The sequence below is a fragment of the Puntigrus tetrazona genome, chromosome 3 (assembly GCF_018831695.1).
Source record: "Puntigrus tetrazona isolate hp1 chromosome 3, ASM1883169v1, whole genome shotgun sequence".
Lineage (NCBI taxonomy): Eukaryota > Metazoa > Chordata > Actinopteri > Cypriniformes > Cyprinidae > Puntigrus > Puntigrus tetrazona.
The window spans coordinates 855,278-999,456 of record NC_056701.1 but is presented as its reverse complement, the minus strand read 5'-3'; the positions used below and the strand labels follow the sequence as shown (position 1 = coordinate 999,456).

Genomic DNA, 144,179 nt, shown 5'->3' with positions numbered 1-144,179 from the left:
TATGTGTAACTGAGATAGAATAGAAAAAACTGAATTAGAATTAGAATAGAATTAGAATAGAATAGAATAGAATAGAATAGAATAGAATAGAATAGAATAAGTGGCTAGTATCAGCTGTTCAGGTGTTAACGAAAAAGATGTCTTTATAGATGTTTTGTCTGTTCAAGTCCACTATAATAAACTCATGGAGTGAATGAGGTTGTAAAGTGTGATTCGGTGACAGTTTCTGAGTGTTGACTCTCAACATTAATAATTTACTGTATTATGCAATAGTAGGAAAACAACAGATACACCCAGAATGCATTGTATCATCGCTATATATTATGGTGTTAACAGAAAACAGTATGCTACTGTTAGAATTCATTTTTACATTGTGCATTTATTTGCTTGCTTGAATTACTGTTTAATTTATGTGAATAACAATAATGTGAATAAAAGAGTTGATCTTTAACATCTTCAAGACCGAGCACCAATCAGGAGCCTCCTCTCACAGTAACAAAGTGCAGCATTAACTGAAGTGAAAGTAAATCTAAACCTGGCAGCTGCTGCTCTCTCAATTTTTTTCTTTTTTGCGTGTGATTTATTACTATTTTAAGGTTTTGTTTTCTGTGAAATATCATCCTTGTCTGGAGTCACTTTCGACTATCGATTAAAGATCTTCAGTCTTCCACACCTACAGGTAAGACACATTTCTCCACACAGACTCAAAGACTTTATTTTTTGTTGCCAAACTGACTTCTCTTCCTCAAAGTATCTTCCTCATGTTTTTCTGACTTATCTTTCATTACCGAATTTCTTTTTCTTTCTCTTGCATTTCCTCCGTTTTCTTCTTAATGGATATTTCCACCTCCCAAAAAAGTGTAGTTTGATTATTTAATATAATCCATTCCTGTAGTGCACTTTAATCACTGTGCTCTGAAAAAATATTTGTAAAAATTAAAGCTTTTGGCTTTAGTCGATCTTAAAATCAAGTTGTAAAATGTAGAATAATGAAGAGAGGACTTAAGGTCATAATTTTTATGACCTCAAATTTTTTGTTGAAATTATTATTGATTACTCTACTTTGCTCTTTAATTGTATTTAATCTCATAAATCGTATTCCTATAACACATTGAGTCTCACACCAGCCGGTATACAGACTGAATAATATCCTAGACGTAATATCCTCATTCTAGAATAATTGTATTAGTTCCCATAGATCTATACACACTTAAGATAAGACTATATCTAACCAGAGGTCATGATCTTTACTATAGAACCAAGTTGATCAACTTAAAGCTGCAGTCCAGAAAACTTGTGTATGCCACAAGCGAGTACATTTTCCAAACCACGTTTTTGGCTTGTCCTGAATCAGTGCAGTACACCTTTAAAAAGTGTTTACAGACTATCCAGACTGGTTCGTGTAGCCCAGTACCTGAGAGATTTGTCACAGACATAAATAGAGAAGTAGCTCCGGCTGCAGTGTTCACAAGACACACATTTCTGTTTATTAACCGCTAGAGCAGCAAAAGTTACGCAATGGAGCTTTAACTTCTTCTAAGTTACTTTAAATAATGCTGTGATTTCTCACATATGCTTAGTTAGACTGTAGAAGTAAAGACACCATTATATTTTAAGTAAACATTAGAACTGTCTGTAAAATGAACCCAGGATTTGCGCTACTCAAAAACTAGCCAAAAATTATTTTAAATAAACAAATTTAAGAGCCAGTAAAATAACCTAGTTGGCTAAAAATAACTTGTTAAATAACCTTTATATTTTGTTTGGGTTTTTTTTTAAAGTCTGTGTTGTGTACGCATGGCCTGCATTGACCTGTGCTAATTTTGATCTTATTCCATCCATACGTCACTTTCAGAGATGTCAGCGATTAGTCCAGTTGATCCGGTGATCCGGATTCTTCTGATGGGCAGATATGGTTCTGGGCAAAGCTCATCAGGAAACACCATACTGGGAGAAAAAGTGTTTCAAGTGAAGAAACACGAGACTGAAGTGTGTGAGGGTACGAGCGCAGATCGTGAAAGCATATACAAGTAATTAATTCTCCAGATCTGAATACAGAGCAACTGATGGTGATGAAGGAGAAGCTGGTCTCTCGATGTTCAGCGGGTCTCAGTGCAGTTCTGCTTACCGTTTCTCTAGAGGAACCTTTGGAAAATGAGGAAGAGACCCTGGATTATACCCCTGAGTTTATTTGGTCCTGACGTTCAGAAATACATCATGATTCTGTTCACACATGTAGATGAACTGGAGGAGCTGGATCAGACCATTGATGGATATCTACGGAAGGAAAGCAATGCAGATGTCCAGAAACTGGTGGATGAATGCGGAGGAAACTTTCACTGTTTTAATAATAAGAGTAAATCAAACTATCAAGTAGAAGAACTAATGCAGAAGATCGAAACGAAGATGAAGAAAAATGGGGGGATTTTTTTATTGAACGAATGAGGAGGAGTGATACAGCAAAACGAGATCCCCCTGTCATGTGTAAGTTGTGTTTTATTATTATAAATAACACGTATGATGATTTGTTCATAACTAATATTTCATTGCATTTCTCATGTGAGAAGATCCCTGAAGTATGTACTGACTTGATTTGATCTGTAGTTTCAGGAGAGTCTTCATCAACAGATCTAGATGATATTGGTGTGATTCCGTTAAAAAAAGACCAGATCAGACTGGTTCTTCTGGGAAAAACCGGATGTGGGAAAAGTGCTACTGCAAACACTATCATCGGAAGAAACATGTTTACATTTTCAGCTAGCTCAAAATCTCAGACCAAACAGTGTCAGTCAGAGACTAGAGTGAGGTTTGGTAAAAAGATCACAGTGATCGACACGCCTGGATTTTATGATACTGAACTCAGTAAAGAACAGGTTCAAAGAGAAATAGTGAAATGTGTAGCATTATCCTCTCCTGGACCACATGCTTTATTATCATCATTAGAGTGGGTCGATTCACAGAGGAGGAAAGAAGTGTTTGGAGAACAGATGCTAAAATACACCATGATCATCTTCACCCCACAAAGATCAGTTAAAAGAGGAGAAAACCATTGAGCAGTATCTGCAGGATTGCGATCCAAATCTCGGAAAACTCGTAAGGAGTTGTGGAAGTCGATTCTTCTGTCTGGACAACAAGTCTGCCAGTTTCCCACAGTTCAAAGATCTGATCAGTAGAGTCGAGAGGATGGTGGCAGAAAACGGAGGACTCACTTCACCAATGAACCCGTTGAGAGAACAGAGAGATGCATTCAGGAGATTCAGAAACAGAAGCAGCGCGAGAAGGAAAAGCAGTATAAACAGACTCACAGACGGCTCCATAAAGCAGAATGGAAGAAAATATGCTTTAGTTTGGCTGAGAGTCATGGTGGGAAGCGCAGCGATCATTTTCTGATATAAACTTGCACCTCCTGGGAAAGGGTGTAAACTGACGGGCGAGGAGGGAGGCGCGAACGCCACCGAGAGGCGAGACCTCGAGGAGTCCATCACTTCAGAGCAGTTATACATGCACTCCAGAAAGATGTCGCAATTCAGTGAAAAAAACACAATTATCAGACGCTTAAAGAGTCAATCCATCTCAAGTTGTGCAGTGAAAGGTGCATTGACAGTGTAAGCCAGTTGTTTTCGTGTTTCCTTGTGAAATGAATTCTTTCAAGGCAAGAACTTAGGAACTCGCAAAGACAGATGCCACACAATAATGCCGTGAAGTTAATCTGGGGAAGGTATCTCCAAAAACAGAAAAAAACACATCTCCTCGCTCATTTATGGCCACCTTCTCCTCTGCATCCTCTTTCCCCAAGAAGCTTACTCAAAGTTCATTAAGAGTCATGTAATCTTGTGAACCTGTTATTTCACTTAGAATGCAGTTTTAAAGGGTCTCTGTGTGATTGGTGTCAATTTCAGAGTAGTGAAAAACTGTCATGTCTTTGGATTCTTTGTTATGGTTTTGATTGTCCCACATGCTCTGTGCGCCCTACTTTTCGTTGCTCCTCATTGTATTATTGTGTTCAGGTGTGTTTGAGTTTTGTCCAATTACGTTGTGTATTTAATTCAGTTTGTCCGACTTAGTCTTTAATTCGTGTAGTTTTTGTTCTGTCTGCTTGCCTCTATAATATTATTTTGTTCACTTGAAGAGGATTAAATACTGTTTACGTTTATTGACTCGTTAGGTGCTCCTTCTCTCTCAAACACTTTACCGTGACAAACACATTAAAAGCATAAAAAATATTAAAAAGCTCTTGTAGAAGAGTTCCGCTGCGGGGCGTGTCCCAATCAAACCAAACCAAAAAAGGCCTTTTATGTTTTTAATCTCTGATCTTAAGATTTCTTTGCTGTCTGTTCTGAGTATATAACGGGCACGTGACAAAACACTGCTTAGCGATTCTGTAGCCAGAATAAACCCGTAGTATTTATTAAGTATTTTCAAAATTCACATTTAATCATTTAGCATTCTCAGGTATGCATTTGTTTTTATTCAAAAATGTAATTGGAGTCAAACACATTGTGCCCAAAAGAGCACACTGTAGTTGTTTGTGCTACATGTACACTTAAGACTAGTTGAGTTTATTCTTTAAACACACCGACTGCTTTAAGTGTATGTAAAATGTTATTGATGCCCCCTGCATTTTAGACCATGTGTTCTATTAGGATAACTGTTACTCTACATGTGGCTACTCACTTGGCTGTTGGCTACAGTATCTATTCAATTCAATTCAATTCAAGTTTATTTGTATAGCGCTTTTTACAATGGCTATTGTTCCAAAGCAGCTTCACAAAACAAATTATTACATAACAAAGCAAATCATTCCCACAGACATAAGCAAGTCACCACACAACAGGATGCGTTACAAAACAGCTGGATGAATTACAATGTAGAAAGTCCAAGATAGATTTAGTCCAGACAGAAGGTTGAGTTTTCCTCGGCGTCGTCGCCAGGAAGGTCATCTCCTCACTGGGTCCACTGGAGAAGACTCGGTAACTAGATGCCTCGGGATGTACATCCCGAGGTGAGACTAAAAGGATAATTAGAGTAGCGGCCATTCATACTATTGGGAATCACGATGTACTGTAGCATAGGTTTATGTTAATCTTCACGGTATGCTTTGCTAAAAGATATGTCTTTAGCCTAGACTTAAACTGAGAGAAGTGTGTCTGATCCCGAACATTTGCAGGAAGGTTATTCCAGAGTTTGGGTGCCAAATGTGAAAGCCTTTCGACCACCTTTAGTAGACTTTGCTATGCGAGGAACTACCAGGAGCCCTGAGTTTTGAGATCTTAAAGGCGTGACGGGTTGTAGCGAGACAGAAGGCTGAGTCAGATAAATGGGGGCTAAACCATTTAGAGCCTTGTAGGTCAGTAGCAGTACTTTATAATCAATTCGGAGATTAACAGGCAGCCAGTGCAGGAGGATAAAACTGGGGTTATATGATCATATTTCCTTGTCCTGGTAAGAACTCGGCGAGCTCGTTCTGCACTAACTGAAGCATTTGTTGAAGATGCTGGACAACCAGCAGGCAGGGCATTACAGTAATCCAGTCTAGATGTCATGAGCGCATGAACTGGCTTTTCTGCATCTGAGGAGAGAGAGAGCATGTGTCTGAGGTTTGTAATATCTACATTTTACATTTAATTTTACATTTAGTCATTTTGCAGGCGCTTTTATCAAAGCGACTTACAATTGAAGTACAACAAGCGATTGATTTTTTGAAGACAAACAGACAGAGTAAGTGCTTGTAACACCAAGTCACAGGCAGTATTCAAATTAGTACAAGCCAGAAAGGAAAGGAATAAACAAGGGGAAGTGGGAATGATTTTTATTTATTTTTTTATTTTTTTTTTTAAGATGAGTCAAGTATTGCTGAAAGATGGGAGTTTTCAGCTGTTTCTTGAAAGATTGACAGAGATCAGCATTTCCGGATAGGAAATCTGGGGGAAGATCGTTCCACCAGCCAGGAACAGAAGACGAAAGTTCTGGAGAGTGATTTACGAGCCTCTTTGAGATGGTACCACGAGCGTCGCTCGCTAGCAGATCTCTCAGACTTCTAGAGGGTGTGTAGATTTGTAATAGTGAGTGGAAATGAGACCGGTGCCGAGTCTGTGGTTATTCTATATGCAAGCATCAGTGCCTTGAACTTGATGCGAGCTGCAATCGATAGCCAATGTAAGGAGATAAAGAGAGGTGTAACATGGAGTTCTCTTGCAGGCTCATTGAATACCAGCCTTGCTGCTGCATTCTGGGAATCAGTTGTAGGAGGATTTTATTGTGTTTGATGGAAGTCCAGCCAAAGAAGCATTGCAGTGGTCCAGTCTAGGAAATGACAAGGGCCTGGACAAGTGGCTTCCTTGCAGCTTGCTCTGTTAGAAGGAGCCACAATCTGCAGTGATGTTGTGTAGTGCAAACCTGCAGGATCAGGCAGTCTTTGCAATGTGATCTTTAAGGTGAGTTGGTCATCAAAGGATTACACCAAGATTTCTGACCCAGGTGTGGGGTGGTGTGAAACCTAGCTGGATGGTAGATCTATGTACAGAAGCTTCTAATAATCAGCATGCACAACTTTACCTGACTAATAATAAGTGATTGAATATTTGGAAATAATTTCCTCTATTAGATAACTGTGTAGTGAGTACGCCGCAAATCTGCATTCAGGACAGATCATTATGAGCACAGATGGAGGAACCATGGGGAAGCACATGATGGCGTCTAATTTTGATTGTCACTTGCTTAACACGCTGAAAATAAATGTTTTGTGCCAAGATATTAAGTGCAGCTCACAGTTATTATAACCACTCTGAAACATTTGGGATATTTCTTCAGCTGTTAATGAATGGCAACACTTTACAATAAGGTGTCTTTAGTTAACATTAGATGCACTGCATCCATAATGCATTAGTAAATGCTGAAATTAGCCTTATGAGATTAATAAATGCTGTAGACATATTATTCCAGTTAATCTTAGTTAATATGATCTAATGTTACTAACTAATGTTAACTGATGAATCTTATTGTACATCCTGGAGAACTTTTAAGAACTACAGGTTCATAATTAATGTAGATGATGCATAATGAACGTTCATTTCTAAAAATTAGGATAATAGTAACCCACATAGTAATAACAAGTATCACGAATCCTTCTAAGACCACTAATTACTTGGATCAGTATTCTGGAGTGGACTCATAGCTAATGGCATCAGGCGACGTCATTGAAAGCTTTTTGAGATTTAAGGTTTTGGATAGTAATAGCGTTACTATATCCTTCTGAAGAAACTACTAGTTGGTATTTGGATCCATATTCTAAAGTGAAGATCATGGTAAGTAATTCAAATCCTGACTAAATTAATTACTCATGAGAACCTCAACAATGACTTCAGAAGTAGTTACAAGGGAGGGATATCATGCTTTTCACGGTGTTAAATTCTAATATCAAATAATTAGTCAAAATGATTTGATAAGATTAGAAAGATGCTTAAGTAACACCTGACTAAGTAATACTTTACAAAGAAACTCTCAAAAACACAATGATTTCGATGCGTTACTAGGATATTATCATAATCTTCACTAAATAATTTGGAATCTAAATAATTAATAATGCCCTTTAGAGTTTTGGTAATACTTTTAAGTCACTTATGAGTTACCATAGTATTCACTTATGTGTTCATATTTATTTGCAAACCTGTATACAGTTGTTCTTAGTAGTTCTTAGGAGGTATTAAAAAATATAATAGTTATTCTTATATTCAACTAAGCACTGTACTTGTACCTGATTAATCAGAATGTCTGATAGTAATAGATACTGAGTGCTTATGTTGAGTTACTACTTATGTTCTTATGTAGTTATTAGAATTAATAATGTTACTCCTCTGCACCTCTGAGTAAAGTTCAGGTATGAATCAATCTAGATAACATGTACCATCATTGCATCCCCTCTTTGGAGGTAAAATCGCTCATTTATTATCGAGTAAAAATGTCATGTACATTTCCACAAACATGCCATCAACAGAGTGGTCAAGTAACAGAAAAGTACAACAAAGGCTGGGAAGGAAACACAGCTTTGGATGATCAAATAAAAGCGGTGTGCAGATACTCGCTCCTTCACACCTGCAGCTTATAACTTATCTACCCAGCTGTGTGTTTCTGTGACCTCTTCACTCAGTCTTTCTGCCAAACAGTAGTGAAACCGCAGTGACTCCGCCCTGTGACACATCATGATGAACAAATTGTTTGTTAAAAAAGCACAGTCATAGTTGACTGAAGAAAAGCTGCATGCAGCGAAGAAGAAGATAGGCAGGAGCTAGATCGTGAGAATTCACAGCATCTTGAGAGATGATCTCAGCTCTACTAGTCAAACGTCTCAAAGATCAGCAGTGACTTCATCTTTAAAATTACACAAGGTTCACATGGATTTATTTATTGAAGAAACACCCCGCACATCATATATATATGTAGTAGTGGGAGGAGCCAACGAAACAGACACAGTGGGCGTGGCGTCAGGCCTGGAAAGACTTTTATGGTGAAGCCAAAATAATAAAGTGTCAGGAAAGTGGCCAGGTCAGGCAGTGCTCGGGAAGGGTCAAGTAAGGGGCGAGTCTGGCGGCAGCACGCGCTCCCCTCTCTACTGGTCAGGGCTGCGCAGGCGCGGCAGCTTCTTCTTCTTCCTTCTTCCTCCGGTCGGCAGTCAGAAGGATAAACGGCTCAGCATCCTGGCCCGTCAGCGGTACACGGGTCGCGGTCTTAGCCAGGACTACGAGTCCGACGGCGCGCTTCTCTGGCGGCGGGCAGGTCCTTCCTCCTTCCTGGACCCACACGGACGCAGCGCGGCATTGCATTCACGGGAGAGAGACCGGTCTCCGTATTTAGCCATGCCCTCCTCTTAGACGCCCACTCCGTCAGGAGCCTGGTGAAGGACGGGTATTATTGATAATAAAGGGAAGGGCAGCCGACTCGTCTATAGTATATATATATATATATATATATATATATATATATATATATATATATATATATATATATATATATATATACACACACACATACAAACACACACACACACACACACACATTACAACACCTCTACAAAGAAATAGGTTTCACTTTATTAACAATTAAACAAAAACATTTTTGCTGTGATGTCTTAATGTAAAATGTGGAACATAAAAGAAGACTGATTTGAGAATGTCTATTTTCATTTAAGTACTTGACACATACAAAGTGGATCAATTTATAACGAAAACAGTCTTCTTACATGTTTTTATGCGTGGGTGATATAGGTTTAAACACTCCAGAGATCAGAGGGAAGTGAGCAGACACTGGGGAAGAGCTGCAGGAGTATTTAAAGAAAGAGTTGAAGACCCAGCCAGAAAGGAGAAGATGTCACAGTAAGTGTAGTCTATGTCTGCTGGGACTCATCTTTCTCTCTTCCTTCTCTGATACGACATCTTCTGTTTCTTATTCTTTTATATTCTCATTTATTATTATATAATATAAATAGTAGGTCAGATGTTGTGTTTCAGGTATCAGTAAGTAGATGATCATGTGTTCATGGTTCTGGAGAAAATCATCAGTCTGTCCTGTAATAATGCTCTTCATGACTGTACATCAACTGTATGGATATATAATAACAGACATTCAGCATCAGTTGAGCTAGTTGCTGGAGAGATAAAGAAGAAGACACAGAGAGACAGGGGCTGAGTCTGAGGTCTGGCTATCTCTAGACATCAAGGGTATCACAGAAGAAGATTCTGGACTTTACACACTGCAGACAATATGTGAATGGACAGCAACATGGAGCTGATGCTTGTGTTTTATCTGCATGTTCTTCAGAGTAAGTTTATGATTATATAATTACTTTAATGTAAATTCTTTTATTTATTCTCCTATAATTACTGAAGAGTGTGTGTGATGTGGCTGTATCATTTGTCTTTCAGTGTCTTCATCATCTTCATCATCCTCACAGACTGAGATCAGTGCAGACTCTGTGACTCTCTTCACCATCAGCTGTATTTATATTCATATACTAGAGACTCTTGTGATTGGATCAGTTCTAGAGGGTGAAGTGTTCTGGGTGAATCAGGCTGGTGTTAAACTGAAGAGATCAGACTCAGAGATCAGATGTTATTCTCATCAGATAGTGTATCATCAGACCCCTGACTACAAGCACTCCTGAATGAAGATCTCAGCAGAGTGGAGATGTGAGGTTACTCCCAGAGATCAAGTCAAGACCTCAGTCATACCTACACTGTCAGGAATCAGGTGAGAAAACAAGCTCATGATATTAGTAACACTGAGGAATATTAATGTGAAATATTATGTATCCTTCAAGTCAGACAAAGACTCAGATGCCTCAGATGAAATCCATTTGAATCTTTACAGAAGTGTGTCTTAAAGGACCCATAATTAGCGCTCAGCTCAGCATTATCTCAGTGTGTCATGGGTCTCTGTGGGAGAAGATGTTTCAGATCATCATGGGATTACACTATCATTGTCTCCATGACGTGTCTCTGTATTTGTAGTTAAATTATAAAGTCTGGTCTCAAGACTTGGGGTTAGATTGTTTGAAGATGACCTGCTCATCTCTAACCACAGCTTCTCTCTCAGTCTGACAGAAGAGAACTCAAAGACCTGCTGAAAGCCTGTAGACCACAGTGGAGTTGCTGGAGACAGAAAGTGCTGCTGTAACTAATGAGGGCTTTAACTTTATAAATTAGCAACATATGTAATATAATGATCAAGGTTTATATGATTGTCATATTCTACTGTCTGATTCATCTTTACAGCCTCTGGAGCTGAAACAACTGACAGCAGAAACTTCACAGAATTATAAAACAAACCACTGTCTTGAGTTTTGCTCCCTCTTGTTCTTCTTATTTAACAGATGCGTATCATCACCTGATTTTAAGGTAATTTTAATCAAATAGGGATTGAAATTGGCTTTTAAATTATGAATTCTTGAGCAAAAGAAGATGTTAGTTCAGTTATTTTGGGCTTTAAAGGAGTTTTATGTTTTTGTGCAGTTTTCATGGTGTACAGTGCATTTGATTAGCAATTTTAGTTTTTCACATATTATCTCAGACTTCATGAGTCAATTGTTAGTTACCACTCTTTATACAAAGATTATTTCATCACCAGCAGATCCTGCTTTTCTTCACGTATGATGGCTGTTTTTCAAATAATGAATTTTGACAGGAAGGCATACAAGCCATTAGAAGATAACTAAGATAACACCAAGATGTTGAATATGTTACAGTGTATTTCTGGCCTTTCTTTTAAGTCTTAAAGAAAGTTAACAAACTCCTGAAAAATTTCACAGATGATAGACATTCATCTTTTATAGCTCCAGATTCAGTGACACAGATTCCAATCCAGCAGCTCAAACTCTGAGAAGAAATCAGGAGAAACTCCAGCAGGTTCATCAAACTCACTAACAGCAGTCTCTAACAGACAGGTTTAACAGAGTCATCTACAGAAAGTAGTTCTTCAGTTAGATCTGTGTCAGTGAAACTTTAGCATATCCATATGAGACAGTATTTTACCTCTCTGATTCATAAATATAGAGACTGTTAGTATAATTGCACATAACTGTAACACTCAACATCCTAAATACAGCGTACAGATGAGGAAGGGAACAAACTTCATTTCAATAATATTCCAGTAATTGTACAAAGTCAGGTACAGAGCATTCCTCACATCTAAAATCTAATGTAAACATATTCTTTCATTGTATGACAATAATAAAATTCAGAAGTTAAATCTTAAATATGAAAATATTGTTTATTCGAAAGTCTTAGTAGACAGTTCTCCAGCATCCAGCAGTATAAACAGTAGCCCAGATAGCAGTTTGTAGAAAATGATGTCATGTGTTCACTGACAGATTATTTTTCTATTTACATTTGTTTCAGTTGTAACATTCAGTTTCAGAAACAGCACCAGTTTTGGACACTGAATCAGATCTCTGCATCGAGTGAGTTTGTACATCATCGTGGTATGGTGAATATGTGTCTGTATTGTCAAAGTGCGATAGTTCATTAATACTGAAACAGTCTGCAGTGCTTTGTGAAGAATTGTGATGTAATTGTGTCTATCATCCTATCATCTTCTCTGCAGTGATTGTGATTGTGCCAGGGAGTTTTGCAGTGTTTATTTTGCTCCTGCTGATTCTTGCCAGATCATCTGTATGGGAAGAACTGGTGAGGTTTGAGTTGATTCACATTGATCTGGAACGATCTGTGCCCGAGCTCCCAGGAAATGATATATTTTTAATTATTTTCCAGAGAAGAAGAAATCACAGCACGAGAAATAGTGATGAATACAGGATAAGAATGAAATACTCTTCTCATGTATCCTCGTGCATGATCCCTCAGTGCCCATGCACAGTTTAGAAAGATCTTTATAAGCGCTCCAAACTGTAAATCTAGAATATTAAATACAGAATGAGGCTAGACTAGCATCTGATTACATATAACCTGAATTACATGATCAGATTAAAAAATAAGTGCTGTAACACTAGCCCTCATGAGTACTAGCTGGAGGCTTACCCTCTGTATACTGCTGTTCATTTCCTGTTTAGAATTATTTATAACCAGAGGCTTTCAGTATTCCAAGTATTACCTGCCTTACAGAGAGTTCTCTGTCTTCCCCTCTTACTGATCTTGTGTTTGATTGTACCTTTTACCTGTTTTAAGACCTTTGGATTTTCCCTTCTGTATTTATTTGCTGGATTGGATTAGTGACCTTCTGACCTTCTGCCTGCCTTCATGTTACTGATTGTTGTCTCAGCCTAAATAAACTTCTGCAAATGGATTTCCAAACACAGCCTCAAATGTCTCGTCACATACTTTGTAATTAGAGTAAGTTACATTTAAAATATTTGTAATCAGACTACAGTTACTTTTTGTTATAATTAAATGATTATAAAGGATTCACACTAGAAATAAATTATTAATCATCTATGATTCGCTCTCATTTTCCTTTTTCATCTTTTAAAATTTTCCTTTCTAAAATATATTTTGTAAACATATTCAGAAAGTCTTATAGTTTTGAGGCGTTCCTTGGTGAAGTTCTACTGCCATCAGACCACTGGATTTATCCATTTAAATTAATTTATTGGCTTTTGTTAAACACGACCCCTGCAGTTCATGCAAACACCTTGATTTAATGTAATATTTAATATAGCAATGTTGTTCATTGTGCATTTTAATATATTTTCTTACTTGTATTTTTACATCTCTAGGTATCCTTTTTAGAATCAAGTAGTTAGAATAAAAGTAATCGCGTAATCTAATTATATATTACCACAAAATGTATACTGATCATATTTTTCTTGTAACAATTTGGAAATCAGTAACAGATTATTAAATGTGAACAAATACATGAAGTAAGTGCTGACTCTAGACAACATATTTAATAACCATAAATCTTTGCTTACAGAAACAATGATGTAAATACATTTTGTTTGCTTGGCTATCCTCAGTCTTTCTGCAATCAGTAGAGTAAAGCCCGCATTGACTCCATTCACAGTGACATCATGATGAACAAAATTAGGCTGCATAGCCACACATTTTTTTGTTTGTTTGTTTCTTTGAGTGTTCTGTTTAAAATGCCCAGCAGACTGATCTAGTAAGAGATAAGCTATAATAACTTATTTAGCTGTACTACAGGATGATGATCCCTCCTCACTGTGATTGGTTGGTTGTCTGAAAGTGACAGTGATGTGGAATGAGTGCAGCGTTTTGTTTCTGAGCGTTAGATCATTCTTCAACTGACAACTGAAAAGTGAGGAAAACGTTTTGAGTGGACACTAGGTATTCTGGTAAAGATGCTCAAATTATGTCGGGCTGCGTCTCAATCTTGTTCAGTCGTACGGTCACTGATGATCAGAAGTCGACCATTTAAAGACCATCCTCAACCCGTGATGTACACTGGAACGTTTGCTTCCCTGAAAAATCCCACAATGCATTGCAAGAAACTACAGACATACGGCTCTCATCATGCTTCCTTACCAGAAATGATGTCACATTTCTGAAGCGTGAAACATAAACCACAAGAGAATCTTGATAAATATAACGACACGATGAAGATTCGAAAAGAGGACAGTTTTTAATAAATCCAACATAGCGATGTGTTTTTTAAAGAATAAAAGTAATATGAAAATTAGATTGGTCCCTGTGTGTTTATTTTATAATTCTAGTATTGGCGTTCACTATATTTGTTGGGTGTGCAAGTAATCACCTCACTGGACTTGGTGATATCTGTCCCAGCATGCATTGGGCCAGTGAACTACCAGGACACAGTCTCGTGTTCACATCGACACAGTTCAGGCTGGGAGATAGCAGTTGAGGAAGAGCAACTAGTTAGCAGAAAAGCCCATGCAACAGTTCATGAAAGAAAGTACCAAGAAACTGAATGTGAGAATTCCTGCAGCATCTTGGAAGTTAATCTAGCGTTTCAAGATGATCCTCAGCTCTATACGGAAAACAGCAGTGACATCATCTTATCTTTGATAAGAAAACATGTATACATTTATACAATACATTATAAAGTGGCTCAGAGCCTCATGTCTCCAGGGCTGTAATTTATTCATGTCATATAATGTAAATGGACTCAAGTAGTAGGCTGTTAGCCTGAATGCTGAAAGATGACCTGCACGGGTCTGGGCAGTGTGTCACATCTGATCATTTTAGACATGTTAATTGTTTCATAGAATTTGCCGATTAAAACATGTTAAGATATGCCAAATAACAGATTCTTGATTAAATATAAAGGTTTTACCTGGATTTAAAATCAATCAGCCAATGAATAATAGTAAAACTGTTAATTATTTGATGAAGTTCAGATAAAGGTTTAACCAGTTTATTAAGGTCTGAACTAATGTCATATTAACTGAAAACATGCAGCAGAATCAAGAGTGTCCTTCACAGCATCTTCCAGTCTAATCTGAGTTCAGAGATGATCACGAGTCAAGCACACATCTCTGAACATCAACACTGAGATCACTCTGAAACACTGCTATAATTAATCACTCTATTTTAAGTTAGAAGTATACAGAACTGCTGTCAATCATCTCCACTCTGAAATGAATGGAAAACATGGTGGAAGGACTTTATAAATACAAAGTTTGATTTTATAATCTGCTGCAGTGTGGCTGATCAGACAGAAATTTCCTGAATATGATGTTAATTCCAACACTCATCCATCATGCAGTGAAGTATAGAGACAGTCAGAAACCAGATGGTATCCAGGAACGGAAACACTCAGTGTAGATCAGAGGAAGTGAGCGAACACCAGGAGAGAGCTGAAGTATTTAAAGAAAGAGTTGGAGGAAGGCGGTCAGAAAGAGAGGTGTCACAGTAAGTGTATGATCTGTATCTGCTGGGACTCATCTTTCTCTCTTCACTTCTCACAGGTAGACATCTTCTATTTCTTATTCTTTGTATTCCTCATTAATTAATACAATATATTAGTGAGTCCGATGTTGTGTTTCAGGTATCCCAGTGGGTGGATGATCCTTATGTTCATCAGTTCTGGAAAATGTCCGTCTGTCCTGTAATAATACTCTTCATGACTGTAGATCAACTACACTTGGAACTATTATAGACATTCAGCGGCAGTTAGACCCCAGTGGTTTAGGGATGAAGAAGACACAAAGAAGCATGAGAGACTGAGTCACAGGAGTCTGACTGCTCTGAACATCAGAACATCACAGAAGATGATTATGGTTTACAGCTGCAGGCAATATGTGAATGAACAACATGAGGCTGATGCTCTGTTTATCTGTATATTTCTTAGGTAAGTTTATGATTATATAATTAATTTAAAAGTAACAAATTCTTTGTTTATTCTCCTATAATTGCACTAGAGAGTGTGTGATGTGTGTCATTTTGTGTTTCTAGTTTCTTCATCATCTTCATCATCTCACAGACCCATTATCAGTGGGAACTCCACGACTCTCTTCTGTCAGCTGTATTCATATACCTAGAGTCTCTTGTGATGATTGGATCAGATCTGAGAGGAATTGAGGTGTTCTGGGTGGAATCAGGCTGGTGTTAAACTGAAGAGATCAGACTCCAGAGATCAGATATATTCTCATCAAAATCAGTGTATCATCAGTCCTAGATACAACACTCCTGAATGAGAATCTCAACAGAGAGTGGAGATGTAAGTTACTCCACAGAGAATCAAGTCAAGACCTCAGTCACATACACTGTCAGGAGATCAGGTGAGAAAAACAAGCTCATGATAATATTAACACTGAGGAGAATATTAATATTGAAATATGTGTGTACTTAAGTCAGACAAAGTTGTGACTGTGCCTCCAGATGAAATCCATTGAATCTTTACAGAAGTGTCTCAAGAGGACCATAATTAAGCGCTCCAGCTCAGCATTATCTCAGTGTGTCATGGGTCTCTGTAGGAGAAGAGATGTTTTCAGATCATCATGAGGTTACCACTATCATTTGATCTCATGGTGTGTCTCTGTGTTGTTTGTAGAGGTATAAAAGTCTGGTCAGAGACTTGGGAGTTAAGATTGTTTGAAGGACATTACTCGCATCTCTAACCACCAAAGCTTCTCTCAGTCTGACAGAAGAGAAACTCAAAGACCTGCTGAAAACCTGTGAACCACAGTCAGTTCAACAGAACAGAAAGTGCTGCTGTAACTAATGGGGACTTTAACTTTATAAGTGCAACATATGTGTAATATAATGATCAGAGTTCTGTAACAGTTATCATATTCTACTGTCTGATTCATCTTTACAGCTCAGAGCTGAAACAGCAGCAAGAGCTTCGAGTACAAACAAACCTTGCTGTCACTTAGGTTTTACCATCCCTCTTGTTCTTCTTATTTTAACAGATTGCATGCTCATCACCTGATTTTAAAATCGTTTAATCAAATAAAAGGATGGGAAATTATATTTAAATTATGAATTCTTGAGCAAAGAAAGATATTAGTTCAGTTGAGTCTGTCATTATGTGTTTAGATTATTATTATTTTTGTTTCTTTTCTTATATGAATTTATGACAGAAGAAGGCTGAACTGTAAAACCATTAGAGATAAATCATAAATCATCTTTAAAACAAAACAATGACATTTAGATTAGCTCAGATAGACTATTTCTGATTTGTTAATATAAGCCTGAAAGTGTATTTCTGGCGTTTGTGAGTCGTGAAGAAAATTAACATCACACAGAAAAGGTTTCTACGAGATGATGAACGTTCATCTTTTATAGCTCAGATTCAGTCACAGATTCAGTCAGCTCAAACTCTGAGAATCAGGAGAAACTCCAGCCCCGACTTCTACAAGACTCACTGACTCTGAGAAGAAATCAGGAGAACTCCATGAGTTCATCAAACTCCTCACTAACAGCAGTCTCTAACAGGGCCAGGTTTATATAGCACGATATAGATTCTTTATGAGCAATAAGCAAGACATCAGATAAGATGGATATTGTACTTTAATGCTTTATATATATATGTATGTGTGTGTGTGTGTGTGTTAGTGTTTGGCTCGTTTCTATGCTCTGAACTGCTAGCAGTTTTTTTTTATTCTATGTGTACAGAAGTTTGCAGAATATTTCTTAGTGATCTGTTTAAATGCACATTTACTTTGATTTTATTTCTATTCTATTTTAAGTTATAGCATCAACAGAAATAGCACCAGTTTCAGACACTGCAGCAGATCTCTGCATCAAAGGTGTATTTCACCACAGGATCCTCATCAACCCCCAGAGATCTTCTTCATGATAAATGAGGATAGTTTTGTCATGTTCTGTCATTCATCATTTTTAACTGTAGATTGTGATTTATCCTATATTACATTAATCAGAGTAATGCTGAATTTATTGTATTGTCTGTCTCTCAAGGATTCCATGATTGGGATTATTATCAGCGCTTCACTTTCAACTCTTCTTTTCTTCCAGCTCTGATTCTTTGTGTGATTTTGTAAAAAAGGGAGTGGAGTTTTAGACTTTCTCATCACTCCGTTACAAGAAAGTCTGGAACATCTGCCTAGCATTTATAGATATTAATGAAATGTATTTGTTCTGCTGCACTAGAAATCTTCTGGACTCTTTTCAGAAATCAATTGGTTTGTGTTTGAGTCTTAACTGTTCTCATGCCGTTGTGTTCAGGTGTCAAGAAAAATGACCTGAAGACTCTATCATGAGTTTTGTAGATTGATCTGAGTTATTTATAATCATAGCTCATGTTACTCATCCTGCTCCTTCTGAACAATGTGGTGCATTTATTTGCCTCTTCACTGGAGTTTAGAGACAGACGGATGATGTGACTTATGCTGATTACTGTGTACAATGGCTTTAGAGCCAAGAAGAAGAAGGTGACAAACACTTCCTCAACACACTCTGTGTCAGTTTTATTATGTGCAGTTCTTCAGTTCAGACATCATTCTGTAATAATTTGTATTTAAAACACTGGCTGTGATGTTGATTCAGGTTAAGCTGTGATGATAAAGTGACTTACGCTTCCATCGGAAGTTCAGGAAAACTGCAATGAGCTTTAAGCATTGGTGAACAAGAGCCATCTCGATCAGACCAAATAATTATTCATAAAACACATATTATATAATTGACAAATACTTTTAGATGTCTTTTTACATCTTTTTAGTCATTCAAGTCAGTTGCATATCATATGTCTTTGTGTGTAATTCAGTGTTTTGTGTTTGTAGTATATTTTGTTTGTCAATTATAAAACAGTTTTTATAAACATGTATGTATAGTGAAATACATTTTTCTAGCATATCGAGATAAAATCTTTTTATTACTGGATCTGTAGGTTCCTCTGAGTATCCAGTTGATTTAATAAGCGTTAGTTAGTGGACTAGTGGAGTTTAAATGTGCTAGCTTTGATTTGTTTCCTGTGATCTCAGTTTGAAACTGTATAAATACAACAGATGGAAATTAATGTTTACATTTATTTTTTACCGTTTGTAATTACGATATAGAACCAAATGATAATCAAACATATGTTAAATAGCATTGCATAATCCATTTACTATATAAAATGTATAATGAATTAATTCTTGTTAAGCAATTCAGCTTAGATAACAGCTGGGAAGTCACTTTAAAGAGATGAATTCACCCAATGTAATGATCACAAACGAATTTTCAAAAACAGTTTTCTTTTTCTAATAAATACACAGTGCCTGTTACATATGATACACCTTTACTGTACAGTTGTGTCCTCTTTTTGAGTAGCCTTAAAATATTGTGGAACACAGTGATTACAGTTAGAAAAATATATATATTTTTATTACAGTTCAACATTACTACAAATAATGCAAAGAAAAAGATATAAATGTGTACTGTGCTTTGCTTAATCTTTTTCTTTAACAGAAACATTTCATTCCCAACTCTGTGTGTGTGTGTGTGTGTGTGTGTGTGTGTGTGTGTGTGTATGTGTTGGGTTAAATGCAGAGTATAAATTCTGAGGAATGTTCACCCACGTCTCATCATGCAACTATTTGAGGCACTGATCTCACTGTGATGTTTAGAAACATGTTGTTGGCTTATTAGGCTCAGTTTATTTGACACTTAAGAAATTACTAAAGAAACTCTGAACACAGTTTAGACTGGGCGTGGGAATTCTTACATTTCAGGAGGCTTGGCTTATAGCTTCATTTTCAACTAAAATCTATACTCAATGATACACTTTTTTATGTATACTCCTAGGCAGTGAGAGAAACAGGTTTCAAAGTGCAAGTTTTGAAAACATTGTACAATGATAAAAAAATAAACAGATGAAGAATAAATAACTAATACAGAAGCTGGGTGGTAACTCTCCTTCAGCATGGAAGAAGCATCACTTGAACAAATTAGAAATTTTCCTGGCTCTTTCGACGCCGTGAGGCTAGGCAGGAGCTTACACCTCTGTAAGCTGCAGCTCAACAAGCTCCATTGAGTGGTACCTGTAGATGTCTGGAAACGACTCCCAGAGGTCTGGAGAATTCCTAGCTCCACCTGGGCCTATCCTCCATCTCTGCTGCTCAATTGTTACGGCTGAATCAGCACCATGTCCAGCCCATGCCCAAGCTGCTGAACTAGCGTCTGGCTCCCAGCTTGCTCATCCTGCTTCCTAGCGGCCGGGGTGCCCTTGAGCATCGGGATGGACGTTGTGGGCCGTTGTCAAAGTCTGCCTGCATTATGCTGGTGAGTAGTTGAGTATGCCACCGCATCCAGAGCCAAGTCCCCTAAGCTACTCTGAAAGCCATGCAGAGACTGTTCCTTCTGTTTTAGCTAAAGTCAGCTCCAGCCGGATACAATAATCGGTACACTTCATGTCTCAGCCAATGGCTGACCTCTGCTAGCTGCAGGTGAGCAGTTGATTACTGATATACCTTCCCAAAACTGATGGACTTGTGGAGGCAGTTTCCAACCCCTCAAGCAAATGCCAGTAGTGAATTTGCAGAAAGAAGAAAGACTGGGATCTGATGCTGCCCTCACATTACTCTTGGGATGAGCCTCAACTGGCTTCCACGCCTAAGCTCCTATTTGACTGGCAGCCCTCACGACTCTGTATGATATCCAGATGGCCTTTGGATTGTGCACGGCAGCTGGCCTACCACGTTCCTGAGGCTCATGGCAAATTGTGAGGACAAAGTCCGGCAAATGCTGGTGGGAGTAAACAAACCATCCTACAGCCCATGGTCCAGCCCGATTGCCGATGGTCCCAAAACCGGATAGCACCTCTGCTTCTGCAGTGGCTATTCATGCCTGGACCAAATGTCAGAATTAAGACTACCCATGCCTTCGTTGGACAAACTGCACTGAATCAGCTGGGGGCTCGTTAAATTTCCACCTGGACCTGGTATAGGCAGGTACACTCTTTCAGAATCAGCGAAACCTGAAACCTGCGTTTCTATACCCCTAGTGGCTACTGGGAATATAAGACCATGCCCTTCCCAGCCTCCATAGAGGCACTGGCTGACGTTTCTTGGATGATGGACATCATCTTTTGACCCCATCAGGCGTGCGGGGGCATCTATCTGGTGCGCTGTAATCCATTCGAGAATAGGAAGAATATCTGGAGATTTGTGGAGGGTGCACTGTGCAAGCAAGTACGCCCAGTCGGGGTTGGGGCAGGGGGCTCGGTATTTGGGAAGGGTGAGGTGATCTGGGAGTTCCAGTGCTGACCCAAGATCCAGATGCGAGCTTTCTTGGGGTTGGCAGATTATTATCTTTCTTTATCCCAATTTCTCCCTTCGCCTTACTGACAGACCGGACAGACCGCCTGTTGCAAATGGATGCTTTCCAACAGAGGAGTCAGAGCCATCCTGTCCACAGATCAGGAGGAGAGGGCATCTGGTACTGTACATCTGAAAGCTGGCTGACCAAGAGAAATTCTGCAGCGTTAAAAAAAGGCCCTAGTCAAATCAGTGGGCGATCCTGGAGTCATGGACCACCTCTTAGGTCAAAGAATCGCCTAGTCACTCATCCCATGAATACAATCACACTCCATCCCTGTCTTTCATTTCGGTACTTTGCATTGCTCTCAGAATACTTTCCTCTCTAATCAGTCGCCGATCCTCTTTTAACCAATAAGAAACCAGACAGATAGCGTCATCCATAAGTTATGATATATGATACTCATCAAAAATTGTGTATGTAATTATTTAGAGACATTAAAATTAATCTGTAGCACTAATTTATATGAGAGCAATTAATAAAAAAGTAGTATTATATTAGAAAGTGCTCAATTTTTATTTGTTTCATATTGTTTTAGTTCTTCCTAGTTTTAAAAAGTAAAATCTAGCAAACATGGACATATATAAATATGACAAATGGACAGAAGATTTATGAAATGAGATTTGTGTTTTATATGATATTGATTAAGCAGGAAATCTCATCAGATGGATGTAAGCAGGCTGTGATTGGCTGTCATATACAGGAGAATTGCATTGGATAAACAATAGGGAGAATATTCTTTTAATAATATAATTAAACAGACCAGTTTCAAGATCTTACTAAATCTACAAATGTTTCAATCTGTTTGAAATCAAAATGCAAAACAGCCTTCTTAAGCTTATGTCAGCAGATGCTAAATACTGTTATCTTACTAGATCTAACCTCGGCTGATTTGGTCAATCCTGATATATTACTCTCTTATAAAAATGGTTACTTAATGAACGAAACTATATATGTAATCAAAGGTCAATATATTTCTTGCAGTGCAAATTTGCAATTTGCTGCACTCATTCAGTGCTGCACCATATAGCTGTCTAGGCTTTGTTGCTTGCCGTCTTTAGTGATATGCATGTTTTCTTTAAGAACTAGGACTATCAACTGACAGAAGGTACTCTCTTAGAGAAACATAAGTGCAGGAGCTTTGTGCCATATCCCCACAAGCATTTCCTCAGCTGTAGCCACTGTACACACCTACAGTACATCCTGTGCTATCTGTAGAAAGCATGTTTGAAAATGACTCTCATAGATGTAGGATCATCTCATCTACATCTGTGAGTAGTGTGAATGAGAATTGCCTTTCTGCTACTAAACACCAACTGCTCTAGTTGATTCATTTTTAGACTATATTTTATGCAATTAAACAAATTAAATTCACCTGCAAAAAAAAAAATCACTGCACATGACGCATTTGTTTGCGGACAGAGTGTACACCCAAAGTACACTCTACTCCAGTGTAATCAACCACCAGCCGAGGCAGCATCCACCTGGATGGTGAGCAATCGTGATCGCTCACCACACACAGCTACATTTGGAGCCACATAGAGCGTTTTCAGAGTTAATCACAATATTAGGTAAGTTTGGCTGGAAAAGTCTGTATTAAAATACAGTGAAAGAATATGCATATTCTTTCGCCTCCACATATCACATGTACACCTTTATTCACAGCCTTTTAGAAACAGGCTCTAGGTGAGCTCAGGTATTCTGTTTCCATTGATCATTCTTGAGATGTTTCAGCAGCTTAATTGGAATTCAACTGTAGTAAATTCAGTTGATTGGACATGATTTATGAGCATACCTGTATATAAGGTCCAGGGTTGACAGTGCATGTCAAAGCATAAACCAAGCATGAAGACAAAGGTGTCTGTAGACCTCCGGACAAGTTGTCTCGAGGCACAAGAGCTGGGAAGGTGCAGAAAAATTTCTGCTCTAGAAAGTTCCAATGAGCACAGTGGCCTCTATCCAAGTAAGTGAAGATATTTGGAACCAGGACTCTTCCTAGAGCTGAGTCGGCCATCTAAGCTGAGTGAGCGGGAAGGGCCTTAGTCAGGAGGTGATCAATAGCAATGGCCTCTGTCTGAGCTCCAGCATTTCTGTGAAGAGAGAACCTTACAGAAGGACAGCCATCTGTGCAGCAATCCACCAATCAGGCCTGCTTATGGTAAGTGGCCAGGCTGGAAGCCACTCCTTAGTAAAGGGCACATAGCAGCCCGCCTGCGAATTTGCAAAGGCATCTGAAGGGAGCCCGCAAGAAACAAAATTCTCTGCTCTGATGAGACTAAAATTGGAACTCTTTGGGTGAATGCCAGGCGTTACGTTTGGAAAGACAGCACCGCTCATCACCAGGCTAATACCATCCCTACAGTGAAGCATGGTGTTCATCCTTCTGCTGTGGGATGTTTTCAGCAGCAGAGACTGGAGAGATAGTCAGGATAGAGGGAAGATGAATGCAGCAATGTACAGAGACACCCTAGATAGAAAACCTGCTTCAGCGTGCTCTTTCTGACCTCAGACTGGGACCAGTTCATCTTCCAGCAGGACAATGACCCAAAGCACACCCTTAAATATCAATGAGGTGGCTTCACAACAACTCATTGAATGTCCTTGGTAGCAGTGAGAGCCAACCTTCAAAACTGTGAAGAAAGTTGAGACAGTTCTCCTCTAGCAGAACAAACCAAGGATAGTTCAAAATATTCATGCGTTCCTTTTGCTTACAAATCACTAAAGTAAAGACAAGAGTTATTATTAAGATAATCACAGATTTATATTATATCCTTTAGTATTTCTTCTTTATAAATCCTCTATTAGTCTATGACAGAAAAACCACAGGAAAATGAGATTTGCCTTTGAATGAGACAATAATATTAAAGTATTATATTAAGTAAATCTAAGTCTCTGAGTCTATACCATGAAATACACACATAAAGTCCTCTTTGGATACTTCCACATGGCTCCCAGCCCTCTATCAGTTCACATGATTCAATCAATCAATCAATCAATCAATCAATCATTTTTTTTTTTATATATAGCCTTTTAACAGCACAAGTTATATTAAAGAACTAGAACAGTATAAAGCAGAAAGAATACAATGATAGGGATGTATATTAATGAGATTGAACAATTTATTTATTAAATGCAGAGACTGTCCTCTGTAATCAATTTGACAGTGTCGCTAGGATGCATGTCCCCAACAAAGCCAAGTCAGAGGAACCCAAAACCTCATTCCTTTAGAATGGAGGAAAAAACAAACCTTGAAATGGAACTCATTTGGGGCCAGTTCTCCTCTGTTGGGCCTTGGCACTTACTTCCAGTTCAATTTTAAACTCAGCTGTGTCAGGTAGTATAAATGACTTGAGTGGCAGTGTGTGTGTGTGTGTGTGTGTGTGTGTGTGTGTGTGTGTGTGTGTGTGTGTGTGTGTGTGTGTGTGTGTGTGTGTGTGTGTATGCATCAGAATCTGTGATCTATCCCACGACCATCTAGGTGTTCTGGTCTCTGATAGACACCAATCTCTGGGTGCTGAGTCCACCATGGTCTGGATACAAACTGAAAACAGGTCAGAAGAAACAGGACTAATGTCGCGTAGATGCCATTCTTTTCGATGCTCCACCAGTACACGTGTTTTGGTCGTATTCCCAGTTCCAGCTGATCCTGAATTCATTGCAGCCTAAAATCCTTTAACGGATTTGAATAATAAAAGTTTATTAGTGTTATGTGTAGGCTAGGTTAAAAGATGTCTTTAATCTAGATTTAAGAGTTTAGGTGCTAGATAGGAAAGGATCTGTCATCTGGCTGCGAATGAGGGAGCTCGGCAAGGGAGGTCACCTGCTGTATGGACACTCTGGAGCAGTTTAACAAGCCGACCTGCTAACCGGGCCTCTCAGTGCTTTACCTGTTTGAGGTGAGAACACAGGATACTGGATTTCCACACCAAGGCTGGGAATCCTAGCGAACAGGTTGGGTGCTGGCCTGCAGCTCTGCAGATATGTACCAGCCCAGCGCCACGAGCCAGCGCCCAGGACGATGCAAAACTTCTTGTTCAGTGTGCTCTGTTGAGGCTGGTCTGAAGTCGTGAAGCAGGAAGTGTCCAGTCAGTGTAGCATCTTGAGTGCTCGGATGGGACAGAGCAAAGCTAGGGCTGAGTCTGCCTTCTCCAGGGCAGCGCTTGGTTACCACCTGAATGGAATGGTAGGAACGCTTGGGCGCATCAGCCAGACCATGGCCTCAGTGTTACATAGGAATCCGTGTTGCTGCCCCAAACTCCTAAGCAAATTCATTGACCAAAAGCCTGCAGGTCCTCTACCCTCTTGATGGAGGCCAATGTGACGGGCAAGTCTTCCATTAATAAAATTTCAGGCAAGGCTCAAATGGAGCCCTGCTGCAGCACTCTCAGCACCTACAGACCCAGGTCCCAAAGGGTACAGTGGGGGGCTGCTCAGAGTTGTTCTCCAGGCCTCAGAACCTGATGACCAGGTCATGCCCTTCCACAGACTTCTCATCTATGAGACATGATTTGCAGATCACAGCCATTAGAAATTATGAGTGGAGACAGCCTTCCTCCAGCAATTCGAGGTCTTCTCCCAGGAAGAACACGAATGATTGACAGTGAGCTCCACTTCAAGGCATAAGGCATGGTTTTTGGATGGCGCCCTTGCCAAGAAGTTAGTGTCGATTACCCTTGTGGTAGGACCTTGCAGAACCTCCATATTCTGCTTTTTCCTGTTGGGACCAGGCATGGAGTTTCCAGAGGAATCTGGACACGGAGTACCAAATCAGTTCCTTCCTTATTGGAATCGGCCAAGGAGGGCTGTCATGAGGAGCATGAGTTCTGGGAACCAGGTCACGTGTGGGCCAGTGAAAGTGTTCTATCAGCAGGATCTGCTCCCTCATCTTCCTGACTTTTGCACCAGTGTCCACGGTCTGCGGTCAAAATAAAGCTGAGCTCCCACGGCCAGCAATAACATGTTTAAACATCAACAGCCAGATCAGCACTCTGAAAACATTAAAGTGATATGAAGCTTGTAAGACATACTCCAAAAAATTATACTATGCATTTTACCAACTAGACACACACACAGACACACACACACACCTTAGTATGAGTATCAAGGATTAGATGAGTTTAATTTCCATTAATAAACAGATACAACACAGTACCTTATATCTTCTTTTGCCTTGGAAACTATTTCTTGTGGTTTCTTGTAGTAGATTTAAACTTTTATTTATATACACTTTTTATATATTTTTAAAAACATGTTTAAAAATAATTCCCGATTCTTCAGATTAGGCTCTCAAAAGCTGCTGTAAGCTGAATAACAAATGAAGCCAGTGGCAGTAATATTTGTCAGAATAAGTAAGGTTTGTTTTTGTGTGATTGACTTTTGTACATACAATTCTTTTTAAGTAAAAAACTGTGTATATCTTAAGTAGAAAGTAAACAGTACAATTAGAGAGAAATTATTTGTGTATCATTATATTGGGTGAATTACCTCTTAAAATGGCTAAATCTTATTTACAAGCTGCTCTATGTGTCTAATGTACTCAAACTGAATCACTAAACAAGAATGAATCTATTTATTTTTAGTAAGATTATGCAATGCTCTTTAACATTTGATTGTCGGTTTATACCTGGCAGCAATTTCTAAACATGGAGACAAACTGGAAGCAGTTATTACTAAACTCCATCAGTCCACTCAACTAGCGTTTTATTAAATCAACTGATACTCAGAAACCCACAGATCAGTAATGAAAGATTTATCTTGACATGCTGAAAATGTACTTCACCATACATACATGTTTATAAAACAATGTTATAATTGACTAATATTATGCTACAAACACAAAACACTGAATTAATAATAAAGACATGGCAAGACCTTATGCTCTATAAAAAAAAAAAAAAACATAGGATACAGAGCGGCAGATGACTAAAAGATGTAAAAGACACTGAAAGTATTTAGTCAATTATATAATATGTATATTTTATGAATAATTATTTGTCTGATTTGAGATGGCTCTTGTTCACACGATGCCAAAGCTCATTGCAGTTTTCCTGAACTTCTCCGATGGAGCGTAAGTCACTTTATCATCACAGCGAACCCTGAATCAACATCACAGTCAGTGTTTTAGCACAATTGTACAGCATGATGTCTGAGCTGAAAGAACTACAGATAATAAAACCTTTGAAATTGTGTTGAGAGTGTTTGCTCCTTCTTCTTCTTGGCTCTGTGTTTGTGTGCACAGTAACTTCAGTATAAGTCACATGTCTGTCTGCTCTAAACACCAGTGAAGAGACAACAAATGCACCACATTGTTCAGGAGGGCAGGATGAGTAAACATGAGCTTATGATTATGAATAACTCATAGATCAATCTACAAAACTCACAATAGGAGTCTTCCAGTCATTTTTCTGACACCTGAAACATATGGCATGGAACAGTTAAGATCAAACACAAACCAATTGATTTCTGAGAAAATTCAGAAGATTTCTATAGTGCAAGAATAAATACATTTCTATTAAATATCTATAAATGCTAGGGCAGATGTTCTGGACTCTTTATGTAGTATGAGAGAAAGTCAAAAACTCACACTCTCCCCTTTTTACAAATCAGCCCAAAGAGAATCAAATGGGAAGAAGAAGAAGCGAGTGGCGTAGTAATAATCCCAATCCCACAATCCCTAGAGACAGACAATACAATGTCAACGTACCTCTGATTATCAAAATATAGATAAATCACAATCTACAGTTAAAATGATGAACCAGCATTGCAATTAAAACAAAACTATCCTCATTTATCACTTGAAGAAGATCTCTGAGGTTGATGGGATCCTGTAAAACACACCTTGATGCAGAGATCTTGCTGCAGTGTCACAAACTGATGCTGTTTCTGTTGATGTATAACTTAAATAGAATAGAAATAAAATCATAAAGTAATGCATGAACAGATCAACAGGACATCTTCTATGAAGCTTCTAGCAGATCCAGAATAAATCTGTTAGCAGTTTATAATAGAAATAGAGGCTGAAACACTACTTACACACACACACACACACACATATATAACATATATATATATATAAAGCATTAGTAATATTGTTATATATAGATCTTTGTTTTATTGCTCATAAAAGAATTCATATAAACTATAAACCTGTCTGTTAGAGACTGCTGTTAGTGAGGAGTTGCAGTGAACCTGCTGGGTTTCTCCTGATTTCTTCTCAGAGTTTGAAAGTCTTGTGTAGAAATGGGGCTGGAGTTTCTCTGATTTCTTCTCAAGTTTAGGCTACTGACTGGAATCTGTGTCACTGAATCTAGATATAAAGATGTTTATTCATCATCTGCCAGAAACCTTTCTGGAGCTCTGCTTTCTTCGACTCAAGAAATGCCAGGAAATACACTGTAACACATTCCTAGAATCAGAGATAGTCTATCTGAAGTCAATCCAAATGTCATTGTTTGTTTTTAAAGATGATTTGCTGATTTATCTTCTAATGGCTTTTACAGTTTCAATATGCTGTCATAACTACATAAGAAAAGAACAAAAAATAATAATCTAAAACACATAATGACAGACTCAGCTGAACTAACATCTTTCTTTTGCTCAAGAATTCATAATTTAACATAATTTCCCATCGCTATTTGATTAAAACTACTCTTAAATCAGGTAGTGGCCATCTGTTAAATAAAGAATAAGAGGATGCAGTAAAAAACTCATGACAGTGAAGGTTTTGTTTTGTACCTCGTGAAGTTTCTGCTATCGTTGTTTCAAACTCGAGCTGTAAAGATGAGATCAGACAGTAGAATATGAGCAATCATGTATAAACTCTGAGTCATTATATTACATATATGTTGCACTTATAAGTTAAGATCCCTCATTGATGCAGCAGCACTTTTCTGTTCTGTCCCAAGCTCGACCTGTGGTTCACAGGTTTTCCTTGAGTCTTTGGGTTTCTCTTCTGTCAGACTGAGAGAAGCTTTTGTGGTTAGAGATGTTGCTTGGAGTCATCCTTCAAACAATCTTAACCCAGGTCTGACAGGACCAGACCTTTATACCTCTACAAACAACACAGAGACACGTCATGGAGGGCCAATGATAGTGTAACCTCATGATGATCTGAAAACTATCTCACAGAGACCCATGACACACTGAGATAATGCTAGGCTGGGCGCAATTATAGGTCCTTTGAGACACACTTCTGTAAGATTCATTGGATTTGCATCAGGCACAGTCACAACTTTTGTCTGACTTGGAGGACATAATATTTCAATAATATTCCTCAGGTATTTAATATCATGAGCTTGTTTTCTCACCTGATCTCCTGACAGTGTATGTATTTGAGTCTTGGCTTGATCTCTGAGTAACTTCACATCTCCACTCTCTGTTGAGATCTTCATTCCAAGTGTTGTATTCAGACATTTGATGATACACTGATTTGATGGGAATAATATCCCAGTCTCTCTGAGTCACAGTCTCTTCAGTTTTAACACCAGCCTGATTCACCCAGAACCTCAATTCTCAGAAGTGATCAATCACAAGAGTCTAGTATATGAATATAAATGCAGCTGACAGAGAGTCACAGAGTCTGCACCAGTCTCAGTCTGTGAGGATGATGAAGATGATGAAGACACTGAAAGACAAATGACACACACATCACACACTCTTAGTAATTATAGGAGAATAAACAAGGAATTTGTTACTTTTAAATTCTGGACTATAAGCACTTCTGCACTCTCATAGGTTTTGAATCATCAGCTCATACAAAGTGCAGCTATTCTGCAGATTTTTCCACCGTCAAACTCTAACGAATTAAGTCAAAACTAAGACAAAATAAATGCAAGAAAGAATACGTAGTTCAAGAAGAATCACGCTAGTTCCTCTTTAGCAGATATAAGTCAGTGAAGCAGATGGAAGGACGACAGGCGCCAATCCTGTCAAACTCTATCTTTCAAATCCTCACCCTTCATCATGGAACTACGAAGTTTGTATGATGCAAGTTTTAGAATTTGAGAAGGCCATCGATCTCGGTAAGAAGGAAGTAGGTCTGTGGTGAGGCTGGAGGCAGCGGAAGAGGCGTTTTAATCAAGCAAAGTTGCTGCCGTGTTAAAATACAGGTTAGGAAAGGATCTATTTGGGTACATACATATACATTTTACAACTCAAAACGTTCTGTTCCTGTAGTAAATATATAATCTAAAAGCCTACATATCTGTGGCTTACAAAACTTTTTTAAATAGGCGGATCACAAACCTTGTATCTAGTGTGCTTTATAGTCAGAAATTCTGGTAATCATAAACCTCTGAAGAACATGCGAGATAAACACAAGCATCAGCTCCATGTTATTTTATTCACACATATTGTCTGCAGGTATGAGTCCATAATCTTCTTCTATGATGTTCTTGATGTTCAGAGCAGTGGACCCCAGACTCAGTCTCTCATGTCTCTCTGTGTGTCTTTCTTCTTTATCCTAAAGTGATCAGTTCAACTGCTGCTAGATATCTGTTGTATAGATCCATATGGTTGATGTACAGTCATGTCAGAAGAAACATTATTACAGGACAGATGACATTTTTCACCAGAACTAGTAGACACATGATCATCACTTCACTGATACCTGAAACACAACATCTGACTCATCATTGCATGTTATTTATTAATAAATGAGAGCATAAGAATAATAAACAGAATCTTTACCTGTAGTGAAGAGAAAGATGAAGTCCCAGCAGACACAGATCACTTATAGGAACATCTTCTCTTTCCTGTCGATCTTCCTCTTCAACTCTTTCTTTCATGCTCAGCTCACCTGTATTAGTTCAAAAAGCTGCTCAGTCTACACACTGAGTGTTGTTCACAACCACGATCTGTCTGGCTAACTCTATATCCCTTGCACTTGATGGACGAAATTATTTGAATTAACGTATATTCAGAAATTTCTGTCTGACGTACGTCCAACTGCAATTGCAGATTAGCAAATCAAACTCTGTATTTATAAAGTCTTTCCATCATGTTTCCATCTATTTCCAGAGTGGAGATGATTGACAAAGCAGTTCTACACTTTCATAACCCAAAACAGAGTATTAATTATAGCAGTGTTTCAGAGTGATCTCAGTGTTGATGTTCAGAGATGTGCTGTGTTTTGACCGCCCCGTGATCATCTCTGAACCCAGATTAAGATTGAAGATGCTGTGAAGGACACTTCCTCTTGTGATTCTGCTGCATGTTTTCAGTTAACAGTGACATTAGTTCAGACCCTTTAATAAACTGAAATTACAGCTTACTTTATCTGAACTCATCAAATAATTAACAGTTTTACCACATTCATTAATTGACTTAAATCCAGTAAAACCTTTGTTTAATCAGAATCTTGTTATTTGTGTATATTTTATGTTTTAACTATAAATTTATGAACAATTAACATGTTCAAATGATCGGACGTGACACACTGCTCAGACCTGTGCAGGTCATCTTTCATGATTCAGGTCAACAGCTCACTACTTGAGTCCATTTACATTATATTACATGATAAATTACCATAAATTCCTGGACTATAAAACACACCTGCATATAAAGCGCACATCCATCTATTTAAAAAAGTTTTGCAAGCCACAGATATGCATGTTTTTAGATTATATATTACTACAGGAACAGAACAGTTTTGAGTTGTAAATGTACATGTATGTACCTAAATAGATCCTTTCCTAACCTGTATTTTTTATACGGCGTAGCTTAACTTTGCTGGTTAAGCGCTCTTCACTGCCTCCTCCAGCGTCACCATAGACTCATTTCCTTCTTGTATATCGAGATCAGTAGCCTTCAACTTAAAACTTGCATCATCGAACTTCTTAGTGTGGGTTTCATGATGAAGGTAAGGATTTAGGAATAGAGGATTGTGTAGGATTAGTCATTTATGCGTCCTTCTATCGCTTCTCCCCATTATATCTACAAAGAGGAATTAAGCGTATTCTGCTTGAACTAAGCGACATTATGCTTCTTTGCATTTATTTATCTTGGATTTTGATTCTAATTCCAGTTAGCGCTAGCAGTGGGAAAAATCTGCAAGAATAGCACCTTATATGAGCCGCATGTTTCAAAACCTATGATAGCGACATAGTCAGGAATTTATAGTAGTTGGTTTCTGCTGTCACTTTTGGCAGCAGTTTGGGCAACAGTATTTGCCAACATTATTGACGGCTATCTGAGCCTCTTTGAACTGAATTCATCTGAATGTGGCTGCTTACTTGCGACACTTTCAAGAGTTGGTCTGTGTTCCACGTCACTGAGTCATAATTTCCTGATGCCGTCCTGGTACTCTAAGCCATAGACTTTTCTTTCTTTGGATTCACAGACCGATCAGCACTTTAGATTCCAGACCTCTAATTTTGGTGAGCCGACTCTTCACTTGCGGATAGACTGAATACAGCACCTTAGCCAATGCTCTGAGACCAGAGTGTAAAAGCTCTAGTCTACCCAGCTAACAAAGTGGAGTATCTTGACTTCCAGTCTGATCAGTTTGTTTTTGTTTATCGATCAGTCTATATGCTTGTGTTCCCAGCCCCATTGTCATCAGTTAATCACTTTAAGCTGCCTTCTCACCTGTGGCTCATTGGCTCATAGCTGTTCCCCCTCGCCCAGCTCCTTTGTTGCAGTCTTGTGTCACAGCCGTTGTAGTGTGTGGATGCTGTATTTGTGTCAGTCAGTCCAGTCAGTCAGTCAGTCCAGTCCAGTCCAGTCAGTCAGTCAGTCAGTCCAGTCAGTCCAGTCCAGTCCAGTCTCCAAGTGTGGCTTGTATTTTTAGTTTGCTCTTTGCTCGCTCTGCCATCTGTTTTCCTCAGACCTCTGTTCACGGCTCCAGTCCTCTACAGTTCCTCCAGTGCCGTGTTTGTGTCATCCTCTGCCTTTGGATCTTATGCTGGGATCAAGCAGCGGGACTGTGTTAAGACTCTTTGGGAGGGATTTCCTTATGCTTATTGTTCCCTGCCTAAAAGAGGAGTGACTAGAGCTTGTTTATTGACTTGATCTTGTTAAATTTACTTTTGATGTTAAGCCTTTTGTTCCTCTGCCTCAGTCAACACATTCAGACTATAGAAAATAAATTTAAGTTCATAACCTGCAATTGAATCTTAGATTTCATTCTGACAGGAAGTGTTCAGCGAGCATGCGATGGAGCAATCACTGTCTTGGAATTGACAGAGTCATGACACTGAAATGAGTGAACACCAGGTGCCAGAAGCTGCCAGCCTAAGACAGCCCTGTCAGATTTTAGGTGCGCACAGTCAGCTGGCTGGATTATTTATTTCCATCTTCAACAGAGTCTTGCTCAATCCTGTTGTCCCTGCATATTTAAAATCGATTATTGTTCCTGTACTGAAGAACAATAAGCCCTCTTGCCTGAATGACTCTCAGACCTGGCACTTACATTTACTGAGTGTAGAAGGTCTTTGAGAGCTCAACATTTGCTATTCCATCCTGAGCAACTTGGATTTAGACAACATACTCTCACCCATGTCAATAACCCTGAAACTACATCCAGGCTGTTGTTTATAGACTATAAGCTCAGCCTTGAACACAATTGACCCTCAGAGACTGGCATCCAAACTCAAGACCTTGGTCTAGATTCCTCCCTCTGTGACTGGGTTTGAACTTTCTCTCGGACAGACCCCAGGTTGTGAAGAATCAGGCAGACAATGTCAGCATCATCACCACAGTACAGGTGCTCGCAGGGATGTGTCCTAAGCCCCCTACTGTACTCTTTATACCATGACTGTCTTCTCTCACAGTTTCCACACTCCATAGTCAAGTTTGCGAGACTGATGCAGTTGTACTGGGCCTCATATCCAACAATGGTAGCTTATCTTGATATAGTGGAAGGTGACAAGTTGTAAGATCAAACTGTCTCTTTCTGAATGTCAGAAAATCCATAGAATGGTGGTTGATTTTAGGAGGACAGCGAGCTATACTCACTAGTGATCAGAGACACCAGTGGAAAGTAAGTAGTGTCAAGTACCTAGAAGTACTCAAAGAACCCCTTCCTCCAGGCCATCAGACTCCTCTATACGACAATTTGCTACACTCCCCTAAGAACCCCAGCAGTATAATGCATCACTCTCATTGCATCTGCACTTTAAATCGATAACATCCATACTTCTACATTTACACATAATCCCTGTCTACCTCTACATAGCTACTTTTAATCTATTTTACATTGTGCATATATATATACACATATATTTTGTAAAGTCCCCTTTTCTTGCAAACGGAATACGAGCCCTAGTGAAGAGTAAATTAAATCTTTGCGTCGTTAAAATCACTAATATTTATTAATTGTTTATTTCAATTATAGTACTGACATATATAATTTGTAGCTCAATCTTTCGTGATTTTATTTATTAAAATGTAACTTTGCACAAAATCCCTCTAGTTGTGATTAAATTTGGATCATTAATTAACTATAATACTTCTAGTTTAGACTTTGAGTCTGGGTGACAGAGACCTTGTTGTACAGAACAGACTCACGACACATCTGGGCTAGTCAGGTCTTAGTCAGAGACTACCCGTGATCTTACCTTAATGCAGCCATCTCCTCGATAACACAAACAAAATAAAACAAACTTAAAAGATCAGTATACCTGGTCTTTAAAAAGTACATGAGTGTAGTGTATCAGGACACACACACCACACCTCACAGGCCGATCTGGCTACAGAATCACCCTTGTTGTGTTTTGTCACTTTCCATATATACTCAGACCAGACAAGAGATCCCAAATGTAGTTATAAAAACCTTTTGAGTGTTTAGGTTCCCATAATAACTCCAGTGTCACACCTGCTATGTAAATACCTGCCAAGGATAAAGTAGGCGAGCAAATAAGTATGCTCAAAACCTTAAGGATTCCCAGATATCCCTGTTGCTCAGATTCTTGAGTGCTCGTCATTGGATACTTTTCTATCCCAGAAGGCCACGGGAGGCGATCGTTCAAATGTGAGATTATACATCGAAACATTGCAGTTGAGCTATTGTTTCCAGTAAACTGTTGATTTGCTTGAGCTGTAAAGGCAATAACCATACACGTCTTAAAGGTGATTTACTAAATGTCTATTTAAAATGTTCACAAAATGTTGAGTAGGCACATCCGACAGAGTAGCCCAGTTGTGATATTATAGTTGATTAGAAATAATGTGCATAAAAAAGTTTTGTCTAAGGCATTGTCAAAATTAAGGATAAAAGGTGAGTTAATATAAATGCTTACTGGTATTGAAGTCAGATAAAAGGTAGGCTCTGTCTGGATGTTTCAGGACAGATGAAATACTGAGTGTTTATCAGGTGAAGGTCATGATGAAGGAATGCTGCCATCAAAGACACTCAGTGAGTATACTACAGAGATGATTAAAACATCGTAGTTCATTAACTATTATTACTCTTTAGATTCTTGATTGATGTTGTGGGAGCAGGTGACAATGACTGCATTTGTGAAGTAGGAACAAAAATATAAAATCGATTATTTTGTTCCTAATAGAGCTGTGAGGATGGAGGATTCACAGCATCCTCCTGGAAATGGTCAGCACATAGTTAATAAAGTCCTGCTGGTGTCTGTTCATCAGTCAATGAATGAGTGTCAGAGCTTGACATTTTTAAACCATTTCTGAGAATCTGAGAAAGTAAGGGCTCTATTGATTGTCATGAATTTACTTTTTATTTAGTTCACTCATTTTCATATTCCCTGTTGTTATTCTGTCACATGTGTTGTGGTTATGTAGTCGGCTAAATGAAGGATTTCACTAAATTATTCTTTTAAATGGAACTTAGCGTCAACACAATATCTACCATCAACAATGAGGACTGGCTGAGTATTTAAGCACAAAGGAGACATAATTTGGAGGGCAAACAGAATTGCACCAACAGGGAGGGAGACTAGGTAACTAATTATCACAGCAACGGACTAGAACAGGAAAAACCAAATACAGGGCAATGAGAGAGAGTAAAACATTAAACAGGACATCCCTGTAACAGATGCATTAACATATGCATTCATTCATTCATTACTTGACTGAAAATTGAGATCTGTTTCTTTGGCTGCATTTGTCTAGTAGTGTCTGGTCATGTGGCTTTGACATATAAGACAGCTTGTTTTACTGCAAAATATAATTCATTATTATTTCAGCATTTATAGTTATCGTTCATAATTGTTGGAGCTATCAATACTTTCTTAGTAAACAAAAATACAGTGTTTGAGCAATTAAAGGTGTTTGTGCACCTCTCACTCTTTCCTCCTTTCTTCTTCTTCTTCTTCTAACTTTTTCTTCTTCTTACTGCAGAACATACTCGTGAAAAGATGGTAGTGTCTATAACAATGAACAGTCATAATAACAAAAAATAATGTGTTTGCTTACATCATACATCATAAAAAAAGATTACATATCTTTGAATAACCATAAAACTCATGTAATCTTAATGCATTAAAATAGCATTCGTTATTTATTTTGTAATTAGCTCGAGGATGAAACAAAAGGAGTCCTTTAACAAAAAAGGAGAAAACAAATAAGATTTAAAGCCAGTTTTGTGTGTGGATGAACAACTTTGCACATACAATTAAGAAATTATTGACATACGATATGTAATAAATACTAACTTTATGGGTGGTTATTAGTACAGTTAAAAATATAAAAACATAAATAAACCCAAAATGCTCAAAATCAAAAGGGCAGCTGTCTCTTTAACAAGACAAAATTAGCAAATGTGATTAGCAACAATATAATAATTATAGATAGATACATTAAGCCTGTCACTAATAGTTAGTTTTGCACTTGTATAACGCGTTACTGATCCACGATAAGCTTAAGCGTGGCGGATAGCATACATAGCATTCATACTCAGAGATTGGGCTTTATTAGTACCTACTCTTTTCAGTACTAGGCCTCTGTATTTACACCATGTCATCTGATTGGCTGACGTCATAGTAATGGTAGGTTTAGGGGCGGGGTTAGGTCAGGCGATCGTTATGATTGCTTGATTGAGAAACACCAAGCTTTCGGTCCGCAAAGACCTCAGTCTCACTCTTTCACCATTCGGAAATTAAGTTTCAGATTCAGCCTGAGACTAGCATTACAGAGATATTCAAAAAAAAAAGACTGTGTTCAGTCTGAAGGAAGAAAGTCATATACACCTAGGATGTGCGTAAAGAAAAAGAAAGAAAAGAATAAAATAAGTACAAGTACAAGTTGGATGACAGTACCCCAAAGCTATACTTTAATTTCAATCATTTCAGAAGTGGACAACTCTGCAGTAGATTAATTAGAGCTCAACGCTAAGAATGACCAAACATGCATCCAGCGGACATTCAGCAGCCATCTGCTTTATCTTGAGACATCACAAGACCAAATAAGAAAAGCTTGCTCACACTTTTCAAACACACCCCCACTCTTTTATTTCTCCTGAAAGTCATGTGATTTACTGACAAGGAGAGGACATATAGTGAACACAGGTCCTTTCTGATTGGCCGACGCACATATTACGTAACGTCATATATTTATTGAAGCCCACAGTACAGTGGCAAGAGAAAACAGCTAAAGATCTCTCGAAAACAGGGACTCAGGTTGCTGTACGGATTTCCTTAGGTTTGACTCATTTACATTTATTTAATACTTAATATTTGATTCATGAAATCAATCTGTAAATGGATTTAATTTAATTAAATATTTTAATTGTTTGTTTCTCAGTTGGTTATTCAGAATGTAGCCTATGATGTTGTGTATGTATTTAGGTAAATTAGTGATCGATGCTAAAGCACTTAACACATTTTAACACATTAGACTGTTATGTTGTAGGATACAGTCAGGTTTGTGATTTATTAGCACCATTTTTTCTATACCACTTTATTTAATGCAAACAGTGCAATATTGTTTTTGTTCTTTTGCTGTTCTTTTGTTCATTTGCAAAAGTTTTTCATTTTAAGTTCATTCTAAATGCATTTTGGTAAAAACTGAAACTGCTGGCCTTCCTCCAAACATCGTCCCACCCCAAAGAAACTCAGGAAATGTTTGCTTGCTCTTTTCCAGGAAATACAGAGAGGGGAGAAACCATGACTGGAACGTTTGAGAGGGTGGACAGTGATAGGAAGAAGATTATTATTAGTGTTATTATCAAAGCCCTGCAGTATCAAGACATAAACAATGAAACAAACTAAATCTGATCAAATTAAACCAGAATATGGGTGATATAGAGCATTATCGCAGAATTTGGAATATTTAGCAAATAGCAGATGGAGTAGTCCGAACAAAGGCAACAGAAATACTGCATACCAGATGCCAAATCTGCAATCGGACAAAGGCTTGCACGATGTATTACTTGTTATTATTCACAACTCCAAAGGAAAACACGAATGAAACAGATTTACCATCAGACAGGGTGACACCAGATGATCCAGAAGAGTAGGTGTAGATTCTTTTGGACCATTTATAGTAACGTGGAAGAAGCCTTGTCAAGAAATGTGAATTATGCAGTGCGTTGAGGTTGCTTGTTCGTTGGTGTAACATGGAGAGGCAGAGTTGGAATCCATGTGCGGTGGTTATAAAGTACTGATGCAACAGACAGATAGTCAACAGGCAGCGGGTCAGAAACCAAAAGTAGCAGTCCGATCCGTCAGCGTACAAAGGGCATATCCAAAAAGGCAAAGTAAGTAAACAGGCAAAGGGTCCAAACCAGAATCTTAATCCAAACAGGCGAACAGAGCAATCGGGTAATCCAAGAAATCAATAAACAGAGAAACAAGCAGTGACAACAAGAGAAAACACTGAGAGCATGAAGGGCCCTTGGTTATGAAGCCCACAGGAAATGGGTGTAGAAGAAGCAGAGGGTTGAGCAGCGCTAGTATTCCCTCTGCTGGTTGGGCGTTACAGGTGGACACTGATTCCTGTCTATAATAAATGCTATATGCTGGTTTTGTAGCAAGAAGAGGACAAGTGAAAGTTCTCAGGCAGTGGGACCGATTTTATAGCTGCTGAGCATGAGTTAAGACAATTAATTGAACAATGAAACAACCAGAAGATTCTGGACCACCTCAGTCAGCAGCAGCATCTGGAAGACTCACTTGTTGGTACTCAAAGAAAAAACCTTCATTGCCTCCAGGACTGTTTGACAAACAACTTATATTCTAGAGTTTCTGATTTCTTCTGGAAATAGTTGCCAAAAACACAAGGTGAAATAACTTTTCCTTTTGGTGACATTGTTCTAGTACCCTAGTGACCCTAGGAATTAATGGATGTTAGCAAGAGTCATTGAAACAAGCCCGTATTAAGTCAAAAACTAACATTTTGGAAAGACCTATAACAAAACTTGACTGTTGCAGGAGGCAGAATAATTATAGTGAAGGCAATACATATTTAGGAAGCTGAATTGGTGTTGCTTTGGACCAACAATTAAAATAATAAGTCTCATTTTTAAATTTAATAGTTTCAAAGAGTTTGAGAACCATTAGGGGGTGGTAATGTAGGAGCATATTTTGTTGCCTTTGTTATATTGGTTGCAACTTGCATTATTAATTTATGAACTTACATATGCCATTTGGATAAAACATTCTGCAAATGTTACATGTTATGTAGTGTGTTAAAATTGTGTACTGGCTCTTTAAGAATCGCGTCTGTTCAGTCAGTGCGTTCATCGGAATACATTCATTGGAATTCTCTACCGCATCCGTGATATGTAGTAGGATTATAATTTTTGTCTCTTATTTATCTCCATGTCAAGATTAAAGGAAGACATCTGAAAGAAAACAGAGTACGTTTATTTCTTTATTAGACACAGAGCAGAGTAAGACTGAAACTGAAACTGAAACTAAGATGCGCACAGGGTTGCATAAGTAATATACATGCTTTTTTTGTCCTGACGTTGATAATATGAACGTTTTTCAACCTCCCTTTACTTATCATTTGTTTTAAGCCTCACAGCTGTATGTACAAATATAAGCTTAATTATTTACTCACAGCTCTTAAGATTATCTAAATCTAATTTAGTTTTTATTATATTGGTAACTGGGTCAAAGTCCAGATCTCAATTACATGTTGTGTGAGACGCACATGATGGAAAAAGGTTCGTAAAGGATAAGGTTAATTTTTAGGAGATGGATTCCTCTGGTGGTACAGGAGCCTCTTCTGTAATATGTTTTAAATAACTTTTGTGAAAACAAAAATGTCAAAATGTAGGTCAAATAATGTTCCATTCATCAAAAATTAAGCAACATGGTTATCCTGACCTTTACTTATTAAAACGTGAAAAAGAACAGTGACAATATAATTATAATTTATTAAATGATTAAAAACTTCTTGCTAAGCATTGGTAAAACCTAGTTGTGTGAAGGACAGAGGCAAAGTACAACGTTTTAAAATTACAATTAATTAATATTTACTTAAAATTAATATATATATATATATATATTTATGACCCATACATATATATATATATATATATATATATATATATATATATATATATATATATATATATATATATATATATATATATATATATATAGTCTTCAATTTGTCATTTATTCTTGTTGTTTGTGTCCTAAGCACAACAAAAAGAGAGGTTTGCTTTCACAACGAAACACAGCATCAGCGACAGTTTACAGACTCGGGCTACTTCAAACTTCAAACATAGTTACACTTTTCTCTCTATAGCTTCTTTTCCTCTCTATAGCTTACTTTTTCCTTCTTTTCCAGATTTTCAGAATCTGTTTTTTTCCCCACAATTCCAGTTCCTCCATTTTCCTCTTCCGCTATGGCGTGGCAGATGAACTGTGCGATGAGCTGTTCCGTTGGATTCATCAGCAGGAGAAATGTGCAGGTCATCTCAGGGCTTTGGCCTCCGAGCTGGAGTCGATAAGGAGGTGATGACTGCAGGCCAGTTGGTGGAAACACAGCTACTGTGCTTGGGTCGGCGCTCTGGTTGGAACAGGCATTGTGACATTTCTGACTGGAGGCCTGGCTGCACCCTTGCTGGCAGCGGCGGCTGGTATCACGATCGGAGTGGGTACTGCGACTAGTCTTGCGCTTCGCTTGTGGAAAAATGGAAATCCAGTCAAACAATGAAAAAGGCAGAAGACCGTTGATAAAATCAAACAGATTCAGAGGAATATTGAAAGGCTCCAGGAGAAACTTCAAAGGAGTGTGAGAGTGAGGGCTTTCAAACTTCATCCTCCAATGACGTGCAGTGTGAAATCACAGCGAGAATCCTGAGAGCAATGGCCAAGCGGGCGGTAGAGATCTGCCCCTCAGTCGCATAAGGGTCCTCTTAAGAAGCGATGGCATCTATATGCTTCACAGATATTCACCGTTTCGTCTAAAACCTGCATTCTTCTACACATTGACTTCTGTCCTAGTATTCCTTGGATATTCTGCCGTTCTTCTGAAAGCGGCAGCAATAAAAAAGGACAAAAATATTATACTCCACTTGTTGTAGAAAGGAATGATTGATCTTTCAGTTAAATCTACGTTAAAGGAACATGCCAGGTATGTTACAGTGCATGTACAAGTACAGTGTTTTTCATCATTAAGGTCTAAACAACTGTTGTTTGGTCATAACCAACTTTTACAAATTAAAACAGTTCAATACGGTTTTTGCAAAAATAAACCAACATTCAGAAATGAGGTGGGAAGAAATAAGTCACTTTCATTAAAAGTGTGATCTGGGAAACTTGCAGTCATCGGAACTAAGATAAACTTTATGTAGGAATATTCTAAAGAGAAATGTGAGGCCTTCTGTCCGATCCCAAGCAGAGCAGCAAATCAACATCTGAATGACTGAAGAAACAAAAAAAAAGTCAGGCCTCAATCCCATTGAGATGCTGTGATGTTTTTTGGTGCACAGATAATAGTCTAAAACATCAATGTATTGAAGCAACGACATTAAGAAGAGAGGGTTAGAATTTCTCCACAATGATGTGCGAGACTGAAAACATCTGCTTCAATAAAGAGGTGTTCTACTTACCAATAGAGTGTACTATTTCTTCCCACACATGGTTTCTTAATGTTGGTTTACTTTTTGGGAAAATGCAACATAGTGAAAAATCACAAAGTTTGTGATACCCGGCACACACATCATTTTTCAGGGCGCAGGAGGAATCTTTGGGCTGATATTGAGCGGTTCCTGATCTGATTGATAACTGTGAAGAACTGATTAAAAACAAACATCAGACTGAAGCTAGCTCATTTCTGAAGACAAAAGCTAATGAAATCTGTGAGACTGTGAAAGAAATTAACAGAGCCACTGAATGAATTGCAGTAAGTGCTTCTCTGAACATTTTATATAAATGATATATTGAGTGAGCAACATGAGTGAGACTAACTATAATACAGTAATAATACAATAGATCTTGTATTTATGTCTTACTGGTTTCATCATCTCTAAATTTATCTTTCAGAGAGATGCTCAATCAAATCCCTGAAATGGTGTGTCACATTGATTTGGCTCAGGAGATGTTTGGATCTCAAATATACACACAGGGCACCATTTGTCTGGAGTATACACAGAACCAAAAGCAAGACACAAATACACAGAACTTCATTCTCCTATGCACAAAAAACCTAGGATTAGCTAGGTGTGGTTCCACAGGTAAAGCCAAATCAGCTGACAACAAGAACAAAAGACAGAAGAAGTCTACTTCAACCGAACTCAGATGCCTCAACCAGCAGAAGGAACCTGCTTTTCAGAGAAACCACCATACAAGTCTAAAACACAAGTAAAGGAATTTCAATTCCGCTTTCCTAAAATAATGATGTCTAATGTGCGCTCTCTTCCAAACAAAACCAAAGAGCTTAAAGAAATGATGGAAAATGTGGAAACCGTTGATTCCGATATGATGTGTTTCACAGAGACATGGTTGAACAGCAACTCACCCAGCATTAGCTTTGATGGATATCAGACTTACCGTGTTGATCGTGATGCACAGCGTACTGGAAAAGGTAGAGGAGGTGGACTGATGCTGCTTGTGAATGAGGCCTGGGCGAGAAATGTGGGAGTGGAAAACATCCAGAATACTCCAAATTATGAGTTAATGGTTGTGTCCATTATACCAAATGAACACCCTAAGGATCGCCACCCCCTTACCTTTATCCATGTGTATATCCCTCCTGGAACTAATGCTAATCAGCGGCTACGGCATTGCTGGAGCTTACTATGATGCTCTGGAGCAGTACGGTGGTCCTGTTTTCTTGTTGGGTGACTTCAACCGTTGTGATATCACTCATCTCTTGGACCTGGAGCAATATGTCACATGCCCAACTAGATACGGTATCACGCTGGATCACTGCTATGGGAGGAATGTGCCAGGGGCTTATAGATCTGTATGTAGACCCCGCTTGGCGGTCAGACCACAACGTCATTTATTTGATTCCTAAAAGTCCAAAGTCCAAAGATGAGAAGTGTACGCATAAACATACCCAACCCAGAAAACAATGAAAAGCAGGACAACAGTTGTAGTTCTGTATTTGTTTTATGTAGCACTATGGTATTGGAGGAACACTGATTGGTTTTACTGCGTGCTCTACTAGTATATCATAGCTTGTTTTGTCCCAGTCATTGGCCATGTTTCCATCCACCTTTTTTATGAACATTTTGGGTTATCGCACAAAAACTCTGGATGAAACTTTACAATTCTGGATGACTTTACATTCTGAAAACGAGCATTAAAAAATGTGCATTACTGAGCTGGATATTCTTTTTATCCCATATGAAAAACATTTTCATAAAGTACACTAGAAACACATTGCCACAAATAAATGCATGAGAAACAGCTTTGGCCTCTTAGTTGCAATGCACTATTCAACAAGCTAATCATGCCTAGAGTTTAGGCGGGTGGATTCCCAGGAAACTCAGAGACCCCAGGCCGGCTACGTGCCCAAGGTTCCCACTACTCCTTTCAGAGATCAGGTGGTGAGTCTGCAAGCGCTGCCCCCGGAGAAGGCCCCCTGGCTTTTCTCTGTCCCGTCTGAGCACTAAGATGCTACGTTGATCGGACAAAATTAGCTAAATACATACTAAATAGCCACATAGCACACGTGCTAATGAGCAAGTTTTAGTGATATCAAAAAATTATTATTTAAGTAACAGGGCAGTATGTTGAGATTAGCCCTCTCAGACATGATTGAAATATCAACAAACATATTGAAAAGAAAATAAGGCTAATATTTTCCAGTAAGTTCCAGAAGATCTGGATAATGCAACTTCCTGTGAAAAAAAAAAAAAGTGGGCAATTTTCCATGTTTATCAGAGGAGGAATGTGTTAGGATAACAGGAATGAGTGAAAACCTGGACCTAATGTGTATTTTATCAAAAATGTTATTTTCTTCTGAAAAAATAAAATCATTGGCCAAAAAAAGGATTTTAATCACAATATCTCATGGTAAATTACAGCAGCAGAGAGTGGGGACATGCAACAACTGCTATGTTTTTAGTTTTCCACATAGGTTTTATATATGATTTAATCATAGTCATAGTCTGGCTCAGTTCAGATAGTGTCTGTGTAATTATCAAGAGGCAGAGTTTTGAAAACGTAGCAGACTAAAAGCTCACTCAAGGTGCTAAACCATTCAAGGCTTTATAAGTCATTAGCAAGATTTTAAAATCTACCCGATGTCTGAAAACATGCAATTTTTTTTTCTACCTCTGACTTATGTTAGATGTTGAATAGTATGATTTACGCACTCATACTGTGGTTCAGTACTTACTACTTATAGCATGCATGTTGACAGTGTGTGTCTTTGCTCTGTGAGAGTAAGAAGGACAAAAACAATACTTACCATTCATATATGGAATATATAAGAACCACTGCAAAAGTTAATAAAAAAATAATACAAATAGCACTTTTATAACTGTCTGGTTCAGCTCAGCTGCCAATTCTGACCTCAGAAGACTACAGAGGGAGGTCAGGACTGCTGAGAGAATCGCTGGTACATCCTTCACCGCTCTCCAGGAACTCTACTCATCCAGAATGAGCAAAAGGGCTAAGAAAATCACTCCGGACCCCTCACATCCAGCACACTCTGTTCGACAGAGCGCCAGACACAGGAACAGTCAACACTATTATACATTATGTATTTAACATACAGGCTTATTTACACTTAAAATGTGCACATAACAATTCCTGCTTAGACTTGAATGTCTATAGTATAGATGGTATTTTTTCTACTTTGCACATTTTATATTTTTGTATATTATTCGTTTTATTATCTGTCTTGCCATCCACTAAAACAAATTCCTCTTATGTGTAAACATACCTGGCAATAAAGTTGATTCTGTTTTACTCAGTCGCTTATAGACTGGGGCTGTACAGCCCCAGCTGGACAGCTTCCAGGAACAACAGGGGCGTAAAACTAGTAAAACTTGTAAACTACCCCACTGCGGTTCTTCTCGACCTCTCTTGTCGTTCAGAGCACAATGAGCGATCCGGAGATTATTCCGCTCGGAGAGAGAGACTCTACGGTCCGCGGACAGAGAGCCGAACAGAGCCAGCGGCAGCGGGACGGTGTAGAGGAGCAGGCCGATCTGAACAAGCTCCAGAGCCGCGAACGCAAGCCGCTGATGCGCGAGATTTCAGCGGCGCTTCTGCTGCTCGGCTTCGGGTTTCTGCTCTGGATCCTGGTCCTGATCTCAAACCAGCAGCTCATGATCAGCAGCAGCCCGAAACACTTCAGCTCCGTCCGCGCCAGGTACACTTTACCATAGTTCACGGCTCCGCGAAGTTTACTGTGGTATTGCGTAATCACCATACGACATGCTTCCTATGTAATACTGATGAAATATTTAGCAACCTTTAAGCGTTAATAATATCTGTTTTGACTTGAAAACACTTTTAAAAAGCTTAAAAAAATAATACGAATGGATATATTTGCTATTAATTTTATACAATTCATTGTAATGAATAGAATATGATAGATGGATTTCAATAGAATATAACTGTGAATTAGGCCACGTCCTGATTTTTTTCTGGTTCAAGAGATTTAATTATAAGTGAATGATACCGATGTATTGAACACTGATTGTATGTCTAAACTTCACATAAAAACCATAAACGGTTTCTTCAAATCTAATGGGTTAATAACAATGTTGTTGTAGGGTCAGCAAAGATGTTGATCGTCGAATTCAGCAAAATCAGGTTCTGCATAAATTCGGATAGAATAGAATAGTCTTTATTGTCATTATACCAGTTTTTTTTTTTGACTTCCGCCGGTTCTGTAACTCGACAGGAACAAAACCCACGTAGATGAATATAATAAGAGCAGAATGAAAAGTGTGAAGTTGTGCTTTCGTGAATCAGGAAGCATCTGGAACAGATCACCAGCATTGGGCCGAGGACGGTCGGGAGCCCCGAGAACGAGATCAGCACAGTCAAATACCTGCAGGATCAGATCGAGCAGATCCGCTCCGAGACTGACAGAGGACCTCACTCCATCCTCGTGGACATCCAGCGGCCCAGGGGCTGCTTCTACATCAGCTGCTACGACCGTGTGACCAACATCGCCGTCAAACTCCAGCCGAAGACCGGCGCTCAGCACTTCATGCTGGCTAACTGCCACTTTGACTCGGTGCCCGACAGCCCCGGTACGTTTCCACAGCTTCATCGCTTCTTCAGAGACCCTGCTGAAGTCTCTCAGGAGACGCCGAGGTTATACGCTTTAATGCAGTTATGCCCCTTAATTCCTTCAGAGCTCATTTAAGATCAGTGATGCTGCTCAGCTCTTGTGGGTTATGGAGGTAATAAAATGTCCCTGCTCAGAAGTTGCTCTTTTAAAGACTTGAATGAGACTTTTAGAGACTTGAATGAGACTTTTAGAGACTTGAATGAGATGTAACTGAGAATCGAATTAAGTATTTAACTTTGTCTAAGATGTTTCACCTTAAATGGGAAAATATTTTTTTTAGATTCTCTCATCATCATTGAGAGATGATTCAGAGTCTAGAGTGTGGAGATCATTAGATGATTAGATTCATGACCTTTTTCTCAGTTTTGTTTGTTGTGGTTTGAAGTGACATCGATCAGATTTAAGTGCTTGCTGTCAGTCGTCAGTTTGTTTGTATCTAACTTTTTTTTTATTTGACCCTCTGTCAGGATACAGTTGATTATTACACACTGATCAGGAGGGGAAACAGCAGTAGCATTGATTAGTGTGTGTGTGTGGCATTTATCGCGTTATGGGACCAAATGTTCCCACAAGGATAGGACTCCCAGTAAATGTTGACCTTGTGGGGACATTTTTTTTGTCTCCACGAGGAAACAAACTTATAAAACATACAGGATTTCATTATTTGAAAATCTAAAAATGCCAGTAGTTTCCTGTAAGGGGTAGGTTTAGGTGTAGAACAATAACACATACAGTCTGTACAGTATAAAAACACTTATGGAGAGTCCCCATAAAACATGGAAACAGAATGTGTGTGTGTGTGTTTCAGGAGCCAGTGATGATGCCATCGGCTGTTCAGTGATGCTGGAGGTTTTACATTCTCTAGCGAATCTCTCCTCTCCTCTCAAACACGGCGTCATCTTCCTGTTCAACGGAGCCGAGGAGAACGGCCTGCAGGTGAGAGGTCACAGCGCAGCTGACCTTTGACCTCAGTGAGCATGTGTTGCGGCAGTTTGATGTGAACTCACACCACTTTCATTCTTCATGGTCTCACACACACACACACACTCATGCATGTAGAGGTCATTCTGATCTCCGTCTCTCTCTAAGGGCAGTCACGGCTTCATTACCCAGCATCCCTGGGCTCAGCAGGTGCGAGCGTTTGTGAACCTGGAGGCGGCAGGAGTCGGAGGGAAGGAGCTGGTGTTTCAGACAGGTGTGTATCTGAGCTCAACACCTGCAATCTCTTACCGGTAGAGTAACTATATACTTCACAGTCAGCTGAAACAATCAAAATCAAGATATATCTTGCATCCATTCATCCCAGAATTCACATCGCCTTGAAAAACTGGGAGCAGTGCTTTGATCTGATCTGTATTATTAAAACACACACACACACACACACACACACACACACACACACACACACACTACAGCAGATGAACCAGCAGAAAGATTTCAAGAGAGGAAAGTCAAAAGGTTGAGGATGTCTGATATGAAATGCTTGCTGTGTTTTGTTTTTCTGTGCAACACAAGTTTTTTTGTCTGTTCATGTTAACTCTATCATTCTGAATTAACATCAGTGTGTGTGTGTGTGTGTGTGTGAATGGTCGAGAACCGTGGCTGATCCAGGCTTACGCCCGAGCCGCCGTACACCCATTCGCTACAGTGATTGGTCAGGAGATTTTCCAGAGCGGACTCATTCCTTCAGACACAGACTTCAGCATCTTCAGCCACTTGGGAATATTCCTGGTATGAGATACAAAGTAGTAGTAAAAAAACATGGTTGCTAGAACTTTACCGTACAGTACAGATACAAACTGAAAGTATATTTACAGTAATAGCACATATTTATTGTTTTCATGTATTGCTGATGTAAGAAGAAAAGTTGAGTGAGAATCTTCCTCCGTCTCATTCTGCAGGAATTGATCTTGCGTTCATAAAGAACGGTTTCCTCTATCACACTAAATATGACACTCCGGGGAGAATCCACAACGACTCCATCCAGAGAGCAGGTGAGACGTCTGATCTACAGCATCGCATGAAGATATTAGGAGATAAAACGTCTGCTTCAGAGAGGAGGAAGTTTGGTGTGAAGGAATTCAGATCACCAGGGCTTAGGCAGAGACAGGTCTGGAGGACCAATCTCATTGACAAGAGTCAGTCCAGAGATGAGACATGAGGAGATGAGGGAAGACAGGAGGAGAAAGAGTAAAGTAACTAGTGCTTGCTGTCACACGGTCAAAATGTAGGTTAAATGTTATGAAGAAATGGTGTGTAGAGGTTTTATCAAAATGCTGTCTGCTATAGAATCGCGTGTGTGATTGAAGTCAAGTTTGTTACTTGATTTGTGTGCGCATGTGGTGGTGTTTGAGATCTAATGACCCTTCAGCACAAAGTTTCTCCAGTCCTTTAAGACTAAGAGTGGACCGCTGTCTTCTGGGTTGAGGACAGAAGCCCATCCAGATCCTCCAGTAAAGTACTACAAGATGAAAATTTATAGGAGCCTTTACAGTAATATCATGAGATTCAAATGAGTTATTATACAGGAAGAACTACAAAAAGCAAAAGCTTCTTCTATTATTCCTCTGTTATTCTATTTCTAGAAGTATTCTACCATTATGAATAATTATAATGATAGAATAAAGTATAAATAAATAGACAAACATCATATTCTCTCCTAGCAGCAAGTTCAAATCTAAACAACAGCAACATTATGTATGTGTGTGTGTGTGTGTGTGTGTGTGTGTCTATGTATCTGTCTTTCTGTCTATGTATGTGTGTGTGTGTGTGTTCATGAGATCTGCTCTCTTGTACTGTATTTCTTGACTTCGACTGTTGTATTGTTTTGTAAAGCTGCAGAAGAGCAATATAATGAAAGCAGCCAATATTCCGTAAGTAACAAAACTTATTAATAAAACACTAATCAAAATGAACGAGGCATTAGCCAAACAAAGTCTTGTATTCAGTTCATGTGTGACACTCTTGTAGACGCGGCTCGTCCAATCAGTGCTGTGTGTTTTATGATGTCATCAGTAATTCTCTGTATCTCTCTGAGTCATCCGTCCTTCAGCTGTGATGACTTCCTGTTTATCTCTGTCGCCAGGCGACAACATCCTGTCTGTGCTCAAGCACCTGGTGATGTCAGACGAGCTGGCGGATCCCTCTGAGTATCGTCATGGTAACATGGTGTTCTTTGACCTGCTGGGATTGATGATGGTGGTGTATCCCGCTCACATCGGCACCATCATCAACTACGTAGTGGCCGTCGCCACGGTGATCTACCTGGGCGGGAAATGCTTGTTAACTAGAAGTGCTGGTATGTAACGGATAACACGAGCAGATATAGATCTGTCACTTTCGTTCTGGTTGTTTGTTTTTATTCTATCACTGAATGCCTTTTATTAAGAACATTCATTATTGGGCATAAAAAAAATGCCCAAATATCATTATGTAAATGATGTATTTTATAATACAGATACTTTTAAAATCACTTAATTTTTGTTTTTATTTATAATACTATGAGTATGTATTGATTCATTCATTTATGTATTCATCCATTTATTCATCCATGTATTTACCCATCCATCCATCTATTCGTTCATTCATTCATCCATCCATGTTATTCACTCATTCATTCATGTATTAGTACATTCATTTGTTTATTTCATGCATTCATACGTCCATTCATCCATCCATCTATTGCTTCATTCATTCATTCATTTATAAATCCATTCGTTTGTTTGTTTGGTTATTCGTCCATTTGTTCATCTGTCCATCCATTCTTCTATCCATCCATCTTCTATTGATTAATGTATTCATAAATTTTTTCATTCCTTCTTTATTCATGTATCCATTTGGTAATTGGTTTGTTCATCTGTCCGTCCATCTATCCATCCATTCATTGATGTATTCATTCATGTATTGAATCATTCCTTCATTTCTTCTTGTATAGCTGTAAGAAGGTCTCTCTCTGTGTCAGGGTGTATTGGGGGGCGTCACATGATCTGCGCAGTGGGCCGGTTCATGCGTGATCTGGTGTGTGGGGTGTTTGTGTTGGTCTTCAGCTGGTTCATCTCTCTGCTGGTGGCTCTGCTGGTGGCTTGGCTCAAATCACGCTGATGGGCCGCTCCATGTTCTGGTACAGTCACTCGTACGCCGCGGTCTTCCTGTACGGACCCGTCACCGTCATCGTTCTCCTGCTGGTCCACGCCCTGCTGAAGAGCCGCTGCTGCAGGGTGAGTGAACTCATCTGACGTCACAGATCTGAAGCAGACAGACGGGGCTGTAGCTGAAACATGAACTGCTTCAACAGCAGCTGCTTTTCCTCCGTTGGGAAGAACACATGACACGGTTCCAAACTGTTCTCTGGGTTCACGGGTGTTGAGTACACTCACTCGGCGTCACGCTGTGAGTGTAGAGGACTGTTGTCTGGCTGTAGGGGAAGTGGTTGGACATGAAAGCATTCTGTCCACGTCAAAAGTGAACAGTGCTACTGAGATAATGTTCTGTCTCTATCAAGACTAGATAGATTGCACACTTTTGAACATCAGTGTGGTATTTTCAGTAAGTGTTTTATTGTGCCTGTAGTTTTTTCTGATCATAGCATGGTGTGTTGTTCACTTGTTTTGAATTTTATCAAACCAAAGCGTGCCTACTGGCATTTTAATTCTTCCCTGCTGTGTGATAAAAAAATTGTGGATTCTTTTGAATATTTTTGACTTACTTTTAGAGCCACAAAGAATTATTTTCAGTCTTTGAGACAGTGGTGGGATTTCGGTAAAGCGTCACTGTTCAGACGTCAAGAGATATAAAATCTATAGTAAAGGCATCTATAGTAAAGCTTCAATGACAATGCGAGTCCCAATGATGCGGATCCTTTCCCAAACATCCTTTTTAGCCCTGATCTTAAGGGATTTTCTGGTCATTTTCTGAATGTAAAGAAATTAGAAGATCTTAGCTTGCATGATGTTAAAAGCAAAACTATATACCAATGTTTTGTAAAGGCTTTTAATGAGGCAAATATAAAAGAATGAAACGATACAGTGTGGAGAGAGAAACTGGCACTAGACGATGAAGTTAAACCTGACTGGAAGGATTGAAAAACGAACAGGTGATATTCAACGGAGAATTCTGAACGAAGTTGCTGTAAATGCATTTGTGAATGTCATTAATTGTAATGTATTGGATCAGCAGTTACATTTAAATATAATATAACTAAAATCACGAAAGATTGGAGTCGGATAAAATTATGTGAAGGGTCAGAATTAAAATAGCAAACGCAAAAGATTAACAAATATAATTGATTTTTAAAGAAACGCAAGGAACGCACATTAACCTTCAACCAGGGCCTCTGGGTTCCATTCTTTAGGAAAGGGGGGACCCTTACAATTAAGTGGGTGTCCTTTTTGTAAGATGAGAAAGACGTTTACTGTTTTTTGGAATGTTCAAGGCTGCATGATTATTTTTTCTTGATGCTCTTTTTGTAAATTTTGGGGAGACGTTTTGCAATGAGTACTTTATTCTGGGCCCAAAATATAGGGTGGCACAAGAAATGAAGAGCCAGTTATTGAATTTTATGATTGGTCAAGGCAAACTGGCAATATATATGACACGGAAAAATAAACTAGAGGGTAGACAAGAGCAACATTTGGAGCAAGTCAAGCGGCATGCTAGTTTTATAAATGAATGAATGATCTAGAATGTTTTTTGACTACGGGGTGTTTTAAGGAAGCTGTTTGTGCAGTGGTGAAGGAAATGTTGGTTTTCACTACCATGCTGCAATAGGGTCTGGATCTGTTTTGCAAACCTGTTTTTTAGTAACGCTGTTTGGTCGTTTTTAATGTTTTTGCAATGATCGAATCGAGTGTGTTGAGTTCTCTCTCTCTCTCAGTGTGTGGATCTGGCCGAGCTCTTCTTTGACAGCAGTCTGCTCGTGTGGGGTTTTGTGCTGCTCTTCTTCACTCACCGCGGCTGGTGTTCGGCGTATGTGCCCATGATGATGGTGCTGTTCCCGCTCATCACCAAACTGCTGCTCGCTAAGCTCTTCAGAGCCAGAGGTCAGAGGTCACGCCGCACACATTTAATAAGTGCCTTGTGTATGAATGTACGTGCATCATAAATAAAGTTATTTTCTCTCAAACGAAAGAGTTGATTCTGAGCCGCTGAATGAGTTTAATTAATTTCGCGTTTAATTTAACATGTCTTGGTTCAAAAGCGCATTAAATCATATTCATATTACTAATTTGATGTTAATTTAATGCTCCTTTAATAGCCACATGTTAACTGGATCCATTACCAACTCACTTGGTTAAAGTTGGCTTACCTTTCCTTTTGTCTTTAATCACAGACAAAGTTAATCAAAGATAACTCATGTTAGAATCATATCACTGAGAAATGAACGAAAGTGCTCTTTAATATTATAACTAAATAATGTGTATTATATCTAGGACTTGTGATCTACTGCCACATGGTTTGTGCTGGTGGTCATTTGTGTGTGTGTGTGTGTGTGTGTGTGTGTGTGTAGGAGCGTCTCTGCAGTACTCTGTTCTGTACCTGGTGGGTCTTTTTTTGCCGTATATCTACATCTTTTCCCTCATTTGGGTGATTTTTGACGTCTTTACACCCATCCTGGGCCGCAGCAAAGACGTAATCCCACCAGACTTCATCATGGCCTCACTTGTTACCGTGGCGACTGTAATAATGTCTTCCTATTTTGTGAGTCAAAGTGCCACAGTACACACTGTGTTTATGCACTGTTAAGACAATTGAGTGCATGTAGTGTTCAAAATATCACATTTTTTTTTGCTATTTAAGTACATCATCCGGGTATTAACAGTGCCATTTTTATTTGGGGTGAAACAAATATAAGTATGCCCCTTGAGACGCACTTACAGTGAATTAAAATTTAAACATTTAAAACTGAAACTTTTAAATTGAAACATTCAAATGAAAACACTCAGGTTTAATGCTTTAATAAAACCAGATTAATTCAGGAGTGTCTCTGACACACAACAATAGAGAGAACTGACCACCGACATCCCATCCTGGATTAAATCATCTCGCTCCTCTCTCTCCAGATTCATTTCATCTATCTGTCTCACAGCACGAAGCGGGTCTTGGCTGTTCTGGGGTCAGAGTTCACGCTGATGTTTGTTCTGGTCGGCTGTGGTCTGTTCTTCCCGTATTCTGGCGACCCGTCCGGTCCACGACCCAAACGAGTCTTCATCCAGGTACAGCGCCGCCGAGCCGCCTTTACACTTCAGTGCGACTAGAAAATATTATCCCTCATTTTGAAAAAAACATTGCATTTTTACAGAATTTATTAATCTTTTCTAATGTTAATAAACATGTTTGTTTTTGTGCTTTTGATTAAGAAATACTTTTTTAAATTTTAGTTTGCGTTAACTAATTTTTACAAATTAAATATTTTTGCTAGTACACTAGTACACACATTAAAAAATGATACATGACTACAAAAATAAATTAAAAATTCTAAATAATAAAAATATTGTCAAATGTCTGAATTATAAAACATTATAATAATAGTAAAATACCTGTCTTAGAGGCATAATCAATCAGATTCTTTAAGAACCATAAATAGGAAGCTTGTATTTTTTCATAAAGCACAGGTAAAATGTGTGTATCATCTCTGATGTGTGTGTTTTCAGCACGTCACCGTGTGTCAGCACACACTGAACGGATCTCTGCAGAGCTCTGACTCGGGGTTCTGTATCAGTGATCTGGATTACACCGGCATGCAGCACATCTCTCCACACATCCCTCAGATCAACGACAGCCTCTACACACGCTGTCTGGACCTGCTGCCCTACTACGGCTTCCCAAGGTCCCTCAGCTCCCCTCAGATGAGTGTTTCATGAAGTTCACGTTCAGAGCTGAGCCTCCTGACGTCTTTCTCTCGTGCTTTCAGGAAGAGCTGGTATCTTCCGGCTCCTGAAGTCTCTCCGAAAGCTCCGCTGGAGATCCAGCTCTTATCCAGGCAGCAGACTGAAAGAGGAACCGTTAACATGACCTTTGAGGTCAAAGGTAAGGTTCCCGTCTCATATTAGCATGATTAAAAAAACAACAACATATATTTGATAAAAATTATAAATCAATATGAATTCATAAACTTTATGTATATGTCTAAAATATATATTTATAATATGAAATACATTTATATATATATAAACTCCACATGAAAACTGTCACGGTCTGTCTACACTGTAGTGTTGAGTTCAGTGTTTATCGTGTTGTTGTCGCTCAGGTCCGAGTCACATGACTCTGCATCTGAATCCTCACGCCGGAGTGTCTTTCAGGAGCTGGTCGCTCGACTATTATATGTTCAATTACATCTTTTACTCTCACGGTCTCGACGCTCCGGTCTTGAGCTTCTGGATTGAGGTCAAGGTGAGTTTGCGCTCCACAGATTTACCCTGAGGAGCATCACAGTGTTTATTGTGTTTATTTGTGTTTTCAGCCTCTCGAGTCCTCGGACGTGTCTCCTGAAGAGGGCTTGATCTCTCTGACCATCTCCGCTCATTATATCTCTGGTTCAGACGGACGCCGGGCCGCTCGAGTCCTTCCTGAAGAGATTCCCAGACTGGGTCTTCTCGTCCTCATGGATCAGCACTAAACACAAATACAGATACTGAGGGACGGACACACCGATTTCCTTTTTTATTGGGACATTTCATCTTTATTCTGTTGTAAAAAGTGTATTTTCTATCCCCTTATAACCCTAAAATGACCCCTTATGGGCCGCTTTCATGTCATTCTATGACATTCTAGTATTTATTACATTTTTTGCTTATCTTTAACTTGTTTTTGTATTATCCTTACTTTTACCAGGAATAATCACACTGAGATATAAATGTGTCACGGCCTGGTGAGGTTTCAATGAGCAAAGGCACAAGGGATAAACAAAAGACCTTTAAAGATTCAGGGGAAACACTAAGGCAAACTAGACAGACTTAGTAGCATAGACGAGAATGGGACGAAGGCTAATGAGCAAAGGGCAACTTATATATGGCTAGCAATAAAGTGTAACTGACAAGATACACCTGACCAGAATAAGTAAACAATCAGCACAAACTAGGCCACATGGGAAACACCAGGAACATGGGGAATAAAAACTGTAAACAAGAGTTTAATTCAAGTGAATTAAAAATAACGTGTGGCTGTGAAGAATGTGTGGTCCTATGATATAAGCATGAAATGATTTCTGACTCTTATTATTGACATTCCATGATTTTATCAGCATTTCTTTTAAAAATGACATGTACTTGTTTAATAGTGATGCAAAACATTAAGGTTTTGCTTTTGCTGTGAAATGTGAGTGTCATGTGATCCAGGGTTCCTCAAATCTTACCCTGGAGGTCCAATGCACTGCAGAGTTTAGTTCCTGTGGTTTTCTAATGATCCTGAAGACACTGATTAGCATGCTCAGGTGTGTTTGGTTAGGGTTAAAGCAAAACTCTGCAGGAAAATGGATCCAGATTTGAGGATCACTGATCCAGAGCATGACGCAGTCGGTCTAAAGTGGTCATTGTTTAAGGAATGTATGTTAATCTCATGTTATTTAACTATATATGGTAATACTAAATATAAAAGCAAGAAGCATGCTCACTTATTTTTTTCACACATATGACCTGATGGCCTGATTGGTCTGACCTCCAATTTAAGAAAAAAAAACACCATCTTGTGTTTAGTTTTTCTCCCGCCAGTTCAAGAGATTAATTTGTTCCAACAGGATAAAAACACTATGAAATATGGTGTTTAGGTCTGTTGCAATAACCACAATATCGTAATCGCAGAGGAAGGAAAGTGGGTCGAGAGGATTCATATGTAGTACTTTATTTAAAACAGGCAGGATTGAGAACCAGCAATCAGGTGTGACAAAGGCAAAAACACAAGAATAATCCAGGGTACAAGTGAGGGTCAAAACACGGAAAACAATACATGGGAAAACAAGGCTAGACTAGACACAAGGAAATGCTTCGTAAGGAGGTGAACTCGATACTCGACCGGGACAGAATGATAATCAGTTGTCAAGGGAACAAACAAGGGCAAGGAACAGGAACAATGTCAGACACACACGCTACAAAATAAGAGTCTTTGAACCAGGACAAAGAAACATAGACAGAAGTAGCACAAACAGTCTGGGGTGGAGTGCCCTCTAGCATTGTTCATGGGCACTCCAGCTTCCGATTTATTTATTTGTTTAGTTTATGAGGCTGTGTCCTTCTTGTTTTACAATTCATCATTGTTAAATTTTGACACACTCTCCTCTGGGAGATCCTCATGTCATTGTCCTCTCTACAACTCTGGTTCTTTATTGCGTTCCCACATGGATGCTTTCCTATTCTGTGGACGTGCAATTTTGTCTTTCCTTACTGTTCTGTAACATCTCTCATAGACACATGTGTCCGGATGTTATAAGGGTTCACTGATGTGTGCGCTTCCCCCGAGCCGTGGGGTGAATGGGTTTACGCTACACTTTTGATACTTGACAAGAAGAAGTGTTTTTCTGTGTCCTAAAGTATTCCTTATATGTTCTTAACTTCCTTTTGATATCTTATATAAGTACATATCTTTTGGCATGTATACAACATGTGCCCTCTTTTGTTTCATTGGCTAGAGGGGTAAAACTCCCCACTGAAGATGTCTATATAAACCATTATATTTGGGAATAAACTTTGGAGTAAGGATATATACATCTCTGTTTGTTTTCTTGCGCCCCGGCCGTAACACCCTATGAGATCGAGAATTCATCTAGTTATTCTACGACAACAGCGGGACCGTAAGTGATGTTAATTATTTAACAATCATTGTGCATTAAATGTTAAATAAATTAATAATGATACAACAGTGTAATTTTCTTGAAAACTATTTATATCCAGTGTTACATTAATTTGCAGGTGCTCGCATTCCAAAACCTAATGTCCCAATGAAAAGAGAGAAATCGAACATTTAAATGAACTGTGCAAAATATACAATATTTGCAGCAAAAAGGTCCCTGTGACAAACTGTCATGGATTTGCCAGGTTTTGCCACCATCCAATCCCAACGAACACCCCCCTCGCTTTCTCCTAAGAAATATTGGGAAACATCACCTCCTGGTTTGGAAACAGCACCATGCAGGACAGGCGAGCTCTCCAGAAGGTGGTGCGGTCAGCTGAGCTCCCTGTGCTGCAGCACATCTACAACAAGCGGTGCTGTACCAGGGCCAGGAAGATCGTGGAAGACCTCAGCCATCCCAACAATGGACTCTTTTCTCTGCTGCGTTCAGGAAAGCGCTTTCGTTCCCTGAAGGCAAACACAGAGAGAATGAGGAGGAGCTTCTTCCCGCAGGCCATTCGGAGTCTGAACCAGAGAACACCCAGCACCTAATCACCGGGATTCCCATGTTCACCCCTCTTTCCCAGATACTCGCCACTTACATTTGGACAATTGCACTAGCCACTTTGCACTGGACATTGCACAGCCACTTTACACTTACACTTTACACTTTATATCTTATACTTTATATTTATATTCTATTTTACTCCTCTTTATTTTTTTATATTCTACTTTGCACACTTCTTTTTATATATATTTCTTATATTTTATATTTATATATACATTTAAATTTTGTTTCTATTTTGATGCTGGATGATTTGTAAAGAACATTTCACTGCATGTCATTGTCATGTATGTATGTGTATGTGACAAATAAAATTTGAATTTGAATTTGAATTTGAATTTGAATTTGAATTTGAATTGGTGAATGACTTGCCATGCTACTTACCTCTTGTGTTTCTCCTTAAGTCCCAGTTGTCTCTAGTATCTCTGTCAGTGTCTTCTGTGGTTGACACTGATAAATACTTTGTTGTCATTTTACCTACCTCCTGCGTGAGTTTGCTTCCAACACATTTAAAGGTGTCATCTTGTTAACTGTCATCCAACCATTGAAGCAGGCTCCAGGCTCCAGCAGTCGGAGTGGGTGGGGCAGGGATTCCTCTCCGAGCAACTCCCCTCTCGCACCGGGACAGAGAAACCGGGAATCAGTCGACAAGCTCAACAAGGCACCGGCTAAATGGCAGCAAAAGCAAACATCACGTACCCCTTCTGGTGGCTGGGAGCGAGTCTCAGTCATTCCTCCATCCAACTCTGCTCTCTAAGCTCCGCCTTGCCCGCATTCTCCACCAGTGTAACGGGAGGAGCTAATGACAGACACATTGGGTGTAGCGTCAGGCCTCAGAGAGGCCTTTTTTAATAAAATAAAATTACAAAATATATTGTCCTGGGAAAAGAGAGAGTCCAAAATAAACGGGGGAACTGGTGTCCTTGTCGTGCCACAGGGGGAATGCAGGTATGGCAGTGTTCCAGGGGGGAGGGTCCAGGTAAGGGGCGGAGACTGGCGTCTTCCTCGCAGTTTCTCCTCCGCTTCTTCCGAACGGCAGTCAGAAGGGATAAATTCTACTACTTTCCAAAGTAGCACGTAAATACATGTGTATTTGTGCAATGAGCACATGGTCGGAAAGAGTTTTTAGTGCCCCTAGGAATATTGTTAAACCCCTGCAATCCTCCCTGAAATCACATAAGGTTAATATAGATTAGATAGATTCCTCCACAGCTGGAATGTGCGTGTATGCACGGGAGTGAAAAAAGCAACAGAAACATTATAAATGTTTTAAGAGATGCTCATGTAGTGTGTGTGAAGATCAAGCTGGTACTGATGTTAATCTTTTCAAAAATTATGATGTTAATCTTTTCTAAGTCTTTCTTTTCTAGTGGAAAACTTGTCAGTGTTTAAACTTTTTTATTAATAATAATTTTATATTAATTTAACAACATGCTGGAAACTGAAAAAGAGGTGAAACGGTAACGTAAAGATAGCTTATAGATTGTGGTCAAAGCGAATGTGTGTCAGATCAGAGGAAGTGAAAAAACACAGGAAGAGCTGAGAGTATTTAAAGAAAGAGTTGAAGAGGAAGACTGACAGAAAGAGAAGATGTCTGATAAGTGTGATCTGTGTCTGCTGGGACTCATCTTTCTCTCTTCACTTCTCACAGGTAAAGAAATCTTCTGTTTCTTATCCTTTATGTTCTCATTTATTAATATATAATATAATGATGAGTCCGATGTTGTGTTTCAGGTATCAGTAAAGTAGATGATCATGTGTTCATCAGTTCTGGTGAAAATGTCCGTCTGACCTGTAATAATGCTCTTCATGACTGTACATCAGCTACATGGATCTATGATAACAGATATTCAGCAGCAGTTGAACTAATCGCTGGAGGAATAAAGAAGAAAGACACAGAGAGACATGAGAGACTGAGTCTGGGGTCTGACTGCTCTCTGAACATCAAGAACATCACAGAAGAAGATTATGGACTTTACACCTGCAGACAATATGTGAATGGAATAAAACAAGGACCTGATGTTCATGTTTATCTGCATGTTCTTCAGGGTAGGTTTTATGATTCTGTGATCAATTTAAAAAAGGCAAATTATTTATTTAAACTTTCACAATGACTGAAGAGTGTGTTATTTTGTGTTTTAGTTTATTCTTCATCTTCATCATCCTCACAGACTGAGATCAGTGCAGACTCTGTGACTCTCTTCTGTCAGCTGTATTTATATTCATATACTAGAGTCTCTTGTGATGATTGGATCAGTTCTAAGAGAATTGAGGTGTTCTGGGTCAATCAGACTGGTGTTAAACTGAAGAGATCAGACTCCAGAGATCAGATATTATTCTCATCAGATCACTGTATCATCAGACTGACTACAACACTCCTGAATGAAGATCTCAACAGAGATTGGAGATGTGAAGTTACTCACAGAGATCAAGTCAAGACCTCAGTCACATACACTGTCAGGAGATCAGGTGAGAAAACAAGCTCATGATCAGTTACTGAAGAGTCGCTGTTAGATTCACTAATATAATGATAGATAATGCTAGTTTTCTTGTGTGTTAACTTATTAACATATGATATGTGATATTCCACAGTGTAATTCATCTGAACTAACATTCATCTTTACAGCTCGAGCTGATTCAGCGACAGCAGTGACTCCAGTCCACATCACAACCTCTCAGGATCCACCAACTACAAACACATACACAACTAAAGGTACAGCATCAATGTGTTTCTCAAAGATTGTGCTTTGCAGTGGCTGTGAGAGACTAGCTTCTTAATGGTGGGAACCTTAGACACGTATCGAGGCCAAGGTCTCAGGACAACATGAGAGTAGGCCAACCCGAACACAAGGCATTCTTCACTTAAAGAAAATGCTTGGAGGTCCCCGACCCTTTTAATGGAAGTGAACGTGGTCAGGAGCGCTGCCTTGGCAGACAGGAACTTAGACATTTTCCTGCTGTCTTGCCTATAAAATGTGTGATAAAGCCACACTGTCTTGCTGTCTTGTCAAGCGTTACCAGAGAAGACGCTATATTTGCTCCTAAAGTGCCACCTTAAATTTGCTTTTGTAAGCCCTGAACCTCCAAGAGTATCACTAACTGCAAGGAGAGAAAAATCTGTAAATGGCATGTTATAGGAGAGTTTTAATTATTTGAAATGTCACCACACAGAGTGACATGTTGAGGAGAGGTTTTGAGGGATAGTGAAATACTCGGGTCAGCGTTCAGGGCCTGCACTTTGAATTCCTGTGAGAATTTTGAGACTAGATGGTATTAAGCATGGGGTGGTTCCAGAGTGGTGTTCATTTGGGCTGCTGTGAAAAGAGTGTACTGAGTTTTAGATTGGAGGGAAAGGTTAAACAGATAGGGTGGGGCCATAACCATTTGTGGAGGCAGCCTCACGCATGGATTAGCCTCTGGTCATTGATGGAGAAAAGGAGTTGCAGTAGGGTGATCTTGAGTGGCTGATCTCAAGCAGCTAGTGGAGGCAGCCTGATTGTGGCGTTTGCCGCTGGAGCTAGAAGAAAGAGTGTGGGAAGGATAGGAAGCCATGCCAGTGGGCAATGTTCTGTGTGGCTCGATAGCTGAAAGCACTGTAGTGATTTGTTGAGAAGAGAAGGAAGGCAGTGCAGTGTAAGGATCAGCCAAGTTTGTGCCCAGGCTTGCTGGCGGCCTGCTATCTGGATGTTTGAGGGGAGCGGAACTTGATCTGCAAGACAACAATATTTTAAATGCAGTAAAGAGCTGTGAGAGAGAGGAACATAGGCCACACATGTCAGCAAATGCACTCTCACGCTTAAATCCTCCTAGTGTCTACTATGGGAGCTGGAGGCCACTAAAAAGAAAATGAAAAAAAAAAGTTAGTAATATTAGGAAAAACCTGAGATGTGTGGACCTGTGTTGCAAAGAGACATCCTTGTGCTTCCTTTAGCTGCTCAAGGCCAAGGGAAGGAAATGGGGCTTGTAGTCCCAGTCTCAGATGTCACGCCCAAGGATTATCAGCTGAACATCCGATACATGTGGTAGACTTATCTGGTAATACTTCAGGACTTGGATTGGATAAATGCAATATTTCCAGGAGATGTGTGTCACGTTCTTTAACGCACTGCCTGGAAACAAAGCTGCTGTGACCCCTCACGAAAGAAGAAAGACATCGTATTTACAACAGTAATGACTGAAAATGGAAAGAAATGCTTTTCCTTTTAACCACAAAAAAAGAAAGGATGTTGAAAAGCGCATGGATGGCTGAGTGGCTGTAATAAAGCCTGTGCCTCGGTGGCAGTAGCTGGCAGAAGAGGAGTGAAACTAGGGCCTGCAGATTATGATGGAAGATTCGAAAAAGCCTATGTACAGGTCTTGTTGTTTACAGGAAAAGTTGAGTCTGTGATATAATGCCCGAGATCAAATGCAAGAAAACTGTTGTAGTACAGGGATAAGTCAGTTGTGACCTTTTATACACACATAATTAATAAGCTCGTTAGGATGATAGGCCTATTTCACAGTATGGCGGCTGACAGTGGAAGTAGGAATTACATGAATTACATGACAGGTGCTCACTCACTCTCAGTGATGGTTTGAGTTTGTGGCAAGAGGACATGCCACAACCTGAACTCGTTACCACCTGATAGCAATGCAAATGTTGGCAAGCAGCACAAATGCTATGCAAAGGTGGTAATTCTCCCATTGCCCCAGAGCAATTTGCTGACCTTGGTGTCCCCAGGAACCAGAGGTGAGTACATGACTCCTGAAGAAGCCAACCTGCTGTTCGTGAAGTAGAAAACTTCTACCAGAAGGACTGCCTTCAACCTTTGTGAGCTCTTACGGGACACAGCAACACCAGGGCTGGATCTGTTTCCTCTGGGGGCAGTGCTTGCAGGTTCACTACCTGATCACAGAATGGTGTGGTGGGAACCTTGTGCATGTATCCAGGCCAGGGTCTCAGGACAACGTGAGTGTTGACCGGCCCAAACACAAAGCACTCTTCATTATTTTGCACTCTTCCCCAACCCTCTTGATGGAAGTGAGCGCAGTCAGGAGCGCTGTCTTAGAAGACAGGAACTTAAGCTCAGCTGAATGGACCTGCGATCAAACCAATCCTGGGGCTGCACGCATCTGACTGAGAATTTTAAATGGGAGCTAATACAGAGCCCAATTTAAAACACAAATGTCCAGGATTGATCAAAGGCCACCATCTTTCTTGGGCAACTCGGCTGGAGGGAGCGGCTCAAATGCACCCTTTTTTTCAGGAGAACGGCAATCTCCTCATGCAAGAGAGGGGCGTTTCGGACTGCCACCAAAGTCTCAAGAAAGCCAGTGAACCTGGAAGGCCGCCGGGCAAACTGAATCACATAGCCAAGCCATGGTGCTCTTAGGCCAACAAGGTGGACATCGCCTTCCTGAAGTAATGTGCATGACCTTTGTTGCGGTCACTGTCCAGTCGGTCACTGTGCGCAGCTCCTGCATCAACTCTGGGTCAGAGCCAATGCCTTGGACCTGCAGGATCGCCATGGCATAAAGGGTAGAGGTAGCTTGCCCTGTGGCTCTGTAGGCCTTAGCAGCGAGGGCTGCCGTGATCCTACAGGTTTTGGATGAGAGCCTGGCATGATTCTGCCAGGTGGCGGTGTTTTATGGGCACAGGTGCACCGTAACCACCACAGTGTGGAAACCTCCAACCCGATACTCACAACGGCCCTGGCAAGCATGGCCAGCAGCTCTGGATCTGACTCGCCAGAAGCTGCAGCTCCTGTGGTTCTGCGTCATCATCCTCCTAGGCTGATGATAGCCCGTCCCCCGAAGCAGCGATCGTCATCTGATCCTCTCTCACCGCACCTAAGGAAAGGAGTGAGTGGTCCGTGTGGCTCGACTGGCAGAGCAGCACTTACCGTAACCCTCAAGTCCCCAAAGTGCTAGCTTGTGATCCTCAGCTTGCTGCTCAACCCCTTTAACGCCAACTCGCTTCTGTCTTAGATTCACCTTGTTGATTTTGTAGTAGCACTTTAAAGCAGGCAGTCATGAGACTCGCAGCTCCAATGCAAAATCTGTTAAGTGATTGCACCTGTCCCCTCTTTATACCTACATGAATGGGAGTGGCTTAGAATTGTTTAACCACTTGCCAAATTTCATTGCCGTTTTCTCTTAAGCAGAGCGAATCAGGGCTCCGAGCAAGTCTGTCATCACAACTCATCTGTTTGGCTGTGCATTTATTGAATGATCACTTGGCTAGGTCTGAACTGATTGCACTGTATTTCATATGCAATCATTTTTTATTCTATTAACTGTTTTTAAATACATTTTAAATCATTTTATATATAGTTCTATTAGTATTTTTAATCATATTAATATTTCCCAGTTTTTATAGTTGTGAATGACTGTTTTGCTTCCTTTTTACGTAAAGCACTTTGAATTACCACTGTGTATTATTTCAGTAATTGAACTACAGTTGTGAAATTAGTGTATTAAATAAATTAGATGCAGACAAACTGAAGTAGTTTAAGTCTTTAGTTCTTTTCATTTAAATCTCAAAAAATTTGAATACTTCATAAGACCAATAAAATTTTGTGAATTTAGTGAATTGTTGACCTTCTGGAAAGTATGTTTATTCACACTCAATACTTGGTAGGGGCTCCTTTAATTACTACCTCAATTCAGCATTTGCATGTAGATCAGTTTGTGGCACTGCTGAGGTTGTATGGAAGCCCAGGTTTCTTTGACAGTGGCCTTCAGCTTGTCTGCATTTTTTGGTCTCTTGTTTCTCCTTTTCCTCTTGATGATACCCATAATTTCTTTATGGGGTTCAGGTCTGGTGAGTCTGCTAGCCAGACAAGCACACCAACACCATGGTCATTTAACCAACTTTTGGTGCTTTTGGCGGTGTGGGCAGGTGCCAAATCCTGCTGGAAAAATTAAATCAGCATCTTCAAAAAGCTGGTCAGTAGAAGGAATCACAAAGTTCTCCAAAATTTCTTGGTAAATGGGTGCAGTGATGTTGGTTTTCAAAAAACACAATGGACCAACACCAGCAGATGACATTGCACCCCAAATCCTGGACAGTGTGTGGACTGGACCTCATGTATATGTCCTTTCTGTTCATGCAGACACTTCTGGGCTATCTGCTCTCGTGCAGGTTTTACTGCCAACTCTTTATTATATGTACACCTCCTTCTCTTTATGGTGGGATTCTTCCCATGCTGGTGCCCTCTGGAGAGATCTAGAAACACTCACTGAGACATTTCTCAGTCATTCATTTGAGGAGATTTATGTTTACTGAAGGCATTATGATATGCTGTTTTCAGAGCATCAGCAACACAAAGTGAAGTGAACCTATGAACGGGAACCTCTCAGTAATGAACTCAGTAATGAAACCTCCACAAGAGCTTTGATCAAGCTTCTTTATTTTATGTATTAGAGAAATCTAGTACATTGATGAGACACTCAAACCACTGGTCAGCCAGATATAACAGAACCTAATAAACTAATCATCTCACACAGCATCTCGTTCCTTATTCAGGGAACTAATGTTATATTTAATAATATGATGCACACAGGTCTGGTATATTCATTATTTATGTGGTGTAAAGCTGAAATATTAATGTGTTTTGTTTCTATGTTCATTATTATTTGAATAGAACTGACCGACATGATCACTTTAGATTCAGGACCGCCTAGGAGGACTGCCGGACCATTATTAAGAGGTACAATGGTTCATGAACACTGAAGCAGATCTGCAGTGCTTTGTGAAGAATTGTGATTTAATTGTGTCTATCATCTATCATCTTTTCTGCAGTGATTGTGATTATTGTAGAGTTGGCAGTGTTTGTTGCTCCTACTGTGATTCTTCTTCAGATCATCTGTATGAGGAGAGCTGGTGAGTTTTGAGATGATTCACATTGATCTGGAACAATCTGTAAAACGAGAGTAAATGGTTTGTTTTTAATTATTTTGCAGAGAAGAAGAAATCACAGCACTGAGAGGAAATAGTGATGAATACAAGATTAGAATAAAAGATCAACAAAAGCAGAAGTGAAGAGTAACTGAATACATGTCATCTGGATTACATAATCAGATTCCAAAAATTAAGTACATGTAATTAGAGTAAGTTACATTTTTAAATACTTTTAAAGACTACAATTACTTTTTTTTTTTTTTAGAAACAGTTAAACAAAACAGGAACAGGAATCTGAATGTGTGAGAATTCACAGCGTCATCAGTTTAACCCTTTACAGAGTAGTGTTTTTTTATGCCTGATGTTCAGTACATGTTTTTTTATAATTGAAACCAATTAAAATGTTCTAAAAGTATCAAAGAATAGTCCAATAAGGTGTGTGAGTCACTATCAAGCACCATTTGAAGGCGGGACGTCCTTTGTGTGAGAAGAAAGCAAAATTATTGGATTTAGTAATCTTTTGGATTTAGTGATGTGCAAAAAGTGTAAGATGCACCAGAGAAGAAGGGCCTCTTGAAGTTTAACTAGAGTAAAATCTCATTCCATGAAGTACATGATGTGACAAAGGAAGGAGTTAAAATGATAACAAGGTTTATTTGCACCGATGAGAATAGAAAGTCTATGGCAGAGGAATCAGGTGAGTATATTGTCCTTAAAAAGTCATTGACCTGAATCACAGCGATACTGTGCACAGTTCTTATCTTTTCCAGGAATCAGGAGTATGGAGAAGACGATGGAGATCCTTGGAGCACACACACCACAACCACAGAGGACGCTGACTGAGACACTGGAGATGACTGGAACATGGAGAGAAAGCAAGAGGTAAGTAGCGAGGCAAGTCTTTTTTTCATCAGTACTTCGTAGGAGTGAGGGAGAGATCACTGGCTGATGAACCCTGGTCAGGGAGATTGCTGTGATTGGGTGGTGGCAGAACCTGGCAGATTCGTGACAGAGAGGTGGTAAAAAAAAATTATCCATATTATGTTCCCAAATAAGTAAAAGAATTATGTGAAATATTTTTTTTCATGTGCCATCAAAATGCATGCAGTTGAAGGTTAATCTTGGGTCAGAGATGATCTCAGCTCTGCTGTGGTCAAGCATGTTTCCAAACAACAACAGTGAGATCATCTTTGGTGTTAAATGAGAAAACATAAATAGATTCATACAAAAATACACAGAGGCAATGTTTTATTTGCTTCAACATAGAATTTAAGGAAATAAAATAGTCTCATTAGCCATTTTATTTATTTATTTATGTATTTATTTTTAATACAATGTGAATCAATTGTAATGAAAATCATTTATTCTTCCTTATATTTATTCTTCTACCTTATACTGTACAGTGCTTTGATGCAACCTGTGTTGATAAAATAAAAAAGATTGATTGATTGATTGATTGAAAACAGTTTGGTTAAACAACATTCTTCCCTCATATTTTGCCATGAAAGTAAGTGATACAGGTTTGAAACAACATAAATGATAAATGAGTGAGTAAATGATAAGATGATGAATTCTTATTTCTTAGTGAATTATCCATTTAATATGTTTTTTTTATATGTTTTTCGACTTTTTGAATGACATGATACTCTAAATAAGTAGGTGCAGGTAAATGTGTTAATGAGCGGGTCATTTAATCATACATTAATTTGATTCATTCAGTCTATGTGAATAGAACATTGAATCATTGGTTCATCTGATTCTTTCAAATGGGAATGCATTCAGAAATTAATCACTGTGTTTTGAGGAAATGTTGATCTGAATCATGTTCGTTGTCTGAAAAATGAAAGATGACCTGCAAAGGTCTGGAGAAGGTGTGTCATGTCTGATCAATTCAATTCAATTCAAGTTTATTTGTATAGCGCTTTTTACAATGGCTATTGTTCCAAAGCAGCTTCACAAAAGCAAATTATTACATAACAAAAGCAAATCATTCCACAGACAAAAGCAAATCACTACACAGCAGGATGCGTTACAAAACAGCAGGATGAATTACAATGCAGAAAGTTCAAGATAGAATTAGTCTGATCATTTAGAACACATTAATTGTTTGTTTGTTTGTTTGTTCGTTCATTAGTTCATTCATTCATTTTTATTTATATAGCGCTTTTAACAACACAGGTTGCATCAAAGCACTGTACAGTATAATGACAGGGATGTATAATGACGAGAGTGACCAATTTGTTATTAAATGCAGAGACGGTCTCTGGAATCAATTCAATGATAATCGCTAGAAGTTAAGTGTCCTCAACAAAGAAGACAGAGGAACCAAAACCCCATCCATACAGAATGGAGAAAAAAAACCTTGGGAGAAACCAGACTCAGTTGAGACCAGTTCTCCTCTGACCGGACGCCCAGCACTTAACATTTAGTTCAATTTTAAACACGGCTGTGTCAGATAGTGTAAATGACTTAGAGTGTGAGTGAGTGAGTGTGTGTGTGTGTGTGTGTGTGTGTGTGTGTGTGTGTGTGTGTGTGTGTGTGTGTGTGTGTGTGTGTGTGTGTGTGTGTGTGTGTGTGTGTGTGTGTGTGTGTGTGTGTGTGTGTGTGTGTGTGTGTGTGTGTGTGTGTGTGTGTGTGTGTATCAGTGTATCAGGATCTAGTGATTGGTCCACGGGGCTCATCTAGGTGTTCTGGTCTCTGATGAAAATAATCTCTGTGTGCTGATCCACCATCTAGTCTGGATACAAACTGTATCCAGAAAGAAACAAGACTAATATTAGCGTAGATGCCATTCTTTTTACGATGTCACAAGTACATTGTGTTTTAGGAGTAGTGTTCCCGGTTCCAGTAAATCTAATTAATGCAGCCTAAAAATTCTTTAACGGATTTGAATAATAAAAGTGTATTAGTGTGTTATGTGTAGGCTAAGTTAAAAAGATGTGTCTTTAATCTAGATTTAAACTGGCAGAGTGTGTTCATAAATCATAGTTAAAACATGTTAAAACATGTTACCAAATAACAAGATTCTTGATGAAATTTTAAGGTTTTACCTGGTTTTAAATCAATTGATGTATTTGGTAAAAACTGTTGAGTTTAGATAAAGGTTTAACTTCAGTTTATTAAAGGGTCTGAACTAATGTCACTGTTAACTGAAAACATGCAGCAGAATCAAGAGGAAGTGTCCTTCACAGCATCTTCAGTCTAATCTGGGTTCAGAGATGATCACGGCGGTCAAACACACATCTCTGAACATCAACACTGAGATCACTCTGAAACACTGCTATAATTAATATTCTGTTTTAAGTTATGAAAGTGTAGAACTGCTGTCAATCATCTAGACAAATTATCTTTACAAGATCACTCATAATGATTAATTGCAGCCTGACGATCAGACAGAAATCAGAAATATTGATATATAAAAGTGTCAGTTCATAAACAAATAGCAAATATCCTAAGTCTGATAGAAGAAATGACTGTCCATCATCACATGTATGTATGTATGTAGCACATCCATGTAATGTAATTCTTTAGTTTTTAATATTTGCCATGTGTGCTGCTGCGCATCCCTGTGTGTAATAAGCAAAGTCAAAGTGGACCCACCTAGAGGTGCATTTTCTACAAACACGCTCTTTTTTTTTTTATAACAAAAAATTACTATGAAGGCCTTGAGCAAGGGCTGACTGGCCATCGAGAGGCCCAGGAAGTCCGGGAGGCGTGGAAGCCGATGTGGCCCGCTGCACTTTGTGAGACTAGTTGCACAGTCGCCAGAGGAGAGGTGTCACAATAAGCTGACAAAACATTTTTTTAACCGTTTAACACGTCAAGTTAATTGTGAAGCACCTCGATAGCTGAAAAGTCGCAGTATAGTCATTGGTTAGCCTGTAACATATTAGAATGCTGAGCTAATTAGCCTCATTCAAAAAACATGGGCATGGTCTACTTTGAAGATCTATTTCTCGAAAATGGTAGCGAATATAAAAATAATAATAATAAAAAAACAAGCAAAAAGTAGCACAAAAACTTTTTTTTTCATTTAATTCAATATGGCTGACCGGTACATCCATAGAAAATGACAAATAAGGCATTAAATCAGCATAACCAAAGGAAAGAAATTATATTAAAAAAGTATCCTTTGAAAAGTGTTTTCAAAAAATCTTGTTCCCAGCTTTGCCATGGGCCTCAGTTCGTGGTGTTGGTAAAGTGTACCAACAATTAATATATAATATAATCTTATATAATTATATAATTATAATAATTTCATATATAATTTCAATTGAGCAAAATCTGACCAAGATAAGCCTCTAATCCAATTTTTGGTGACCTTGTTAAGTTTACAACCTCATAACCTTTCAACAAAAATCTGCTGGGTCACTTCTGTGGAGCTTGGTCAAAAGATCATATGATGATTGTAGCACCCAGCCAGCAGAGGGAGCCCTACTTCTTCTGTGAGGATTTCCAATCAGGTTTTAGACCGTACCATAGTACTGAGACTGCTCTCATTAGAGTTACTAATGACCTGCTTCTATCATCTGATAAACTCTGGCCATCTGATAATACCTAGAATATCAAAATCAACTGCGGGCGGCAGATCATTTTCCTATTTAGCACCTAAACTCTGGAACAATCTCCCTAACTCTGTTCGGGAAGCAGACACACTCTGCCAGTTTAAATCTAGATTAAAGACACATCTTTTTAACTTGGCCTACACATATAACACACCAACACGTTTTTAAAGGATTTTTACCTTTTATTATTCAAATCCGTTAAAGGATTTTAGGCTAGGTTCCTAAATTAGGCATGGTTTGTCCATTCTGATAAAGTACCAAGTTTCTTTTCTTGCATTACTTAGATTTGCTGGAACCGGGAACATTATCTACAATATCCCGACTGTACTTGTGACATCGTAAAAGAATGGCATCTACGCTAATATTAGTCCTGCCTTTTTCTTTCTCAATCTGTTTTCACAGTTTGTATCCAGACTAGATGGTGGATCAGCACCCACATGAGATTATGTTCATCAGAGACCAGAACACCTAGATGCGCATAACTCACAGAATAAAATAATATTAAAACAAACTCGACAGATCACCAGATCCTGGGTAGGTTTTTTATAATTGTATGGTAAATGTAAAAAGGGCAAATTCTTAATTTAAACTCTTATGATGACTGAAGAGTGTATTATTTGTGTTTTAGTCTCTTTATCATCCTCACAGACTGAGATCTGTCACTCTGTGACTGCTGTCAGCTGTATTCATATTCATATACTAGAGACTCTTGTGACTGGATCAGTTCTGAGAGAATTGAGGTGTTCTGGGTGAATCAGGCTGGTGTTAAACTGAAGAGATCAGACTCCAGAGATCAGATATTATTCTCATCAGATCACTGTATCATCAGACTGACTACATCTCAACAGAGAGTGGAGATGTGAAGTTACTCACAGAGATCAAGTCAAGACCTCAGTCACATACACTGTCAGGAGATCAGGTGAGAAAACAAGCTCATGATCAGTTTTAGATCCTCATTATATCAGTAACACTTAAGAATGCTGACTTCTTTTATGCATTAGAGAAATCTAGTACTCAAAACTACTGCTCAGCCAAAAACAACAAAATTAAACAATATAATTAAAGTAGAACAAACTGAGAAACAAAAGCTTCTCTCAGTCTCAGAGAAACTTAAAGACCTGCTGAAAACAAATGGACTACAGTCGAGTTTAACAGAACTGATGTAGTGCTGTTGTAAAGTACTGACTAATGAAGGGATTTAAACTTTATCATTTTTGTTTGCATTGTAACTCATGCAAAATAAAGATCAGTGTCACAAACACACCCGCCAGATCACCGTCTCCCACGCCAATCACCCCCTCATCATCTCCTGAATTCTAGCCACCTGTTCACCACACCTGTTCGTAATTAACTCACCCCATATATACACCGAAAGCCCAGTCGTTCTTCGGCTGGGATTGAAGTTACTACCACAAGCTTCAGTCTGCGCTCTCACAAACGATCTTCCTGAGGAATACCCCTTCTAATACGGACTTCCTGCACTTGAGTATTCATGTTGTGTTTACTTAGTTTTGAGCTGATGTTTGCTCGGCGTTACGCCACTCCTAAGTTTAATTAAACAGTTCAAGTGTTCTCCTGTCTGCCTGCCTCATCTCTCCTCAAACCTCTGTATTCTGCCGGGGTTTACAGCCGACGCTTCGCCAACAAATGGCGATTCATGACGATACTGTGGGACTAGAAACCTTCATTAACAAAACGATTTGTCTTTCCCAACACCTCAATGCCTGTATTGAGGCCCGTCAACCACCAGAGCTACCTACTTCACCATCACAGAATCCATCCGACGAACCCATGATCACGGACACCTACCATCTCACTCCCTCCGAACGCACCCGCCGACTTGCTGCCAACCTGTGCCTGTACTGTGGACGACCGAATCACCGCCTCAACACCTGTCCTGTCTGGCCCCCGCGCCCGGCGGTGAGTACGATTCGCTTTACTCCCCAAGTAACCAATCTGCCACATATATCTGGTCAATTGATCCATGCCATCCGCCTCTTCCCTGTATATATCCTCGTGGACTCCGGCGCTGCCGGAAACTTCATCTCCTCCAAGACCCTCCGCAGATACCAGATTCCCTCTCGCTCTAATGACACTACCTACCGCATCAGCACCATCCAGGGAACCCCGCTGGGCCGGGGCCGCATACACCACACCACACCACCGCTCACCCTTCAGATCGGTCTGCTTCACTTGGAGGAACTCCAACTCCTCGTCCTGGAGGACGCAGTGGTGGATGTCGTGCTCGGGAGACCCTGGTTGGAGCAACACCAGCCTGACATCCTATGGAGATCCGGTGAAATCCTAAAATGGAGTGCTTCCTGTTTCCAACACTGTTTGAGAAATCTACCCCTACCTGTTTCTAATTCTTCTTCCATGCCTGTAGGATCCACTTCAGTGGAAAGTCCGGAGCCCGAGCACGACACCCCAATTCCCGAACCGTACCAGAATTTCCAGGATGTGTTCAGCAAGTCGGCGGCCACTCACCTTCCTCCACACCGGCCATGGGATTGCGCCATCGACCTGCTGCCAGGTGCCAAGATTCCCAAAGGTCACGTATACCCCTTATCGGTTCCGGAGAGGGCGGCGATGGAGGAGGCCCTCCAGCAAGGTTTCATTCGCCCATCTACCTCGCCAGCCGCATCCAGCTTCTTCTTCGTGGCGAAGAAAGACGGTGGTCTCCGACCCTGCATCGACTACCGAGCCCTCAATTCCCAAACCCAAAAATTCGCCTATCCACTTCCTCTCATCCCTGCCGCTTTGGAGAACCTTCGTGGGGCCACCGTCTTCACGAAACTCGACCTCCGAAGCGCCTACAATCTTATTCGTATCCGCAGGGGTGACGAGTGGAAAACCGCATTCATCACTCCCTCCGGACACTACGAGTATCTTGTTATGCCGTATGGCCTCGCTAACAGTCCCTCAGTGTTCCAGGACTTCATGAATGAGATCTTCCGAGACATGCTCAACCGATTCCTCATCATCTATATTGACGACATCCTCATTTACTCCCCCAATCTGCCAACTCATCACTCACACGTACGTCAAGTCCTAACTCGCCTGAGATATCACCACCTATACCTCAAACTGGAGAAATGCCGCTTCCACCAATCTTCCGTTCACTTCCTGGGCTACATCGTCACCCCTGCGGGCCTCAAGATGGATCACCAGAAGATCCGGGCAGTGCAGGAGTGGCCAAAACCTAATTCTATAAAGGAAGTACAACGACGTGGGCAACAGGGAACTCCTCGCCATCAAGCTCGCCCTGGAGGAATGGCGGCACTGGCTGGAAGGATCCCAGTTCCCTTTCGAAGTTATCACGGATCACAAGAACCTGCAATACCTCAGAAAAGCTAAACGCCTGAACCCCCGACAAGCCCGTTGGTCGTTATTCTTCACACAATTCAATTTCACCATCTCCTACCAACCTGGTTCCAAGAACGGCAAAGCCGACGCACTATCCCGTATCCACCAACCTGATCAGGTACCCGACTCACCCAAACCCATTCTTCCTCCTCATGTCTTTGCCGCTCCTATAGTGTGGGAACTGGAGGACCAGATCCGTGCCGCCAGCCGCGAGGAGCCCGCTCCGCCGGGAGGTCCGGAGGGCCGCCAATATGTTCCATCTTGCTTTCGCCTCGCCCTCCTGGACTCCGCACACACCTCTCCGGGAACCGGGCATCCTGGCAGGTACCGAACCCTCTCCATTCTCTCCCAAAGGTTCTGGTGGCCGCGGATGGCACAAGACGTTACTCGGTATGTTCGCTCCTGCCCAGTTTGTGCTGTGACCTCCACACCTCGTCGGCTCCCGGAGGGCAAGCTCCAACCTCTCCCCATACCCGAGCGGCCCTGGTCCCACATCGGAATTGACTTCGCCACCGACCTGCCTCCCTCTGACGGTCATACCGCAGTATTAATAATAGTAGACCGTTTTTCTAAGATGTGTAAATTTGTACCTTTACCTGGTATTCCCACAGCTCTGGACACCGCTCTGGCCCTTTTCAACCATGTCTTCCGAAACTTCGGACTACCCGAAGACATTGTGTCGGACCGAGGCCCGCAATTCACATCCACGGGTATGGCGAGAGTTCTTCCGTCTACTGGGGGTGACGGTCAGCCTCACCTCCGGGTACCATCCCCAGACCAACGGCCAGACGGAACGCAAGGTCCAGGAGCTTGCCCGCTACCTACGCGCTTACTGCCACCAGAATCAGAACAGCTGGAACCAGTACCTGCCCTGGGCCGAGTATGCCCAGAACTCGCTCCGCCAGACCACCACCGGGCTCACCTCATTCCAATGCGTGCTGGGCTACCAACCTCCTCTGTTCCCCTGGTCGGGTGAGCCCTCTTCGGTTCCGGCGGTGGACTACTGGTTCCGGGAGAGCGAGAGGGTATGGGACTCAGCCCATGTCCAACTCCAACAGGCAGTGCGACATCATCAACACCAAGCGGATCATCTAGTGGATCATCTACCCCCATCTACCAGCCGGGAGAATTGGTCTGGCTCTCCACCCGGGACATCCGCCTTCGCCTGCCCTGTAAAAAGCTGAGTCCCCAGTACATCGGTCCTTTTCCCGTGGTCCGGCAAATCACTTCTGTCACCTACCAGCTCCAACTACCTTCCTTCAATACTCCTGCATACTCTAATCCTGTTCTTCCTTCCATGCCTTTCACTCCTGAAGTAAATACACTAATCCTGTTCTTCCGCCCCTCCTAGTTGACTGGGAATTTCGGTCCAAAGCCCCATCTTGGAACACAGGTGTGCCCACAAACACACCCGCCAGATCACCGAGGGGGTCTCCCACGCCGCCAATCACCGTCCCGCCAATCACCCGCTCATCATCTCCTGAATTCTAGCCACCTGTTCACCACACCTGTTTGTAATCAACTCACCCCATATATACACCGAAAGCCCAGTCGTTCTTCGGCTGGGATTGAAGTTACTACCACAAGCTTCTGTCTGCGCTCTCACAAACAATCTTCCTGAGGAATACCCCTTCTAATACGGACTTCCCGCACTTGAGTATTCATGTTGTGTTTACTTTGTTTTGAGCTGATGTTTGCTCGGCGTTACACCACTCCTAAGTTTAATTAAACAGTTCAAGTGTTCTCCTGTCTGCCTGCCTCATCTCTCCTCAAACCGTGACAATCAGTTTAAATATGATTGTCATATTCTACAGTTTGATTCATCTGAACTAACATTCATCTTTACAGCTCGAGTTGAAACAACGACAGCAGTTCATTTCACAACAACAGCAGAAATTCACAAGGTACGGCCACAAAACAAACTTTCCCTGTTATGAGTTTTACTCAATTTAACAAATTCTTGTAATCACCTTATTTAATAATATTTTTGAGGAAAGGAAAAGACCTGTTTGTGTTTAATGGTCTGTCAGTCACTACAAGTTATGTTGTGATGGCAGACTGGGGTCTTGCTCGGAGCTGATTTGCTGATTGAGAGAAAACGGCAATGAAATTTGGCAAGTGGTTAACTCATCCTGAGCCACTCCCGTCAGACGAGTATATTAGTCGACACATGCAACCACTCATCTACATTTTTGCTTTGGAGTCTAGTGATACATGCTTGCTTTACTAGACGCATTCACAACAAAGAGAGCCGGAAGAAGAAGCTGTTTGTGTGACGAACGACACAGTACCTGTTTATTCAGCGATTCTCCTGGATATTTCACAAGAGAGCAATTACTGAACACTGTTGGTTTGCTTCTTTTTAAAGATGACGTTCCAGCTGTGTCCTCTTGGGTGTGGTCGTTACCTGTCCTCCACGATGGCCACGAACTCTGTTTGCAGTGTCTCCTGAACAAGTTTCACCCTACTTCCTTTCTTATCAGTACATGAGTGCTTGAGGAGTTGTCAAAAAGTCGTGTACGGCCCCTTTCTCAGCTAGAAACCACTTATTTGCCTTCTCTATCCTCACCCCCCTCAACGGCAGGGCGGCCAAGGGGTATGTGGACATTTCCCAGGTGGAGAGGGCAGCTGCAGTCCACTTGTGCCTGCATAAAGAAGGATTTTTAATAGTCTTTCTTTTTTAGCTTTAAATACCACATGTTGCTGCCTTTACTTACTATTTTTTAATTGCTATTATTTTACATTACTGTGCCATACATTTAAAAGAAATATATTTTTATGTTATAGTAGTTTCATTATAAGTAGTGTGACGAGCGTCCCGAACCACCATCAGCGTCGCCCCGGAAAACCAACGAGGAGAACCTGGCCACACTCGTCACAGGCTGATCGGACCCAGCTGCTCCCCATTACCAGCGTGGCATAAGAAGGCCACACAACACACCACGTATGAGCACTTGCCTCCATGAATGCCGAGAATAATTACTCTTCTCTTGTTCCCCATAGAGAGCAGCGTATAACCAGTCAGCCTGCATGTCACAGCACGGATCCACTGCACCAGGAGGAACTCACGAAAGAGCACCTCAGCACCAACCCACACCGGGAGTTTCACCTGCACTCGTATTTCAACCACTTTTTGTGCAATAAATCCACCCTCCGGGTCTTTTGTTTTGAACCCCCTTGCCGTGTGTTTCTTCACCCTGTCACACTGGTGGAGAATGCGGGCAATTGTGTGAAGAAACACCGGCCAGTAAACTTGCCTTCACCCCCTGTTTTTTTTCTCTCTCTTGTCTCCCATTTAGTTCCCCCGCGTGGCGTAGTGCTCCTCCCCCATAATGGAAGAACTGCTACCGCGGCTCACAGAGGTCAGGGTCCGTCAGCAACAAATAGTTGAGCACCTGGCGACCCGACAGAGCGAAGCAGAGCAGGAGCTCCTCGCCTTACGGTCCGCCGACGCCCAACAAATACCGCTGTCAGACCCCCGCGCCCAAGCCACCAAACTATTACCCAAAATGTCAGCCCACGACAACCCTGAGGCTTTCCTACAGATGTTTCAGATGACTTCCTATATTGCTGTTTTTGGGTCCTGCTCGATTGCTCGATTGCTCCTGTCTGCTGAGAGGTTGGTTTGTTTGTAGCTGCGTGTAGCTTCGCTTCGCTTTTCAATTTATCACCTCTTCTCTAGCGATCAAATATAATTTAACTGTGTACATATCGTTGATACTATTAAATTAATCTAACTAATTAGACTGCTGTTAGTTCGTTCGCTTTAATTTAAAACTCGGCGGTGAGTTAGTACTCGTTAGCCGATTCACTTTTGCTCCCACCCGCATTTTCGTGCCTATTGTGGGGTTTTTTTTTCCGCTCCTGTTCATTTGTTCCTCGCGCTTATTCGCTCCTCTTTCACAAGCTCATCAAAACAAGAGTGGTAAGTGAATCCTTACGGTGAGTAAATGGCTTCTCCCTGCATCGTCACTTGCACCGTCTGTCACATGTATAGTTTATCCTTCTCTGTTAGCGATCAGGGATTCATTTTATGCTCTGGTCAGTTTCTGGGGCAGACCTGACCTGTTGAAAAGAGATGGTCTTCATCCCTCCTGGGGTGGTGCGGCTCTTCTATCTAGAAATATGGCATATGGTCTTATAGCTCCAACATGACCTACTAGTGCCCAGGTCAGGAAGCAGACAGACCGGCTAAACCGACCGTCTGCTAGCTGCCTCACGTCACAGAAGGCAGTTAATTCTCAGCACATAGAGACTCTTTCACCTAGATATCACACTATAGAGACTGTGTCTGTTCCCCAAATTAGAATATGCAGAGAACGTCCAAACCTAATCAAAAGCAATCATTTAATTAATGTCCAACAAATGAAAACTACCTATAATTCAAATAAGCAAACGATGAAACTTGGCTCGCTAAATATTAGATCACTTTCCACAAAAGCACTTTATGTATATGATTTGATCAATGATCAGAAGCTAGATTTGCTTTGTTTGACAGAAACCTGGCTAAAACCAGATGATTATATTACGCTAAATAATTCTACCCCCCAAAATTATTTCTATAAAAATGAGCCACGTTTAAAAGGTAAAGGGGGAGGTGTTGCTACAATTTATAACAATATTCTTAGTACTTCTCAGAGGGCAGGCTTTAAGTATAACTCATTTGAAGTTTTGGTGCTGCATATAACATTATCTACAGAATCATGTGCTAGTGATAAATCATGTTTGTACTGGCTACTGTATACAGGCCACCAGGGCACAGCACAGATTTCATTAAAGAATTTGCTGATTTTCTAACTGAGTTAGTACTGGCCGCAGATAAAGTCTTAATTGTTGGCGATTTTAATATCCATGTTGATAATGAAAAAGACTCATTAGGATCAGCTTTCTTAGACATTTTGAACTCCGTTGGGGTTAGACAACACGTCTCTGGACCTACTCATTGTCAAAATCATACTCTAGATCTAATACTCTCACATGGAATGGATGTTAAAATGGTTGAAGTACTGCAGCAAAGTGATGACATTTCAGATCACTATCTAGTCTTGTGTGAACTCTGTATAGTTAAACCTGTAAACTTTGCATCTTATTACAAGTATGGTAGAACCATCACTTCCACCACAAAAGAAAGCTTTCTAAATAACCTTGCTGACTTATCTCAATTCCTTAGCTCATCCAATACGACGCAAAAACTTGATGATATAACAGAAACTATGCACTCTCTTTTTTCTAGCACTTTAGATACAGTTGCTCCTTTGCACTTAAAAAAGATAAAAGAAAACAATCTGACTCCATGGTATAATGACAACACACGCACCCTAAAGAGAGCAGCCCGGAAAATGGAGCGCAGGTGGAGAAAAACCAAATTAGAAGTATTTCGTATTGCCTGGCGGGAGAGTATGCTGTCATACAGAAAAGCATTAAAAATTGCAACATCGATTATTTTTCATTCCTTTTAGAAGAAAACAAACACAACCCCCGGTATTTATTCAGTACAGTGACTAAATTAACAAAAAATAAAGCATCAACAGGTGCTAATATTCCCCAAGAGTATAGCTGCAATGAGTTCATGAATTTCTTTACTTCTACGATTGATACCATCAGAGATAAAATTGTAACTATGCAGCCGTCAACTACAGTTTCACATCAGATAGTGAGCTTTAGATCCCCTAAGGAAAAATTACACTCTTTCTCTATTATAGTAGAAGAAGACTTGTACAAACTTGTTAAATCATCTAAACCAGCAACATGTATGTTAGACCCTGTTCCATCTAAACTATTAAAAGATCTGCTTCCAGAAGTCATAGATCCTATTTTGAACATTATTAATTCATCATTGTCATTAGGATATGTTCCCAAAACCTTTAAACTGGCTGTAGTTAAACCTCTCATTAAGAAACCACATCTTGATCCCAAAGACTTAGTAAATTACAGACCAATCTCTAATCTCCTTTTCTGTCAAAGATACTAGAAAAGGTAGTATCCTCACAACTGTATTCCTTTTTAGATTTGCTGGAACCGGGAACACTACTCCTACAGTACGATGTACTTGTGACATCGTAAAAAGAATGGCATCTATGCTAATATTAGTCCTGTCTCTTTCTCAATCTGTTTTCACAGTTTGTATCCAGACAAGATGGTCGATCAGCACCCAGAGATTATGTTCATCAGAGACCAGAACACCTAGATGCGCCCCGTGGACCAATCACCAGATCCTGATGCACGCACACGCACACACTAAGTCATTTACACTACCTGACACAGCTGCGTTTAAAATTGAAGTGGAAGTTAAGTGCTGGGCGTCCAGTCAGAGGAGAACTGACCCCAACTGAGTCTGGTTTCTCCCAAGGTTTTTTTTTCTCCATTCTATATGCATGGGGTTTTGTTTCCTTGCCGCTGTCGCCTCTGGCTTGCTTGGTTGGGGACACTTAACTTCTAGTGACTATCGTTGAATTGACTACAGAGACCGTCTCTGCATTTAATAAGAAATTGGTCACTCTCGTCATTATACATCCCTGTCATTATTCATCCCTGTCATTATACTGTACAGTGCTTTGATGCAACCTGTGTTGTTAAAAGCGCTATATAAATAAAAATGATTGATTGATTGATTGATGTTTGAGATGACGGCCAATACAGAAGGATGGCACCCTGATGAGTGGGCACGAGTGCTGGCCCCCTTTTTAACCGGTGAAGCCCAGCGGGCTTACTTTTCTCTCTCTCGCGAAGCCGCGGAAAGCTATCCGGATGTGCAAAGAGAGATCCTTGCGCGGCTGATATGGGAGAAAGTCCAAGCCGCGCAAGGATCTCTCTTCGCACATCCGGATAGCTTTCCGCAGTTCCACAGCTGGGAACACAACCCTCGTCTCCCAACCTGAGCACAAGATGCGGAGCTCTCGCGCCTCGCGCAACATTGGCTATTAGACGGAACCCCGTCGGCAAGTCAGGTGGCGGAACGGGTCGTCGTGGACCGGTTCCTGCGAGCTCTCCCTCGCTCACACCTACAGGCCATAAGGATGAGGAACCATGCAACGGCCATAGAGTTCGTTGAGGCAGTGGAGCTGGCGGACGCTGCCCAACATCGGGAGCCGGGGGAGTGAGCCCCGCCTTTTCCCCGGAGGGTGGTCCTCTGTGAACAAGAGCAAAATCACAAATCAGACAAATAATTATTCATAAAACACACATTATATAATTGACTCCTAATGGTTTTGTTCAGGCTTTCACAGTTTTTTTTTTACATGTTCTATTTCAAGCTTGTGGTTATTGGTTATTCTGCTCAGTTTGTCACATTTTTGTAACTATATGCATTTGTCTTTATTATTAATTCAGGCTTTCTCACTAAATCATCTAGGGCCGTTGTTCAGGAGTAATCTGGTCAGATTTGATCAAATCTTAAAAAATATATCTGTTGTTCAATAAAAAAAATACAGTTTTGATTTAGGGTCAAATCATTAGTATGTGTTCAAAACTAAGATTGAGATTACTTTTATCCAAAAATCCAGATTACGTAGATTCCATCAGAACTGTGCATTTCAGTAACAGAAATGAAGTAAACCTCTAAAACTGATCATCACAGCATGTCTTTAGTTTGGAGTCATCAAACTGGAGGGCTGGTGTCCTGCAGAGTTTAGTTTCATTTGTACCTCAAATCACCTGCCTGGAAGATCTACCTAGTAAGATCTTGTTGAGCTGCTTCAGGTGTGTTTGATTAGGATTGAAGCTGAACTCTGCTGAACTCCAGCCCTTCAGGATCGTTTCTGGTGCTGCTTTAGGGCCTCTAGTAATCCAGAAATAGTAATGTGAGTTCTGAATCACTGTCATGAAATCCATTTTTGAAAACCAGCAGAAACCTGAACCTGGATAGATAATTTCAAAATTCATAGAATTCTGATCTAGACTTGTTTTCTGAACAACTGAGCGGTTAATTAAGTGTCAGCTTGCACTAATTATGGTAATAAGATGAGGGTTTATATGACAGCAATGATAATTTAGTGTTTCACCTAGTCGACTGTTTTGTGTTTGTAATGTGTTTTATTTGTCAATAATAAAAAAATTTCAAACATGTATGTATGGTGAAATACATTTTCTAGCATGTCAAGATAAATCTTTTCATTACTGGATCTGTCGGTTTCTCTGAGAATCAGTTGATTAATAAACGTGTTTGAGTTCACTCTCTCTGTGTGAGTGGACTGATGGAGTGAACAGTGATTTCATTTCAATGTGGGGCTCTGGGGTCATAGCTGGTTCCTGTAGGTCCTGTTTGAAACTCTGTAAATCACACAGAACAGAACAGAACAGAGAGAAATCTAGTCTAAAAAATCAGTCTAAAAAAAGATACATTAATTGTTCAAAGATAGGCCTTGCCAGAGCATTGGTTTAAATTTTTGATTAAAATTTACAAGGGCACATACATTTTACAAGAAAAATGAAGATATTTATAATGAACACTACAGTATTCCATTAAAAAATAAGACTTGTAAATTTTTTGATTTCATGATTTCATTTAAGACATATCCCACAGTCTTTTACTCGCAATATACTCTCAAAGACAAGTATTATATTGGAGCAAAAAAATAAAAATACAGAAGTCTGGAGAGAAGTATACACAAACACCAAAAGATGCAAAGATTAAAAGCAAACTGATTTCTTAGTCTGACATAAATAGATATTACCCTTTTTTATGAACCTTCTTATACAGTTAATATCAGTATTTTTGAATAGCCTAACTAATACTTTTTGCGAACACTGTGATTATATAATTTTTTTTACCAAAAGTTTGAAATGACTTCTAAATAACTGAAAGAAATAGTTTAACATTAAAAGATGCACTGTGCTTCATGATCTGTTTATTAATATAAACATTTCAAAACAAAACCCCCTCTTTCACACATTCAGGAGGTGTTGACATGACTTAGTTTTCAACTAAAATTATGTTCTTTTTTATGGCTGTTCATTCACAGAATAATCCAAACAAAAGTGCAGTTTGTCTGTATGCAAGGCACTGAAGCCCCAGCTGATTTTCTATCTTTGAATATTTGGTTTGCTTATTTATTTCTAACATTTACTCTGGTGGTTTTTCAGTATTGTGTCTTGGACTACCTTGCTTTTATATTTATGTTTTCATTAGTTTAAACTTAGGTTTAATTTCATTTGCTTTAAGTAACAGACAGTTTGTCTCAAGATTGTTCACTGAACTTGTGCTTTCAATAAATATCTGACTCACTGACTCCGTTTCATTTTCTGGGAACTTTAATAGACTATGTGCTGAAAATAACTGTGTGATGTGATGATATGAATATATTTAGAGTTCTACAAAAGTCCAGTGTGTGGAAAAAAAAGGTTTTCAGTGAAATTCAAAATGTTTCAAAACAAGTTTGAATACACAGAGAAGTTGTTACATATAACCAAGAGCAGTTTTATTTCATTTTATTTTGTTCAGTATCTTTTTTTACTCCGTGTCAATGGACTTCCATTCACTCATCACATTGACTGTTGTATTTCACTCCGGATTTTAATTCCCATCACCCACTGAACTGATGACACACACCTGATTGCACTCATCACACATTATTATTTATAAAAATAACAAACAGTTACGTAAGGAGCGAAATCAAAAACCTGCCATGCAATAAGACTAATCTGAGAAGGGATATCCAAAGGAACAAAAGGACGTCAATAAGAGAATAAACAACACCCCTGTTTTTGGTCATCTCTCCCTGTGAAAAATATTTACAGCATCTTGTGTTTCAGAGTGACTCCACTGATTTCATGAGATTACTACGATTCTCTGTGTCTTAAACTCAGTTTTTAGAGGTGTGATATATATAAATGATGATTATTTTAGCAGCCATATTTATCAATGTACAGATGTAGAAAGCCAGTTAAATAAAGAAAAGAAACTGCTGTGATTGTGTATGAATTCACAGCCTTCAGTTCAAACTGGTTTCAGAGATGATCTCAGATCTTTGTGTGTTAAACCAGTGCGGTCAAACTGTTTAGCTGACTCTGGCAGAAGTGTATCATTAATAATTTTATATTAATTTAACAACATGTTGGAAACTGATACAATAAAGAAGTGAAACAGTAATGTAAAGAATAGCTTATAGATTGTGTTCAAAGCGAATGTGTGTCAGATCAGAGGAAGCGAAAAAACACAGGAAGAGCTGAAAGTATTTAAAGAAAGAGTTGAAGAGGAAGACGGTCAGAAAGAGAAGATGTCTGATAAGTGTGATCTGTGTCTGCTGGGACTCATCTTTCTCTCTTCACTTCTCACAGGTAAAGAAATCTTCTGTTTCTTATTCTTTATGTTCTCATTTATTAATATATAATATAATGATGAGTCAGATGTTGTGTTTCAGGTATCAGTGGAGTGGATGATCATGTGTTCATCAGTTCTGGTGAAAATGTCCGTCTGACCTGTAATAATGCTCTTCATGACTGTAGATCAACTACATGGATCTATTATAACAGACATTCAGCAACAGTTGAACTGATCGCTTTAGGGATAAAGAAGAAAGACACAAAGAAACATGAGAGACTGAGTCTGGGGTCTGACTGCTCTCTGAACATCAAGAACATCACAGAAGAAGATTATGGACTTTACACCTGCAGACAATATGTGAATGGACAACAACATGGAGCTGACACTCATGTTTATCTGCATGTTCTTCAGGGTAAGTTTATGATTACATGATGATTTAAAATTCTTAATTTAAACTTTCACGATGACTGAAGAGTGTGTTATTTTATGTTTCAGTTTCTTCATCATCTTCATCATCCTCACAGACTGAGATCAGTGCAGACTCTGTGACTCTCTTCTGTCAGCTGTATTTATATTCCTATACTAGAGACTCTTGTGATTGGATCAGTTCTGAGAGAATTGAGGTGTTCTGGGTGAATCAGGCTGGTGTTAAACTGAAGAGATCAGACTCCAGAGATCAGATATTATTCTCATCAGATCACTGTATCATCAGTCTGAATACAACACTCCTGAATGAAGATCTCAACAGAGAGTGGAGATGTGAAGTTACTCACAGAGATCAAGTCAAGACCTCAGTCACATACACTGTCAGGAGATCAGGTGAGAAAACAAGCTCAATGATCAGTTACTGAAGAGTCGCTGTTAGATTCACTAATATAATGATTGTGTGAATGTGTATTAGCTGATTAAAATATGATGATATAATATGATATGTGATATTCCACAGTGTAATTCATCTGAACTAACATTCATCTTTACAGCTCGAGCTCATTCAGCGACAGCAGTGACTCCAGTCCACATCACAACCTCTCAGGATCCACCAACTACAAACACATACACAACTAAAGGTACAGCATCAATGTGTCTCTCTCAGAGACTCGTTTCTTCTGACAGAATATAGATATAATTAATTATTCTCTGAAGACATTAAGAGATGAAGTTCTAAGAATCACTGTTTTTCAAGAGTTACGGATCATCTCAAGATTGAAATCATTTTGTGATCTAGAGAAAGTCTTTTATGCCTTTATCACCTCTTGTCTTGATTATTGTAAGTCGTTATATTTGAGTCTTCCTCAGTCATCATTTGCATGTCTACAGATGATTTAAAATGACTAGGGCCAAGAAAACTGATCACATTACCCCGATCTTAGCCTCACTTTATTTGCTTCCATTCGGTTCAGAGCTCAAGATTCTGTTGTTTGTTTTTAAAACTCTTAATAGTTAAGCCCCATTGTATCTAAAAAGCCTTCTTACTACTTGTTCATCCTGTAGATTTTTAAAATGAAGCTGAAATGTATTTTTTCCCAAGCATTTGAATTTTTGATCTTATTGTCATTTGTATCTATTTAGCCGTTTTTAATATTTCTGCTTGTTATGTCTCTTTTGACTTTTGTTTAGCACTTTGGACAGCTTTGCTCTGTTAAATGTGCTATATAAATAAACCTCACTAGTTTCTCTCATCTTCAGACGAGTGTGAGGGAAATGTTTTCCACAGATCGTAGTCGTCTTGTAGGAATGTTAGGGGGGAGTAACTTTGTAAGATAAGGCAGAGCTAAATCGTTTAATGATTTCTAAACTTAAAAACTCAATTCTGTAATGAACAGGTGACTAGTGCAGGGATCTCAGGAGGGGTGTAACATGTTTTACATCCCTTCAGAAAAATAGCTTATGTACTACCTTTTGTACAAAAACTTTGACATTTTTGAGATTATTTTGATAAAATATTCAAAAGAACATTGTTTGTTAAAAATACAAATATTGCATCATATGTCATTATTACGTCTTACCAATTTAGCAAATTCTTACTGAATAAACTATTACTAAGGAATTACTTTAATCTGATCTCGTTGTTCCCTGAACAGGGTATGAGATGCTGGCTATTCTTGTACTTTATTCTATTTTAAGTGCTTCCTCCCAACCCAGTGCCTCTGCATGCATTTCTACAAACCTGTAATTATGTACCTTACTGCACTTTTTGTGGCAGTTTTTAAAGTGAAATATAGTTGTGCTAAAACATGTGTTTACTACATGACAGTTGCACCTTTTTATTACGTTGATACAGGCATGCATTGCAGTGTTTTTAGTTTGGTGCTTGAGGTATGCTTTCAGCTGTTCAGAAATATCTAGTGAGTGTTGGATGTTGGAAATACCCCTACACCAAACCTAAATTTACATGACAATGTTAAATACAAAAGTAATGTAAAAATAAATTGACTGATGCAGTCATGCCAGATGTGATTTTTTAACACTTATAACACTCTTACTGAATAATATCTCACTGTGACACGTCACCAACCGCTCAATCAGGAACACACCACACCCATGAACAATCACCCGAATACTAATCACCATCACCTGCACCAGCAATCACCAGCACACTACTTATACTCACATAAATCTACCCGAAGGTAAACTCCAACCGTTACCCATCCCTCGCCAACCCTGGACCCACATAGGAGTCGACTTTTCCACAGACTTTCCTCCATCTCAAGGTTTCACCACTATTCTAGTACTTGTCAGTCGTTTTTCGAAAGCCTGCAAGTTAATTCCATTGAAAGGTCTTACAGCTCTGAAGACTGCAGAAACACTCTTCACCCAGGTATTCCGAAACTTTAGACTCCCCGAAGACATTGTGTCAAACCGAGGACTCCAATTCATTTCCAGGGTTTGGTGAGCCTTTTTCTAGCTCCTGGGAACCTCGGTTTGCCTGTCCTCAGGAAATTACCCGGTACCTTCGGACATACTGCTAACAACACCAAGAGACCTGGAGCTAGTATTTACCGTGGGCTGAGTATGCTCAGAATTTGTTGCGTCAAACCTCCACTGGACTAACTCCCCTTCAATGTATTCTAAGTCATCAACCACCGGTCCGGAGAAGTCTCGGAAGTGCCTGCTGTAAACCACTGGTTCCAAGAGAGCGAGAGGGTGTGGGACTCAGCACATGTCCATCTGCAGCGAGCAGTTCGGAGACATACCTTGGTCTTGAGGAGAGGTCTTTGGTCCCCTGTGAGGAAATCCTAGACTCCATTCTCTTAGAGGAGTTGCATCACCAACACCCTGATTGTCCTGTTCCCAGAGGCCATGGTCATCCCCTTCGCCGCTCTAGGGTGCCTGGAGTCACCCGTGGAGGGGGGGTAGTGTCACAACCACCACATGTTCCCGCAGTCCCTTTCACAATGACGGGTCACCAACTGCTCAATCAGGAACACACCACACCATGAACAATCACACGAATACCAATCACCATCACCTGCACCAGCAATCACCAGCACACTACTTATACTTACCTCAGTCACTTCCTCTTCGGCTGGTATCGAAGTTACATGGACACTCGTATCTGGCTTATCTCCTACGTTCTGCCAATTTCCCTGTGTTTCCATAGAAGTTCAGAGTTCTATGACTCTGTGGATATACCCAAAGCCTTGTTTTGAGGAAAAGTGAATCTTACTTGTTCTGTCTATACTGTGAACCTGAACTTACCTTTGAGCCTTTGTTTGAAGTTACCCATGTTGGACACTACTCACCTGAGTCTTTGTTACACTATGATTTTCAATAAAACTCACTAAACTAACGTTTGCTTCTCCCTTCCATGTACATGTTCCATGTTACAATTAGTAATATAGTGCACACAGGTCTGGTATATTTGATTCATGTGAAGTAAAGCTGACGTATTGATATGTTTTGTTTCTATGTTTGTTATCTTTGAACAGAACTAGCAGACATGATCACAGCTCCAGCAGAAACTGAAGTCAGGAGTACTGCTGAAACATTATTCAGAGGTGCAACAGTTCACTAATACTGAAACAGTCTGTCTGTAGTGCTTTCGGAGGAATTGTGAATTTTTTTTGAAGAATTTAATTGTGTCTATTATCTTTCCTGCAGTGATTGTGATTATTGTAGAGTTGGCAGTGTTTGCTGCTCCTACTGTGATTCTTCTTCAGATCATCTGTGAGAGAAGAGCTGGTGAGGTTTGAGATGATTCACATTGATCTGAGATGAAGACGTAGAACCATGCAGTCACACAGCTATGGAGTTAATATAAATATATAAGGTCATTTTGAAATAAAGAAATTACACATACACATGCACTTTGTTTTTTGTATTTTCCTTTTTGGCAATAAGTGCCTGGTTGAAAAAGGAGCACAAGGTCAGTTGCTCATATGTATTTAAAGGTTGTTTATTTAAGCTTTAAGATAGGTGCCAATAATTTCCTTTCATTTTTGAGTCAATGCAAATTCTCTGACAACCCTTTATCAACCCGAGTTTCAGAAAACCTGATGTAATATAATGTGTAATACAACAATTAATGTTGTTAATTACAATAAACGGAATATATTGTTCTACCTTTGCATTATTACATCATTGTGGTACAAGATTATACTGTTTAAATCTATTTGATAAGTGAGTTTAAAAGTAGTCTGTTTACGTTACCTAAAATGTGTAATGTAATGGATTATGTTGTTGACTTAGTCATAGTTGACTGAGAAAAGCTGCATGCAACAGCTTACTTGAAGAAGAGGAGCCCCTGAATGTGTGAGAATTCACAGCATCTTCAGTTTAATCCAGGTTCAGCTCTACTGCGGTAAACAACAACTTTAAATGAGAAAACATTTATACAAATATACATTACAAGAGGTCGCTCTGGAAACTCTTTATTTACTTCAAATAGTATTATTTAACTATGTAACTGTGATGGCTTAATGTAAACTGTGCAACATAAAACAAGATGATTAGCCCATGATGATTTAATACAATGTGAATCAATTGTAACAAAAACAGTTTTGGTTTAAACATTCTTCCTTCGTGTTTTGCCACAAAGGAAATGATACAGGTTTGAAACGTTAATGAAGAAATGACGAATTCTTATTTCTCAGTGAATTTTCCATTAGTTTGGACTTTTTTTATGTATGACATGATACTCTAAATAAGTAGGTGTAGGTTAATTAGTTAGTTAGTGGGTCATTTAATCATTCATTAATTTGATTCATTCGCATGGCTGATTCGTTCTGTCTTTATGAATGAATCATTGAATCATTGGTTCACCTGATTCATTCAAATGTGGATTTATTCAGAATCGAATGACTGTATTGTGTGGAGACAGACAATAATTTATATTTCCCAGTCAAAATTAAGCAAAACAAATAATATTGTGTCTAAAATATAACATAAGAATGAGTTCTGATTTATTGAACTGTTGTATAAAATTAATATCACATTTGCACTCATTCTGACAAAAGAAGCACACGTGTGGATTATGGGACTCACTCAATCATATAGCTCATATAGTATCATCTGAAATAAACATGAGACAAGAACTCACACTGGGTATTTTTGCTCCAATCTCTTGGATGTTAGGGTCATAGCTGGATTCTATGGATCATGTTAGTTGTGTGTGAAATGAAAGATGACCTGCAAAGGTCTGGAGCAGGTGTGTCACGTCTGACATTAATTGTTCATAAATCATAGTTAAAACATGTTACTGTCACACCTGTGTCACGTAACACCAGTCCCACAAACCTTATATCCTCTCCTTCTCTTCTGTGTGTGTGTGTGGATGTGACAGTTACCAAATTAAGGTTTAACTGGATTTAAATCAATGAATGAATGTGGTAAAAACTTCATTGATTTGTGAATTCAGATAAAGCAAGCTTTAACTTCAGTTTATTAAAGGGTCTGAACTAATGTCACTGTTAACTGAAAACATGCAGCAGAATCAAGAGGAAGTGTCCTTCACAGCATCTTCAATCTAATCTGGGTTCAGAGATGATCACGGCGGTCAAACACACATCTCTGAACATCAACACTGAGATCACTCTGAAACACTGCTATAATTAATACTCTGTTTTAAGTTATGAAAGTGTAGAACTGCTGTCAATCATCTCCACTCTGAAATAGATGGAAAACATGACTGAAGGAAGTTTGATTTCATAATCTGCACTGCAGCGTGACGATCAGACAGAAATACTGAGATATCAGCGTGGTTTTATTATTACAATATGGCGTTAATTCAACACTCGTCCATCATGCAGTGATATAGAGTTAGTCAGAAGCAGATCGTGTCAGGAATAAACACTCAGTGTGTAGATCAGAGGAAGTGAACGAACACAGGAAGAACTGAAAGTATTTAAAGAAAGAGTTGAAGAGGAAGACGGTCAGAAAGAGAAGATGTCTGATAAGTGTGATCTGTGTCTGCTGGGACTCATCTTTCTCTCTTCACTTCTCACAGGTAAAGACATCTTCTGTTTCTTATCCTTTATGTTTTCATTTATTAATATATAATATAATGATGAGTCAGATGTTGTGTTTCAGGTATCAGTGGAGTGGATGATCATGTGTTCATCAGTTCTGGTGAAAATGTCAGTCTGTCCTGTAATAATGCTCTTCATGACTGTAGATCAACTACATGGATCTATTATAACAGACATTCAGCAGCAGTTGAACTAATCGCTTTAGGAATAAAGAGGAAAGACACAGAGAGACATGAGAGACTGAGTCTGAGGTCTGACTGCTCTCTGAACATCAAGAACATCACAGAAGAAGATTCTGGACTTTACACCTGCAGACAATATGTGAATGGAATAAAACAAGGACCTGATGCTCTTGTTTATCTGCATGTTCTTCAGGGTAAGTTTATGATTATATAATTAATTTAAAAGTAACAAATTCTTTGTTTATTCTCCTATAATTACTGAAAAGTGTGTGGCGTGTGTGTTATTTCAGTTTCTTCATCATCTTCATCATCCTCACAGACTGAGATCAGTGCAGACTCTGTGACTCTCTTCTGTCAGCTGTATTCATTTACTAGAGTCTCTTGTGATTGGATCAGTTCTGAGAGAATTGAGATGTTCTGGGTGAATCAGGCTGGTGTTAAACTGAAGAGATCAGACTCCAGAGATCAGATATTAATCTCATCAGATCACTGTATCATCAGACTGAATACAACACTCCTGAATGAAGATCTCTACAGAGAGTGGAGATGTGAAGTTACTCACAGAGATCAAGTCAAGACCTCAGTCACATACACTGTCTGGAGATCAGGTGAGAAAACAAGCTCATGATCCTTGTGATATTAGTAACACTGAGGAATATTAATATTGATATATTATGTGTCCTTCAAGTCAGACAAAGACTCAGATGCACCTCAGATGCAATCCATTGAATCTTTACAGAAGTGTCTCAAAGGACCCATAATTAAGCGCTCAGCTCAGCATTATCTCAGTGCGTCATGGGTCTCTGTGGGAGAGATGTTTTCAGGTCATCATGAGGTTACACTATCATTGGCTCTCCATGACGTGTCTCTGTGTTGTTTGTAGAGGTATAAAGGTCTGGTCTCAGAGACTTGGGTTAAGATTGTTTGAAGGATGACCTGCTAACATCTCTAACCACAAAAGCTTCTCTCAGTCTGACAGAAGAGAAACTCAAAGACCTGCTGAAAACCTGTGAACCACAGTCGAGTTTAACAGAACAGAAAGTGCTGCTGTAACTAATGAGGGGCTTTAACTTTATAAGTGTAACATATGTAATATAATGATCAGAGTTTATATGTGTGTAGCAACCCCTCTCTTTCTGGTGTAGAAGTTTCTAAGGGACTGCTCTTGGTTCATAAACAAAATGCCTTGTGATGTTGGATTAAGGCCTCCCTCTCTCTGATTATACCTATTATATACGTTATTTCCAGAGGTCTATTTTAATAAGAATTATTAACATTGAACACATTTGCGAGGTACTACAGTCTTTGCATAGAGCCAGTTGCTTCCTGTGTGTTGGGTAACAGGTAATTGGCAGGAAGGACTGTCTGTCGTCACCCAGGAATGTGAGCACTGTTTTTCTCCTCCAGTAAAGTTTTCTGGACGATTAACCCTTGTGGGGCTTCCTCCAACACCCACGGCAGTCAGACTTGGCAGAGCAGTCTTACACCAGGCCCAATATCAGTGTAGCTTTCCCGGGTCCGGTCTTCCCCTGTACTGGGCTAGGTGTTCCATATAGCTGATTTTCCACAGCGATCCTATATGTGTATCTTCCACTGTAAGGTTTCCCCTTGTGAACCTGTGTCTTCCCTTGACAGAGTCTTCTGTCTGTCTCTGCTGCTAGTCCTTCCTCTCCTTCCTGGGATAGGACCTGCCACAGATAAGTTTTATGCTTACAGTCCTATCCTGGGGTCAGTACATTACTAGTTTCCACATGTTACCTGTAGTAACAGGTTGAGGCTGTGGCGTTTTCCATTGGACCCCAGTATGTCATCATCAATCAATCAATCAATCATTTTTATTTATATAGCGCTTTTAACAACACAGGTTGCATCAAAGCACTGTACAGTATAATGACAGGGATATATAGTGACGAGAGTGACCAATTTCTTATTAAATGCAGAGACGGTCTCTGTAGTCAATTCAACGATAGTCACTAGAAGTTAAGTGTCCCCAACCAAGCAAGCCAGAGGCGACAGCGGCAAGGAAACAAAACCCCATGCATATAGAATGAGAAAAAACCTTGGGAGAAACCAGACTCAGTTGGGGTCAGTCTCTCCTCTGACCGGACGCCCAGCACTTAACCTCCAGTTCAATTTTAAACGCAGCTGTGTCAGGTAGTGTAAATGACTTAGTGTGTGCGTGTGTGTGTGTGCATCAGGATCTGGTGATCTGTCGACGGGCGCATCTAGGTGTTCTGGTCTCTGATGAACATAATCTCTGGGTGCTGATCCACCATCTAGTCTGGATACAAACTGTGAAAACAGATTGAGAAAGAAACAGGACTAATATTAGCGTAGATGCTATTCTTTTTACGATGTCACAAGTACATCGTATTTTAGGAGTAGTGTTCCCGGTTCCAGCAAATCTAAGTAATGCAGCCTAAAAATCCTTTAACGGATTTGAATAATAAAAGGTGTGTTGGTGTGTTATGTGTAGGCTAAGTTAAAAAGATGTGTCTTTAATCTAGATTTAAACTGGCAGAGTGTGTCTGCTTCCCGAACAGAGTTAGGAGATTGTTCCAGAGTTTAGGTGCTAAATAGGAAAATGATCTGCCGCCTGCAGTTGATTTTGATATTCTAGGTATTATCAAATGGCCAGAGTTTTGAGAACGCAGCGGACGTGCAGGACTATAATGTGATAAGAGCTCGCCAAGTATTGAGGAGCTAAACCATTCAGGGCTTTATAGGTAATTAATAGGATTTTAAAATCTATTCGATGTTTGATAGGAGCCAGTGCAGTGTTGACAGAACTGGGCTAATGTGATCATACTTCCTAGTTCTAGTAAGGACTCTGGCTGCTGCGTTTTGGACTAGCTGAAGTTTGTTTATTAAGCGTGCAGAACAACCACCCAATAAAGCATTGCAATAATCTAACCTTGAGGTCATAAACGCATGAATTAATATTTCTGCATTAGAGGTTGAAAGCATAGGTCGTAATTTAGATATATTTTTAAGATGGAAAAACGCAGTTTTACAGATGCTAGAAACATGATTTTCAAAGGAAAGATTGCGGTCAAACAGCACACCTAGGTTCCTAACTGATGATGAAGAATTAACAGAGCAGCCATCAAGTGATAGGCTGTGTTCTAGATTATTATATGTGGGGTTTTAGGTCCAATTATTAGCACCTCTGTTTTTTCAGAATTTAACATTAAGAAGTTACTCATCATCCAGCTTTTATATCGACTATGCATTCTGTTAGATTCTCAATTTGGTGTGTATCACCAGGCTGCGCTGAAATATAGAGCTGAGTATCATCAGCATAGCAGTGAAAGCTAACACCATGACTCCTGATAATATCTCCCAGAGGTAACATGTAAAGGTTGAAAAGTAACGGTCCTAGCACTGAGCCTTGAGGAACTCCATATTTCACTTTTGATCGATATGATACCTCCTCATTTAATGCCACAAACTGATAGCGGTCAGATAGATATGATGTAAACCATGCTAAGGCGCTTCCTCTAATGCCAACATAGTTTTCTAGTCTATCCAAGAGAATGTTGTGATCGATAGTATCGAATGCTGCGCTAAGATCTAATAGCACTATATAACGAGATAAAACCACGATCAGATGATAGAAGCAGGTCATTAGTAACTCTAATGAGAGCAGTCTCAGTACTATGGTACGGTCTAAAACCTGATTGGAAATCCTCACAGACACCATTTTTTTCTAAAAAGGAATACAGTTGTGAGGATACTACCTTTCTAGTATCTTTGACAGAAAAGGAGATTAGAGATTGGTCTGTAATTTACTAAGTCTTTGGGATCAAGATGTGGTTTCTTAATGAGAGGTTTAACTACAGCCAGTTTAAAGGTTTTGGGAACATATCCTAATGACAATGATGAATTAATAATGTTCAAAATAGGATCTATGACTTCTGGAAGCAGATCTTTTAATAGTTTAGATGGAATAGGGTCTAACATACATGTTGCTGGTTTAGATGATTTAACAAGTTTGTACAAGTCTTCTTCTCCTATAATAGAGAAAGAGTGTAATTTTTCCTTAGGGGATCTAAAGCTCATTATCTGATGTGAAACTGTAGTTGACGGCTGCATAGTTACAATTTTATCTCTGATGGTATCAATCTTAGAAGTAAAGAAATTCATGAACTCATTGCAGCTATACTCTTGGGGCATATTAGCACCTGCTGATGCTTTATTTTTGTTAATTTAGTCACTGTACTGAATAAATACCGGGGTTGTGTTTGTTTTCTTCTAAAAGGGATGAAAAATAATCAGATCTTGCTATTTTTAATGCTTTTCTGTATGACAGCATACTCTCCCGCCAGGCAATACGGAATACTTCTAATTTGGTTTTTTCCACCTGCGCTCCATTTTCCGGGCTGCTCTCTTTAGGGTGCGTGTGTTGTCATTATACCATGGAGTCAGATTGTTTTCTTTTATCTTTTTTAAGTGCAAAGGAGCAACTGTATCTAAAGTGCTAGAAAAAAGAGAGTGCATAGTTTCTGTTACATCATCAAGTTTTTGCATCGTATTGGATGAACTAAGGAATTGAGATAAGTCAGGAAGGTTATTTAGAAAGCTTTCTTTTGTGGTGGAAGTGATGGTTCTACCATACTTGTAATAAGGTGCAGAGTTTACAGGTTTAACTATACAGAGTTCACACAAGACTAGATAGTGATCTGAAATGTCATCACTTTGCTGCAGTACTTCAACCATTTTAACATCTATTCCATGTGACAGTATTAGATCTAGAGTATGATTTTGACAATGAGTAGGTCCAGAGACGTGTTGTCTAACCCCAATGGAGTTTAAAATGTCTAAGAAAGCTGATCCTAATGAGTCTTTTCATTATCAACATGGATATTAAAATCGCCAACAATTAAGACTTTATCTGCGCCAGTACTAACTCAGTTAGAAAATCAGCAAATTCTTTAATGAAATCTGTGCTGTGTCCTGGTGGCCTGTATACAGTAGCCAGTACAAACATGACAGAAGATTTATCACTAGCACATGATTCTGTAGATAATGTTATATGCAGCACCAAAACTTCAAATGAGTTATATTTAAAGCCTGCCCTCTGAGAAGTACTAAGAATATTGTTATAAATTGTAGCAACACCTCCCCTCTACCTTTTAAACGTGGCTCATTTTATAGAAATAATTTTGGGGGTAGATTCATTTAGAGTAATATAATCATCTGGTTTTAGCCAGGTTTCTGTCAAACAAAGCAAATCTAGCTTCTGATCATTGATCAAATCATATACATAAAGTGCTTTTGTGGAAAGTGATCTAATATTTAGCTTGAGCCAAGTTTTATCGTTTGCTTATTTGAATTATAGGTAGTTTTAATTTGTTGGACATTAATTAAATTATTGCTTTTGATTAGGTTTGGACGTTCTCTGCATATTCTAATTCGGGGAACAGACACAGTCTCTATAGTGTGATATCTAGGTGAAAGAGTCTCTATGTGCTGAGAATTAACTGCCTTCTGTGACGTGAGGCAGCTAGCAGACGGTCGGTTTAGCCGGTCTGTCTGCTTCCTGACCTGGGCACTAGTTGGTCATGTTGGAGCTATAAGACTATATGCCATATTTCTAGATAGAAGAGCGGCACCACCCCAAGAGGGGTGAAGACCATCTCTTTTCAACAGGTCAGGTCTGCCCCAGAAACTCATCCAATTGTCTATAAAGCCTATGTTGTTCTCTGCGGGCACCACTTAGACATCCAGCCATTGAGACCCAGCAGTCTGCTGTGAATCTCATCACCCCGGTAAGCAGGGAGGGGACCAGAGCAGATTACGTTGTCCGACATCGTGCTTGCAAATTCACACACCTCTTTAATATTATTTTTAGTGATCTCCGACTGGCGAAGTCGAACATCATTAGCGCCCGACGTGAATAACAATCTTACGAAATTTACGTTTAGCATTAGCCAGCACTTTTAAATTTGACAAGATGTCAGACGCTCTGGCTCTCGGTAAGCATTGGACTATGGTGGCTGGTGTCTCTATTTTCACGTTCCGCATACAATAGAATCGCCAATTACTAGGGCACTTTGATCAGGTTTCTCAGTGGGTGCGTCACTGAGTGGGGAGAACCTGTTTGATGTTCTGATCGGAACGGATGAGCGGTGTTTTGACCCGCGACTAGCCCGCCTCACGGTCACCCAATTGCCCTGCTGCACGGCTCTGAAGCTGGAACCGAACAATGTACATGATTCACTGTACTAGTCGCATCCAAAGCAGTATCTACAGCCCTCGCATTCTTACTGTCCTCAATTAAAGTTTGGATACGTGTCTCTAATTCTAAAACCTTCTCTGTCAGCCTAGCTATTTCCCTGCATTTATCACACGTGAATCCCTGATCGCTAACAGAGAAGGACAAGCTATACATGTGACAGACAGTGCAAGTGACGATGCAGGAGAAGCCATTTACTCACCGTGAAGGATTCACTTACCACTCTTGTTTTGATGAGCTTGTGAAAATGGAGCGAACGAGCGCGAGGAACAAATGAACAGGAGCGGGGAAAAAAAGCCCACAATCGCGCAAAACGCGGGTGGGAGCGAAAGTGAATCGGCTAACGAGTACTAACTCATCGCCGAGTTTTAGATTAAAGCGAACGAACTAACAGCAGTCTAATTAGTTAGATTAATTTAATAGTATCAACGATATGTACACAGTTAAATTATATTTGATCGTTAGAGAAGAGGTGATAAATTGAAAAGCGAAGCTACACGCAGCTACAAACAAACCAACCTCTCAGCAGACAGGAGCAATCGAGCCTCAGCAGACAGGAGCAATCGATCGAGTTTTTTCATCTATCTATCTATTTTTCATCATGACATAACTCGTAGTGACTGACAGACAAGGAACGGCTTGTTTACGTATGTAACCCTCTTTCCCTGATGGAAGGAACAAAGACGTTCCCTTGTCACAACCTCAAACCATCGCTGAGAGCTGAGACATGGTTTCAGCTCCTCAGCAATCTGATGATTGGTTACACCTGTAACCTATTTATACCCATGTGATGGGGAGGGGCTCAGGATTAGTTAACTACTTGCCAAATTTCCTTGGCACTTTCTCTTATCAGAGCTAATAAGGGCTCCAAGCAAGACTCCAGTCTGTCATTACGACATAACCTATCTGTTTCCTCCATCAGGGAATGTGGGTTACGTACATAACCTAGATGTTCTTCAGCTCAGACATCATGCTGTGATAATTATATTAAAACAGTGACTGTGCTGTTGATTCAGGTTCACTGTGATGATAAAGTGACTTACACTTCCATCGGAGGAGTTCAGGAAAACTGCAGTCAGCACAAATAATACAAATACATATACATATACATAAAACACATATTATATAATTGATTGCTAATTGTTTTGTTCAGTGCCATTATAAATGTTTTCAGTGTTTTTTACATGTTCTAGTAGTAACCAAGCTTGTGGTTTTTGGTTATTCTACTCAGTTTGTCATATTTTTGTAACTGTATGCATTTGTCTTTATTATTAATTCAGGCTCTGCAGAGTTTTACTTTCTTCAATTCAATATTTGTCATCACAGTGTGTCTTTAGTTTGGGGTCATCAAACTCTGTCCTGGAGGGCTGGTGTCCTGCAGAGTTTAGTTTCATTGTACCTCAAATTACCTGCCTGGAAGGTTAAAGTCTACCTAGTAAGATCTTGTTGAGCTGCTTCAGGTGTGTTTGATTAGGGTTGAAGCTGAACTCTGCTGAACTCCAGGCCTCCAGGATCGTTTCTGGTGCTGCTTTAGGGCCTCTAGTAATCCAGAAATAGTAATGTGATAAAGTCTATATCTGAATCCCTTTCATGCAATGCCGTTTTGAAAAACCAACAGAAAGTATGATGATTAGCTGAACATGGATAGAAAAACTTGGGATTTCCAAATTCATATCATTCTGATGGGCACTAAGTTTTCTGAACAACTCTTGTTCTGAGCGGTTAATTAAGTGTCATTTTGCACTAATTATGAGAATAAGATGAGTTTATATGACAGCAATAATAATTTGGTGTTTCACCTGCTCGACTGTTTTGTGTTTGTAATGTGTTTTATTTGTCAATAATAAAAAAATTCAAACATGTATGTATGGTGAAATACATTTTCTAGCATGTCAAGATAAATCTTTTCATTACTGGATCTGTCGGTTTTTCTGAGAATCAGTTGATTAATAAACGTGTTTGAGTTCACTCTCTGTGTGAGTGGACTGATGGAGAGTAGTAGTAGCTGCAACAGTACTGTGTTACTGAATCTATGAAAACTTTCAATACATAAATAAGCAAATACGATACTGCAAAAATACGATACCTCTGGAGGCATAGTTCTATCCCCTGTCTGAGTTTGTCTTAAGATTCTTGACCCCGGAACATGTGCTTTTAATAAATGTCTGACTCACTCACTCTGCATTTGGGTCTCTTCCTGTTAACCATGACGTTTTCTGGGTACTTTAATAGACCTTTACTTTAATAGTGGTGAAAATAATAGTGTGTGTGATGATATGAATATACTTAGAATTCAACAAAAGTCCAGTGCTTGAAAAAAAGAGCCAGTTTTATTTATTTATTTTTTACTCTGTGTCATGATCTCAGTCCATGGACCTCCATTCACTCATCACATTGACTGTTGTATTTCACTCCAGATTTAAATTCCCATCAACTGCTGAATTGATGACACACACACACACACACACACACACACACACACACACACACACACACACACACACACACACACACACACCCACCCCTGATTGCACTCATCACACACTATTATCTTAGAAAAATAAACAGTTAAATAAACTGAATACTTTGAGTATACTTTGTAGAAAGAGACTTGGTAGACTGGATGAAACTGAAACAGATTTAAAGCAGTCTTCAAATAAACTCAGGACGCTCTACAAACCTCAAACTGTACTTATCAGGACAGACGCTCAGTAGAGCCATGATGATCGCTGGAAACACCACAGCCCATGGTCACGGTATCTTCAAGGAACACCTCACAATGTTAAAATTATAAGTGTTTTTGAACTGGGGTCGTGCCCTCATATACCAACGTCTTTGTAAATAAAGAAAAAGCAAAACAATACAGAGCACTATGTAAGTAATTTCCACCCTATTATTTTCCTCCTCGCTCCTCTTCAGTCTCCAGTCCAGCGGGTGGGGCTAAAACACTCGCGTAAGTTTGCCAAACACCCTTAAACCTCAGAAGAAGATTAGTTTCACCCTTCTCTGTGTTGTGATTCCGGCTTCATGTAAACGGATAGAAATTTAGTTTCTGTAAACAGAAATACAGTTTTTGAATCATGCCCTTAAATAGGTAATATCATCCTCATAGTTGTGACTAAGTGTTGAATCAAGCAGGAATATCTGGAGGAGAATCATCTGAACTGCTGTGAAGATGGTGTTTGTTAAAGAAGAGAGTAAAGAGAACATGATTGAACCAGAAACATGGAGAATAAAACAAGAAGAACCAGAAACATGGAGAATAAAACAAGAAGAACCAGAAACCTGTAGAATAAAACACGAGGAACAAGGTTGGTGTTTATTCTTCATTCATATTTGTGGTACACACGAAGCGGGTCTGAGGGGTTTGGGGTTCTGGAGAAGTTCTGACATGGTAACAGCTAACAAAATGATGTAAATGTTACCTTATGCCGATTTTCGACGTTGTTATTATTACCCCCATCGTTGAACTGTCCATACAGAAACTGTGACAAAAGGACACGAACGGTAAAATACACTCAGATTATTCATTTAAAAAAACTGGATAAATAGCGAAATCTGAATGAAAGATGTTCCGTGCTCAGTATCATTAAATGGATCTGTTATAACCTAATTAATATTTGCTAGCATACATTTCAGCTCATTAAGGAGGGATGATCACAGAGGTATACATATGAACAAATGTACCTAAAATAGACTGTGGATTATGTTGCTTAATAACTTTTTTTGGTATAACGGACGAAAAACAGAGAAATGTCGGACGCGTCCATGGTAACTGTGACGTCCGTAAGCTAGCTAACCGTTACTTTAAAAACCGTTTTTTGTTTTGTTTTGTTTATTAAACTTTGTTTTATACTTTTTTTAAGGATAAAAACTTTTTAAAATTGTATTCAAGAAATGTAAATAAAGCAATTAATCAGAGTTAGATATTTTTATATATTGTAGTGTTTGTAATGTTATTGTAATGAAATGTAGCGTTATAGTGAGATTATTAAAACTTTAAAAAGGAAGCAGCTTTAAATTAAGTTTACACTCCATCGGTGCCTGATTAATAAAACGGTAATGATTAATGAATTTATAAAATCATATTTTATTGTTGTTCGATTTAGCATTATTAGATTTACACGTATTAGACCTACCATAGCTTATTTTACTTTTTATTTTCTCTGAATCTTGTAGTGTCTGTGAATCGGACCGAAACGTTGCTTGTGATTATAACTATAAATTTTAATATTTAACAAGTACTAATAATGTGGGATTGCATTTTTAAAAATAGATTTTCCTATCATTTTTTCCCATTTGTGTTGACTGAAAACGAATAATTCTGAAGATCAATGCACCTTATTCATATATAGTTTTTGGGACGTATAAGTCCACAGTTATATCATGTTTCATGTTCGTTTTTACTTTTTCAGACTTGTTTGAAGTTAATGAAGAACTGAGTGAATTTGAGGAGAAATGTCATGTTAATAGTGGAAAAAAACCCAAACAGAAAAGTGTAAGGAAAAGAAGAGGCGATAAATCTTTCACCTGCACTCAGTGCGGAAAGAGTTTCACTCGCAAAACAAGTCTCGAGCTTCACATGAGAGTTCATACCGGAGAGAAACCGTTCGCTTGTGATCAGTGCGGGATGACTTTCACGTACTCCTCGAACCTTAAGAAACACACGAACACTCACATTGGAGAGAAGCTGTACTCATGCGATCAATGCAGCAAAACGTTCTCAAGTGCTTCGGCCCTGAAGCGGCACCTGAAGATTCACTCAAGGGACACGCCGAATTCATGTTGCCTGTGTGGAAAGAGTTTTTCACTTCTTTGCAGCTCGAAAACGGATGGGATGGGAAACGTACGGATGGGAAAACACACCTCATCCTCCCTCACTCTCAGCACTGGAGCCCCTCAGGGTTGTGTTCTGAGCCCCCTGCTGTACTCGCTGTACACACATGACTGTGTGGCCACTACAAACTCCACCACCATCATTAAATTTGCTGACGACACTGTCGTGGTGGGCCTGATCTCCAACAACGATGAGATGGCCTACCTTCAGGAGATCAACAACCTGGAGAGATGGTGTCAGGAGAACAATCTGCTCCTGAACGTCAGCAAAACAAAGGAGTTAATAGTGGACTTCAGCACGAAGCAGGTGCGCTCTTACCATCCCATCATGATCGACGGGACCCCAGTGGAGAGAGTGGACAGTTTCCGGTACCTGGGTGTTCACATCATGCAGGACCTGTCTTGGTCCTGTCACATCAACACCCTGGTGAAGAAGGCCCGGCAGCGTCTATACCATCTGAGGCGCTTAAGGGACTTCAGACTCCCATCTCAGGTGCTCAGGAACTTTTACACCTGCACCATCGAGAGTGTCCTGACAGGAAACATCACCTCCTGGTTTGGAAACAGCACCATGCAGGACAGGCGAGCCCTTCAGAAGGTGGTGCGGTCAGCTGAGCTCCCTGTGCTGCAGCACATCTACAACAAGCGGTGCTGTACCAGGGCCAGGAAGATCGTGGAAGACCTCAGCCATCCCAACAATGGACTCTTTTCTCTGATGCGTTCAGGAAAGCGCTTTCGTTCCTGAAGGCAAACACAGAGAGAATGAGGAGGAGCTTCTTCCCGCAGGCCATTGGAGTCTGAACCAGAGAACACCCAGCACCTAATCACCGGGATTCCCATGTTTACCCTCTTTCCCCAGATACTCACCACTTACTTTGGACAATTGCACTAGCCACTTTGCACTGGACATTCGCAGAGACACTTTACATTTACACTTTATATTTTTATATTCTACACTTATTTACACTTTTTTTATTTTTAAACTTTGCACACTTTTTATACATTTTTATACATATATTTTATATTTATATATATTTAAATTCTGTTTTCTGTTTCTATTTTGATGCTGGACGGTTATAAAAACATTTCACTGCATGTCGTACCATGTATGTATGTGTATGTGACAAATAAAATTTGAATTTGAATTTGAATTTGAATTTGAATTTGAATTTGAAAACCCACCAGAAAATATACACCGGTGAGGGAGAGTACGTGAGTGCGTGCTTTGAGTGCGGAAAGACGTTTTCTTCAGCAAACTGTTTAAAAGTTCGTCAGAGGATTCATACCATCAAGAACCCTTTCAAGTGTTTACACTGTGACAAGAGATTCAGTGATTAAATCGCATCTGAGAACGCATGAGAGGACCCACACCGGAGAGAAACCTTACGAGTGTTCACACTGCGAGAAGAGATTCAGTCATTCAGCAACTCTGAAAACACACGAGAGGATCCACACCGGAGAGAAACCCTATGAGTGTTCAAACTGTGACAAGAGATTCAGTCAGTCAACGCATCTGAAAACACACGAGAGGATCCACACCGGAGAGAAGCCTTATAAGTGTTCACACTGCAGCAAGAGATTCAGTCATTCAGGGGTCCTGAATAGACATGAGAGGATTCACACTTGAGAGAAACCGTCTCGAAGCTCTGCATGTCAGAAGTGTTTCGCTGTTTTATCTGGTCAAACATCTCAGTAAGTAGTGATCTTCAGCTCTTTCAGGTCTATGGCTGCGTCTTCACCAAAGGAGAAGAAAGAAGAAAGCCATATACACCTAGGATGGCTTCGGGTATAATATGGGGTGATTTTCATTTTTTGGGTGAACTATTACATTTACATTTACATTTAGTCATTTAGCAGACACTTTTATCCAAAGCGACGTACAAATGAGGTAGACAATAGAAGCAATTAATGTGAACAAAAGGGCAGTAGTGCATAAGTGCTCTTGAGTGGGGTCTTGTCTTACCTAACGCAGACACAAGGCTTTTTTTTTTTTTTTTTTTAAACAAAAGGATAGGAAGGAGCAGGAGAAGAAGAGAGTGCTATCGATGTTGGGTCAAGTGTAAGCGAAAAAGATGAGTTTTGAGTTGGTTTTTGAAGACTGCTAGTGACTCTGCTGCCCTAGTGGCAACGGGCAGATCGTTCCACCAGCGAGGAACAGACCAGGTGAAGGTGCGCAAGAGTGATTTTGCACCTTTTTGTGAAGGCACTGCAAGACGCCTTTCGTTTGCAGAGCGTAGGCACCTGGAGGGAACATATGATTCAATTAGTGAGTGTAAAATGAGGGAGGCGGAGCCTGTGATTGTCCTGTAGGCCAGCATCAGGGATCTGAATTTGATGCGGGCATCTATAGGAAGCCAGTGTAAACTAATGAAATGTAAACTAATGAAGATTACTTTAAGACTATTACTATTACTTTAAGCCTAGTCTTAGACTAAAATAATTCAGCTGAAAAAAGGTTGCAGTGACTGATCTTGAAACATGCCAGTGTTTTAAACCACTTTAGATTCACCCCTGTGTATGAAACCGGGCCATCGTGTTCTGTGAGGGTAGAAGTGTGTGATTTGTTGCTAATAAAACATTTAACTTAAGCTCTGTTCCTGTGTTTTTTTTTGGTTTCAGTGTCCCAATGTATACAGTTTAATGCTAGGGATTGCAAAGCTTTTTATACCTTTTATCAACTGATAAAATAATTCTTTATTTTCATTAGTTGTTTTACTCTTTTCAAGAATGGATGCACAACCTAATACGTTTGTAGGTCAGCATCAACAACGTAGAAGCCCTGAATCTTCACAGACCTGTGGACATACGCTGAGCGCAGGGTTGGAAAATAAAAGTACTGTTACTTTAATTAAAAATTGCAAAAGTAGAAGTAAAGTTACCGGTCTGAGAAGTAAAAGTATCATAAAGTTGTACTGTATTTGAATGCAGACGAATAATATAATAATAATTAAATGGCAAATATTATTTTTTATGTTTGATAAACAAGAAATGTCTGGTACATCATCAGCTGCTGATTTAATATCTACCAGGCTTGTTGTCTGCGCATTTTAACCAATATGATTACATGATGAACATATGATTTTTTTTAATGAAGAGACCATCGTGAACCAGCATTCTAAAGATGCTGCTAAAAATGATAGAAACCATCAGAAATTCTAATGTTTTTGTGTGTTTTTTGGTTGATATTGCATTGGCAGACACATGGTGGAGGTGTGAATTACAATATGGCCTTTTGCCAACATTACTAGAAAAGTCTAGTAAAGTAGAAAACCCCAGCAGTTCATAGAAATTCAATTCAGTCTTGAGGTATACCTAATGGGTTTAAAGCAAGACATGAAGTTTGATTTGAATTGATATTTATTTGAATTACACAAAATAAAAATACACAATGAAACATTATTAATACACATTACAGTTAGCATAAAGGAGGAGTTATTAGGATCAATGCTGCTCCAGAGGGAGTACTTAGTAAAAAAAACAATGGATAAATCTTGAAACAAATGAAATGAAAGCTATATAATCAAAAATAGATAATCAAGTATAGGACTGGTTTGCTCAAGTTTGGATCACAGGCAGCATTAGGAAAATTAGGTATGTTTTTCGAATTATTATTGTTTTTTAACATGAGTAACTGGTTATCTTTTTCTGAATACTTACTTGGAGTCTTTGGATATAGATACTGCAAACTTCGGCGCCCTTTTCCTGTATTATTTCCCGCCTCGCTTCTCCTCAGTCTCCAGTCCTGCAGGTGGCGCTAAAACACATGCGTTTGTTTGAAGAACACCATTAAACCTCAGAATAAGAAGATTAGTTTCACCGCGCTCTCTGCTGTGTTGTCGGGATGCTGCTTTTATACTAAATGTTAGCAATGTTTATTTTGTAAACGGAGAAATACAGTGTTTTAATCATTCCAATAAACGTTATCATACTCCTCCATAGTTTCCAGCTTGCTTTAAATCTTAGTCACGAGTACAATGAACTGAGATCTGCTGTGAAGATGATGTTTTTTAAAGAGGAGAGTGAAGAGAACATGAGAGAAACAGAAACATGGAGAATAAAACACGAGGAACCAGAAACATGGAAAATTAAACACGAAGAACCAGAAACATGGAGAATAAAACATGAGGAATCTGAAACCTGGAAAATTAAATACGAGGAACCAGAAACATGGAAAATAAAACACGAAGAATCAGAAACATGGAGATTAAAACCAGAGGAACCAGAAGCATGGAGAATAAAACATGGGGAACCAGGGGGTTGGTGTTTTTCATTCATCTAATGACCATTTGTGGTTCGTCCACAGATCCTTTATGTAGAAATAATATCTTAGTTGCCTTTAAAAAGTACAAATTCTGCCCGAAACACAATCGAAAATGTGATGGGTTTTAAGGTTATACGTAGAATTGTTTAGTTAATGGTTCTTAGTTGTATTGTAATGGAAACCAAATTCTGTGGTGGTTTCTATTGGGCTTCTTTTTTTATCGTGTATTTTTTAAGCAGGGTTAAATGCATGTTCTAAAGTTCAAAGTGAATGTCTCAGAAGAGCATTATTTAATTGTTTTATTTGCAGCAGCTTTGCAAACAGACTTTTACTGTTAGATATGACCCTGACAGCACAGGAGTCTGCCGGCTCCAAGCCGGTCTTTTCACGTCACACTCACGGGGACTTGCACTTCATATTTATTGTTGTTTGCATTTTGTGTTTTTGCACTGATTATGTCTTTGCACTGTTTGCACACTGGGGTTTGCACTCTACTTCCTTGCTGTTTGCACTAGTCTGCACACGTTGCACTTTTTATGTGGCCAAGACATTGCCTTAGCTCAGTATGTGAGTTTTTTTCTGTTGTGCGTGACTTTATGTAGCACCAGGAGAAACAGTGTCTCATTTCACTATGTACTGCACAGCTATATGTAGTTGAAATGACAATAAAAGCCACTTGACTTGATGTATTTATGTCTTGCCAAACGAGGATCTTTTAACCTGAGTGAGTGTATTAGAGAAATAAAACAAATGTGCACTGCAGCACACACAAAGTTATGAATCTATATTATCTCATCGATTTGAATCTTTTCAATGATTTCGTTTTAGGCCTGATGAAAGTGAAAGAAGAGAGTCAAGATCTGAATGAGGTGGAGGAGGAACATCAGGACCAGAAAGATCATGAAGACACTGGAGAAACATCAGTGAGATGCAGCATTCAGATTGAAGTCAAAAGACCTTTCGGCTGCTCTCAGTGCGAGAAGTCTTTCACACGGAAAACAAACCTTGAGAAACACATGATGTTTCATGCTGGAATAAGGCCTTTCAGCTGCTCAGAGTGTGGAAAAACCTTCAAACAGAAAGAACACCTTAGGAAACACATGAGGATTCATACCGGGGAGAAGTATTTCAGCTGCTCTCAGTGCGGAAACACTTTCATCTGTAACAAAAGCCTTAAGGATCACATGTTAATTCACGCTGGGATAAAGCCTTTCAGCTGCTCTCAGTGTGGGAAGAGTTTCACGCAGAAAGGACAACTTAATAATCATCTGGTAACTCACTCTTCAGAAAAACCTTTCAGCTGCTCTCAGTGCGGGAAGAGTTTCATACGTAAAGCAGGCCTTGAGAATCACATGTTAATTCATAATGGAATAAAACCGTTCGGCTGCTCTCAGTGTGGGAAGAGTTTCACACAGAAAGTACACCTTGAGAATCATCTGGTAACTCACTCTTCGGAAAAAACCCTTCAGCTGCTCCCGGTGCGGAAACACTTTCACACGTAAAACAAATCTTAAGACTCACATGTTAATTCACGCCGGGATAAAGCCTTTCACCTGCTCTGAGTGCGGGAAGAGTTTCATCTGTAAAAGACTCCTCAGGAATCACGTGTTAATTCATACTGAATTAAAGCCGTTCAGCTGCTCTCAGTGCGGAAACACTTTCAAATATAAAGGAAGCCTTGTGAAACACATGAGAATTCATAGCGAGGGAAAGCCTTTCGTCTGCTCTCAGTGCGGAAAAGCCTTCACGTGTAACAAAAACCTGAAGAATCACATGTTAATTCACGCCGGGATAAAGCCTTTCAGCTGCTCTGAGTGCGGGAAGAGTTTTAGAGAGAAAGTACACCTTGAGAATCATTCGGTAACTCACTCTTCAGAAAAACCTTTCTCCTGCTCTCAGTGTGGAAACACTTTCACACGTAAAGCAAACCTTAAGAAACACGTGTTGATTCACGCCGGGATAAAGCCTTAGCTGCTGGACTTTTACACAGAAAGTGCATGGACATGTTTTCATCTGATGACTAAAACTTGATGGGAACTTGTAGCAATAGTATTCTTCCTCTCTTCTCTGTGATTTATGTCATTTTGTGGCAATTTTATGTTCACTATATGTGTTCAAGAAAGAAATTTATAAAAAGACACATTATTTTCCATTTACGTGCAACACACTACAACACAAATAAATGTACCGTATGAAATCAAATGTGCATATTATTTCTCTGTGTACTGTAATATTGACTTTTCTCAGTAAACATGTTGCCTGTTATTGAAATTATCTGGTGTACACATCCACGTGAAGCCCAAATTGGTTACATCAAGGGCGTGTTTAATTTTGACCCATAAAACAACACGTCAGATGCTGAAATCAATTGTGCAAAAAAAGGCATGAAAAAAAACACTGTAAAGTTACAGGAAGAAAGTAGCATCACGGTAATACTTTGAAGACACGAGTGATGGAATGAAGGTGTGTCCAGCGCCTAAAACTGAGGAAATGTTAGAAGAGATATGAGAACAATGTTTCTACAATTATGATGTGATTAACTTCTGTGACAAAGTGAACATATTTCACCTTTAGAGGATTGACGGCCCATACGGTTCTCTTCATGAAATCTAGGAACGTGTTCACTGCCAGGTTTTATTCCTTTTTTGGGCTTTTCTGATGACAAGACAGCCAGATCAAAACACGCTTTTAGGTAGCCATTGTTTGCGCTTACCTTCTGTCAGACGATAGTCCTGTTTCTTGAAGAAAGAATACATTTTGTTAAAGATGGCAAGTGATGAAAGGTCAGGCCGCAACATACAGACATGTATATACAAACAGTTTATTTGGATAGACATACAACATACTGACATATTGACAAGTACGTCAACTTAACCAGGATTAGTTGACATGTAGATACAAAGTTACTTATGGTAAGTAGAATATCTAAAGTGGACTGTCAAAATAAAGTGTAACCAAATGTAGTGTAATTAAAAATACAATCATCAGTATTGTATCCTACACCTAGCCAAAGTAAAACACATAGAAATTTTAATTATTTTCTACACACACATATTAACCCTTCTTGAGCAATCTTGAGTTCTGAGGACAGTATCACCATCTTAAACAAGCAGCAGTCGGCGATCACCTCTCCACTCTCATTCCAGCATGTTTGTTTCCCAATAATACCCAAGGCGAATAATGCTTTGTAGTCCATTCATAGCAAAAAAGTGTCTCCAACAAAGGTACTACAAAGACCATAAGTGTGATTCTCAGATGAGGGGTGCACAAGGGTTAACAAATTCAAAACAACGCTCTCAGCACAAGAACGAACTTCCCTTCGTGTGGTAGGGTCGGGTATTGAAACGTGAAAAGTAACCGGTATGTACTAGAACCCAATCAGAACACAGATTTCGGTGTCAAGCCTGAGGTATTGACTGAAATAATTGACCTCTGGTTCCCCGAAAACGGACATAGGAAGCATCATCACCGGCATCACGCATGAAATATTATTTCCAATCTGAGGTTGAGGATAGTGAGAAAATCTTCCCGCAATGATCACAAGTGAACGCTTTCTCTCCAGTCTGAACTGAGAAGCTCAATGTGGTGTTTGTTCATCAAACTCTTCCCACATTAAGTGCAGGTCAAATATTTCTTGGCCCTTCTTTTCTTTAAATCGTTCTGTTTGGGTTTTTCTCCACTTTTGACGAGATTTATTTTCCTTAAATTCTCTCAATTTTTCTTTCTCCCCATTATCTTCCATCAAACCTGAAATGAATAAAAACACTACATTTTCATTAACTTACTAACGAAAGGTGAAAAAACCTTCGATGTAACAGAAGACAGTAGAATTGTCAAATTTGGATCATTTTGATGCAATTTTAAAAGTTACGTCACAGAAACTTTTGTATTAATTAATGAAGTCTTTCATCTGCTCTCAGTGTGGAAAGTGTTTTGCACATAAATCAAACCTTACGAAGCACATGTTAATTCATGCTGGAAAAAAGCCCTGAATTCAATAAACAGCCTTTAACTGAAAAGTGAGTGTTTACATCACCGACACACTGCTGTACTTCTGTAAAGCTACTCCTGTTCTGTTAAAAGTGCTATATTAATAAAGGTGACTTGATTTGACCGACTTGGTGTAGCAAGAATTTTACACAAAAGGGACTCCGTAAGTTTCATTTGGTAATACACTTCATAAAAGCCTTTTACCTGTAAATCTTTTTGCTAAAAGTATACACGAAAAACGTGTTTTTACTCTAGTTGATTATTTAGGGTCTATAGAATGCTTTAGATATAATTTCTTAAAGGTAGTGTAAAACAACACCATTTTCACCATGTCAAAATCATGTCTGTTAGACCAAGCCAGCAGAGGGAGCCCTCACCTCTGGATGACCTCAGTCTCACCACCTCACCACCTGCTCCTCCGCCGTCGCTTGGCCTCATGGAGTCGATGGCCGTTCCTCCACGGCTCCTCCCTCCATCAGCTCCAGCTTGGATCATCAGGGCTGGGCTCTGGATCCCACAGATCATCTACCTGTCTGTCTACCTGCCCGAGGTACTTCTGTATATGCGTATGATTAAACTCGTTAACCTTATATTCTCATCCAGTGCTCCTTCACGCTAAACCACACCGTGACAGCTACCTAATCATTCCTATGAAATAAAATGATTAGTTGGCACATGAACAACATTCAAGTTTTTGTTTTAGATGTGCCAAATTCTAAAGAATATTTCATCTTATTTTGGTTACCAGAGCTTGTTTTCTTGTTTGTCAGAGTCTCAATGAAAACTGGTGTCCACCAAGAGACCTGTTGAAGAATAAACAACTGAACAAACAGGAAGCAGAGAAAGTGAAAGTTAAAGCACTCAATAGGAAACTCTGAATTTTAAGATAAAGATCTTTTGTTTTTGTTTGTTTGTTTTCTGGGGAGATCTTCACCTCTCTTTGAAATCACCAGGACATTAATGAAGAAATACTGTCACTAACACAAAGAAAGTCGATTCAAAGCAGAGGTGTCTGTTCTCACGAATATTCTTAGTTACATCGGTTAGTTATAGATGTTTGCTGAGGGACAATCATTCAAAATAAAACTACTGCTCTGTTTAGTTTAGCTGGACAGACAAAAGCAGTGTTTTCAGTTATGGAACTGAATGCATTTTGTCAATAAATCAAACTATTTTTTGTAAAACCCTGTAGAAATAAGGTGTTTTTAATAAAACATTAACAACTGCGTTCATTTTATTCATTATTTTATACAACTGTTTTCGAAGAGATGCGATGTTATACAACATCTGATCATTTCTGCCCCTCCCAAATAAAGAAAGTGAAACTTGACGGGGTTTAAACAGACACCGGGGAGCCTTAAGAGAAGAAGGAAGCATCTCTAAAGGTAATGTTTGTTTTTGCTCACAGATGTTCACCTTTTTATAAGTAAGAAATATCGGCGCTTTAATGCCGCTTAAAAAAAATCTGAAAAAGTTGAAATATTACGAACAATATTACGATGTTATACAATTCTGAGAGTAGCCTGTAGCGCATGCAGATAGACTGGATTAGGAGCACGGGAAGTTTATTTGAATAATTATTCGTTTGCTTATTCGATTATTTACTTATTGTTGCGTCTGATTATCGTCTAATAAGGAAGAGTCGATTTCAAGCACCCACAGAAACGGCTTAATATCGAGAATGTGATATTAACTGTCATAAAAAAGCCAATCGACATCCCTGTGGGGGAGCTTTAGCTCTCTTAACCCTGTTTTAATACGCTATATTATAGTAAGATTAGAAATTCCCACTAGGCTGGTTTTAGCTGTTTTTTGTGTTCCTGCACTTCATTATCTATCAACTTATAATGTACTTTTAGCATAAAAGAGGAAAAACGCATTTATAATTTGTATTTCTTGATACAACTGACAGAATTTGAAAGCTGTGCTGCGTTTATTAAAAGCATCAAAGCACACAATCATTGCAGTGCAATATCGTTATATACTTCACTTTATTATACCATGAACTGAAACGCTTGTAAATAGTTAATGTTAAAGCCTGCCATAACGAATGCAACAATGGAAATATTGTTTCCAAGCATATCCCTCTGTCCCAGCGAGTATGAGCCATGAATATTAGTAGTGTAAGAAAGGGTTCAATAAGAGGGCAAAGGGAAGTGGATTGGGTGTGAGATGATAACCAGTTGTTCCTGTTCAGTCTCTTAATAAATATTCGCGATATTAAGCTGTTTCCGTGGGTCCTTAAAATGTACTATTAGCATCCGCAACATTTTATTTAAAAAGATAGTTTTACAGTGTTATAAAAATAGCCTAAAACAATGAAACATTCTGTATAGGTTATTTTTTAGGTTATTTTATTTTATTACGTCATTTTATGGTTGCAAAAATCAACCGAAAAACGCTGTGTAAACATAAATCGTTCCGTTCTTTCAACCCTGTGATGCAGACGTCATGTCCGTTACTGTAAAACCCGCGAGACACAACAAACACACAGCTCCGATCACAGCCTCATCCTCCTGGTGTTAACCTTGTTCTTCTTTGTTTTATTGTCGTTGTTGTTGTTGTTTTTGGCTTTTTATTTATGCATTGAACAACAAATACAGAAAAAAAAACAATAGGCATTAAAAAAAGAATCAAAAAAGAATAAAGAAAGAAACAAAAACAATCAGAGACATATACAGTCAAAATTTTAGAGACAGAACCCAACCGGACAGTTCTGATCGCCTTTCTATTAGGGTTTCTTTGAATAGTATAAAAATATGTTTCCAGATCTTTATAAAACACTGTGACACAGGAGAATGTGAAACTTGAGTAAGATAAGTAGATTAATAACAAAGGCTTCGTTATTCACATCACCTTGACTGAAATATCCCAAAACTATTTTCTTTTAAACGCTAATTCAAATTAAAGAGTAGCTTTTGTTTGATAAACACACAGACGACTTTCTGACGTAAGAACAGTGCCAGAAGATGTGTGTGTGAAGAGCAAAAAGAGCAGTTCACATGGATATCCTTCTGAAACTTGTTTAACAGGGTGGAGTGTATCAATACTTTTGAAGGAGAACTTCAAAATACTTGAAAATACGGCATGAGAGCATGCAACGAGCATAAGGTCAACGAAAACACTTCTCAGAAACGAAATAAACAATATATTTGCAGGCTGGCAGGCAAACAGGACAAAAACCACACGCATATCAAAGACGAGAACCGTGCTTAACAAAATCCTTTAAATAAACACAAATATATTCCTCTCTTAAACGTTTTGTTTTGCAGAATTTTCCAGCAATGGGCAACAAGCTGTCAGCTCTGAAAGAACACGGCTACTCTCTAGTGAGCGAAGAGGAGAATAAGGTCCTGGTGAAAAATGAAGGCGGTGAACAGTTTGTCATTAAAAAGTTAAACGATAACCAGGTAAGATAGGTTTCATGAGACTTAAATGAGGAGAAAGAGAAATAACTACATTCTCACAAAAATGAAAACTAGCCCATGTTTAAGTCACCGTCAAGACATACGACTCTCTTCATTCAGACAAACACAGTCTTAGTTCTATTAAAAATTTGAAGTCCAAGAAAATCAATTCATCCATCAAACAATATATATATTAGTTTTTTTGTTTGTTATTGTCGTTTTTGTTTTTTGTATAACATTGTATTTTTACAAGAAATAATCATAATCTTCTAGGGTGTCTTAAGAGTGGGTAAATAAATCATGAGATAAATTTCATTTTGGGTGAACTATTCATTTAAAGTAGCAGCTTTATCAAGTAACTGGTACTTGAAAACGTCCCTCTTGATTGCTGTAAAGCTGCTTTAAAAATATGTACTGTAAACAAAAAGCTATAAATAGATGCGACTCAATGTCTGTTTTTAGGAGGAATCAATGTTTCTCTCCCGTCTCGATCACCCACACATTGTCCAGCACAAGGAATTTATCAGAGGTGGAGAAAATTCTAAATAAATTCTGTTCACTTTCATTCATAAGTTGCATTCAGTGTTAAATTAATGATTTAATATTACTGGTTTTAAAAACTGTGATGAATCTGCTTTCAGTTTCGGGCTGTTTGTATCTTGTGCTGGAGCACTGTGAAGGTGGAGATCTCGCTCAGAAAATCCAAAAGAAAAGGACGGATATCATGACGTTTTCTGAGAATGAGGTATATTGTAGATTGTTGAAAAGTCTCAACTTTTTAACACGGGCAAAGATCGTAATCTTCAAGATCACTTACAGGATTACTGACTGGGTTTGGCAAGGCAGAGGGTTCTAAAAACACATTTGAGAAAACAGGATTAACAGGATTCATAACTCCCAAAAGGTTCATGGAATTGATCAGGGAAGACAGACGTTTCGTACACATTAGAGAGAACACAGAAAGCAGAGTTGTCTCTATGGCAGTGATTGGATTAACAGGACAGACATGCTCTAAGACGGGTTCATGAGAGGTGACGGACGAGGCCGGAAGGCTGGACAAACTAACTATCCAGTATTGGGTGCATTAGCCACGGCTGATTGGGTTGACAGTTCACAATATAAAAAAAAACTAATTGTATGACAGGGCTGAGCGTGCTAGGACTGCCCCTTTGGTTGGGTGAGAACAGGATATTGGTTCGTAATGGGCCTCAAAACTGCCCAAACACAAAATAAAGCAATCCCCAAATCTATAGGACCTTTTAAAATCTTGAGATATACGTCAGAGAACAACCAGCATAGCAATAAAACAATGATGTTTCTCATAATATACAGTGTCTTTTGAAAGTATTCATAACCCATATGTTGGTGACAGTTCTTTTGCTCTGGTATGCGCTTTCAGCTGCTAGACCTTATATAGACAAGCGTGTAGCATTTTAAAGTTTTTTAAATATGAATTACAGATTCTGGGCTGGATTGTGAAGATCTGCATGGCTCTAAAGTACCTGCATGATCAACAGATTCTGCATAAACACCTGAAACCCAAGGTACAGATTTAACTCATCTATACATATCATCTGAGTTTAATAATTCAATTCAACCAAACAAACACATCATTTTTGTTAAGAAAACGTTTTCTTATGACAGAGTATATTCTTCACTACATTTGGAACCATCCGTCTTGGAGAGTTTGGAGTGGTCCATCAACGGTATTGTTTGTTCATTTAATTTAATAACTCTTTAATGCATAACAAAATCTCATATGCACCTGTGCTTTATGACCTGTATTCTGTATTTAATTTTAATTTATTTATTTTGATCAGGTCCACTGAAGATCAAGTAGCAGAAAATACACCTTCTTCATATATCGCACCTGAGATTTTGAACGGCCAACCTTATGATGAAAAAACGTAATAAAATGCCTTGAAACTGCAATGCTGTCTACAGCTATAGAGTATACGTTCAAACTGTATATTTATACTGTGCCATTAATAACTTTCACAGTGAAGTCTGGATGTTGGGGTGTGTCATCTATGAGCTGTGCATGCTGGAGAGTGCGGTGAGATTTTTCTTTCATCAGACTGAATGTTCTAACATATTGCAGTGAATTCAATATAATGCATAAACTTAAATAGCATATTTTGGTGCATATTTTAAACAAAACTGCAATTTTCGCGAATGTATGAGGTTACAACTTGAAATGGCACATGTCCTGATCTTTTACAAATTTTTTTACAAATGTTTGCTCAAAGGGTTAGTTGACTAAAAAGCTAAAAATTAGGCTGTGTTCACTCGCTCTCCCAGGTGTATATGAGAGTTATGTCAAAAACAGTCTTGGCACTTCTAAGCTCTGTCATCGCAGTGGGTGGGTGTTCAAGTTCATTTGTAAAGAAAAATGTTGAAGAAGTTCAATGTTAGCCAAAAGGATACTGGAGAGGAAATGTTCTTTCCTTTGCTCTTGAGACTAGATATGTGTTCAAGATACTATACTATCATACTACTTCCTGTATGTATGCTGTGCATAGTATGCAAATTTTCTGTATGCATAGAATACATAGATGACCTACTATATATCCTGGAATCTGCCAAATATAACTTAAGGACACTGAAATCAGCACAAAAGATGTATAGGGAATGGCATGCTATCATTCCTACTATATTGGAGTTGTTGTTCTGTTGCACTGGAAATAGAGCCTGTATGTTTTTGTTTGAGCCTGTTTTTCAAGTCAAGTCAAGTCAAGTGGCTTTTTATTGTCATTTCAACTATATATAGCTGTGCAGTACATAGTGAAATGAGACAACGTTTCTCCTGGACCTGGTGCTACATAAAGTCACGCACAACACAAAAACTCACATACTAAGCTAAAACAATCCTTAGCCACATAAAGTGCAAAGTGTGCACAAAATACAAACAACAATAAATATGAAGTGCAAAAATGCATATGGAACAGGAAGACCATTCAGGTGTGATTATTGAGGAGTCTGATGGCTTGTGGGCAGAAACTATTCAGCAGTCTGGTTGTGAGGGACCGAATGCTCAGGTACCTCTTTTCAGATGGCGGAGAATGGTCACTGTTTCCTCACTTGAAGTCAACAATCATCTCCTTTGTCTTGTCAATGTTCAGAGATAGATTGTTGGCTCTACACCAAGATGTTAGCTGCTGCACCTCATCTCTGTATGCTGACTCGTTGTTCTTGCTGATGAGATCCACCACGGTTGTGTCATCAGCGAACTTGATGTGATTGGAGCTGTGCATCGCTGCACAGTCATGAGTGAGCAAAGTGAACAGCAGTGGACTGAGCACACAGCCCTGAGGAGCTCCAGTGTTCAGTGTGGTGGTGCTGGAGATGCTGTTCCCGATCCGGACTGACTGAGGTCTGCCTGTCAGAAAGTCCAGGATTCAGTTACAGAGAGAGGTGTTCAGGCCCAGCAGGCTCAGCTTCTCTATAAACTGTTGAGGGATGATGGTGTTGAATGCTGAACTGAAGTCAATGAACAGCATTCGGACGTAGTTTCCTTTGGAGATGGTAAGATGGGGGGTTGTTGTGATAGCATCGTCTGTAGAGCGGTTTGGACGATACGCAAACTGTTGTGGGTCAAGTGAGGGTGGTAGTTGTGACTTGATGTGCCTCATGACTAGCCTCTCAAAGCATTTCATCACAATTTGTGTGACGGAACAATAGTCATTGAGGCAGGAAACCACAGACTTCTTAGACACCGGGACAATCGTTGTTGTTTTGAGGCACCTCGGAATGACAGAGCTGCTCAGAGAGATGTTGAAGATATCAGTGAAGACATCAGCTAGCTGCTCTGCACACTCCTTTAGTACTCTGCCTGGAATGTTGTCTGGTCCAGCAGACTTCCGTGGGTTAACTCTATAAAGTGTTTTACTCACGTCAGCTGTGGTCACATCATCAATGCACTTCTCAATGTAGCCAGTCACTGATGATGTGTACTCCTCCAAGTCAATGGAATCAACGTTGGTTGCAGCCTCCCTAAATATTTCCCAGTCAGTACATGCAAAACAGTCCTGAATCCTACTGGCCAGGTTTTAGTCCGTTTCAGAACCGGTTTAGAGCCTCTGATGAGTGGTCTGTATACTGGAATCAACATAACTGAGATGTAGTCTAAGTAGCCGAGGTGGGGGCGGGGCTCTGCACGATACGCGCCGGGAATGTTTGTATAAACAATTTAGGGAACACTGTTTTGAGATTTGCGTGATTGAAATTTCAAGTGATGATAAATAGTCCATCGAGGTGAGCATTCTGCAGCTCGCTAATAGCTCTGTACAGCTCGCTCAGAGCCTCCTTATCATTAGCGCTGGGTGGAATGTAAACTCTGATAGTGTAGACGGAAGTGAATCGGTTTTGACACCCGAGTAAGCTTAATTTTTTGTCCCCATTTAGTTCCCTGCAACATTCACAGTTGAGACTGTTACAAAGGTACTCACATCCTCTTATAAAGCTCTTCCTGAGACTTTCTCTGAGGATCTTCGCCAACTGGTAACAGACATACTTCAGACCAATCCTGCAAATCGCCCATCTGCCAGTGAGATCTTGACCAGACCTTTTATCATTCTCTATCTCCGTGAAAAGGTGAGTTACCTTATAAAAATATTGACTTGTTCATACAAATTGCAAAAAATCTGATTTGATTAAATTTTTCTTTTTCCAGAACATGCAAACTATTAAGTCCCTTTATAGGACACTAGAGGAACTGAGAGCCCTGGCTGACGATTTGGAAAAAGTCCATTTCAAAACAACTGTAGGCAGCCTCACCGGAGGTGTCCTAGGACTGGCTGGAGGAATCACATCCATAGCTGGACTTATTCTCTCTCCATTCACTCTGGGAGCATCTCTGATAGTAACTGGTGTGGGAATCGGTGCGGCAGTGGCTGGAGGAGTAACAGCTGGCGCCAGCAATATAACAAACATGGTTAACCAGAAAACCAATCGGCAAAAGATCAAAACGCTCATAAAAGAGTTCCAAGAAAAATTCAGTTCCACAGTTTGCTGCATCCAAAACATCCAGACAGCCGTGGAAACTTTACAGCAGTGGTCCACAAGTGATGACTCATTTTCCAATGCAAGCCCCGGTGCAAACGCTGGAGCTCGACTCGGGCGAGGACTGGGAGGAATCCCGGAGATTCTCCGTCTAATTGAAGTTGTAAATGTAGGAAAGGTCGCAGCTCAGGCTGCGAGAGCCGTTCGTTTGGCTGAAGCAGCTACTGGAGTCTTGTCTGCACTCTTTGTAGCTGTTGATGTCTTCTTTGTTTTTCTGGACTCCAGGGAAATCCACAACATCCGCCAAGATTACGCACAAAGAGAGAACCAACGAGAATCAGAATCCCCAAGCAACCAAACCGCTGGGTCGACCGACCAGGGGCCAAACAACAGTGAGACAACGAACCTGCTGCCTTCAGATGCTCAGCAGGCAGAAGAGCTGAAGTCTGAGACCATGAAGTTTGTGACAAAAATAAAGGATATGACAGAGGAGCTTCAGAAAATTCTGGATACACTTCGAGATGCGCTGCAGCCAAACTGAGCTGCTAAACACTGACCACAAAAATTGTCAGTAAAGCTCAGTCAGCGTCAGAGATTATAATCATAGAATATCTGGTGGTTTTAACTGTATGTTTTGGGCTTTTGTGATTAAATATCCAAATTAGCATTGCTAGTTTCAATAAAGCTACGACAAAGCAATAAATTAAGCTTAACATTCCCATAATTTTAAGAATCTGTATCGGGACTTCTTTTGATGTTTTGAAAATCAGAAAATATAAGCATTAAAATCTTTTTCTGTCTGTGAGTGTCTGCTTATTTACTTATCTTTCACTTCTTCTGAAATAAATATATCAGAAATGCTAACATGTACATTATCTTTCAAATCAAGTCATTATATTTTAATATTGTACATTTGTTTTTACCATGATATGATTGCATGTCTCAGTTCAGCTCTGGGTTGATAAGGAATTCTGTTTACGTAGCACTTTATGCAGATGATATGAACCTTTCCAGAATGTGACATACAGTATAATTAAACCAATCATCTTCAATGCTCCAAATAAGCCACTGCTTCAAATCTGTTTTTGGCACTTTAGATAGTTTTTTTAATGCTTAGCGATCTTGCAAAATACTATGAAAGACTGGCGTAATTCACATCTACCTTAACACTTATGAAAACCAATGAGAAAGCATTATGCAATCAAATGTTTTGGCTTCACTTTCTAGTCTCATCGTTCATCTTTTTCAGTCTATGTTTGTATCTATTAATCAATCATTTTCCTTTCTGATCTCAGAACATATTTCCCTGCGTCCCAGTATGCATTCTATCCATACTATCTGCCCCCAATAGTATTAAACTACTAACATTTAGGATGGGTAGTATGCACATTGGGACTCATTGGTTTTGATTAAGTAAAATGCCCATCTTTCTCTGGTACACTCCAGTCCAGCTAGTGGCGTTAAAACACATACGTTTGGCAAAGTTTAAGGATCGCCATTTACACCAAAAAATGTAATTTAAATGTTATTATTCAGCGTCAGCGATTGTTATGAAATTTGAGTGAACTTTTAGTGGTCATGTAGGTGTCAAACGTGTTCACACAACACTGGAAAAGTAATGTGATCTGTAATGTGTTTTCTGTGAAGCGTTGACGTGACATTTTTTTTAAATAAACCGTAACGCGCAGTTGTGGCAAACTTTATAACAGTAAATATCACCCCAGATGAACTTGTAGATGCAAGCAGCGAGGGGACAGCTGATCACCAAGATGAGCCAGTTGGGACGCACTATTATAGCTGGAGCTGAATATAGCAGCATTATTCAAGTGCAAATTGTAAATATATGTTTTTATGATGTAATTTAACATTTTAAAGGGATAAAAAAAAATTGTTAGAAAGCGAAACGGTCAAAACACAATCACTGTAAACTTTACTATCTGCGCCGCTGGAACTGATGTTTTTGTAACGATGACCATTTTTTCTAGCACTTTAGATACAGTTGCTCCTTTGCACTTAAAAAAGATAAAAGAAAACAATCTGACTCCATGGTATAATGACAACACACGCACCCTAAAGAGAGCAGCCCGGAAAATGGAGCGCAGGTGGAGAAAAACCAAATTAGAAGTATTTCGTATTGCCTGGCGGGAGAGTATGCTGTCATACAGAAAAGCATTAAAAATAGCAAGATCTGATTATTTTTCATCCCTTTTTAGAAGAAAACAAACACAACCCCGGTATTTATTCAGTACAGTAGCTAAATTAACAAAAATAAAGCATCAACAGGTGCTAATATTCCCCAAGAGTATAGCTGCAATGAGTTCATGAATTTCTTTACTTCTAAGATTGATACCATCAGAGATAAAATTGTAACTATGCAGCCGTCAACTACAGTTTCACATCAGTTAGTGAGCTTTAGATCCCCTGAGGAAAAATTACACTCTTTCTCTACTATAGGAGAAGACTTGTACAAACTTGTTAAATCATCTAAACCAGCAACATGTATGTTAGACCCTGTTCCATCTAAACTATTAAAAGATCTGCTTCCAGAAGTCATAGATCCTATTTTGAACATTATTAATTCATCATTGTCATTAGGACATGTTCCCACAAGCTTCAAACTGGCTGTAGTTAAACCTCTCAATAAGAAACCACATCTTGATCCCAAAGACTTACAGACCAATCTCTAATCTCCCTTTTCTGTCAAAGATTCTAGAAAAGGTAGTATCCTCACAACTGTATTCCTTTTTAGAAAAAAATGGTGTCTGTGAGGATTTCCAATCAGGTTTTAGACCGTACCATAGTACTGAGACTGCTCTCATTAGAGTTACTAATGACCTGCTTCTATCATCTGATTGTGGTTTTATCTCGTTATTAGTGCTATTAGATCTTAGCGCAGCATTCGATACTATCGATCACAACATTCTTTAGGATAGACTAGAAAACTATGTTGGCATTAGAGGAAGAGCCTTAGCATGGTTTAAATCATTTCTATCTGACCGCTATCAGTTTGTGGCATTAAATGAGGAGGTATCATATCGATCAAAAGTGAAATATGGAGTTCCTCAAGGCTCAGTGCTAGGACCGTTACTTTTCAGCCTGTACATGTTACCTCTGGGAGATATTATCAGGAGTCATGGTGTTAGTTTTCATTGCTATGCTGATGATACTCAGCTCTATATTTCAGCGCAGCCTGGTGATACACAACTAATTGAGAATCTAACAGAATGCATAGTCGATATAAAAAGCTGGATGATGAGTAACTTCTTAATGTTAAATTCTGAAAAAACAGGTGCTAATAATTGGACCTAAAAACCCCACATATAATAATCTAGAACACAGCCTATCAATTGATGGCTGCTCTGTTAATTCTTCATCATCAGTTAGGAACCTAGGTGTGCTGTTTGACCGCAATCTTTCCTTCGAAAATCATGTTTCTAGCATCTGTAAAACTGTGTTTTTCCATCTTAAAAATATATCTAAATTACGACCTATGCTTTCAACCTCTAATGCAGAAATATTAATTCATGCGTTTATGACCTCAAGGTTAGATTATTGTAATGCTTTATTGGGTGGTTGTTCTGCACGCTTAATAAACAAACTTCAGCTAGTCCAAAACGCAGCAGCCAGAGTCCTTACTAGAACTAGGAAGTATGATCACATTAGCCCGGTTCTGTCAACACTGCACTGGCTCCCTATCAAACATCGGATAGATTTTAAAACCTTATTAATTACCTATAAAGCCTTGAATGGTTTAGCTCCTCAATACTTGAGCGAGCTCTTATCACATTATAGTCCTGCACGTCCGCTGCGTTCTCAAAACTCTTCAAACTGTCTGTTTGATAATACCTAGAATATCACAATCAACTGCGGGAGGCAGATCCTTTTCCTATCTAGCACCTAAACTCTGGAACAATCTCCCTAACTCTGTTCGGGAAGCAGACACACTCTGCCAGTTTAAATCTAGATTAAAGACACATCTTTTTAACTTAGCCTACACATAACACACCAACACACCTTTTATTATTCAAATCCGTTAAAGGATTTTTAGGCTGCATTACTTAGATTTGCTGGAACCGGGAACACTACTCCTACAATACGATGTACTTGTGACATCGTAAAAAGAATGGCATCTACGCTAATATTAGTCCTGTCTCTTTCTCAATCTGTTTTCACAGTTTGTATCCAGACTAGATGGTGGATCAGCACCCAGAGATTATGTTCATCAGAGACCAGAACACCTAGATGCGCTCCGTGGACCAATCACCAGATCCTGATGCACACACACATACACACACACACTAAGTCATTTACACTACCTGACACAGCAGCGTTTAAAATTGAACTGGAAGTTAAGTGCTGGGCGTCCGGTCAGAGGAGAACTGACCCCAACTGAGTCTGGTTTCTCCCAAGGTTTTTTTTTCTCAAATCTGTATGCATGGGGTTTTGTTTCCTTGCCGCTGTCGCCTCTGGCTTGCTTAGTTGGGGACACTTAACTTCTAGTGACTATCGTTGAATTGACAACAGAGACCGTCTCTGTATTTAATAAGAAATTGGTCACTCTCGTCATTATACATCCCTGTCATTATACTGTACAGTGCTTTGATGCAACCTGTGTTGTTAAAAGCGCTATATAAATAAAAATGATTGATTGATTGATACCACCAATTAAGAGTCAGAGAAGTTGGTCACGAAACTTTGACAAATCTTGGATAAAATAGCATTTAAAATAGTCTAGAAGGTTGTTGGATCTACACAAGACACTTCTAAAAGTAAAGGGCCCCTGGGCTGGAGCTTACCAAAACTAGGGAAGACAGACCACACCACTTGCTGGTGACTCACTGCACTTCACTGTGTAGACACACGGGCACACTCACACTCTGGGAGGTGACCACTGCACACTGTGAGGAAGATACCACCACCTAAAAGAAATTCTCTGCCCCGGTGCTCAGGCCCTGTCACGACAAAGAAGGCAGGTCAGTAACTTGTCACTTGAGAATGAAATAGAATCATCAACACAACCAATCAAGAGAATTAAAGCACAAAAGAAAAACAAACAAAACACAACTTGACCATATAAGTCACATAATCAGCTCCACTGAATACTAAAGGAAGTCAGTTCGAATAAACAGATCAAAAACCGAAAATAAAAGAAATCAGTTCAACTTCAAAAGAGGAAGACATTTGGGAAACCAAAAAAAAAAAAAAGAATATTAAACCAAAAAAGTCTGGAAACGGGACAGCACTGCAACCGTTGATGCAAAAAGGCGACTCCAGTGCAGTTTATGGACCTTCACTTAACCGAAGGGATTTGGGTTTCAACCACTGATACGAGTAGTCTTCAAAGTCAATGCAGGCAACAAAACTATTCGGTAACCGTGTCTGGTTACCACAGCTGAGAAAAATAGATGGGTTAACGCTACGTCCAATTTCCTCGATGCGTGTTAGAATACTAAAATTAAGCCATACTTTGTACCTTCTCCAGCGTTTAAGTACTTCTACGAACACCCGCAGGTGGCCCGGCAGCAAGGAGCATTGGTTCAAGACCAATATCTGAGTCACGTCTCAGCTCGCGTGCTCCAATTTAGTTCCGGGGAAATGACGAAAGCGTGTTAACGGCGCTAGGATTAGTCAAGCGACACACCTCAAACAGCGCATACGTTCTCGTTTTTATAGCACGTGGGCGCTGACGCAACAATAATGCACTATAAAAAGAAACTTGGCTCCTCCTGCCACATTCTGAAATCTAGCGGAACTGGGATTTTCACTTTCGCTATCAGCGCACGAAACCGACTATCTCAGAAAATGAAAATCTCGTAACACCGATCGGTTCTTCGCCGAATCTCAAAAAGCGTCATATTTCGAGTGCATCGCCGTTTCAAGCCGAACCCGTTCAAAGGTTAATAATTGTCTTGGGGAGGAGCACGTCCACGCAGACAAAACTGAAAGTAAGTAACTATACAGGTGCTGGAACCCATCTGCTGTTTCTTTGGATCAAAATATCGATATGTTTATTTCATAGAGTGTGATTTTGAATGCTTTGTGATGCACTTGTTTTGTCAGAAGCGTTATCGTTGTTGAACCGCACTCGTTTGACATGGCGGAGAGGACTTCCTCATCTGCAGGTAGGCTATAAGATGGCTGAACCACTGTATGTTTTTTTCAAATGGCTTCTATTTCACGATTATCTAAGTTGTAGTGTTCTGCGCCCAGTGTTTGCCAGGCTACTTGGAAAATGTAGTGAACTAAGCTAACAGTTGCTCTTCATTAAATAAAGCTTTAGTGCACTGAAGCTATCTATCCTTCTGGAAATGTAGCAGGCTAAGCTACAATAACATGGCAAAATCGAAGCATTAAGAAAATGCGCAACATTGCAGTTTCTTTAACAACTATTCCAAACAAATTGGTCAGCAAAAAAATAAAAATAAATTAAAAATAAATAAAAAAATCTGTATCATGGACAGGGCCAGATTTGGGTGGTGGAGAGATCTTTTATTGCAAGCTTTTATTCCATTTGAATAGTAAACACTAGGTTGTTAAAGTTGCTATTGTGGCTTTTTGTACACAGATGCATTTATAAATAGTAACACTTCTAAAACATTTATTAATCTTATTGTTAATTTCATCTTTTACTAATGGATTATTAAAATCACAAGTTGGATTATAAATGAACATGCATATACAACTGTATTCTCATCAATTTACGTTAACAAAGATTACTAAATAATAAATGTATTGTTCGCTCCTGTTATAGTTTTGCTAACTTTAAATAATGAAATCTTATTATAATGTGTTATTATTGTAATGTGTTATGCATAAATGTAATGACCAAGTTCAGCATCCATCTTATTGTTGAAGTCAGTTATTTACAAGCAACTAGAAATTCACAAATTACAAATTATTCACAACTTATTTTGGTAATCAGCAATATTGTCAGTTAATGGAAGCTGTGGCACAATCCTTACTTTGGGTTTGTTACAATAACACACAGTTTCCACAACCAGTTAGATTTAGGCTTAATGCAATATAAAATACACTTAATGCTAATTTAAATATCCATATGATATTTACATTTCGGTAACTTTTTTGTAATAAAAATACTACAGCCTCTATCATTTCTTTAACAAAAAAATTGGATATTGCAACCATTGCAAAAATTAACTGTGGTTTTATCAGTTTAAAATCATTTCATTTTGTGACCATAAAATAAATCTGTATTAATAAAATCAGTGGGAATCTGTCAATATATGAATCAAAGGCAATAATAAATCAATGGAAGTGTAATTTCAACTGACAAAAAATTGACCAATCATATTTTTCCTCTAAATGGACGGGCCTTGCTATCACTAACTTCACGACCTCTACTGGCTGACTGTAGTCTGGCTGAAATATATTTCTCTTAAATATAGATGTCTTGTATCATATTTTTTATTTGATGTATTACAGATGATCCAGTGATCCGGATTCTTCTGATGGGCAGGAAGGGTTCTGGGAAAAGCTCATCTGGAAACACGTTACTGGGAGAAAAAAAGTTCAAAGTTCACAAACACAAGACGAAACATGAAACGAAAATTTGTGATGGTAAAACACAAATCTGTGGGAAGCAGGTTGCCGTGATCGATTGTCCGGATTTACTGGATCAAGATTTGAGTGATCAGAAGCTGAAGAAACTGAAAGAGAAGCTGGTCTCTCAATGTTCAGCGGGTCTCAGCGCCGTCCTGCTCACCGTTCCTCTGGAGGAAACTGTGGAAAACGAGGAAGAGATCCTGCATTTTATCAAAGGTTTATTTGGTCCTAAAGTTCAGAAGTACATAATGGTTCTGTTTACACGAGGAGATGAACTGGAGGAGCTTGATGAACCACAAAGCATTGAGCAATATCTGGACAGTGAAGAACATAAGGATCTCCAGCGACTGGTGACTGAATGCGGAGGAAAGTTTCACTGTTTAGATAACAAGAGAAAATCAGACAGTCAGATACGAGAGCTGCTGCAGAAGATTGACAACATGACGGTGGAGAACGGAGGGAAGTTTATCATGGAGGAAATGAAAAGGAATGACAGCAAGGATATTGGTTTAGATTGTATGTGTACTTCTTGTTTTGATTTCTTTGTGTGTGTTTTCATGGGGACTCGTGTCACAGTGGGGACCTAATTCGAGGTCTCATGGGCACAAAAGCTTATAAATCAGAATTATTTCCTTTATTTATCGATTTTTGAGAAAATCAGCATGCCTGTTGTTTCTTGTAAGGGGTGGGATTATGTGTAGGGCCATAGAAAATACAGTTTGTACTGTATAAAAACCATTACACCTATGGAGAGTCCCCACAGCAATAGCTGACCAGACATTTGTGCGTGTGTTTTGATAAGTCTAAAGTGTCCAAAGATCTAATGAAATTATCAGCTTTCTGGGTTACTACCAAGCTATTGTAATTGTTGCAATAATTACATAGCATGTGCATGCAAAACAAACCACAAAATACAGTGTTACTGATATTATCTTAATGTTGTAGTTTCAGACGTGTCTCCAGCTGATGATCCAAGTCAGATTCAAGCCATTCCTGATAGGAAAGACCAGATCAGGCTGGTTCTGCTGGGAAAAACTGGAGCTGAGAAAAGTGCCACTGGAAACACCATCATCGGCAAAAAAGTGTTTGAATCGTCCATCAGCTCAGACTCTCAAACAAAACAGTGTCACTTAGAAACCAATGAGAGGATGGGCAAAAACATCTCGGTGGTCGACACGCCTGGACTTTATGATACCAAAACACTGAGGATGAGGTTGAAAAGGAAATAGGGAAATGCATAACATATGCTTCTCCAGGACCACACGCTTTTATTATTGTGATTAGACTGGGTCGCTTCACCGAAGAGGAGAAAAATACAGTACAGGAGCTGAAGGAACTGTTTGGAGAACAGATAGAAAAATACACCATGATCCTCTTCACTCACAAAAATCAGTTAGAGAAGGAAAATAAAACCATCGAAGAGTTTCTACAGCTGGGTAATTCTGATCTGCAGGCCCTCATAAATGCAGCTGCTGTGAAAACGGTTCTTCTGTCTGGACAACGAGTCTGCTGGATATCCACAAATCAAAGATCTGATCGGTAAAATAGAGTCGATGGTGGAGGAAAACGGTGGGGCGTACTTCACCAACAGCATGTTTGAAGACACTCAGAAACACATTCAGGAGATCTTGAACAAGAAGCTTGACAAAACGCGAAAGCAGTTTAAGAAGGAACACAAACAAGTCTCTCAAACGGAGTGGGAGAAGATATACTGGAGTTTAGTAGAGGAATCGAGACACGAAGCTGCGGAGTCGTTAACGGACACGTTGATTGCTGCTTTAGCCAGAGCTCTGAAGAAAGTAGTGGTGACGCGCGAGGAGAAAGAGAGTGCCATAAAGCAGGCTGAGAGCAAAGGAATCAGTCATACAGAGGCTGTCCGGCTCGCAGCCAGAGCCACAGGGACACTAGCCAAGCAGAAGTTGTGTGGGATTCAGTGAGGAGACTGATTTATTCAATTCGCTTCAAGTTGGTTTTCATAGGGCTTCAAAGAACATTACAGAAAACACTTTCCTCTCAGCTCAACCAGAGGTCCTGAGCTAAATTAGATAAATCTCTAGTTTTTACATTATTTGACTTCATTCCCATGTAAAATTATAGAAATATATATACATATGCACATCACAAGCATCACATGGGTACAATAATTTAAGATCTCCATCCTCCCTCTCAGGACTTGGACACTGAAGGTTCCTGAGTAGACCTTTTAACCTCGGTTTTCACCGAATTTCTGGTTTGCACAGAAATGGCCTTTTTATGCACAAAACATCTTAAAAGGACTTCATAGCAATACTCCTGATATGCACAACAGCATATTTTATATATGTATGTATATGTTTATATATATATGTGTATATGTATATGTATGTGTATATGTGTGTGTATGTGTGTGTGTGTATATATATATATATATATATATATATATATACCACATTCTAATCACTCATTGTGTATGTATTTTGAATAACTATTAAATGGTTATTTACTCTTGGAGCCATGAATATTCCATATTTTTTTAATTCAATCTTAACAACGAAGGCTTGATGCTTTAAGACCCTAAATCTAAAAGAGCATTACAAAATCCTTATTACTACTTGAGGCATGTAAACTTTAGAGTGAAAAGTGAAAAGTGCTTTTTCCCCAATTTTGACTGGTCACCACTGGTATACACTGCCACTAAGATAGCAACAGATTTGACTAACAGACCTCCTTCAGTGTAAAACTACCCCAACGAGGAGAAACTTAATTCTGATGGACGTCTGGGGCGACTCAATCATTTAGTAGCATGTCAGCAGTGCATCAGACATTCAACACTACAGACAAGTATTATATATTGGTCTAACTGCCTGTAGATTATAAGACGCATTTCAAATTCTAATCTAAAGATTTTAATGTTATTGATTTTGATTTGATCCTTTTTATGCTTTAAAAATATGCTCTTTCTCTCTCGAAACACCTGCTTCTGACCACCTTTATGACTTTACTCAGTCAGTCTAAACATGTTTATCAAGTTCTCCGGGGTCATTGGAAAGATTTGTGTGTTAGACACTTGCAAGAAAAGAATCGCTCTTCTAGATTCCTCTGCCGCTATCTGGATGTATTTAAGATGTAGTCGAGGTACATATTACTCTGGGCCCCCTCCTCTCCCAAGATTTATATATTCATTAATATTCATCTTTTGCAGAATTGCCGCTCATGGGCATTCATTGCAACTTAAAAGTATTTAAAAGTACTCAAGTGTCTAAAGCTCAATTGAAAAGTTACTAACAAACAAGACCACAGGAGGAGCCAAAGGACTGCATATAAACTAATAAGGTCATATTTAGAGAGTAACTTACTCTGAGAACTTCTTTCTGGTCTGACATTGAGGAGCCAGAACGACCTGGATCCTTTTCACCAAGACACCAAATAAAGGAGATTTTAACCTGCTGTTTATGTATTTAATCAATGCTACTTAACTCATGTATACTTTTTTATAGTGAAAAGATTATGTTTGGTGTTGCATCAATTGGACATTTGTGCAGGTATATGTCTGACTGTGTGTGTATAAATACACATACTTTTCATAATTACTGTATATTTTACATTTTGCAGAATTGTCCACTTAGACTATGGACTTTTGTCTTTTTCAGATTTCCGTGAAAGCATCATGTATGGTTTCAGCCCTCTTTCACCGATCACAACTTGCAGATCAAGATCCCATCAATCCCATCAAACAGCTTTAATTCCTCATAATGTCAGCAAGGACTGCTAATATCATTGTAGCAGAACCAACGGACGAACAAAAGCTTCTTTCAGTCTGAGAAACTCAAAGATGCAAACTAATGAACTGCAGTCAAGTTTAACAGAACAAGTCTGGCTGTAAATAAGGAGGTTATTGAGATTGATTTCAAAAACCTTTTTATGAAATGTGATGATCAAAGTTAACATTTTTGGAGTTTTTAGAGCAAGGGACCGCAATTTGACATTTGCTTTTAAGCCGTTACTTTCACTTTGACTCTGATGATCTTGCCGTCCCTGACTCATCTCTTGTTTAGTGACAGTGGTTTCTGTTTCTGTCACTGCAATCTCTCTTAACCTTCTCGCTGTTCTCTGGCTGATGCTGAGGTTCACGTCTTTCAGCAGAACTTTTAACAAACCGAACTTTCACTTTCATTTTGAACTCACTTTTTCCTTAATCACCCATTTAGTACTAATCTGAGCGACGCATGAATCTTATATATAATATAATTGAGGAAGTAGAATTTTATGTGATCGTGAGTATTTCTTAAAAGGGAAATGTCAGTGTCGGTGGTTCCCAGGAACTCTTCTGTTTCCCTTTTTTTTTTTTTAATCAAAATGCAATTTTTTGTGTTCAGCAGAAGACATTTATACAGGTATTTTTTTTTTTATTTTGGACCATTTCTTTAAATAATTGCACAATCAATCCTGCAGCATTGAACCTCTTTGTTGAGAAATTATCAGTAGGCGCTTGCATGCGCTTCACACTCCAGACGCTTCTAACCACTATTTTAAAACAAAAGATTTGTGATATTTTAAACTTCAAGCACTGTTTATCATTTACAGATGATTTTCATTCGCGATCCTCTGAAGTTCAGCCACCCTTAACACACATCAGAAATCTCCTGAGATCATCTTCAGAACCACGAGGCATGACCCAAGAGGAGAAATCTGGCCGAAATCAGCTGATTATCTTGTGCCGTGAAACAGGATAGAGTTTGACTGTTAGCTCGAGAGTTCAGGACACGGCAGAGGGCATATGGGTCGGATCTGGCCACACACACACACACACACACACACACACACATCAGGCTGCTTTGAGTGTGTGTGCTTATCTGTGTGTGAGGAAGATGAGGCCCGAATGTGACAAAACTGCTTTGATGTGTGTGGGTATTCATATACAGAGAGAGATAGAGACTAAAAGTTAAATATACGTTACATAGAAAGCAATAATCACTTTGTCTCACTATCACGTGCGGCACTTTTAAATATGATGGTAACGCTGTGTGGCTTTGACATGTTTTAATGAGCGTGTGGTGAACATTTAAAAACACAAAAACCATTACATGCAACTTTGTGAGACTAAAGTCTGGAATCAGTGTTTAGATCTTTCATGGTAAACAAACGCTGACCAAAATTGTTCTGTGATTTGAGAGTTCAACCTGTCTGACGTGAGGGATGACTGAAGTAGAAATCGTTTTTCCTTCATGCACTGGAGTGAATCTCTCTGTGAACCATAGCACCAGTAAGTCTCAAACATGCATGTCATGATTTTTGATGTTTTGGAAAGAAGCCTCTTCTGCTCACCTCTGCTGCACTTATTTCATTAAAAATACAGTAAAAACTGTAACATTGCACATCACAATTTCAAAATGCGTTTTTTCTGTGTGAATATCTGTTAAAATGCTGTTTATTTCTGACTGTTACTTTGAATTTCAGCGTCACGTGATCTTTCAGAAATCCCGCTAACATGATACTGTAATGCCTTTTATTTTTCGGGGTGCAAAAGGACGGCATTTATTTGAAACAGAAATCTTTACTCTCACTTCAGATGGATATAATGCATTCTTGCCGAGTAAAAATATGAAGAAAAGAAATCTCTTTGCAAATCAGTAGTGTACACCACCATTCAAAGATCTGGAGATCTGGAGCATAAAAAATCTTGAGCAACAAATCAGCATATTAGAATAATTTATGAAGCATTGTAGATGACTAAAGTGATGAGCAGACTACATTTGAACAGATATTCACACAGAAAAGGGGTATTTTAAATTGTTTACTGTAATTTCCCATGAAAACGAATTAAACCTTTATCTCCACACATAAGTTCAAAGCATTTCTCTGAAGATGACAACAGGAATTGGCTTTTAGGCGTGAAGTGGCCCACCAAGGACGTATCTCAGCTCGTCTAGCGGCAGGTCGTCTGAAGATGTCCGTGTCTTCCTCGGAGAGCCGGAGAGAAGCCCGTTTCTGTGAACACAGATACCCTCATGCAGATTACTCTCACTGCTTGAGTCTTATCAGGTACTTCCCAAAACACACAGAGGGAAAACAGCACAATATTTCACTTTATTCACGCAGGGATAGAGAACAAAGTAAATGTCTGTGATGAGTCAAAACTGACCTGAGGACTAAATAAAAGTCTAGCGTTCAGCATTTACCAATTAAAGTCCAGCGTGGTCGAAGGTTGATTTTGAATCATTTAAATTTGGTTTCCAATCAAAACTCTGACTCCATGAATCATTTCACCCGACTCTCATTGTAGACTTGATTATTTCATTTGTAATGAAAAACTGATTATAGCTATCGATTGTGTATTCATTTAGATATTTGATTATTCTGGAAATCCCATATCTTCAATTCTACACTCATTATGGACCAGGTATCACACAGGAATTGCACTTCAAAATGCAAAATAGCTATAATATCTTTCAGTGAGCTGCGCCTGCATACTCATAACAAACATGTTTTTTTTCCCTATAACCATGAGAGCTACACCGTCATAGACAGACTGAAAACCCAAATCTAATGGTGTTGCTCCAGTGGTGCTTGGTGTGATCTGTCCTGAACGCAGATTTATGGAAATACCAAAACCGATCAGCATGAAAGACAAACCTGAAATACTAAAATAATTTCAAGGAGTCAGCGTAGCTGAAAACACAGCAAACAGGAGAGAAGTTCATGTGTTGCCAGTTCTCTTTAAATACTCAAATCAGAGCAGAACAATTGTAATAATATCTTCACTTGACTTTTGCTGATAGCCATATCTAATCTGGGGTAGAAAAACATCACCTGGCAAAGTACGTATCAGAGGACATCCCACACCAGAAGAAAAGAATTGTCCTCAGATCTGAGATCTGTTCTACTGATGTGAGACTGAGATATATGTGTACAGCGACACTCACACTGCGATCTGGGCATGCATTATTCAGAAGTGTGTTGTAAATGTTCAGTGAATAATTAGAATAATAAGAATAATTCAATGCAAGAACAAGAACGAGCAAAGAGGGCTGGTCAGTGAAGGTATCCATGGAAGCATGTTAAGATTGCCGTTTATTTATTATGTCTGGAACACTGCAATAAAGTTGCATATTAACATTTCACAATAGTCAACACGATTTTTATTAAATCCTGGTTATTGCAAATGTGTATCAGATAACGTGTAGCATAATATTAAAGTAAATAAATAGCATCATTAGGAACAAACGTGATCTAACCATGGACAATGGTAGGTCTATATATATTTGTCACAGCCATATCTGGGCACCCGCTGAAGATAAGCAGGGTTGAGCCGGTCAGTTCCTCATTCATTAACAAGAATCAAGAAATATTTTCACTGATTCATGCATGCAGCCTAATCTTTTAAATATAAATAGTAATCACGTGCACTTAAAAAATTCAGAAATGTTTCATTGTTTTAATAACAAGAGAGGATTACTGCAGAAGACTGTTCTCATTTGGTTTTGCTCCTGTGCCTTTGTGAATGTCTTCAATTTCCCAGTTTCTTTGGATGTATGTCCCATATCAGTTTTTATGAATAAAATTGGTTTAATTATAAATATTAGTTTGGTGGCAGTATTGGTTTGCACTTCAGTATTGCAGCACATTTGAATAATATAGTACTTTATAAGATTACTATTCAGCATATTCAAAATTGTTCTATATTAAAAGTATGTTATCGAGAGACGATAAATCAAGATATATGCTTGAAAAGTTTTTCCCCTTTAGTTCCCCATAGTTTTTTTTTCTTTTAAACAGCTGCCACGTGTGTTTCAGCTTCTGAAGGTCCAGTCGCTTGTTTTGCTGACTAATCACATCTGCCCTCGTCAGCAATATTTAAAATCTGGCGCGAACGTCATTGTCTCGACAGCTCGCTCATTGGCTGTCGGCTGCGTTTGAAGAACTCAAATTCTACTTTGAAGTTTACACTGAATTATGGCACATGGCCAACTCATCTTCAAACGCTTCACTGGGAGAAAGAAAGTTTACTCTCCTCAGAGGAAGAAAACTGGAGTTTAAAATACACCGAAGAGACGCAGGTGCATCATGGGAGATGAAGAATCTGACGCGGGTATCCTCCTGAATTTTAATGTAATAAACATTGTTAGATCCATCCGGTGAATATCTTTAAATTCTAGATTCTTGAATTCTAAAAAGTCATTTTAAATTTGACACACGTTTTTTTTTTTTTTTTTTTTTTGCACTAAATAAGCGCTGTGTTGTTTGAATTTAATTGATAAGCTGCATCGAAACCGAAATTGTTCCACAAATAGGAAAAATAATAAATGTAGCCATGAGTTAAACTCCTAAAACTGTCTGCAGTTCATCATTTTATTACGTAGAAGATGAGGAAACAAGTATCCTTTAGTTGTAGCGGTTTAAAAGTTACATTTGAAAACTTTAAATCAGTAAGAAATAATGAAATAGTTCAGATCGCTAGAGGGCGCTCTATACTGCTTCTTTAAACCCGCGGTGCTTTATGGGTATTAGCATTTAATAAAGATGTGGGATATTACTTCTAAAAAGACCAATAAATCAATCAATAAACAAATAGAATTTTAAAAGAAGCCGCTTTTAGAATGAGAGATGGAGACTTGACTTCAAAAGAAATGTATAGAAATCTTATTTTATTCAGGCTAATAAAAAAGCATGTCATGTTTGACATCTCTTTCTAATTTAACATTCAGTTTTCTAAGCTCTGTTAGGGGAGAAATAAATAAATCATGCACACAATAATAATTCGACAGCTTTCTTTTACTAAATCATGCTCATAGTATAATAATTCGTTTCTTTTTTTTTTTTATCTTTATCGTTATACGCATTATTTAATACAGCGCTTTTAACAATACATTAAAATCATTCATTTCCTCTCTTTCCTAAATAGTGCTCTCTGTATAATAACTCCTTCCCCGGTATAATAAATTCGTTTCTTCTTTTATAATGGTAAAATAATAAATACTATAATGATATAAACTCTGCTTCGTTTCACTGAATCGCGCGCACAATTTGATCATTCGTTCGCTGAATTATTTTCACGTAACTATTTAAAATGATTGGTTTGACTAATGATTCGTTTAGTAAAAATGACTGATGATTTATAGTTTTGTGTCCATGAGATACATTTGCTCTTTATCGTGTAGCTAAATGAAACCGTTCATGGTACAAATGATGCGATTTTGTATCGAAGATATATTTAAGTAAATGAATCGGTTTTCGACCAAATCTAGACTTCATTTCACTGAACTGCTGTCTAATGCATTACAGAAACGGGTCTAAAACACGAGACCTGTTTCAGAGGTCAACTTCCGTTTAATTTGGTCACGGTCATCCTAATATTATTAATCATTAATCAGTTCTTTTCTTTCTTCTTCTTTTTGTTTCTTAGATAGCCTTAGAGACAGGACAGAAAAAGATCGTCTCTAACTGTTCGTGATATATGAAAGAAATCCATTAAAGCACAACCCGAGTGTGTTTTCCACAGACCGCGGGAACAACTAAAACCACTTCCGGTGAGAAACAACGAGTTTGTTTGGGTTCAAGTACATTTCAATTTTGTATATTATTCACACTTATTTTTTGTGCTTTATCGGTGTTATATACCCAGTATGGTTCACACTTTTGACTGGTTGTGTGTATGTGTTTTGTTTTGCAGGAAGTGACGTCATGATCGGTGTTACGCCTGTGCTTTAAACAGCTCCCTTCAGTCGCGAGCGGCTCGTCATCCTACTCTTATCCTAATCTTTCCTTATTTAAATGTTTCTCTCTTTTTGAACGTTATCTAACGTGTAGACTTGCGAGCCGGTCGTCGTGACGTCGGAAATCGTTTTCCTATAAGAGCTCGTTGCGTTAAAACGCTTTGTTGATGGACAGAATAAAATCCGGCATCCCATTGGTTGACGATCATATAATCGTTCACAGATCCCCAAAACTTATGTAATTCTATTGGACGTCAATTTTCCATCCAATTAAATCAGATAAAGTTAATGCATAAATTAGCTTCACCCGCTCATGTTCAGTTAATGTACACGAATTCAATCAATTTCATGATAACTGATGAACTGGGGTTTATGCTTGTTTAATACATAAACTTGATTTATTTTCAATAAGTTATTGTTGCTTGGTTTATATAGTCACCTTACATGTTCTTACTTTTATTAAACAAATAGCATTTTCAAACATTTATTGTAATCGCTCCATCAGTCAAAAGTAACATTCAATCTGACCAAAAAATAGACACACTGCAGTTCTTAACAAATAAAGCCAACCGTTTTAGTTTTTACTTCAGATTTGAGTGTGCAGGGATCAGCAAGGAACCATACTTAAACATCAGACATTCATTTCACATGTTTAAGGTAACACTGTAATATCATTACATAAACAATGTGCCTTCTCCTGATCTATAACACAAAACACATATCAACAGATATTATTATTATTATATTATAGTTAGCTTGGGATGGGTTTTTTAGGAGGGGAGCCATGTGCTTTCTAATACGTAAGGAAGTCAGGGTAATATATTGCACAGATCTAGTTTCCTCAATCAGGTATTTCTTCAGGATGTTTAAAAACAAAAAGAAACCGCTCTGACTGGTCTAAGTGTGGAGTGTCATCTCCCGTTGACTCATCGCAGTCTTCTTCTAAACACGCCTCTCTCTTTTTACCTTTCTCTGATTCCTAAACACCGAGGACGGTCGCTAACGCTTTCAGAAAGCTTCCAGAGAAGAAAACGTCTGCTCTCTGCCGCGGGTTTCTTTAAGGTACGCTTTACTTTTCGAGTGAACCGAGAAGCGCTTCTTTAATTGGCGGGTTTATAAACTAATTGTGAAAACGATGTATTTATTTCTTTATGGTGCAGGATCAGTAGATGTAGGTTTACCAAAAACACAACGCGTGGGACTCAGAGTCTTTAATACTCTGATGCTCGATTTCTTTTAATTATTCTATTATTTAATGATTCCAGCCAAAAGCCTGGTTGTTACTGTAAAAGTGTCTTTTCAAACAGCGCGAAATAAAACTATCACTTAATATTAGTGTTTCATTTTTAAGTTGGTTAACAAAAGATGTAAATTCAACAGCACTAATTGTTTTATTGAATTGTTCAATATATTACCATTATATTGGTAAGAAACAGTTAACTCTCAAATAAGACGCTTTCATTTACTTTTATTATTTGAGGACACTGGCGCCTCTGCTGCCCTTTAACTAGTGACTTAATATTTCCATGTAATTATCATTTTATTATGTTTAACTTCTTCCGAAAAAAACATTACATATTCGTTTTCGGTAGAGGCTTGTGATTTCTTAAACGCCATTGTTTTTAAAGGTATGCAGAACTGGAAGATTCATTAAAAGACGAGGTTCTTTCCATCTTCAAATTTTCCTTTTGATTAAATGTTGTAAGTAAGCAATAATAACATAACGCAACAACTGATTTTAAACATCTTTTGTTTCAGCGCTGAATCATGTATGAAGTGATCAACGTGACGATGTGTGCAGAGATGGAGAGCGCTGTGGGCTTTCTGTATGAGAGGATGAATCAAACACTCGGTGGAGGCTGTGAGCAGAGCTGGTATTCAGAGGTGTCCTCAATCACACACACACACACACACACACACACACACACACACACACACACACACACACACACACACACACACACACACACACACACACACACACACACACACACACACACACACACACACACACACACACACTCACACACACACACACACACACACACACACACACACACACACACACACACACACACACACACACACACACACACACACACACACACACACACACACACACACACACACACACACTCACACACTCACACACACACACACACACACACACACACACTCACACACACACACTCACACACACACACACACACACACACACACACACACACACACACACACACTCACACACACACTACACACACCACACACACACTCACACACACACACACACACACACACACACACACACACACACACACACACACACACACACACACACACACACACACACACACACACACACACACACACACACACACACACTCATATGATTCTCTGTTTTATTTGATCAGGATGGACTGAAGGTAGCAGATCCATCAGATCCCCAGAAACTGATCTCTCCTGTTATTTCCGTCTCGTCTGATCGTCTCGTCTCTTCTCTCTGTGTGAATCTGAATCATGAGATCATCTGTGATTCTGCTGATGGAGTAAATCGACTCAATCTCTCTCAACATTATTCATGTTTTATTATAAACGCCGCTCTAACGCTTCTTCCCTTCGTTTCAGGCTCACTTGGTCGTGTGACAGCGTTCAGAGGTGAGAGTGTGTCCTGATTCAGATCAAACCGAATCTTGTGTGAATCTTCAAGTGAATCATGATGATTCTGAATCTGTTTTTCAGTGAGGAACGAAACTGCAGTGATTCCAAACTCAGGTGAGTTTCAGCTGATCTGTTCGTTCTTTATCAATGATGCTAGTAAAAAATATGATTAAGAAACTCTATATTGTTATTATTATAGCATATTTCTTCATCTGTTAGATGAGTGGCTGTGGATTTGGGCTGTTGTTGTTGTTATCGCAGTTCTTGTCATCATCTTGATTTGTTTCTTGAGGCAGAAAAAGAAATGCAGGTGAGATGTGAGCGTTTCATTCATCAGAGAGACTTAAGTCACTAAATTATGATTGACATGAAACTAACATCATAAGTGAAAATATTGCTTATGATTTGACTCTTAAAAACATATTTGATGTAATCAGTGACCAAAGCTGTTAAATCTCTTGATAAAGAGAATATTGTGGTATTTAATGATCAGTTTCAATCTGTCGTCAGATGTCTTCAGAGCATCGCTCAGCGTGATGATTCAGAAAACAGGTGAGTGAATCAAAGCTAGAGAAAGCCTTGAACTGAGTTTGACTGAATCACTTCAGTTCATCTGAGACTCTGAATCTGAATCATGTGTTTCTCTCAGGATCCTGAATCTGGGGTCCGAATGAAGCTCAGATCTGATCGATCTGATTCGCCGAATCAGTCTGTGTTGAGAAGCTCAGAGTGAGACGAATCTCTCAGTGACACGAGTAAAGCTGAGATGATCCTGAAGGACATTTAGACATGGAGCTGTTTGACTGATCAGATTCAGATGTTCGGTCTTCAGGCTGATCTCAAGGAATCAGAGGAATCCTGCTGATCTTCTTCAGATCGACCCTCCTTAAGTCTTCTCCTCCTCAAGTCTTCTCCTCCTTAAGTCTTCTCCTCCTCAAGTCTTCTCCTCCTCAAGTCTTCTCCTCCTTAAGTCTTCTCCTCCTCAAGTCTTCTCCTCCTTAAGTCTTCTCCTCCTCAAGTCTTCTCCTCCTCAAGTCTTCTCCTCCTTAAGTCTTCTCCTCCTCAAGTCTTCTCCTCCTCAAGTCTTCTCCTCCTTAAGTCTTCTCCTCCTCAAGTCTTCTCCTCCTTAAGTCTTCTCCTCCTCAAGTCTTCTCCTCCTCAAGTCTTCTCCTCCTTAAGTCTTCTCCTCCTCAAGTCTTCTCCTCCTCAAGTCTTCTCCTCCTTAAGTCTTCTCCTCCTAAAGTCTTCTCCTCCTCAAGTCTTCTCCTCCTTAAGTCTTCTCCTCCTTAAGGTTTCTCCCAACATGCAGACTTGTCAGTAAATAAATGGGGAAAAACATTCATTAAAAAGTAATGCGTTACTTTACTGGTTACTTGAAAAAAAGTAATATTATTACATACTTGTAATGCGTTACCCCCAACACTGAAGTTTTTTAGTCTTACAATAGCCCTATGATTTTAGTTTCCCGCAGAAATTATGTTGTGTATTTATTAATTTCAGAATTTATCTTTTAACTAATAAAATCGATCTATCTATATCTATCTTTTATGTGAGTGTGTGTGTGTGGTATTTGTCACGATATGGGACCAAATGTAGGAATACCAGTAAATGTTGACCTTGTGGACATTTTTAGGTCTCCATGTGGAAACAAACTTATAAAACAGACAGGATTTCATTATTTGGAAATTCTAAAATTGCAATATTTTCCTGTAAGGTGTAGAACAGTAACCATAAAACATGAAAACCTGTGTGTGTGTGTTTGTGTGTGCGTAACTCACTCTTCTGGACGGTGTCCTGCATCTTCTTCCAGACTCTGAAGGACAGGTTGCACGAGTATCATGACACATCAAATAAAACTCCAGAAGTCGTCTGTAGATCTGGTTGTGAGATCTGGACTCTAGAAGAAGATTCAGGATCAGAACTCAAGTGTCTTTGAATCAGAAACAGAGAGAGCAGAGACAGCAGGAGATCACTTACCTTTCCTTTGAGACTGGAAACTCCTGCAGAACAAACACACCATTGATCGTCAACAAACCGATTAAATAATCAATCAATCAATGGATGATCTGAAATCAGACCTTCAGAAAGCAGACGTCACTGTTATTCATCATCTCCTCTGTGTCTTTGATGGTGTGATTGTCAGTGTTTGGAGCAGAGAAACTACAAAAACAATTTAGATATCGAAGTAAAAGTAATATTTGTAAAAAAACTAAACTATACTAAAATTGTATCCAATGAAAATACTATTTAAGTGATCTTCTAATCTCAGTCTAAGTAAGGGCAAATTAAAGCTAATAGTTCATTAGAAATCATAACACGGTGGAAATGGCAAATTCTCTGCTGCGCTCTACTGGTTTTACAATTTCAGGACGTCTTATATAATATGTATAATATTTGTTTATCTATGCAGTTCCTTTTCGGAAACTTGAACTGCATCTGGAGATGTTTTAGGAACGCCTTCTGTGTGACCACGCTCGCCAAACCGGCGCCAGCTTGTGGTCGTTCAGACCTAAAGTGATCTCTGTCTGTTTGTCTGTGGGTCTTATTTAGTGTTGTTTGTCTAAAATAAAACAAAAACACAAGCATTTCTCACTCACACAAACTATGAAAAAGCAAAGCTAAAGGCGTGTCGAGTGCGGCGTGATGAGGAGATGGAGAAGGAGAGCTTATCTTCGTCCTCTCACGCCAGATCATTAGCCCGCCCCAGTCAACTGATTATGAGGAGCTGTTGGAGGTGGTTACTCGTGCCGTAGCTAAATTAAATATCCATTGGCGGCCTAGAAACAAGTCGAGCCGCAGAAGAGCAAGCTCGATGAGTGTTTTCTGCGTGCTCGGCCGCCACCTTCACATCGGAGCCTGCCGTTCTTCCTGAGTTGTATACCGAGGTGTGCAGATCATGGGTGAAACCGTTCTCAGCCCGTGTTTATATTATACTATGGCGATGTGGCAAGTCTAAATGAACACGGTTACAGGGCGACGCGAATCAGGTCAGAGAGGACTGGTTCGTCACGATAGATCTAATCAATCATTTAAATTTATATAGCTCTTTTATCAACACAGGTTGCATCAAAGCACTGAACAGTATAAAGTAGAAGAATACAATGACAGGGATGTATAATGAAGAGAGAGAACAATTTGTTATTAAATACAGAGATGGTCTCTATAAGAGAGGCTACAGTGGCAAGGAACCATGACTCCATCCGGTCCTCTGACTGGGCGCCCAGTACTTAACATCTCTCTTCCATTGGACGGATTCTACAGCAGATTCAGGGCGTGGTCACACAGAAGGCCTTTCCAAAACGTCTCCGGACGCAGTTTCGTTTCCTCATGGAACCATGGTTATATTTATAACCTGTATCGTTTTTACCAAGAGATGGTATGGATGAGTTTTGAGTACGTGAATAGTTTTATTTTCTATAACTGTTTTATATTAGTGCATTTAATGTTCATCTTGCTTAATATACATTAACTGATTATTCAATTTAATGTTATGGTTTTACCAGATAACAGTATTCTGATCATTTTCCAGTGTAAGGAGGAGGCGGAAGCGATTGCGATTCCATGTGCGGATGTTTATTGGAAACACACACACAGATGAGGATGGTCAAAAACAAGCAAGGGTTGGCAACAGTAATATCAGTCCGGAAGGCAAACATACACAAAGGGAAATCCGTGGGCAAAGTCGAATGGAGGCAATGGTCAATATCAAAGTTCAGTAGTAATCGGTTACCGTAACAAACAAGGATGATCCGTGAAGTCGTGAGTCGGTGAAGCAAGCAAAAGGTCATAACCAATAGTAGTCAGTAGAACAATGGTAAGCGCTTGGTAAGGCAGACAGGCTGGCAATGCGCCGCGTAGAGCACCTGGTGCTCTACGGTTAAATAACCCTAACCGGAAGTAGCAGCAGAGGCGCGGCTCGGGTCAGTACTCGGGAGAGGGCTCCCTCTGCTGGCTGGATGTTACAGAACTCCCCCCTCTAGGAGCGACTCCTGGAGCTTTTCGTGGACGTCCTCGTGGGCGTCCTGTGGTTAATGGTTGGTCCTGGACAGAATCTCGTGGTTGGTCTCGTGGTTGTTCTGCGTGGCGTGGTTGGTCCTGGGCAGAATCTCGTGGTTGGATTCGTGGGCGTCCCGTGGTCGTGGTTGGTTCTGGGCAGAATCTCGTGGTTGGTCTCGAGGTTGTTCGTGGCCGTGGTTGGTCCTGGGCAGAATCTCGTGGTTGGATGCGTGGGCGTCCCCGGGGTCGTGGTGCTGGACGATCGGGTCTGGCTCTGTGGAACTCCTCAATAAGGGATGGATCCAAAATGTCCTGGCGGCTACCCAGGATCTCTCCTCTGGTCCATAACCCTCCCAGTCCACCAGGTACTGGAGCCGACCCCTCGTCTCCGCGAGTCAGTAGTTCGCTCACTTGATATGCGGGATTCCCGTCAATCTCAAGTGGCGGCGGTGGTTCTGGGGCTTCATGGCCAGGGTCAGCTCTCGGGTGGACCGGTTTGAGGAGGATACATGAAAGGATGGAGATATACGATAATTAGTAGGCAGCTCCAGTTGATATGTGACATCATTTACTTGTTTTATTATCTTGAATGGTCCTACATACCTTGGGTCGTGTGTGAAAGCCAGGGAACCGAGGATTGCTTCATACTTGGATGAATCAACAATATAGAACGTAATGGTTTCTTTGTGGAACATGCCAACCTGGAGAGTAAGAGACTTGGTTCTGTGAGAAATGCCTCCTCCGATGTCCTCGTCATTAATGGTCTTGATCCTTAAAACAGATTCACAAGGTTGAGAAGGAATGTGATATTTGGCGACTACCTCCACGACTGATGATGTTCAAGGCGCCGAGTCAACCATTGCTGTCAACATAACCTTTACATTGTTTAGACCGAGCATGATAGGTAACATGAGAGCCTTGTTGCTGAGTGCGTGAAAATGATTCATATTTACCCGGTTTGTAGTGGTGGGTCTGCGAGGACAGTCAACCTGATAATGTTTCCCTTCTCCACAGTAAAAGCATAGTTGAAGCGGCGCCGGCGTTCGCGTTCTTCCATAGAGACACGTTGGGAGTTTACTTGCATGGGTTCCGGTTTCTCCATTAACTCGTGTCGTATTTGATTCTTTTCCTGGTTCGTGACCATGAGGCGGCGCTTTACGTTGCGGTGCCTGGCGCTTAAGATTATCAATACGGATTGTTAAATTGACGAGATCGGAAAAGATAAATCCTCACCTCTACCGCCAATTCCGTCTGTAAATCTGCCGTGAGACTCCGTTTTGAAAGTCGCCTTGAGTGCGACATCATTCCAGCCGCTTTGAGCAGCGGCGTCCTGAACTCAATAGCATAATCAGCGGCTGTGCGTTTACCCTGGGACAGATCCATTAACTGGGTTGAGATATCCTTGCCCCTGCAGGATATTCAAACACCTCTCTTAGCATCTGTAAGAAATAGTTAGCAGATGTCTTGATGTGGGGATCTGTATCCCAAACTGCAGTCGCCCAGTCAATCGCTCTTCCAGTCAGTAGCGTCATAATAAATGCACACTTGACTTCTTCATTGTTGAATCTACCCTGCTGAAACTCCAAATACAGCCTGATCTGGCGAATGAAACCCTTGCACCGTTCA

The 144,179-nt window shown here is 39.4% G+C and overlaps 7 protein-coding genes, 2 long non-coding RNA genes and 2 pseudogenes across 12 annotated transcripts; 10 read left to right on the top strand and 1 right to left on the bottom strand.

Annotated features, from left to right (window-relative positions):
- The window catches only part of LOC122332524, a 9,809-nt pseudogene extending 942 nt beyond the window's left edge, over positions 1 to 8,867 (top strand).
- Positions 8,868 to 45,584: 36,717 nt separating this feature from the next.
- On the top strand, positions 45,585 to 55,700 carry LOC122332431 (endoplasmic reticulum metallopeptidase 1-like). Its single transcript, XM_043229741.1, is given in 18 exon segments — positions 45,585 to 45,872; positions 46,481 to 46,764; positions 47,614 to 47,741; positions 47,895 to 48,040; positions 48,368 to 48,513; positions 48,516 to 48,536; positions 48,707 to 48,799; positions 49,891 to 50,103; positions 50,740 to 50,894; positions 50,897 to 51,022; positions 52,678 to 52,843; positions 53,311 to 53,501; positions 53,864 to 54,016; positions 54,455 to 54,630; positions 54,715 to 54,830; positions 55,051 to 55,193; positions 55,264 to 55,355; positions 55,357 to 55,700. Coding segments are annotated over 18 exon segments (2,703 nt in total). The 5' UTR covers positions 45,585 to 45,600; the 3' UTR covers positions 55,439 to 55,700.
- A 4,078-nt stretch (positions 55,701 to 59,778) lies between these two features.
- LOC122332421 lies at positions 59,779 to 62,214 on the top strand. Its single transcript, XM_043229730.1, has 5 exons — positions 59,779 to 59,839; positions 59,923 to 60,237; positions 60,331 to 60,657; positions 60,815 to 60,901; positions 62,120 to 62,214. Exons 1-5 carry the CDS (start codon positions 59,779 to 59,781, stop codon positions 62,212 to 62,214), a joined length of 885 nt encoding a protein of 294 aa, XP_043085665.1.
- A 21,986-nt stretch (positions 62,215 to 84,200) lies between these two features.
- On the top strand, positions 84,201 to 87,619 carry LOC122332401. The gene is made up of 6 exons (XM_043229710.1): positions 84,201 to 84,276; positions 84,360 to 84,674; positions 84,758 to 85,081; positions 85,243 to 85,329; positions 87,336 to 87,406; positions 87,518 to 87,619. Exons 1-6 carry the CDS (start codon positions 84,216 to 84,218, stop codon positions 87,617 to 87,619), a joined length of 960 nt encoding a protein of 319 aa, XP_043085645.1. The 5' UTR covers positions 84,201 to 84,215.
- Positions 87,620 to 90,633: 3,014 nt separating this feature from the next.
- Positions 90,634 to 91,539, top strand: LOC122330440. Its single transcript, XM_043227434.1, has 3 exons — positions 90,634 to 90,707; positions 90,791 to 91,105; positions 91,202 to 91,539. The coding sequence occupies exons 1-3, from the start codon at positions 90,647 to 90,649 to the stop codon at positions 91,537 to 91,539; spliced, it is 714 nt and encodes a 237-aa protein (XP_043083369.1). The 5' UTR covers positions 90,634 to 90,646.
- An 8,605-nt stretch (positions 91,540 to 100,144) lies between these two features.
- On the top strand, positions 100,145 to 103,612 carry LOC122332393 (zinc finger protein 135-like). The gene is made up of 3 exons (XM_043229697.1): positions 100,145 to 100,460; positions 101,565 to 102,117; positions 103,309 to 103,612. Exons 1-3 carry the CDS (start codon positions 100,325 to 100,327, stop codon positions 103,610 to 103,612), a joined length of 993 nt encoding a protein of 330 aa, XP_043085632.1. The 5' UTR covers positions 100,145 to 100,324.
- Positions 103,613 to 105,797: 2,185 nt separating this feature from the next.
- On the top strand, positions 105,798 to 107,748 carry LOC122332344 (gastrula zinc finger protein XlCGF8.2DB-like). Its single transcript, XM_043229665.1, has 2 exons — positions 105,798 to 106,241; positions 107,075 to 107,748. The coding sequence occupies exons 1-2, from the start codon at positions 105,983 to 105,985 to the stop codon at positions 107,746 to 107,748; spliced, it is 933 nt and encodes a 310-aa protein (XP_043085600.1). The 5' UTR covers positions 105,798 to 105,982.
- Positions 107,749 to 108,550: 802 nt separating this feature from the next.
- On the bottom strand, positions 108,551 to 123,786 carry LOC122330733. Of its 3 annotated transcripts, none has more exons than XR_006248077.1 (4): positions 123,441 to 123,786; positions 110,614 to 111,039; positions 108,815 to 109,993; positions 108,551 to 108,728 (listed from the first exon to the last, which is right to left on the bottom strand). It is a non-coding gene; the product is annotated as an uncharacterized LOC122330733 (long non-coding RNA). The 3 variants fall into 3 exon arrangements; XR_006248078.1 differs by having other exon boundaries at positions 108,815 to 110,884; positions 110,982 to 111,039; XR_006248076.1 differs by having other exon boundaries at positions 108,815 to 111,039.
- On the top strand, positions 111,563 to 119,808 carry LOC122329958 (serine/threonine-protein kinase PLK4-like). 2 transcript variants are annotated; one of them, XM_043226684.1, is made up of 10 exons: positions 111,563 to 111,621; positions 113,509 to 113,646; positions 114,106 to 114,172; positions 114,285 to 114,388; positions 115,104 to 115,187; positions 115,288 to 115,349; positions 115,464 to 115,550; positions 115,645 to 115,699; positions 118,048 to 118,236; positions 118,316 to 119,726. In XM_043226684.1, exons 2-10 carry the CDS (start codon positions 113,521 to 113,523, stop codon positions 119,183 to 119,185), a joined length of 1,644 nt encoding a protein of 547 aa, XP_043082619.1. In that variant the 5' UTR covers positions 111,563 to 111,621; positions 113,509 to 113,520; the 3' UTR covers positions 119,186 to 119,726. The 2 variants fall into 2 exon arrangements, with proteins under 2 accessions (XP_043082619.1, XP_043082629.1); XM_043226694.1 differs by lacking the exon at positions 111,563 to 111,621 and having other exon boundaries at positions 111,633 to 113,646; positions 118,316 to 119,808.
- Positions 123,787 to 124,122: 336 nt separating the features above from the next.
- On the top strand, positions 124,123 to 128,691 carry LOC122329945 (annotated as a pseudogene).
- Positions 128,692 to 138,532: 9,841 nt separating this feature from the next.
- Positions 138,533 to 140,182, top strand: LOC122330753. The gene is made up of 4 exons (XR_006248081.1): positions 138,533 to 138,554; positions 138,639 to 138,671; positions 138,777 to 138,867; positions 139,068 to 140,182. It is a non-coding gene; the product is annotated as an uncharacterized LOC122330753 (long non-coding RNA).
- The last annotated feature ends 3,997 nt before the right edge of the window (positions 140,183 to 144,179 follow it).

Excerpts from the sequence above, each read along its gene's own strand:
- LOC122332401 (XM_043229710.1), top strand. The coding sequence starts at position 84,216 with ATGTCTGATAAGTGTGATCTGTGTCTGCTGGGACTCATCTTTCTCTCT. Across the intron at positions 84,277-84,359 it reads TCTCTCTTCACTTCTCACAG|GTATCAGTGGAGTGGATGAT; the intron begins GTAAAGAAATCT and ends GTTGTGTTTCAG. Across the intron at positions 85,330-87,335 it reads AAACACATACACAACTAAAG|TCATCAACCACCGGTCCGGA; the intron begins GTACAGCATCAA and ends ATGTATTCTAAG.
- LOC122329958 (XM_043226694.1), top strand. The coding sequence starts at position 113,521 with ATGGGCAACAAGCTGTCAGCTCTGAAAGAACACGGCTACTCTCTAGTG. Across the intron at positions 115,350-115,463 it reads TTTGGAGTGGTCCATCAACG|GTCCACTGAAGATCAAGTAG; the intron begins GTATTGTTTGTT and ends TATTTTGATCAG. Across the intron at positions 115,551-115,644 it reads CAACCTTATGATGAAAAAAC|TGAAGTCTGGATGTTGGGGT; the intron begins GTAATAAAATGC and ends TAACTTTCACAG.
- LOC122330440 (XM_043227434.1), top strand. The coding sequence starts at position 90,647 with ATGTCTGATAAGTGTGATCTGTGTCTGCTGGGACTCATCTTTCTCTCT. Across the intron at positions 90,708-90,790 it reads TCTCTCTTCACTTCTCACAG|GTATCAGTGGAGTGGATGAT; the intron begins GTAAAGACATCT and ends GTTGTGTTTCAG. Across the intron at positions 91,106-91,201 it reads TTATCTGCATGTTCTTCAGG|TTTCTTCATCATCTTCATCA; the intron begins GTAAGTTTATGA and ends GTGTTATTTCAG.
- LOC122332393 (XM_043229697.1), top strand. The coding sequence starts at position 100,325 with ATGGTGTTTGTTAAAGAAGAGAGTAAAGAGAACATGATTGAACCAGAA. Across the intron at positions 100,461-101,564 it reads AATAAAACACGAGGAACAAG|ACTTGTTTGAAGTTAATGAA; the intron begins GTTGGTGTTTAT and ends TTACTTTTTCAG. Across the intron at positions 102,118-103,308 it reads TGTGTGGCCACTACAAACTC|AGATTCAGTGATTAAATCGC; the intron begins CACCACCATCAT and ends CACTGTGACAAG.
- LOC122332421 (XM_043229730.1), top strand. The coding sequence starts at position 59,779 with ATGTCTGATAAGTGTGATCTGTGTCTGCTGGGACTCATCTTTCTCTCT. Across the intron at positions 59,840-59,922 it reads TCTCTCTTCACTTCTCACAG|GTATCAGTAAAGTAGATGAT; the intron begins GTAAAGAAATCT and ends GTTGTGTTTCAG. Across the intron at positions 60,238-60,330 it reads TTATCTGCATGTTCTTCAGG|TTTATTCTTCATCTTCATCA; the intron begins GTAGGTTTTATG and ends TTTGTGTTTTAG.
- LOC122332344 (XM_043229665.1), top strand. The coding sequence starts at position 105,983 with ATGATGTTTTTTAAAGAGGAGAGTGAAGAGAACATGAGAGAAACAGAA. Across the intron at positions 106,242-107,074 it reads AAAACATGGGGAACCAGGGG|GCCTGATGAAAGTGAAAGAA; the intron begins GTTGGTGTTTTT and ends ATTTCGTTTTAG.